We start from the raw sequence: 124,929 nt of genomic DNA, 5'->3' as shown, positions 1-124,929 counted from the left end.
GCGGTTTAGCTCAGCGGTTTAATCAGCAGCCTGTGTCCAGAGGCTACAGTCCTCAGTGCAGCGGCCCCGGGTTCGACTCCCATAATCGGCCCCCTGCTGCGTGTCATCCCCCATTCTCCCTTCCCCTGTTTCCAACACTATCCACTGTCCTCGATCAATAAAGGCATAAAAGTCCCAAATAATAATAATAATAATAATTAAAAACAACAATTACCTTTGGTTTAGTCTCTGCCAATGATTTTATATAGATGATACAATATTGTATGTAAACAGCTCTTCTCCAAATCAAGTCTAGATTCCTTTGACATTTCACCCCCGACTCAAACTTGTACTAAAATCAAAGTTATTCAATCTTAGAGCCGTCTGGGATTTGGTTAGAACAAGGAGTGGGAATCACAGGGTAACTCACGATGCGATACTTTGCCCACGGTAACGATAATATCGCGCTTCTGCGATAATCCTATAACGATATATCACGATGTCTGATTAACTGAAGAATACAATATGCCCCTAAAAAGGCAAAGTGCAGGATTAATGTCTTAATTTCTTTTTCTTTTCTAATGTCTTTATTTGGTGTCAGTTTCACAGAATTTGACACAAACTGAGATGAAACGATGAACGTGTTTTCGGTCTTTTCACTGCAGTCCGACATTACCTTGCTGTCTTCTTCTTTTATCCTGATGTCAACTTCTTCTTCGGCCAATTAATTTCCATTCATGCAGTGAAATCTGTTAACAGCGCCGTATATTTGTAAATTAAAATATCGATATTTGGCTTCAGCATGTCGATAATTGTATTGCACGAGTCAGGACGACAATATATTGCCGTATTGATATTTTGTCCCACCCCTAGTTAGAACAGTGTTACTTCTAAACCTTGTGCGGAACAGCTGGCACAGAATCTGAATCGTGTTTTCTCTTGCGGACAAGAGAACATGTAGAAATCATGTCTGTGTTTAAATATCCTGCACTCTCTTACTGCTCATTTCACCTCCAAAGAGTAGAGAGCTTCACACTACTACTGTTTGTAAATGTATCCTACCAAAGCTGCCTCAGTACATCGCCTTTCTTCTAAAATCCAACACTACAGTTCATCGGACCAGATCCCAGTCCTGGCTAACTCTTGATACCCCCCCGGGTTGATATTGAACTGGAACTGCCTTCCACTACTTGGCACCAAATAAATGGAATTAATTGCACAGGACTTTTACACTTGAAAGTCTGGTCCAACTGGATGAATTTAAACCTTCGCTTTTGGACCGTTAGTTTCTGATACTGTTGGTATTGGCTCCGTGCTTGTGTCTCATCTTCCTCTCTGTTCCTCCTGCTCTACTCTGGCCTCTTTTTCAAAACAGATCTGTTTTACAGATCTGTCAAATGTTCATTTTACAACAGTGGGCCTCAAGAGTAAGGCAAAAAACATCTACATAACAGTTAGGTTACTTTTGGTAAATGAATCTGAAGTCCAGAGTTCCAGTGAGAGAAACTGCAGGACCGGTTCTAATGAAAAATGAGCATTTACATAAAGAACAAGCAGCTGCTGAGTAATAAAAGGAGCAATAACACCTTTTATATATATATGGAATATGTATTTGTTTTCTATACATATGATCAGGTAACATCTGTAAGTGTTTAAACGCCTCACATTCTCCTTTAAGTGACACTATGCAGGTCTCTAGATTTCTGAATTGTGCACGCTGGGATTTGCCACTAAATTTTCCTGTGGCCTCCCCCACAGTTAATAATAGAACACATTTAAATAGTCACCAGAACCACACTGAGAGGCATCAAATAAGTCTACTTAATTGTGTGTGTTCCTGCACAGGCACGTGTTTGTCCATGTGTACGGAGATTACTTTAACAGGGTGCACAGAGTGCATGAAAATACCATCCTGAGGAGTGTAAAGAAATAAGGCCGTGTGTGTTTGTGTGCGGGCAGGTGATGGATGAGCCGCTAAGACACGCTTCTTATTACCTCCTCGGCTGGCTCTTATTGTCTGCTGGCTTTGGGACTGTTGATACAGATAGCAGCTCTCACTGTGTTAGGCAGTCCCTGTTTGCATTGGACCAGTGTCTCATCCTTACAGTGCTGCAGCATCAGAGCTGGAGCTAAATGTAGCCACAGCTGAACCAATTTGTGCAAGAGGCATTTTTCTAATCTTTTATGATTCAAAATACCCCCTATGCAAGCTTTTTTTACCATTTGCATGCAGCTTTTTAATTTATTTTTTAATTTCCCCCAAATGTTTATTTGCTGGGATGCATATTTAGCTTACAAAACGCCCCACACTCCTCCAGCTTTATGTATGTGATTGGAACACCGCCCACAGTGTTCCACTTGAAGTAATAGACAGATGGGAGTCAGTCATAGCGTCGCTATGATGGAGAGAAATTACCCTGCTGAAAACTGCCCTCCCTCCCACACTACATCAAACTCACTGGACGCTCAATATTCACCAAATCACTCTTTATTTTTTGCTCATGATGGCTTTGTCTATAGGACAAGACAGCTTAATGCACAACATGACAGGACGTGCATTCAGCAGTGTGTGAGCCTGTGTATGACAAAGATCTTTCAGATGTTCCTGTATAATCATCCTGTTTAAAACATCAACTCTTAAGTGTGTTATCTTCCTTCGGCACGCCGATGTCTAAATGTTCAAATCAAGGTCGAGGTATGACAGCTTTGCCGACGAACACTTTCAAAGCAAAACACTCATAGCATTCCTGAAATGTTCACCAGCGTGAGGCTTTGTTTGTCGAGTATGTTGTGTGCCGTTGTGTGACTCAAAGTTTTCTGCCCTTCAGCTGACGGAGATAATTAGAAGGTCACAGCGGAGGATTCAAGTTTTGAAGAGTCTCAGCAAAGTTCTGCTGCAACTAAGGATTGTTTAAATTACTGATAAATCTGTCCATTTTCTAAATTCATACTTTAGTTATTTTGTACAGAAAATATATGAAAATGTAGTGAAAGTGATTCCCAAAGGCTAATGTGACATCCTCTGACGTCTTCTCAAACCAAAGATACTCAGCACACTGTCCTAAAAATATGACAGATGATAAATCTAAAATTAAACTGGTTAAAGACTAATTTCATAGTTGACAACTATCAATTAACCTACAAATTGTTGGAGGTCTCCGGCAAAGTCATTTGCATTGTATTCATCACTTCCCCACAGACTAATTTAACAGCAGTGACTCACTTCTTGACTAACCGTTCCATAAAGTCAATCCAGTCTCAGCTGAATTTACTGCATCACATATACGTCACAACATTTCAGGTTAATCAACGCAAGTCGAACTGTTTCCCATAAGATTGTTAAATCTGATTGTGAAGGCCTCAGCACATAACACACAGTCTTTCATTTGAAGCCAGTGTGAGGCAGCTTACCCTCTGCAATAACAAAAACTGTAACAAAGTGAGCCGATTACACAAGTTTGGATTAAAAAGACTTACATTTGACTTTTTTTAGGCTGTCAAAAGCTCAGTGTCTAAATAAATATTTAGTTCACTACTTCTTCCCTGCTGGAGTTTTTGAAAAGCAATTTGAAAGCAGCTGTGAGGCCTTCAAGTGTTGAAATAAAAGTTACAGAGAGAATAATTGAGTTAACAGAATAAATAAAAAATACAAATTCTCAGCTCAAGGTACGTAACCCACAATTTGATATTAACATCAAGTGATAACACTTTGAATATGCAACAAATGCTTCTGTAGTAGAAAATAACTGAAGTCCAGAGTCTTATGAACAACTGGATTACAGTAACATACGAGTTTTGATCGGGCACCATGAGTCATGACTACGTCCATTCATTTATTTTACTTGAATCTGTTTATCAGCCAGTGGTTGTGAGATTTAAATCTAATGTCTAATCCAACAGTTTGCCAAAGCCATCAATCCTGTCCTAACGGGAAGTTGGCCTTTAGAAACGAGTTGCCTCTCATCTGTGTGGGAGCATGACTGCACTATGACAAAGCAGCGCCGGTAGTGGGTCTGTTTCTTTGAAATGACTCAACCAGGAGGTGCTTCCCCACATGGCCTGCCCTGATCTGTAACACCGGGAGCTACTTTATGGCCAACAGCCCCCCCAAAGCGACACATTCAATCAAAAAAGGCAGCATTCAGCATCCGGTAGCAGGAGAAAATGCAGTTTGTGTTTGTGATGGATGCAACTGCCATGCAGAGAGAGAGAAAGAGAGGAGGGAGAGAGAGGGCGCATATATTTGCAAATGCTTGACACATCAGTGTTGACAAAACGAGTCATGTGACGAGTATGAAGATGGCGCAGCTTATGGTATATTGCAGTTTTCTCGGTGTTTTCTTGCAGCAGCTCGACAGTTCGGACCGCTGAATATTATCGCGACGTATTACCTGTTAATTACCCACCGCTGCTGCCCGCACGAGCCTAACGTGGATCAGCTGGACTTTGTGCGCGTGAAGCTCGGAAAAAGAGATAAAAACAAAGAAATTAATTAAATAAGCTTCGAGGAAAAGAAACCTCTTCATTCCACTTGAAGTGCGGCTGCAATAACACCTTTTGTGGAGAGAAGAAAAACCGCTCACCGTGTGTGTGCGTGCGAGCGTACGCGCCTGCCTTCCTGCCTGCCTGCCTGTGCGCGTGTGTTTGTGTGCGTTTGCGTGCGTGTGCGTTACATTAGGTGGACACGGAGACTGCATCAGACTGGAGACACACGCCGGGACATAATAGAGCGGAGATATTGAGGCTTTGATGGTCCTTCCTCCCCCCTTTTGCACACACAAACGTCAGGATACTGATTCCGGCGGAGACATGTAGTCCCATGTATGAGCAGCCTGGATCATTTGTAGCCTTCAGCTCTCATTTTTTAGCGGCATCATCTCACGATATCGACATAATGTGGCTTGCTCTACCGGAGGGAAAATAACCAATTATGTGGATACCTACAGAGGAGGAGAAAATCGGAGTTGGTGAGTCTATTGCAACGTTTATTGTTAATTTACGACGTTTTGGTTGTAGCTTTTTTAATTGACTTTAATCATACAGCGTTGTGATGGCAGTTTTTACGCAAAAGAAACACCCAATTTTGTCCATCGACACCATGCATAAGCTAACCAGCCCATTTTTTCCTGTTGTTATGTCCATTACACCCACTGAAAAACACATACACTTCTAATGGCTGAAATGCAAGGCCAGTGACTGCATAGAAAGGGAAATTGCGTGGGATGATACAGCCTCCAACCCACCGCCTTTAAGATGCTATCGCAGTCTGTACACAACCGCAGGCGGTGCTTTAAATCAGGCTCCATCTCTTTACCCCTGTGGGTTTTGTAAGAAAAGAAATGCGTCAATGTAGCATTTTAGCCCTTTCTTATAGAAGCATATCTGGAGGGGGGGAGAGGGGAAGGGAGAGAAAAAAACGCGATTCGTGTTGAAACCACGAGGGGGCATCGTGACTGCGTCCTTCCAACAGGTGTAGGCTGGAGTGAAGCTGGAGAGGCTACCTGTGGATAGAAAACTGCTTTTACTGCTGCAACAACAAGGACTTCGCTGCATTGTAACACACTGAACATTTCCTCACTGCGTGTGTGAACTTTGAACCCTAAAAAGTGTGCAAAGCAGGATCAGCTTTTCCCGTCCTCTGCCAAAAAAGCAAATGTCAAAGCCGGCTGTGTGCAGTCAAATATATGTATAAAAAAGGCTTAAATAACGCCATGAGGTGCCTTACAGCCCTTATAAAGTGACTGGTGAGCCCCACAGCCACACATAAGTGTCAATAGCATGTGATTACACTATAGAGGGTTTCATTAGGGGGATGAGTCATGTCCAGATGCTGTACAGCTTGTTGCTTGCAGGGCTACTCATGCTGCTTCACACATGATACTCCCCTCTCCCACGTACAAACACCCACTCGTTTACACTTTATTTGGAGGCATTGCATGTGTCATGATCGCTCCTGAAACACTGCAGGATTGCAGCTGGACAGTAATATCATCGCATTTAATCGTCACATAGAATCACTGCAGTATTTTTAACGCTGATATATCGGGGCATCTTTTAAAATATAGCGAGAGGGAGTAAGGCTGTAGTGTTGTGTGAAGCAACAGTTCGGCGCAGCCTCCGCATCAAGTGTTTGCGGAGTGACCTGGCGCTGTCCGCGGTGCTGAAATGCGGGGAAGCAGACTCGCTGTGTACCTGCCTACACAGTACATACTGTACCTTGTAAAGGAAGCCCAAATTACTCTGGTCAGTTTCCTCCCCACCTTTGCCTTTAGATAATGTTGACATGCTACAGAAGGATCGATATTTCAGCACCATCACTTTAGATGAAGCCCACGCTGCTGGCCTGCTACACTTACTGACTGTATCCTCTTATCATTCCCTTTCCTGCCTCATCTTTGTCATTAAATTGGCACCGTTTTATGTCTTCTTTGCTTCTCTTGCCTGTGAATTGTCTTTCCAGTGTTATCACAAAAGTGAGCAGGCCTTTCTTTTCCCCTGTGGTACTTTAATGGGCGCCGTCTAAACAGGAAACAGTTGGAGGCCACCTCATGAAACGTTAATGCCTTTCTTAGAATCGCTGCCTATTCATTATGTTGTTCTTGGTTGTGTTTGTGCAGAAGGAGATAATATTAGTCGGTAAATCACTTGATTATAACTGGTTTGAATATCCAGCCCAGCTCTTTTTACTTATTTTTTAATCACCAAATAATCTATAATTACTTGTTTTCTCTTCTCAATTAATAATTAGTCTGTAAAATGTCAAAATAAGCCAAAAGCTAATTCTCATTAGGCAATAAAAACACATTTTAAACTAATGGTGAGATAAATATTTTGAATTTTGTTTGATAAATTACAAAAAGACTATCAATATTATATCTTTCAATCTTTGCAGTGAATCACGAAAAACTGTTCTCATATAAACAGCTACATTGAGATGTTTTCTTTACACTTTTAGTGGACAGAGCTGTGACTGTGCAGCACTACCTGCCCACATCAGAGCAAGTGAAATGAATCACTTGGATCTATCTGTGGCCACATGACGTGGCTGAGACTCAAACTACTGTAGCAGCACATGAAAAAACCAAGCAGACTATAGGCCACCATTATCTGATATGGACAGCACTGGGATCAAAAGATAGAGCTAATGTTCAAATAGGAGCGGGATCAGAGAGATAAGCACAAAGTAGCATTTCTTTGTGGTTTTAGCCTTGATTTTAACCCTTAATCTCATCCGCAGTGGAAAGTTGCTCAGCTTCATTTGGGCGAGCACTGGATCACATTTAAAAAAGCTGCAATTCCCTGAACTTCCATGCACAGAAAATACACCTATTATATGTGTGATAGTCATGTGCATGTTCATCTAAAAGTGCTTCATGATAAGGTCATCATCTTGCAGCTATTCACAGGCCCTGCGGCCCGGGTAGCGTTGCCTGGATTTCTGGGACACTGATTTGGAATCAGACATGGTAAAACGCTCCTCTGCCTCGGTGGCAGAAATCCCGAGGTTAGCGAGACTTCAGCGCAGCAATGTGTGTGAGTAAGTGAGTGTACATTCAAGTCATGCTTAACAACGTGACTCAGTGGGCGAAGCCTGAAGACCGTCGTGTGATTTTGAACTTTGCTGGATCTGGGACAGGACTAGACCAAGCCGTGGTCTGCGTACTCGCATTGAATTACCGGAATGGTTGAAGCCGCTCAGCTTCAGTTGTACCCGATAGGATTGAAAGAAGGTTGAAGAAAGCCAGAAAAGTTTCTTTATTCCAGTGCTGAGGTATGGATAAACACAGTGTCCTTTTAAATAAGAAAAGTCATGCGATTTATAAGCTATAATAGTGTTTACTGGTGCACTGGCAGCTTTCTGATGACATCTGCCCTTTCTCTGCAGGATATTTCTCCCCTGTGGGCCGTTGTACAGTAACGTACTGTGTGTGTGTCTCACTGATTGTAAAGCAAGGTCACCAGGCCATGCATGCTGTGTTTCAAGCTTCACTGTATTATAGGTAGAGAAAAACATCTTTCAAAACATGGCAGGATGTTATGATATTACCTGAATAAATCCTCACCTCATCTATTGTACATGAACTCCATACAACATAAAGCCTAATGGATTTGGCTTCACTATAAAAATACTAAAGGAATATATGTCTTAATATTTCTCCTGTCACTTGAGCATACTGTAGAGAATGATGGGAAACAGGGAAGTAAAGGGTCGACAAGGGAAGAAGGTCAAAGGTCACCCTCAATCACACAGCAGTAATCAAACCAAGGGAAATCTGTAGTTTTATTCATGGTAATAGTATGTTTCATTTGGTCGCCTGTCTTCCGGGGAAACACCAGATAATACGTCATAGACTGATGAAGGAAGTCGGCGAATCCGCAGCTCTTTCATAAGCACGAAATGATGAAGAACTTTTAATACACTACCTTGTTCGTGAGCATCATTTCTGTCAGATTCATGTCAGATAGATTATTATCTGTAGTGGTGCTTGTTTATAAATGAACATCAACGTCTCCCACAATCCCACGCTACTTCATAAAGTCATCAACTCGTGTCTTGTTCTGTGTTTTGATTGAGAAAGCCCTCGCAGCAGGAAATACATACTGCATCCGTCTGGAAACATTTGCATGCTTCATCGGTGGTTTTGGTGTCAGTGCAGTGTGACCTGAACTCGTTTAAAACACTGGACATAGACACAATGTTTGCTGTGCTACAACTCCAAACACCACGTGGAGCTCCACAGCGCCACATTTGTTTTAGGGAATAAGGTGCTCCAGGTTATTTTCTCACTTCAAGTGTATGAACAATACATTTTACATATTTGCTCTTTAACTAAGAATCTTGAGTCTTTAAATCTAAAGCATTTAAAGTAACTATTTTTTTACTATATAAGAAAACCGCACAGCTATAGGTCTGAGTTCTGCATGGTTATCTTGTTTGGCAGGTGGACTAAAGGGCAAATGCTGTTACTCGCACTTCATTATCAAAGCTCTATGGACACATGTGTACAACAGAATTAAATCCAACATATACACTGCAGAGAAAGGTAAAAGATTGTATCATTAAAATGAAGTTATAATTAGGGTGGAATTAAGCAATCATACCAACAGACATCAATTGAAATCCTTCTTAGTTATGTTAAGAGCCAAAAACAGATAATTGCAGGGAAATTTGCAGAGTGAAGATCAGCTGGTGATCACAGAAAACTCGATGCGCAAATGCTACTCTAAATAAAAATGAGTAATTCAGTGTTTGTAGATATTCACTACTGAATAATGGTGAACTCTTATCTAATTTAAGAGACAGAATGTTCATATTGATGATACGAGATGTCTGATTAAGATTTGTTTGTTTGCCTTTTCTCTTAGGTTTTGTATGTGTGTGTCTGGTTGTGAGCATTCATTCTCAATGTCGCTGAAAGCAGACATAGGCCAAGAAATTGAAGATATTTTTCTTCTTTGGAGCTCACATTTTGTTGATTCAGATTGTGATATTTTGTGTACACTGAAGGGATTGGAGATCATTACTTGCCTCTCTTTGCTGCCATCAGTATATTCCCTTTGCTTTAACTGCAGCTGAAAGTCAAAGCAGGTTACTCAAGGACAACCCAGGGCCCCAAACCGGGTGGGACCTCCTGCTGAGTCCTGCACAAACTTGGTTTCAGGGTTTTTATTTTATTATTTAGTTCACGCTGAAATGTTCTAAATCAAGGATTGGATTTTAACCGCCCTAAACAAATAAGACATTCTTAGTACGGGATAATTGAGCTGCTTTATTATCATTGCAGGTAAAACTTGCTTCACTGGAGGACTGCATTTTACATCAGTGCAGGTGTGAGCTCTGGTATGAGTTGAAATAGGTGTGGTGAGGTGAAGAGAAAGTGGAGGAGAGTAGGAGTCTCCTCCTGTACTTAAGCCCCATATTTGAGTTACTGGTTACATAATAGCGTCCATAACATACCACATGGAGTATAAATGCTACTAGATAGAAGGACAGTCTGGACTGATATATTGTTGCTGAGTAGAGTTTCTTTTGCCAACATTTTGCTACAGCCTGTCCCGTCACTCCTTCCAACATCCTACGTTCAGCATGTTGAAAGACAATTTTTGTCGGTGATGTTTTGAGGATATGCTAATGCTCTGCAGCTCCCAGGCACAATGAAAGAGTGTTTACACAGCTCGGAGATTTTGTGAGGGAGGACTATGAAAATATGAGCCTGCCTGATGCGCCCGTCTCTCTCGAACATGACAGTCCCATCTTGTTCTGACGTGGCCTCTGCTAAAGAGTCCTCAAATGGTGTGTGAGTGCAGGTTTTGCAATTCAAATGAAATAGAGGCCATTAAAGAATAGGTCTCTCAAATTGGAAATACTTAGCCCTGGCAGGAAAAGGGCCAGAGGCAGACTGAGAAAGGTGACAAGGAGGCCCTTTAAGTCTATCCATCTCTCTGCCTTTAATACGGTACACTCCACTCTCTCTCCTCTGCCATGCAGCATCCATAAGCTTGCCATTTTAAAATGCTCAGATCCCCGCAGCAGTTACAGTGAAGAAAGCCCTCCAGTTTGTGGATGATCTGTTGCCATAGTTACCCGAGCGCAGGAACTGAGCACTTGTTAGCCTCAAACAGGCGACGGAGCCGAGCCGGAGCCCCTCCTTCTCTTCCTCCCCCTCACTGGGTCCCCTGGCTAGTTCATTAGCATAATGATTCACACCAAACTCTCCTTGAAGGGCCAACATTTGTAGGTTTTTTAAAACCGTCAGTGGAGCCCTGTCATTATTAAACAAGTTTGTCTTCACTGAAGCTTACTATATGTAACCATGCTCATGTTGCAGAGCTGCACAGAAAAGAATAACAGGCCCCAGAGGCCATCCTACTGTGAAGGCCTTTACTGTGGCATCCATCCCCCGAGGAGTGATCATGCTCTTAATCAGGGTGTGAGTCACAAGATGTTTCTGTGTACGGTTAAAAAAGCTGCATGATGCTGCAAAAGCAGGTGGCGTGAAAGATTTCTGCTAATACCAACTTATGCTAAAGCGCAGTTTAGCCATGCTGCTTAACACTTTGTGTGGGCCCTGCTTTGGGAGACAGTTTATTTAACTTAACATCACACAAAAATCAGGCCGCTTAATAATTAATTGCCTATTAAAATGACTACCCACTTCAGGGTGGGAGCTTGTTTACAGTCTTCTAAGCCGTGGTTCCTCTGTGACACTGTGTTAGGAAGTTTGCATATAACAGCTTATTAAAAGGCGCGCTACAACCCAAAACACATGCTGTGTGGAGACACAACAAAGAGGGGAGGAACTTTGTTTAATCAGAGGTCACTAAGATGAAACCGAGCATAAATCTTAATCTGTGATGATATTTCCCTTGACAGTTACTACTATAAGGTCAAACATTTGTCATCACTGTGGTGTCATGATTTTGTTTTCTCTTTTTCTGCAGTGATCTGCAACTTCCGGTCACCAATATGTCAGGCCCTGGTCCTGGAGATTGGGGAAACTGTACAGATCCTGGAGAAGAGTGAAGGTAAAAGCTATCACATGGGAGAGTAAAACGGGAACAATTGTTAAATTAATTTTAAATTATATCAGTTCTTTAATCTGGGAAGATATTAGTTACATGAAGTGGACAGTACTGTGATATGGTAATGCCTAATTAGTAATTTATCTGGGAATTTGTGGAGGTTTAGCACCTTGGGGACATTTTTATTCTACAGCTAATATGTAATTTCAAGACTCTGTTTTTCAATTTGACTACATTTAGGCCAAATAAATGAAGAGTTTTATTATCAGAATAGAGATGCTATGAGAAGGCCTTTTTTAAAAGCGTAAATAACTGCAACAATGAAGTTCTGGAAACCCCCAGACAGATTGTAAACTGTGGGCTAATTGTAGTAAAACTTTTATACTCAGCTAACTTTATGTAACGTTGGTTGTAAAGTAAACAGATTGACATCTTTCACTACAGCCAGTTTGTCCAGGAGAAGCCACTATCATATTTCTTATCCTTCATACTGTTTCCATGATGTAGCCTAGCTAACTGCTAGGTAACACAACTTTGGCTAACTGCTGCCAGAAATCTGTTTATGGTTTCAGTGAAAATAAATTAACTAAAGTGTCCGTGGCAACATTTAAAAGAGGGTTTTTTTTAACTTTTCAAAAAGACAAGCAAGCAGATTTTTTATCACGTTTTGTGAAGTACTCTTGCACTGCTGCCGCAGGGCTTAGCTAAGCTAGGCTAGTCAAAGCTAGCAGCAGTTTGATGAGCGGTTAGCTATACTGTACATGGTATGTGAGAACAACATTGCTTACTATGGTAATCAACGGGTCAGTATGACCAAATAAATATATAAATATGTAAGCTATTGTGAATAAAACAATGTTAATACTCACATTGAAGTAAAAGTTGATTTGAATTCTGGTTCAAAAACTTGGCTTGCACACTTCACCCTCAAAGTAAAAACAAGTAATTACATGTACTGAATATAATTTTGTGTTTTATTGTGAGGTAGTAAGATTATTTAACGTAGGATTTGCTTTGCTTCTTTCAGGTTGGTACCGAGGCTTTTCCTCCAAGAAGCCTTCTATTAAGGTAATTATAACACTGTGTTGACACTGTGTTGAGTCCTGCCCGTTTCATACCGTATTCTGTATTTTCATTAATAAGGGGCATCACTAGAATCACATGTGAAACACAAGGCTACAAAAAAACACTTTTGAATTGTAAATAAACCCAAACTGTTTTTAATGTAGTGTCACTTACATATTTGTAAAACTGATTGTATTTAATCAAAGTAGTCTCCACATGAAGATCTCATCAAAGAGCATGCATTTTGTGAATGATAATGTGATGTGAGCATCCCAGAAATAACTGCGTCTAGACAACAAAGACATTAATGACTGATTAACTTATTGAATAGAGCTTTGATTTGACAAAAATAGAAATCTCTTGACCTATATTTCCTGAGGTGAGAGTTTTTCTCCAAGTTGTTTCTTATTTTACGGCACAAAAGCGCTAAATGTAGTGTCATCTTTAAGACTACAAATGGTGTAAAGATAAACACAGTAAAACACTCTATGTGCATCACATTTATGTAATGCACACCTTGGTGTGAGGTACAAGAACGTTCTATCATTTATTTTAAACTGTATCACGACATTTTGCAGATCATCAGAGCCTTGCTGTATGACAGTGTGCTGCTTTTTTCTCCTGTGCAGAATTATTTTGGAAATCCAAATATTGTTTTCCTTGCAGCCAGCAGATGGTGCAGTTAGTAATCTCAAAAGCAGTCATCATACCAAATCAAGCTATTTCAAAAAGTAAAATAAAGCACTTCACGTCCATAAAGCTAAAGAAATAGTTTGCACATACTTGTCTTGGTATACCTTAAAGAAAGCTAAGATAGAAGGCAGGACGGAGTTCCTTGTTCAGTCTTTGTGCACCATCACTGTGGAGGAGAAATCATAGGTGTAGAACTTAGATTAATACAACACCATTAACGCTGTCAGAGATCAATACTCTGCACTGCAGTAAGTGGTTATTATATATGTCTGACACATCTGCTTCACATAGGATGGGCTGTAAAGTAAAGTAATAACCCATAGCAGAGGTGGAGAGTCGTTATTCAAGTTAGAGATCAGAGATAATGTCTTTATGTGATCCTCAGCACCATCACTAGTATAATCAGAAACTCAAATACCAGGCATATTATTAGAAACATTGGAGCAGAAGGTAATCTTTGCTGAAGTGTTACGTGATGCTGCAGGGATGTTTCAAAGAAAGCACAAAAGCTGTCCAGTGCTGCTAAATGTGGGTGTTAGTGGCTACATACTGTACTTCTCTACTCTCTACTCTCAGCTATTTACAGTTCTTACTAACACCCCTCCATTTTGTTATGTACTCCGCTGCCCACATTAATTCGCCCCCATACTCTCTCTCTCTCTCTGTGCTGAGAGAATTAGTTGTGCTCACCGTGGCCAATTCTTCACATCTGGCAGATTAGAATAAGAAAGATGAACTGCAAGGGTGGCACCGCTCAGTCTCCTGTGCCCTTCCCCTGCTAAGCCAGGCCACAATAGCGCTCCGGCCTCTCCTTTCTGTAGTGTGTGCAAACTGTAGGGGAGCTTTTTTAATGCACTGCAGAAAATGTTAGCAGACAGCAAAGCAGAAAATGTCAAACTACATATAAAGGGAGTTTGATCCTGCGTTTCCTTCAACATAAACTGTGTGGCAAGCAGAATTGTACAATCTCTTTTTACAGTAGCGCTCAACATGGGTTAGGCTTTCCTCCTGATAACTCAAACACAACACACTACTGTACATTTTGGTTACATGTAGCGGGAGAATTAAGAACATAATCCTGTCACACTCGGTCACATCTCTGCTCCTTCCTCTGTCCACAGGGTATTTTCCCAGTCAGCTATGTCCACTTGAAGAAATCCACAGTGACCAACAGAGGGTAAGCTGTATGATAATTTTTGTTTCAGCTTGCACGGCATCATTAGGGGGCACTTTTCAAACTTATTTTTGTTGTGTGTTGAACTCTGAACAAGTATGCACCCCATACCAATACACCGACAAACACATCATAGTAAAACGGTGGAAACAGTAGCAAATCAGTGTCAATGCATTCCTAGATTTGCTGTATCTATATGATGTAAAAAGTAGCACACATAAACTTTATATTAAAACACACTTAAGAATCTGAAATCTTTTATAATCCAGTCAAATAATGAGTACCTATTTTCCCCAAATAAACAAGGAGTAGAGGAAGCTTTTTTCCTTAAAAAACATATTACTTGTAACCAACACGACATCTGGGTTCCATATCTAACCCAACATGTGTATTTGTACATCATCTCTGCCGATACTGAGTGCTGAGATCTCTTATAGCACCTGAGATTCTGACCATCAGCAATGAGGTCCTACATGAAAATGGACGACGTATATGCAGTTATGGATACAAAGTTTTAGTTCAATATAGAACATATTGTGTCAGGGCATTGCCAGAACGTCCTAGAATCCTCCACATGGAGGAAAATAAAACATGTCTCCTTTACAAAGTCTGAATATGAATATATGCAAAAACTTTAGAGTGTATTGTTTGACCAATCTGACCCGAACAAAATCTGACCGTGCCCAAAGGGTAATTCCATTTGTAGATTCTAACTGATTAAAGGGTACAAAACGTTTTGGTAAAAGCAGCAAAGCTCAGATTGTTAATTCTTACTCTCTGACCAGGTGTGCTACGCTTCCTGTAACACAACAGCTGTAACCATTGTTGTCTTCATACTCACCTCTTGTGATATTTTAGAGCGATACCTCTCCTTCTGCTTCAGTTCGACCAAAAAGAATCTAACTCTTTTAGCAAAAAGAGTGATCATTGTAAGCATAATTATCATAGTATTATCATATACCTAGAGTAACATCGTAGCCCATCAGGGGTGAAAACGAGCACTTTGAGTGGTCATACTTTGGCTGGGTAACATTGTGTGCAAGGATTATGTTGCAGCCACTGCACACCAGTCTGCAGTTCTACAAGACCTTTCCCAAAAATATTTGGAACCAATTTGGGTATAAAAGTAATTTACACCCCTCAGGTTAATGAGGGCCGAGGTTTAACAATACCAGGATTCTCCTCTAATATGTCTGATTGTATTAGTCCATTCTTGGCAATAAACTGGACTTCTTTTTGCGCTGCCAGAGGATTAACATCAATTCACCAAAGTAGGAATCAAATTCTGGCAAAAACAGCCTTTTTCCATCAACACTCTTGTTCGCTAAATAATGTTCATAATGATTTACGTCAATATTGCAATGTCAAAGTTACATAAATTAATAAAAAACGCCCACAGTCTCAAATCCAAAAGCCACACTGAGATTAAAGTGAAGGAACTCCTTGTACATAGGAAACATTGTACTGTCTGTGTCACTGACTCTAAATGTGTTTGACTTGACAGACATAGTAAAAAAAGCCAGATAGATTTATGGCAGAACAAGACATTTTATGTAGGAGGTGACTGCAGACCCGCTGTAAACAACATCAGCAGTGCTGTCTGTCTACAGATCCATGACCTTCATTGAGACGTATTGGAGGATGATATGAGCCATGGCGATAACAGCTCTGTTTATCCTATATGCATCAGGAGCTCTCCTTATCTTATATAATACAGGGGATGTGATACAGATTTATCAGCTTATCAATGTCAGAGCCTGACGATTTGTGACGATCCAATCTTCAAGAGAATTACTGCCAAACGGCTCAGACTCTCTCTCACACATGTACACAGCGGTCATTTACAGTTCCCGTCACAATAGGCTGCAGAGGCCGGAATAAAGGCGGAGACAAAAGCAGACGGCGGAGCTCTTTATCAGCCTGAACTCATGGATGTTAAGTCTGCAGGCTGGGAGTTTGCTGTTATATCACCACCCTCCAGTTGAGCCTCCACATAGCAGGAGGACTCTCGTTTGCACTCAGACAATTAAAAGTGCAGACTTGAAAATTGACATTATTACACTTGCTCGCTCCAGGAGTTGCACTTCTGGGAATCTGCTTTGCTGTCTCATGGAGTTAATGAGGTGACACACCCACTGCATATCTGTAGCTCTCCCAAAGCAGCCCTGCCACAGACAATCACCCCGACTCGCTGTGTAATGGATGGAGATGCTTCCTTTGTGGCAAATACAATGATACAGTATGAAAGATAAGTCTTTGCAGCATAGGCAAGAGCTTAGCTGGCAAAGTGCAGAGTGTCACAAGGGATCTAACCTTTGGTTTAATGTTTCCCTATGAATGTGGTCACACAGGGAGGATGTGTGCAGTGGTTTTTACTGGAGTGCTCTAACTGTGTTTCTAACTGCAGACAGAGAAACTGTTATGAATATTCATGCTAATAGCTCTGTCATTTCACACCTTTAATTTCTCTTTGTAGGTGGTTTTGCAATTGGGCTTTAATTTAATTATTGACACACTCATCTTAAAAATAAAAAAGTTACTACATTACTGTACTTATAACTCATTATTATTGCAATTACTTACACTACTTATTACTTTTATTACTCACTCCAGCTCTGTTCAAAATACCTTATAATATCTCCAACGCCCTCACATCCACAGCTCAAATCTTCTGTATTTAACATCTGTAGAAATACAAAAAGAGACGTCGTGGTTAAACAAACAGAGAATGGTTTGCATGTATTCCCCGACCTTCAACAGCTAGCTTAACATTAGCCCGGTAAGCTTAAACTTTGGACTAAACAAAGTGCTTTCTGAATGTAGGCAAAGTTAGCAAGCTAGCAATAAGACATGAGACAACATTTTTTGTTAACCGGAGGAGACTTTTCCCCCCTTTTTTTGGTGGCGGCTAACCGATTCCCCCACACCTCTAGCCCCCGCACTAAGCTAGCTGGCAGCTAACTACTGGTGTTGCGCCTTATTCTGTGACGGCTGTAAAGTGCAACCCCATTGGGTCTGTTGTTACTCTCTGATGTTACTTAATACAAGTGGTTGTTGCAACTGATGTTAAAAAGCAGCACCCACTGTCATTGTATTTCTCTCTCACTATCTTAAAAAACTTAGTAACACACTATATAAAATTTAGCCTATTAGCGGTGAACAGAAGTGCTAATGAAGAGTCAAATAACTAACAGGTCTTAAAAATCTGTGACCCTGCTGTGTCTTGAAGTTGAACTGAAATATACAGCTATTTATTTTGTCAGTTACTGGGCTATCTTTCACTTGTTTTAAAGACTGAATAATGTATGTAGCAACAACCACTTATACAAAGTAACATCTAAGCAAAAAATATCCCCTACAGCCACAGTTTATGATGGTTATAGAACATTGTGTAACACAAGGGACCATTCAGTCCAAGGAAGAGTAACTGTAGTATAATTACTACAATTACTTACACTGCTGATAAGTGAAAACATTAATTATATCACTTTCCCACAGTAATATTTGTGTGTGTAATTGCGTTCACTAACATTCATGTTTTCCCTTCAGGCTGTGTGAGACCGTGGTGCCCCTCGAGGACCCTATCATCACCGAGACCACCTCCACACTGCACGAATGGGGCGTCTTGTGGAAGCAGCTCTATGTGGTGAGAAGCACTAGATTACAGTACATATCACACATATTGAAACAAAACACTACTCAATAAATGTGAGACGGTCTCTGACATAACCAAGACCTCCAAGGGAATTTAGAGAATAACAGCTCTTGCAAAAAAGGAAATTACATCCAACATTGTTTCATTTGCATCCTCCTGAGGGAGTTTGATCAAGCAGGCTTTCCAGTATGCTTTTCTCTGCTCTTAATTTAACACCTGTTATAAGCAGGTCTGCCAGCAAAAGACGAGAATAGCCTGAGATACAGCCCAAACATACAGTGACAGCTCCTTTAGATATTTCCCCATAGCATGTCGTTCTGACTGTCACCCTACATTTTCATATACTATCTCTTTAGGAGCAGAAACGGTGGTCGGACACAGATAATGGCCTACAGACCTGTCATATGCAATTTCATGCTGTGTCATTCAGCCATTGATTGATCTTGGCCTCCCTCTCATAGTTTCCGCATCATCTTAAGATCCAGCAACGCTCACCACCTTCACTCAGCCTTTACTTGCCGGGCAAAAGTGATTACTGGAAACCTAAAGCATCCTTAATCCCGCTACATGTCGAGGGGGGCAGGCAGAAGTGGATGGTTTTGAGTTTGGAGCTGAGTGGATACATTGCGGAGCTGGCAGAGAGTTTTTACATAACCTCTCACTGAGGACTGCTCATGCTCTGAGCAACTACGGAGCCGGAGGCATTGGTGTGGTGATGTAACTTCCTCTGAAGCTCGACTAATGTGAAGCGCTGATTTAACAGTGCTCGTTTTGGTGCTCACCCCCTCTGTGATATGGGCCATGTTGCCACAGTTGCAGCCATAATAATAGGATGTAGCACTGGCTAGATGTTGATGCATTTCACCCTATTGTTGCCAATTACAATTCATGGTATTACTTCAGGGAGCAATGGCCTAAGCATAAATGTGCATCTCTTATTATGTACGTAATTAGCCCGTCTGAAAGGACTCATCAACCCCGACTAAAATCTTTGTTTTCAGCAGCCTTTTACCAGCCTTTGAAAACATGCTGCATTTATCCTCATTAAATTTACATGGGCGTTGTGGTGGCGCTTAATCTTTGCATTTATGTAAACAAACCTGGGTGGTCCTGTGGACTCTTCGTACCATTAGGGAGAGCAGAATATGCTTACAAGGCTGCCTCTGCCCTACGAGAAATGAAAAGTCAGACCTGTGAGGAGGTCAAAGCAGAATTTCTTTCATTAAAAAAAACAGGCGGCTTTAAATCTCAGGTGCAACACATAAACGTATTACCAGAGGTTACAGCGTGATTAGAACAAGGTTCACCTGAAGTTAAGACTACAATTACACAGTCAAATTTTGTAAAGGTACTTCTAGGTAGAGTTTCATAAATGATACAGTAGGAAAACATCATGTCCTAATTATGTCTTTTCTGGCTGCATCAACAGAAACACAAGGTGGATCTGTTCCATAAACTTCGCCATGTGATGAACGAGCTGATCGACCTGCGTCGGCAGCTGATCCAGGGTCACCTCGCCCAGGACCAGACTCGTGAGATCAAGCGACACATCACCGTGCGGCTCGACTGGGGCAATGAGTGAGTTCCTCTTGTACTGAGTGCACTGTATCAACGCTGAGTGCTCTACAACAAACATTGTTTTTAAACTCTTGTCTACCAAAGAATACCATATTTCTTTGGCACTGGAGAGATCTGCAGCCCTGGATGAGTGGGTGCGTAATAGCATCCTCTGTGATGTAATTTCATGGTCATTTAGCAGATGAGCGAAACCCAAGCGGCTTAAAGTCAATGCACATCTCCCTGGAGGAACTGTAAAGCCATATTCTTACTGTTGCTACTTTCAAACCCCATCAAACTGAGCTCTGACAGGCATCCATGAGAGAGATTAAGACATGAGGGCTCCAGCTCGGCTAACAAGGTCCTTTTCACTGTTGGTCCAAAAGAATAATATTCACAATAGCCTATAATACAAGATGATCAACACTAGTGTGTATTATGCTTGAACATCATGTGTTAATGTATAAAAACATGCAGAAGTGTATCCATAAATACACTGTATTTTTTCCACTATGTGTGTTAAGGTCGGTGCTCTGTAAAGCACACTGAGCTGAGAGCTGTGGTAATCTAATTTCATGGTCAAAAGATTCCAGCAGCACTGATATTATTTCATGATTTGAGGCAGCAAAATTCTGCTGAAGTGAAGGGTTACAGCAACAGCATGGACCAGGGGTGTACAGCTACAGAGTATTTTTACTTCTCTACTGTAAATAACCTCTTTATATATAATTTAGACATATTTTGCGTGGTTAAGCTCTGTTCAAAGCCATGAATCATCATCTAATACAAGATTTGAGTCAGAGGTTTCCAATGGTGCAAAATATGTCTAAAAGAGTGCTGAGAGAATTACATAAAGCACAAGATCTGAAGCATTAAACTGTAGCAGGAATTTCTGGAGTAAACTCGTACAGTTTTCATTAGTTTAGCTGGTTAACTTGACACTTTTCTTGTGTATTTCCATTTTTGTGACATAACATTTTTACTCCACCACATTTCTGAGGGAAATTTTGTACTTATATTCTCATTGTGTTCCCTATTACACTCTTCTGACAGCTAACTGTTGTGTAAATCAAGGCTACAGCGAGGAAAACATTCGATAATTACAGGATTCATCGCTTCGTTTGATTTTACGGCTGGTTGAAGTGGGTATTTGATAAAGTTTTGCCGTGATTTGTAAGTAAAATCTTAAATTAAAAGTCCAACATTTTGGGAAATTCGCCACGATTAAGTACCGCTCCTCCTGGGCCTCGAGCAGTTGCCAGGCAACCGGCGTAGACTGGTAGGAAGTTGCGGTGTTTTAGCCAAGAGACAGTCTGGCACATTACCGCCCCCTGTACAACAACACTTTGGATTTCATATGGATTTATCCAGACATTAAACAAAGTATAACAAGATATAATATAAAGAAGTAAAACTGGGAGCTTAAGAGGCTAATCGAGCAACTTTTGGCCAAGCTAGGCTAGCTGTTTCTTCCTGTGTCTAGTCTGTGGTATGCTAACGCTAAGTTAAGAGGCTGCTTTTTGTTGCTTAATAATTAAAAAAGTACAATATTTTCCTCTGACTTGTAAAGTAGCATGAAACAGAAAAACTTATATGCAAGTGCAGTGCGTGTATAATACATGTTTACAAAGGAGATGTTTAAACATTTGGTGAAAAAGTGAAAAAGAACACGAAGATTTTGTCCACAGAACTCAACACTTAATAGACTTTCACTTAAAGTTGTATTGTGACACTGTTGGATTCATCTAAAAAAACTTTATTCCTCTCTTCACTGCTATTTTTTTTTGCTCTTTGCTTAATAATCCTTCATCCCTCTCTCACCAGGCACCTCGGCTTGGACCTTGTTCCTAGAAAAGAGTTTGAAATGGTGGATCCAGACCAGATCAGCATATCAGAGCTATACAAACTGGTATGTTGGGTTGGGGTTATTCTTGATCTACTGCGTGATTAACACATTTATACATTATTAAATATGATAAATTATTAAAGTAAATGTATATTCTTTGAAGGTTGAAATAGAATCAAATGATGCCTTTTTTATTGCACAGCCTGGTTTGTACATATGATATGTTGTTGTTGTGGATAGGATGTGTAGGGATGTGTGAATGTACCGATTATCAAATCATCCATAAGAAGGTGACTCACAAGAGAGAGAAGCACAGAGCGATTCAGCTGTTGGAGCTGCCTCATGTGACCTCCTCTTTATGCTTATCTTGCCGCCATATTGAGTGTGTCCCTTGTCTTGCATGCACGTGACTCTCACAAGCGTGATTGCTGACTAGCAAAGCAGACGTAATGCAAAGTGACAGGCCCAGGTGAGGCTATGGGAAAATACATACAAATTAATATTTTATTGTTTTATTTGAAAATAAATTACATTTCTTTGTCTCGGTTGCTTTCACCAGCCAAACTAGAGACATAGTCCTATAAATAAGTAATTCCCTGAAATGTATTTTGGTGATATGGGACTCAAATCTATACACACACACAAACACACACACCCAGAGGAGACTTACTGACGCAGATCCAATTTTAGAAATATGCGATTACAGCACAGATGTTATGAAATCGACTGCTGGGGACTGTTTTCTAGGAGGGAGATCCTTCCTGGTCAGGAGCTGAACCTCCATATGTTGATCAAAACACTCTCCAACTGCCCTGCAGCCTCCCATTATCCCATTGCCATGTTTCTCAGCTTTGCACGCCGAATGTTTGTGCACTAAATGCTCTGTCCAGAAACAACAGCGTAGCTCTTCCTTGCCAAAAAGCCTCCTGACTCTGTCGATGAAAGTGAGCTTGTTTTTGGCAGGGCACAGGGCCTTGGCACCTCTTCAGGTAGGGGAGTAGAGGAGTTCTTTTAGGCTGCTGAGCAGAGAGGTGTGTGTGGGCGATGCTGGCTTTGTCCTCTACTCTCCCACACGCTCACGTTTTGCCTCGTGTGGGCTTCTTTTAGCGCTGCAGAAACAGTAGTATAGCCACTCTGCAGCGCTCGTAGGTGAAATTTTTGTCAGATTTGAGGCATCAGCTGAGGCATTGCTCATGTAGTGTGTGTCTGAAGCCGCTATAAGGTAAATAAGTTCAATGCTGTGTGGGAAGAGTAGAGAATGTACTGACTGATCTAACATCTCTCCTTTGAAATTCCCTTTTTTTCATAGCATGTATCCAGCAGACACTGTGGCCAGCAAAGCACAAACCAGGTACAGTTTTTCAAATCTGTTTGTTTACAGTATCAGCACAACATTTCATACTCTGTCAGTCTCTTTAACTTTCATTCCATACGTCTTTTCAAAACACTGTTTACAAAATGATTATTCTGAAGTCGGTGAACTCTGGCTTTGAACTTTTGACTCTTTACCTTTTGCCTGAAATTCTTGCTATCGAGGAATTTCTTCTGTTGCACCGAAGATAAGAGCTTGCAGCGTTAGAAAAACCTTTTTATATTAAATATAAATTACAAGATGTCACTGCCAGGCTCCATTAAACCTCACACCAATGCTGCCAGAGTGTGAGAGTTGAATCCCACTGGGACCACATATGCCACCACATGTACGTACAAATGGTGTGGTGGTGCACTTTGGATGTGTTCACTGAATTACATTTGTATGGAACACCACTTTGGAGACTTGTAGCATTTTGACTCCATTAGGGAGTGTAGAATATGTATGTATGTAATTTAAGGCTTAGTTTTTCATCTAGACCCTAGTGGAGCTAGGTAGCTAGCTAGCTAGCTAGGTAGCTGGCTAACGAAATGAAGGCTTTATTATCTACCTTCTGAGAAAAAACCTACAGTACTTTCCTTTCTTGGATGAGATTGATGCCACTAAAGTGTCCGTACATAAAACATCAAACCGTGCTAGCTTCGAACGAAGTCATGCTAGCTGCTCCTATTTTCCATCTTTGTTATAAGCTAAGCTAACTGACTGCTGGTGATAGCTTGATATTTTATGTACGGACATTTTAGTGGTATCAATCTCATCCAAGAAAGGGAAGGGAAGCCATGCTAGCTTAGAATGAAGCCATGTTAGCCGCTCCTATTTAACAACGGAGATAAGATGTTAATCAGTGAGTTTTAGAGATGCTGGTTTGAATTTTGTTATCTTTGGACAGGGCACGGCTAGCTACTTCCCCCTGTTTCCAGTCTTTGTAGTAAGCTAAGCTAATAACCTGCTGGGGCCAACTTCATATTCTGCAGGCAGATAACAATCTTTTCATCTAATTCATGGCAAGAAATCAGACAAAAAATTAATTAACTATTCCCTTTAAAGAGACCCCGGAAGACTCAAATGTATTATTAAATGGACATAATGAAACAAAGCTGCCATATTCATCATAGTAACAGTTGTTGTACATCATAAACACATATAGAAGTCACAGGAATGCGCCCTCCCTGCAGCCCCTAACAATAAATACAGACGTACCAGCAGTGTCCCATAATTCATTCTTCATGTCTTTATTGAGATGGCGGCCTGTATGTCAGAGTCTACTGTAAATAGCATGTATGTGACAGGTGGAAATATACCGTAGAGCATATATCAATAAATTATTCACCTCTTACAGTCACACTATTGATCTTTTAAATAGGATTATCCACACACAGAGTGGCAGCTACTTGGCCTCTCTTACAGTGAGGACCCGTCTTATTAGCGGTCACTTTCTTCTTCGTTCCCAGGGTGACAGCCTGAGACAGCGCCATGGTGACGGTTGCCGTGTCCCCGTGTCCCACCACCTCTTCATCAACCTGAAGAGCTTTACTTACAACAGCATCAGCGAGGATGCAGACGTCTTCTTCTTTCTGTACGACACTCGCGAGGCCAAACAGATCAGGTACGGCAGAGATTCTCTGTGAACACGTAACGCAAACACACACGTGTCCACACGCATACACACACTACATCTGTCCAGCACATTCACTGAGGCATTTTGTGGTTGACAAATACTCTGACACTGTAAGTTGTCTTCTTTCGCAGTGAGAAGTTTATGGTGAAACTGAACAAAAATGGAGGACCAAAGAATCCAGAGAAGGTTGATCGCCTGTGTGCTCTCTTTACGGTAACATATTGTCCTTTCTAGACTTAAATACGACACATTATATTCTGTTTTTAAACCCTTACTGGATTCTGTTTACATTCCCCTTTTTCTCTTTAGGACCTGAGCAGTAAAGACTTGAAGAGAGACCTTTACATTGTTGCACATGTCATAAGAACCGGTAAAAGCAAAGTTTGCAAAAGCATGCATGAACACATTTAATGACAGAAGTTTTAGACATATCAGCGCTTCTTCTTAGCAACTCCCTCTCTTTTTGTTTCCAGGTCGTATGCTGCTGAACGACTCAAAGAAAGGCCCACCTCATGTGCAGTACAGACGACCTTATGGCTGCGCTGTTCTTGCCATGAGTGATGTTTTCCACACCATCACAGACCTTAAAGAGGAGAAGGACTTTGTGCTCAAAGTTTATACGTGAGTGTACATTAAAAGCTCCTTTTCCTCTTCTTCTTCTTGAATATAAATACATTAGTAGAAACCAGAATTCCTCTGGCATTTTAAAGTGTGAAATAGATCATAAAAACGGTGAACCTGTCAGTGAAATTGCTTGGTAGTTTCATGGCTTTTGTACTCTTGGAAATAGAGTTTTTGCAGTGAGGTGAGACTGTGTGAATATTCTGCAAAGCTCTTGCATGACAACCTCGCGTTCGCTGTTGATTCCTGGCGTGTTTTGACCAGAATGATAATGAAGTGTCCTCTGGAAAATCAATAGCTGCTCACCCTGGGCCCGAGATAGGGCACTTGGCGTGTTGTGAATCTGGCTGCTTCTGTTAAGCTTTGCCACAGAGCGCCACTCCTGTACGCCGGCCAACCGAGCGAAGGAAGGAGACACAGAGAAGGAGAAGGGAAGAGAAAGAGAGAGATGACACTCAGATAATTGAGCAAAGCTAGAGGACAAAGCAAAATAACACCGAGCTCAGCACTTTCTCGTGTCAGTCAACAGCTTGAATGTCTCCTTGAGTCCCTGCTGTCCCCTTCAGTGTTCGCTCGGGGTCAGAGGTCAATCATACACTTTCCCATCCTGTTGTGTGACATTTTTGTTGTGTGGTATTTTAAAGATAACTATACAGCGCAGTGTGAAATAAAGATTTTAAGAATAGAAAGCTGTCGTTTTTATTGGATTTCTCTTGCTGAGGCAAAGAGCTCTTCCCTTTAAAAAGCAAGCAGTGATTCAGTGCTGAGCTGCCTCCAAACTGTCGGCTCCTATAACGCTCCAGTCTGTGCATTTCCCCATGCCATCCCAGGGGCCTTCGGGCCCACAGTAATGAAAAAGGCTGGTAGAGAGCTGGCTGTCAGGTTTGCTTAGTGAGCTGTGCATTTGGGCTAATGTGCTGCTTGATAGCACCTCCCCCCGCTGCTACCTTTTCTCCAGGAGGAAATCGTCTCGGGGACACATGCTGTTCGTGTAGTCCCCATGCGCACAGTCCTGATCCCTCCATCTGGACCCACTAATGGGTGTGTTGTTAACAGCCCTGCCCAACTGTCTCTCTCTCTCTGCAGATGTAACAACGAGAACGAGTGGTACCAGATACACGAGAACATCATCCGCAAGTCCAACACCAAGTACTCAGCTCCCAGCACCAACTATGGTAAATATGTCGTCTCTACAGATATGTTACCTGTTTGCTCTCCCTGAGGTTACATTTGTATTTTCTTCTTTGGTTAGAATTCAAAGCAAAAAAAGTTTGTTGCTATTGTATCTATCCAAACTGATCCAGTTGGTGAGTAAGCTGGTAGGGGGTCCATGTCTCGCTCAGGTTATATGTCAGGATTAGGATATACAATGATGGGGTTTTGATATTGAAACTGGAACACACAAAAAGTTTGTATTGTTTGTATTTTGCCCAAACTTTGAACTTAATTCCTCCACTCCAGTACTACGGAGCAGAGACTCCTCTTTCATGCCAAGAAATAGAATTGTCTGAAGCTAATCGAACCGACTTCTGGCTGCTTAATGTTAAAGGACAAATAAGAGAGTTGCATCGATATTCTCATCGAACTCTCTTAAAAGAAATGAGTAGGGCTTTAAGTTCTTTCTTTATTTAATGTTTGGTCTGTAAATGTTAGAAAAGACTTCTTAAAGAACCCTTGATGAAGTCTTCTAAACTGTCCAGAATCTAAAAGATATTCAGTTTTATCTCATAGAAGATTATCAGCCAAATATTGACATTTAAGAAGCTGGAATCAGGGAAATTAAGAGATTTATTGTTATTTAAGGAATGTAACTGTCAGAAGATGATTAATTGATTATAATACAATTTTATTTATAACTAGTTTTTGATCCACTAACAGATTCATCATCTTATATTGTATGCTCTAAAAACAAAGCATGTTTCCCAAAATGTGAACCGATTTATCCTTTAGTCCACCAATTCAGCCAAAAACACAAAAGTTATAATCTCGAAGATCTCAGTTTCGTTCCATTTGGCAGCACCTGTGGCGATAAACGGTAATATCAGGAGCACACTTCACAGATATCCAGACAGTGTGGCATGTGTGACGTCCACGGTTGGCTCCGGTTGTAACTTTTTAGACTGTTTGCCTTCATCTGAGCGTCCAATTTGTTTCTTTTTCTTTGGATTTTCACATATTTTTGAAGTTGTATCTGTAGTCATCGATCTTTTCTTTGTTTGTTCAGCCATAGTAGATTACTGTTTACTCGCAACACTTGCAGAGACCGGAAAAGCAGCCGCTTAGCTCCGCCTACCCTCTCTGGCAGACCAACCTCTGCTGGGTGATGGAAAACGAGAAAGTTGCACCAGACACCGAGTCTGTAAAAATACTATATACTGCAAATGCAAAGGCTTTCATCAGTGGGCCATAGGCTCAATCACCATTGTGTTACCTCATTCGGCGATAGATAGTGACTTAACAGACATTTATTTAAATGAAGATCTTCGAGATTATCACTTTAAGTAAATTACTTACGATGAAGCCCAGGAAGGACCCTTTCAAATGTCGTTTAAACGCACTTCATATTACAAAAGACTGTAAAGTATATTGACCACCTGTATATCTCTTCATAATCACCTGAAGGAGGAAATACTCCAATGGTTTTGCTAGCATGAAAAGTAAATGCAGGTCTCTTGGCTCAATCTAACTGTGTGTAAATTACAAAATGGCCTCACTGTACGCGTGAACTCTCCTCATTTACTCCTGCTTTTCTCTTTATGAGCGTGTCACGGTTTGATATATGACTCATGCCTCACAAAAATCTGTCACTAGGTTTGTACCCATATTTTTCCTTGCTTTCTTGCGTAATTTCCACACCACTGTTTCTCCTCCCTCTGACTCCGATCACGTCTCTCCATCCTCTCCTCTGTCTGTCTTCTCCTCCCCCACGCTCTGACTAATGTCCTTTAAATACCCCTCTGTCCCTCCTCTCTCCCATCTTTCGCTTTCATTCCTTCAATTCCACTTTCCTCCCACAACCCTACACCTCTTCCATTGCCCTTTGCCCCCCATTTACACGCACACTTATGCCCCCCTCCCCCCTTACTCTTGCCCCCCCCCCAGGCCTGATCATATCTCTGCAGCTGCTGCGGGGTGAGCTGGAGCAGATCAGACGGGAGAACCAGGCTGTGTTCAACAGGGCCCTGGCACTCACACGCAAACTGGGTTTCCCAGATGTCATCATGCCAGGTAAGGAGGCAAAGAGCAGGAGGCGGTAATGGGGGCAGAGAGGTTCAGGAGAGGAGGAGGAGACAAGAGGCCAGATGGCTTGGAGGAATGAAAAGAGGGAAAGGTCATGGATCAGGTTACAGAGGATGCAGAGGAAGGAGGAGAAGGAGAGAGCAAGAGGGATGTAGGAAAAGCAATGGTGAAAGATAGTATAAAAGAAAACCAGCACCAGTAAGATGTAGGAGAGAGCAAAGTGGACATTTATATTCTAGCTTTACAGGTACTTGTACTTGACTATTATACTTAAACACTTCAGAGGAACATACTGTACTTTTTATTGCACTAAAGGGCTGCACGGTGGTGCAATGGATAGCGCTGTTGCCTCACAGCTAGAAGGTTCCTAGTTCAAACCCCGGCTTGGACGAAGGGGGCCTTTCTGTGTGGAGTTTGCATGTTCTCCCCGTGCATGTGTGGGTTTGGTTCCACAGTCCAAAGACATGCTCGTTGCCCGTGAATGTGAGTGTGAAAGGTTGTCTGTCTCTGTGTGTCAGCCCTGCGATTGACTAGCGATCAGTCCAGGGTGTACCCCGCCTCTCGCCCAATGACAGCTGGGATAGGCTCCAGCCTCCCGCGACCTTAAACAGGATAAGCAGCATAGATAATGGATGGATATTGCACTAAATATATCTGTCAGGTGTCATTACTTGTTAGGGATAAAATCATTGCAGTTCAAAACATAAGATAAGTTAGAACTTTATTAATCCCGAAGGAAATTATAATGCCAGATAGCTCCAAAAATACGGTGCAAAATTCGACAAAAAAAACAATATTACAATAGTTATCTACAAAAGTAGGCAGGAAGTAATCACACATACATGACACAGAAAGACATTTGCTCCACTGTTTCCAGAAGCAAGGGGAATACCTTTTGTCTCTTAGTGTGGGCTGTGTTTGAGGCCCAAACCATCCAATCATTTTACAAAAACTACAAAGTTTTGAGGAAAAAAAGGCCTCAAATTAGTTTTTTCTGATGTCCTACCTCCCTTTCCTACGTGCTATTTAAGGCGGCCAAGCCTCTTAATCTTCACACTAATGATCTAACTCTGTATTAAGTTGTAAAACATTTAACCAGCTACAATAAAATGACATCTTACAAATGGATGCATCAGATATAATATTAATGAATTTTTCCGCAACACCAGGATTCATAAATTGCCCCGTTGTTACTTGTCCTTCAGTATCTAAATGTTTCTTTTAACGCTGGTGTTTTGGAGAGTCTCAGTCCGTCACTCTCAATTTTCCGTGAGATCTGCATTTAGGTCAGGTGCTGAACAAATGATGAAGAGCAGAGGTCTTCAAAGATAACTCAAAGAGAGATAGAAAGAGAGAGGTGTGTGTTTATTTCCGTATATTTCATCAGATAAAGTTGCTCTGCTTTGTGTCTACTGAGAATGTAAGATCCTCTCCTCTCTCCTTTCCCCTCCTCCTCTCTTATCTCTCCTCTCCTCTCTTCTTTCCTCTCCAGCTCCTTTCCAGTTAGCCTGAAATACCTCCCAATATCAACCCTTGTGACTCATCCATCCCCAAGGAAATGACTTAGATATAAATAACTATAATCTGATTTTATAAATAACTGCAATATCTTCCTCCGCTGTTGCCTCTGATATTTATTTCATTAAACAGTGACCTCACAAAAGGTGCTGAGGCAGTCATGAGCTACAGTGTATCACAACTCAGCGGGGTCATTTTTCATTGACAAGAACAATGTCGTGTGGTGCACATCCTAGTCCGCTCAGCAGCTTAATTTATGTTGACCGCTCGCAGTTCATCAGTGCAACAGAGGCTGACGCGTACATTATAACTTAGTAACATCGCAGAGGCAGGAGACATGTTTGTTGTCATAGTCTGGGAATTTCTGAGACGCACTTGTCCTGTTGTGGTGAGTAGCATTGAACCTCCAGAGAGGCTCAGAAAGTGCTGCAGGGCAATGATTTTACACATGACGTCCTGCGTCAAACTTCAAAGAATGCCTGTTTAACATTGCACTCCTTTAGCTTTGTTTGACTTACAGGGAAAATGGTGCAGCAGAAAGAGAGATCTTTTTATTCAGTGCATACCTCTTCGCTGTCACAGTGTTGCACCTCCATTTCCTGCAGTGTGGCTTGACTGCAGACAGTTGTGTGGAATATTTGGGAATGCTACGCTAGTAGTAGACTCAAGCGTCTAGGCTCAAGTGGAGGAGTGGGCCACAGAGGTCTCTATTTACACCATGAATGTAGCATTGGAGATGGATACAATGCTCTACTCAGCATTGCAGCCATTTGGTCCCAGTGGCCACTCCCGGTATTGCAATTGAAATGATTGGCTCTATAGACCTTTATAATTAAAGAGTTCATCCAACTGTTGGCTGAGTGGAAACATACAGACATTGAGCCGCAAAGTAGAGATAAACCTGGAAGATAGAAAGGGCTGAAGTGCCAGGCGAGTAACTTTCATTCAAGCAAATTTGCCCAATGTTTGAGTCCAGTGTCCAATTCTTAAAGAACATCCACACTCCATACCCAAGAAAATTGGGGACAATATGGTATCATCAGCATATAGGTTTGTTATTTCTTAATAAGGACCAATGACTGTATATAAAGATAGACAATGTGTCTACATCTACAGTACTGTTATTGTACAAAAGTGAAGCCAAAATACCCCCAAGTCAGACGCTACCATCTTGCGCTGGGGGTGTCTTTTGGAGCCAGAGACTGCGTAGTAGGGATCGGCGGGTGGAGCCACGTTAACTATGTCCCGCCCCTGGAAAAAATGGCAAGGATCCCGAACGTTGGCGTATTTAACAGCTTCTTGTGCTGGTCTGAGGTTAACGTTCACAGATATGGAAACTTCAATAACTGTAGTGATTGTTTTAGTTACGTCTCCCCTCGCTGTTCCTCCTCTACTCTGCTAATCCAGCACAGATCGGCTGCAGGAGCCGTTAAAATAAACTTGTCAGGAAAATGAACACTTGGACATAAATCAGCATGATAAGAAGTAACTATAATGACAGAAATCATGTTTAAGAAACATTTATTTGAGGTGTATTTTGATTTTATAGTTTGTCTCATGTCCTATCTGTTAACATGGAGGGGGCGGGCTTTATGACCTATACTGCAGCCAGTCAGCAGGTGGCGCTCGAAATCTTTTGGCCTCACTTTAAGGGAGCTGTCATGTCGTCCATCTTTTAATACAGTCTAAAATCAGGACATGTAAACCGACTTTTATATGTTTAAAATCGTTTGATTTGTCCTTTGACCAAAGTTTCTCCTGTGTAATTGTCCTAGGTGACACACGCAATGACCTCTATCTGACCCTGGAGCGGGGGGAGTTTGAGAGGGGCGGCAAGAGCGTCCAGAAGAACATCGAAGTCACGCTCTATGTTCTCTACGCTGACGGGGACACACTCAAAGTATGACAGATATGCACACGAGTTTTAATGTAGCATATCATTAATATATGAGTCATGATGAGTGTACACGTCCTCTCATACAACCACACATTAGTTTGATATGTCATTAGCAATATATTCACTAGATGTACCATGCTGCTTCTCTTCTCAGGACTGCATCAGTTTGGGCAGCGGGGAGCCCAACACAAGTGAATACCGCTCCTTTGTTCTGTACCACAACAATGGCCCGCGCTGGAGTGAGATGGTCAAGCTGCCCATTCCCATAGATCGTTTCAGGGGGTCCCACCTACGCTTCGAGTTCAGACACTGCTCCAGTGAGTCAGAAATGCAGTCATCCCTCACTACATGAGTTTATTAGGACACATTTGGATCATGGTCTGAAATGTACGGTTTGTGCTGTGTGGATACGGTTTGATGATGCGTGATGTGCTTCCTTTCAGCTAAAGACAAAGGAGAGAAGAAACTGTTTGGTTTTGCCTTCACTCCTCTGATGAGGGAAGATGGGACAACACTGTCGGATGAAAGCCATGAGCTGTATGTCTATAAGGTATGTGCAGGTTTAACACACACACTTTTTACATTCGATAATCTGAATATATGAATGTAATCATAAGTGACAGACTTTTGTCTCTCTTAAACTTCAACCTTCACATTTAAAGGTTGAGTGCATTAAAGTGGCCCAGCTGTGGCAGTGTGTTTCTGTGTTGTTGGAGCATCCCGTGCTCGGGATATGACTCTGACATCTTGTACTAAAATGCACCATCCATTTTGTCTGCTCTCCTTCAGCAGAACATGTACAACAGTAGCTACTCTGACAGCTCGGCTGCTCCAAATGACTCATTCAACTGTAACGTTAAGAGTGTTTTGTCTTTAGGCTTTTGTTAGCATTTTCAATTGAAGAATAACCCCGTCATTTAGAGATCTGCCTCATGAAACATTATTTTATAATATGACACAAGGAGCTTCAAAAGGATTTGGCTGAATAATACAGTCTGTCTGTTAAAGATTTTGAGTTTGCGCATATGGAAGAGAGGTCTCCAAAAGCATGTATAGTTAGCTTAGACTTAGCACTTCTAAATAGTATGCCTCATTTTTAAACTAGCATCAATATATCAGTCGTGGAAACCTTCTGTCACCTTAAACATTTGGCTAATTCTAGCTATATATTCCTGGCAGACATGCTAACATTTTAAGCATGCTAGCTTTCTGATCAACTTAAATCATTGTTAGCATGTGTCACAGCTAACACAACCCTGGGAAAAGGTACACTAGTTCTCGTCTCTATTGCCCTTGCACATAAATCCATTGTGTCAAGCATTTGGCTGCCAGGCTAAAGGTAAGTGCAATGGGCCGACTCCCCGCCCGGCGCCTCTCCGCTAGGCGCTAGGCTAGCTCACTCTCTGTGCTCACTCTCTGTGCTCCAACACATCCTCGCGTCAGTGCTCTTTTAACTTTAAACGAACACTCGGCAACAGAGGGGAAACTCGATGGTCTGTCCTCTCTTGCAGCACTCACACATATAACCTGAACTGCATCGGTTTAACCTCTAATCTCTTCCCTCCTTAATTAAACACTGGCGATAGTAAGGCCCACCCCCCTAGCCTGACAGCCATAAAGTTCATCCAATCAGGAGATAGTGTGCCGTGACATGCTAAAATACCACCCTCAAAATAACATTTTAGTGTTGTAGCACTAGCATTAGCAAACAACATTAGGATGCTATGAAGCACAAAGTAGCTACTCAAAGTCATTAGCACTGTGTACTAATATGCTAACGGCCCATATGCTAAATGCCCCAACTGGCTGGCCACTTGAGCTACAGTAGCTCTTCTGTTATATGGGACCACACGGGCCAGCCTTCGCCCCCATGCGCATCAATGAGCCTTGTCTGCACATGACCCTGTCGCCGGTTCACCATTTTTCCTTCCTTGGACCACTTTAGGTAAGTACTGACCCCTGCAGAACGGGAACACCCCACAAGAGCCGCAGTTTTGGAGATGCTCTGACCCAGTCGTCTAGCCATCACAAATTGGCCCTTCAAAGTGGCTCACATCCTTACGCTTGCCCATTTTTCCAGCTTTCAACTTCGAGGACAGAATGTCCTGTCAGTGGTCATAATGTTATGGCTGATTAGTGTAGACTTTCTGTGCTCAGAGGGCAGTCAACACAATAAGAGCACCCTGCTGCAGTTGCGATCAGAGCAGTTATCGACAAGAACTGTAACCGTCTATCCCAAGAAGATGATGGTGCAGTGCCATAGCTCAATTTATTTAACTCCAAACATCAACAACTCTCCTCTTTCGCTCTTGTATCCATCTTCTAGTGTGATGAAAACGCCACCTTCAGCAACCAGGGCCTGTACCTGAGTCTGCCCTGCTGTAAAGAGGACTTCAACAGCTGCCCCAACCTGCCGGCCAACCTGCCCTTCCAGAGAAGCCCCAAAGAAACCTTCTGGGTCTCCACGATACTCTGCTCCACCAAACTCACACAAAATGGTAATTTGACACCTCATTTGCTATTCTTTTCTATATTTTCACCTCCTGGTCAATTTGTTTCCACTCATTTAATTTTAATTCTGTTCTCAGTGGACCTTCTGGCTCTTCTGAACTGGAAGGCCCATCCAGACAGGGTGTTGGACATCCTCGGCCGATTACGTCAAATTAGCGGGGAGGAGATCGTCAAGGTAACTGACATCACATAATTTAACTCTGATTTTATATTCACAACACACATAGTTAAATGAAACATCAGATACCGTGTCCCCATATAACCTATATACAATTGCAGTGCAGGAAGCTCAGCTGATCGAATACAGGAAAGCATCAGATACTGTGTAAAAGCATATAATACACTTGAGAAGACACATTTCAGAATTGAAAAGAGGTTTTAGTGTTTTTGGATGAAGGGACTACCCTTTGTTTCTATTTTAGTAACCAGCGAGCTTTTTAATGTGATGGTTGTTCTGAGTGTTTTGTTTGTTCTCTTCACAGTTCCTGCGAGATGTCCTGGATACGCTCTTCTGTCTTTTAGATGACAACACAGATAAATACGGGCCGCTGGTTTTCCAGTCACTGGTAGGAAAATTAAATGAGCACAGCTACACTCCTCTGATCTACTTGCCTTTAAGCAGAGGAATAAGGAATACACATGTGTGTGTGTGTGTGTTTAGGTGTTCATCATTAACCTGCTCAGGGACAGCCGTTTCTACCACTTCAGACCCGTCATGGACTCCTACATCCAAAACCACTTTGCTGGAGCTTTAGCTTACAAGTATATTCACTTAATTCTTTTCATGTTATAAAAATCTAGATTTAAATATCTACAAAGTTTCTCTTAATATGGACTCTTGTAATTTCAAACCTGCAGAGAGCTGATTCGATGTCTGAAGTGGTACATGGATCGCTCGGCCGAGGTAGTCCGACAAGACCACATCCAGGAAGCCATGAGGGTAAAGTGTCACACGTTCTTCCTTTCTGCGCTCCTTCTACTGGGATTAATTAGTAAGACGGGGGTCAAACAGGAGGGCTGATAAGGAGTAATGTGATGCCATGTAAGGCCTCAGAGAGTGAGTCCCCTGCTGAGGAAGGAAGTTATCAGAAATCTCTACAGATATTGACGCGAGTGAAACATTTCCCCGTCGTCTTTGAAGTCCCTTTTCTGATGACCTTATGTGTAGGGGTTTTCTGTTACCAGACTGTGATTCTTTTCCTGATGATCGACCCCAAATCAATTCAGTCCTCAGCACTTGTTCACTGTGAAATAATTCATGGTGCATAACAAAGCGTTCCTCAGCTGACTGTACATCTCCCGACTCCTCAGGCTCTGGAGTACCTGTTCAAGTTCATTGTCCAGTCCCGCATCCTTTACTCGAGAGCCACCTGCGGGATGGAGGAGGAGCAGTTCAGGGCGAGCATCCAAGAGCTCTTCCAGTCCATCCGCTTCGTCCTGAGCCTGGATAGCCGCAGCTCCGAGAACCTGGTGTTCACGCAGGTCAGACAGTTCAGCACATTCACTGCCTGCTGCTCTGATGACGCACAGCGTGTCTCATTTTATCTGTAGTTATAAATGTTTTTACTTTCTCTTATAACCATCCTCTAAGTTTGCCTTCATGACTCATACTTATCATTTGTTGACTTGTTTTTTTTTTTGTTTCATTCTTCTTACTTTGTCATTTTGTCCATTGTGTGACTGTTACCATCCTCGGCTTGCTGACAGTTTAGGTGTGTGAGCAGCTGCATGCCTTTCTGTGGTCATGCTGTGGGGCTCTCGTCCATCTCAGTAAGTCACAGCGCCCCCCTGTGTTGGTTCCCCAATGCAGCAGAGGCTGGATGATGTATTGTTAAGTAACAGATATGCAGTCGGTGCTTAAGATGCGGCTACTGTGCTGATTATTTATACCTGAGATTACAGCTGAGGAAGAGGATGCATTACCTTTCAGAAGATAAATAGCAGCTTTTGGTGGCTATTTTGTTTTTTGTCACTTAAAATTTAACAATAATTCTCATAAGAAGTATTTTATTTAATGCTTTATACATGTAGCGTCTTTAAAATATGTTAATCAGTATGTGCACTACAAACCACGTCCTTTGTTTCTCCCTCCAGGCAGCGCTGTTGAACAGCTTCCCCGACATCTTTGATGAGCTGCTGCAGATGTTCACTGTTCAGGAGGTGGCTGAATATGTCAGGGGCACTCTAGGGAGCATGCCAAGCACAGTGGACATCGGACAGTCTATGGATGTAGTCAAACTGCAGTCCATCGCTCGTACAGTTGAGAGCCGCCTCTTCTTCTTCCCCGGTGAGACAAATGTCAAGATATATGCAAGATATCCGTACATGTTAGAGATTGTGCATACAGCGCTTTGCAGTTTCATCCTCATTCCTTTCTTCTTCTATCTTTTCTTTTCCCTCAGAGTCTCGTAGTATTCTGCTGCCGGTGGTTCTGCATCACATCCACCTGCATCTGCGCCAGCAGAGGGAGCTGCTCATCTGCTCTGGGATCCTAAGCAGCATCTTTTCCATAATTAAGACTAGCTCCATGGTATGACAGAAAAGTTAAATTGAATTAGTAAATACCAAATAAAAACAAATCTGTAGCCTTCTTGCATCTCTGTTGATGAATCAACATGTCTCTGCTTCCTTCTCCCTGCTCTCCGTCTCTCAGGAGTCTTCTGTTCAGGAGGAGGTGGAGATGATGGTGGAGAGCCTTCTGGACGTGCTGCTGCAGACTCTGCTGTCCATCATGAGCAAGTCTCACTCTGTGGAGACGTCCAGAGGACAGCGCTGTCCCCAGTGCACGGCCGAGATAACGGTAAGCTTCCACTCAATGTGCCAGTCTGACAGGAATTAAAAACAGGTGGGATTAAGTGAATATCTTCGGTTGATTAACCTTTAAAATAAACGTTCCCGTATCTGTCATTCTCTCTGGCGCAGGGGGAGTATGTGTCCTGTCTTCTGTCTCTGCTGCGACAGATGACAGAGATCCACTTTCACCATCTACTCAACAACTTCCACAGCAAGGAGGAGCTGAAGGTGGGAGACTCTGAGTCACGGAGATGAGCGTGATTGCAGCATTTTGCAGCAGCCTGCTCGCTACATACCTTGACTGCATACTCTTTCTTAATATATTCCTCGGCAGGAGTTCCTGTTGAAGATCTTCTGCGTGTTCCGCAATCTAATGAAACTGACTATCTTCCCCCGAGACTGGAGTGTCATGAGGCTTCTAACGAGTCAGTGAGTCTGCTTTTACATTTCTGTCATGCAGTCTTTGTCCCAGAGATGGTAAGGGAATACAGCCAACCATTAGATCAGGCTCTCTCTAGATAATCCTGCTCTGAAGGTGACGCTTGTGTTGCAAATCTTTTCATCTATTTTTGGCAGCTACCTCGATTGGTAAGCTGACAGTGTAATGTTTGCTTTCTGCAGTATCATCGTAGTGACAACACAGTTCCTGTCTCCGGCGCTGCACAAGAACTTCTCAGAGGCCGATTTTGATTTCAAGGTGTGTGTCTGAAAAAAACCACTACGCCACGAAGCTGCGAAATATCAGACGCTTTTCCATGATTCAGTGTCTGAAACGATTGTTACACATTCAGGTAAAGCATTTATTTCCTTGTGTTTTTGTGTGTGTGTTAGGTGTGGAACTCCTTTTTCAGCCTCACTGTACTGTACATCAACCAGCCCAGTCTGCAGCTGGAGGCGATCGGCGCGGCTAAGAAGAAGAAAGTCCTCGACAAGTACGGACTTACAGTATTTTCATAGCGTGTGTTCTTTTCAACACAGGTTTATTATTCATCTAACTTTCCACACTTCCTTTTTCTGCTCTCTAGGTGTGGAGACATGAGAGTGATGATGGCTTATGAGCTCTTCAGCATGTGGCAAAAATTAGGTGCGTCACACCGCTCATCAAACACACACCGCAGTGAGGCACCTGCGAATGAATGAATGAATGAAACTTACACTAAACTTACACTATGCGATATATTCAGGTGACAACAAGCCCCACTTCATCCCGGGAATGATGGGCCCCTTCCTCGGCGTCACCCTGGTGCCTCAAACCGAGGTTCGAAATATCATGATCCCCATTTTCCACGACATGATGGATTGGGAGCAGAGGAAAAACGGCAACTTCAAACAGGTTATTATGACGGTATTATGTAACGAACAACAGATTGTGTGCCTCGGTAGTTATTGTGAAAAAACTGCACAGCTTTTTGGCACAATACATGCCCAATTCATTTGGCCGAGTGTGTGTGTGTGTAGGTGGAAGCAGAGCTGATGGATAAACTGGACAGCATGGTGTCGGATGGGAAAGGCGATGATAATCACAGAGAGCTCTTCAGCCTTTTGTAAGCATCAAACTTGTGTTTAGTGAGCCTGTGAAGTGATACTCAGAATAATGCTGCTCTCATAGTGTTTCCACCTAACGTGCTTCTCTGTGTTGTCACCTCAGGACTCAGCTGTTTGGTCCTTACCCAAGGTGAGCTGTAACGCCCTCATGGCTTAGATTAAGAGACATGTTCATTCATATTTACTCCGTGTGCTTGCACCTTTCGTAAGAACATTTGACTGTGCTTTCCGTGCAGCCTGCTGGAGAAGATAGAGCAGGAGACCTGGAGAGAGACAGGGATCTCATTTGTCACATCAGTCACAAGGCTTGTTGAGCGATTACTGGATTACAGGTGAGCTGAGATTAAGGCGCACATAACGGCATTAATAGTTTGAGTCACTGCAGAGCAATGAGGATGAAAAACACATATTTTCTCTGTTAAGGGACTGCATGAAGGGAGACGAGATGGAGAACAAGAAGATCGGCGGTTCAGTCAACCTAATGGTGAGACGACCTGGATTTTATGAACACATTCATGAATATTTCCACTCAATAAATATAATTTTAACCATCGTTTTATGTTTAATTGAACCCCAGAACTTCTACAAATCAGAGGTCAACAAGGAGGACATGTACATCCGTTACATCCACAAGCTGTGTGACCTGCATCTCCAAGCAGAGGACTTCACAGGTACCAGAGATGCTGCAGCATTTTCTGTGATGGACGGAGGCGGAGTAAAAGTGGTTTAAAAGGCGGCGTAGTTTGTAGCTTTGCAAAGCCGGACTATAACAAAATTTTGGATTGGCAGCTATTAAAGTCCCCCTCCAGTGAAACTCAAGAGTTTAACCTTGTAAACATCTCCATATAGTGTTGTTCATGTGCTACAAGACATATCGGGGACAACATAAGCAGTCATCTCCAAGGCTGGGCCTGTCTGCCAAGGACAGGCTGAACAACACGTTTTCAGATTGGCAGGTTTGTGACGTCACAAACCTAAGGAGCCAATCCTGTTAGTGGACGGGGTGACGCTATGCATATCATTATGTGTAACCTATGGCAACCACTTCGGCAATGCGCGAGCCAGCTGTAACCGTCATCGTAATTTTTGCAAACTCACTACTGACAACTAACGTTAACGTTACTGCTAATTACTACATTTCGAGCTCGCTAAGTTTCAACAAGTTGCAACTAAACGTGTTTTGTTTTCATGACGGAGTGGGCGATTGGAGATGTGCATAGTGGGCGGGGACTATGCAGATTCAGGAATTTTTAATGAGGGAGAAGGAGGAGATGCATTGAGAGGATTTTTGCAAGGTAGTTCAACATATTTTGCAGAAAAAAAACATATCAGACACAATTTATTATTTCAAGCAGAGCATTTTATATGCCTTAAAACATGACTGGAGCTGCTCTTTAACCTCACTTTTGTTCAGTCTCGCTCTGCATTTTCAGCCTCCTTCATTTCCTTGCTTTTTTTTCTGTAGAGGCAACTGGACCACAAGTTGTACAGAGGCAGTAGAGAAAGATTTTTGGCTCTATTAAAAAACATGATTTCTATTCAGTTCAATTCAAGTCTTTATTGTCATTATGCAAAATGAAACAGCGAAGCATCTCCCTGAGCTGTACGGTGCAGAATAGGATAAAAGCAGTATTAAGAAACAGGATGAATAAGACGGAAATAGCACTGAAGAGAGACCAAGTTAAAATAGTTTGAGTGTCAACACTAAATGTTTACAAAATAGAATAAAAACAAGAATAAATAAACATTTGAGCAGTGGTAGGCTGTATTTTTATGCTTAAAGGCCCTGCATAACCATACCCAGTCCACACAGGTGATTTCACATATATTAGCTGATCCTATAAAGTGATGGTCAAACTGTATTTTCCATTAATTTTGTGGAAGAAAAGGATGAAGTTTAGTCACGTCTAATTGTAAGATTGACATGTGACAAAATCAGAAGGCTCTCCGATGTCCGGACATTTTGAGACACAGGGTAGCATGGACTTTACTTTCAGTAAATACCTTATCTTAATAGCATAATTTTAAACCTGGATAGAAGTGTAAAAGATAAATGATAAGAAGCTGCATAATTTACACCTCTGTAGAAGCTGCACTGGCTGTGCTGGCTCCCGCTGATTATAGGTACACCTCGACCCACGCTCTTCTCTGTCCGACTCGCTCTTCACAGCACCACGCAGGTAACATTTCGCCTGGCAAAATCTGGTTCCACTGCAGCGTCAGGATTGTGTGGGCGTGTGCAGACTGTGCTTGTTCCTCCCTCTGCGGTTAATTTGTTGCTCCTGTTAGGGTGGCACAAATGCTCATCATTAATCTTTATGATTCGTATGAGTACATCAAGGGCGGATGACCTCCCGTACTTTCCAGCGTGGCTCCGCCCACCTTCACCCTGAGTAGGGGTCTAATTAGGGAGAGTAACTGGAAACGTGTGAGTCTGCAGGGCCGTTAAAGGAGATAGTTTCAGGCCTGGATACCTTTTCCACAGTTTTCTGCAGATGATCAAAACAAGTACGGCAGGTCAGCCCTCAGCAGAGAAAGGGAGAGAGTAACTGATGATGCTCTGCCTCTTGTGCTGGACTGGATTCCCTGATGACAAGTACGGAAAAAAAATGCTGCAAGGTGAAGATCGCACTGGAGTACAGAGGTAACCTTGACAAGTTAAATGTCAGGACAAGATGATACTGCGCATCTGCTGCTAGTTTAGCAAAGAATCAGTCCCTCCTATGACTCTTGTTATCCTGGAATTTATATCACATTTATCCATTAAATATAACAAAAAGGCTAAATTTGCTGTTCACAGGGGGATTACAGTAAATGTTAATCAGGTCTGCTAATGCCACGCTCAATCATGTAAACAGGAAACCAGGGGAAGTTGTCAGTTTATGTAATCGTGTTAATGGCTTAAGTGTTCTTGCTTTACTCACATTATTGGCAGCGGAGGCTTTATTGTGTGCATGTAAATGTAGCCAAATATGACTAATTAAATGCAACCTTATTCATCACTTACGTAAAACAAACAACAGGCAGCTGGCAAGATAATTGAAGCACATTTCAGTGTTCTGCAGGGCTGGCTGTGATTGCACGTGTTTTGCATTGTGTGAATCATTGTCGGCCTAAAAAAGACTTCTTATCTTCAAAGATGTGAATTCATTTCAGGAAGAGGCGCCTTTGGTTTTATACTGCAGATAAACGCAGTCAGGCTGCTTGCTTTATTTCAGGACTGCAGCAAATGTTTGTGTTTCTTATCGATTAACATGCTGATTATCTTTCCCAAAAAATGTGATATCAATGTCTCAGCAACTTTGAGATAACACTTATCTATTAGGAGTCATTCATTTTTGGCCTTTTATGCCTTTAGTGAGAGACAGGACAGAGGGTAGTGTTGGAAACAAGGGAGAGACTGTGGGGATGACATGCAGCAAAGGGGCGAAGATGGGAGTCAAACCCAGTGCAGCCACATCGAGGACTGCGTCCTCTGTATATCGACTTAACCGCTGAGCTAAACCAGCACCAGGAGTTATTAATTTCTCATATAAAACTAAAACTTTCTAACAATCACCCTAAAATTAAGTCAAATATCCTTTAAAGCTGACTGAAAAAACGTCCGCAACAGTTTCCAGCATGTATATCGTTTATATATACATTTATTTTCACCCCTCTGCTATGTCTCATATTAACAGGATGCATCTTTTATATAACATTAATGCAAACAGATAATACAAAAATAAAGTACAGATAAATGTTGCCCTGTTGCTCGCTTACAAAACAGCCACAAAAACAGCTCCTGCCTATTTGAACGCCCTCCTCCAGGTCCACACTCCCTCCCGCCCACTGCGCTCTGCCAGTGAAAGGCACCTGGTGCTCCCATCACAACAGGGCCCTAAGTCGCTATCTAGACTCTTCTCCTCAGTAGTCTCCCGGTGGTGGAAGGAGTTACCAAACTCCATTCTAGCTAAAGACCCAGCTCATCAACGCCTCTGCACTTAATGATATTGAAGCTGTCGCTGATGATGATGAGATTGAGGATGTTGTTGATGTTTCTCTGCACTTCCTGTCAGCACCTGTGTCCTGTCGCACTTGAAGCTGTTTGTTGGCACTTACTCAAGTTGTTCCCTCCTGTCTTGATCGTTGCTTGTGTTGTATTAACTCTCAGAGTAGCTTTGGACAAAAGCATCTTCTAAATGAAATCGTAACATCGTAACATTGTAAATGTGAAAAGATATTGGCTGCTTACAGTAAGCTCTAATAGGAGAAGAGCGGCTGATATTATTGCAGCTGTGCAGGTGAACTTTGCTCCTCCAGCTTACGATATGCCAAAACATCCTCACCGTGCTCGGGGCAACTTGTGCCACTCACTGCGCTTCGTGCCGTACGCCATCTGTTCCCAAAACCTTGAACCAAAACGTCTGTGAGATATCTGTTCATCACTGAGGCCAACATCTGCAGCATTACCAAACACGATGATACACTGTAATTCTGATGATTTTTCTCCTGTAACTTCTCCGCAACAGAGGCGGCGTTCACTCTGCTGCTGTACTGGGAGCTGCTGCAGTGGGAGGACCGGCCCCTCAGGGATTTCCTCCACTACCCCTGTCAGAGCGAGTGGCAGCGCAAGGAGAACCTGAGCCGTAAAATCCTCCACTACTTCAACAAGGGCAAGGCAAGTGAAATGTTATAGCTTTTTCTGCTTCTCCTGATTTGGACTGAAGTCAAGTCCATGTTTCAGGGAAAAGTTTAAACCGCATGATTTGTGACCCTCAGCACATCTTATACAGTAAAACACGGCTTGGTTAACTTTATACTGATTGGACATTACGAGCAGGTTTGTGCTTTAAAAGTCACATCAGAAACTAAATCAACTTTTTTTTTTATTACTTTCTTTCTTTACAATAAAACAAACATACATACACAATAGACATAAAGCACCCAGTACCATTATTCAATATAGAAGAAAGAAAAACAGGAGACTTATCTAAAACCCCCCAAAATAGCAGGATTTGCAATAAAAAGAAGACTACCCTTCTCCACAGAAGATCCTGGGTTAAAAACCAAAAAAACAACAACAAAAAACAAACACACTTGTGTGGGGATCAGCCATCATATCAGCCAGTGTACAAGATAAGGCAGAGTTTGAACAGAGAAAAAACAGCAGCAGAGATCAGGATTCATACAGTTAATGTCAGAAACGGCTTGCACACCTTTAAGAAATATCTTCTGCTGCTAAAGCGGATCTGTTCAATCTTAGCAATAGAAAGCGTCACGTTAAGCCACCTCATGAAACATGGGGATGCTGGAGACTTCAGCTGCAACCATGTCTGCATTAAGACCCTGCTTCTGATGGGAGGAAAGGGGCCCTGTTGAAGTCACATTTCTTTTTTAAATGTTTTTCTTTTTTTACACTTTTTAAGTGTTTTTTTTTTTCACATCTGCAGCACAGCTGCAAACATAATTAAATGTTGCCCTCATTAACATTTGTAGTTAGAGAGGAATCTTTTAGTCTTCATAATCTTTTAGTTTTTACTGTGTTCTGAAACTTTGTTATTTTGGCTCTGCTGTGATGAATTCTTTTTGTTCTATTGACAAAACGCTTTCACCTATTGAACTATTGATCAAACAGAGGTGCTGTGATACCTTTAAAAAAAGCAACAATACCACAGTGTAAATATACTACAATATACAGTAAGCCTTAAAGTCAAAGTGTTACTTGAGTTCAGTTGTAACAAATGTGAAAAATATTTCTCATGCTAAAAATTAGCTTCAAAGAGTTTCAGATTATTAGCGACAAAGTTCCTAGTTTGATTCCCGGTTCAAGCAAAGTGGGCCTTTCTGAGATTGCATGTTCTCCTCTTGGTACGCCGGCTTCTCCCCCAGTGACAGCTGGGATAGGCTCCAGCCCCCCCGCAACCTTGAACAGGATAAGTATAGATAAAGGATGGATGGATATTATTTAATAATTATAGCTGAACAACTGTACATTAAAGTGCAAGTAACACTTAAAGCATATTGTGGAGATTGAGCTAATTTTAGCCACTTTATATACTGTTAACCATGCATCATACTGTATGTTAAAAGCTAAAAAAGATAAAAGTAGTGAAGTAGAAGTACAAATCAGCATAAAATAGAAACACTCATAGTTGTACCTGCACTAAAGCAAACAGTGAACATCATAGACACAGAACAACATGAAGTCACATCAGAGCGTTTCTCAGTGAGGGTCAGATGTCGTCTCAAACGGGATTTGCTTCCCTGATTACCTCCTCCCAGGACGATATTCATCCACAGAATTAAATTATTGGATGGTCTCTGTGCTGTGGAGATGACAAAGCCCTCTGGACTGCAGCAGCAGCTCAGGAGGAAATAAAAGTGGCCCCCTTCATTAACTCTGTGTCATCTCTAGTTTTTTATCGCTGAGCTTGTAGCCGTTCTGTACCTGAGGATTCACCTGCTGTAACAAATGTTGAAATTCATCTGGTGCAGATGGGAATCTATATGTGTTTAGAGAGGAGTTTGCAGGTTCGGGGCCCAGGTGAAATAGTGATGGGGGAATTATCTTTATACTTATATCATATCAATGCATTTTTAACTGCAAGATTAGAAACAAATCCAAAAGCTCAGATTAGACTGTAAAACACGTAGTTGTAGTATCTTAATGTAAGGACAGATCTCAGTAGGAGTTTGTATATTTTAAGTATAAATGAAACAAGACGTTCAAACAGCAAACTGTTAAATTTAAAGTATAAAATGGGTTGCATGTTCTTGTACATAGACGCATACGGAAGCCCTAAGCGGACATGCTTCCATACATTTACTCCCTTTTCCTGTGATAACCAGTGATTTCCAGTTGCACTGCTGCACCGCTGTAATGTCAGATGAACGTAACTCGTATCCCAAGAGTTGCAAAAGCAAAAAACAAACATAGAAACAGGCTTAAAGTGGTAATCTCGAACATCTCAGTTTTGTTTTTTTGGGCGATTAATGTGGGAGCACACTTCCCAAATATCCAAACAGTGTCACATGTGTGAGCGTCAAATGTGTTTATTTTTCTGTGGATTTTCACTTGTTTTTGAAGTTGTATCTGGAGTCATCAATCTTTTCTTTGTTTGTTCAGCCATAGTAGATTACTGTTTACTCGCAGCACACCGGAAAAGCAGCCGCTTAGCTCCGCCTACCCTCTCTGGCAGACCAACCACTGCTGGGTGATGGAAAACGCGTCACTAACTGGGCGCCGCTTGTCTGTATATACCACAAAGACTTTCATCAGTGGGCCATAGATAGTGACTTAACAGACATTTATTTACATGAAAATCAAGATTATCTCTTTAACTTACCTCATAAGTGTGGGCAATGGCAGCATGACACGTCGTGACTTGTAATATCACCGTGACCAGCCTCTTGTTTTGTTTTCTAGATTACCAGAAATGTCGTTATCATAAGAAAACTTTGTTATCTCAAGATCATGAGATAGATAAGTCGAGATCTCGAGAAAACAACTCGGAAATTACTCGTTGTTAAGGGAAAATAGAGTAAATAAAGTGTATGGATGCATGTCTGCTTAGGGCTTCCGTACATATAACTTTCTGGAAAGCGACATCAGATGGGTGTCTTTGCAGTGATCGCACATATTTTAAAGCCTAATTGAATTGTAAATATGATATTCCTGCTTTTAGTTCTGACCTTTGGATTATACATTAAATATACAGCAGCTCAGTGAGCAAACAAGGCTCACACACTCTTATAAAGGGTTGTTTTTACTCTCACAATAAGGTGCGTCATAAATATCCATCTCCTGGTTACGATGCTGCTGTATACATCTGTCTTTTAAATCTCAAACATTTATTTAAATCATGATTTCTCTGTATCTTAAAGAATAAATGAATCTCTAATCATTAATTTCTCTTCTATGTGTCTTTGCAGTGCTGGGAATATGGAATCTCCCTGTGCCGCGAGCTGGCTTTCCAGTACGAGACTTTGTATGACTACCAGAGCCTCAGCTGGATACGGGTGAGTAAAGTGTTGCGTGCTTCCTGTTTTCTGCTGTTGTGATCAAACAAACATCCTCTGTGATGTCGGTGGGTGAGATTTCCAGCTCCCTTTTTATGCCATGCGAAGTGCGTATGGCGTCAAACACAATGTCCTCATTACCTGTGCACGCCCACACTCATCAGGAGACGCAGAGGATTCAGTAATGCGTGTGATTAAATCATCATTCACTCTTTTGCATTTGTATCATTATGTGACAGAAAATGGAGGCAGCGTACTATGACAACATCATCGAACAGCAGAGGATCGAGCCGGAGTTTTTCCGAATGGGCTTCTATGGCAGGAAGTTTCCTTTCTTCCTCAGGGTAAGACTTACTGAATCTAGTCTCATCTCGCCTGTCCTGACACAGTTAGGATTCTGCTGATGCGGAGCAAAGCTACACTGCTCCTTCATGCTTCAGCAGCAGACAGTGGCAGCTACAGTAGCTCGTCCGAGACAGAAAGCGGGTATGGGATGGGTTGATGTTGAAAATTTGATCAAATAAACTGTAAATCTAGCCAATGGAACTAGTTTAGCACATCAGGGTTTGTATTTGATGTATTAGCAAGTGCCAGAAATAATAAAAAATAGGATGATAAGTGGCAAGAAGTGAGGCGGGTAAAGGACTACAAAAGATGGGGCTAATAAAGCAGTTAAGAGCTGCTTCTCTACCAGTCGCCTGACATGATTAATCTAGTCACAATCTCGTTTAATTTAGAGGCTTATTTGACCAATTATATTTTTTAGAGTATTTCTCCTATTCTGCAGCCAGTCAGCAGGGGGTGCTCAAAATGTTTTGGCTTCACTTTTAGGCAGCTGTCGTGTCGTCCATCTTCTTATACACTCTATGGTTGGAAACAGGAGGAGAGAATGGGGGATGGGGCCGAGGGCTGTAGCCCCTGTAGACGGACCGCTGATTTCAATCGCTGAGCTAAACCGATGTCCCCAATTTCAGTTTTTGTGTGCACAAAAAACAGTAGTATCACAACTGTGGAAGAATTACAACTAATACTAAATCACCTAGAACCGCTAGTTGTCATACGACAAAGAATCCAGAGCACTTGTTCTCGTATTAGTTTCTTGCACACCGGAGGCCTCGCTGCCACGAGCAACAGTTTCTCATCAGCATTGAGTGAAATAATTAAATGTCACCATCAGTCTTGAATAATTCCAGCTGTCGTCTTCGCCTTTCTGCAGAACAAGGAGTTTGTCTGTCGTGGTTACGACTATGAACGGCTCGAGGACTTCCAGCAAAGGATGCTGGGAGAATTTCCACAAGCCATTGCCATGCAGCATCCCAACCAACCTGATGACACCATCCTGCAGAGTGACGCACAGTGTATCCTGCTTTCTTGAGATCGATTAACCAGCTTAGTGTTTCAGCATTAAAGCTTACATTATGTGTTAGAGATGAGTACAGATCAAAGAGGAACATCATTTGGGTTTATTTCCAGAGTCAGACAGTAAAGACAGATGCTCTCTGTAAGCGTTTCCTCCTGCTCTTCCTCCTCTGTGAATATGCATGTCTGTCTTTATGTCTGTCAATTCCTTGACACTTGGCTTCTAGACTTGCAGATCTATGCGGTGACTCCGGTGTCAGACATCTCTGATGTGCCTCAGCTGGAGCGTGTGCCCGAGAGGATCAAGAGCTTCTACCGCATAAACAATGTCAGCCGCTTCCACTATGACAGGCCTTTCCACAAGGGGCCCAAGGACCGCGAGAATGAGTTCAGGGTACGTTGAGCCAGCAGTGCCCCTCTCAGTCTGTTTCTGTCTCACACAGTTCAGGGTTTCTCACAAACAAATTCAGTAGAGAGGATAAGACAAAACATAAAAGCAAGATTCTTGGTTGTCTCTTTGATAAATCACACAGTAGGCAAGAGTGGGTTTTACTTCATCAAAGTAGTGTCCAGCAGGGCCAATGACCTGCATCTCAGTTTTACAGTGGACAAGCAGGCCTCTATTTTATTCATTCTTCAGTTCATTCATCTGCCCATGGCATATAAAGCTTAAACAGTATAATCAGCACACCAGTAGAATGTATCTCCAAGATGGTGAAATTTAAAACGAAAAGAGCAGAGGACCAAAAATTGAGCCCTGAGGTACTCCTTAAATCATATCCCAAGGTTTGTTGTATTACTTAAAGAAACACACTTTTTCTTTCGAATCTGAACTATTTTGATTTTAGTATAATAGCGCATGATTGAGTAAGCAACAATAAAAGTTCAAGTTATGCGGAAAAAAACATTATTAATAGGAGTTTCACAGCCAAAAACTCAGCTGATCTGCTTACAACCCACCAACTTTGATCAAAATATAGTATAAATGTTGCTTAATTTACAAGGGAAGTACCTTTTTCCTTGTGAGCCCCACCCAAATAAACACAAGGGAGAAGATTGAAAGCAAAAACATAAACATAAACCTGAATCTCTCAGGTGAAATAAACAAAACAGTTTCAGCTTTGGCAGAAGATTTCAAGGTCACATAGAACCCCATCAGAGGCTTTTAATGAATGGTTGTTGATGCATGTATTGTCGTCCAAACTAAATCGAATGTATCTCTTGGGTCAGTTTTTTAGCCATGTCACAATAAAGTGTGTGAGCTAAACAGCCGTGTGACGCAGACACAGTGCAAAATAATCCAATGCAGTAATTTTCAATTGCAATACAATCACATATACAGACATGATTTTTTAAGCATATTAGATCCTCTTGGGTATCAAGCGGCTCTGTGTTTTGTTGAAACTATTTGATATTCAGTGAAATATGACTTGTTCTCTAACACCCTTTGTAATTGTAACTCACAGTAGTCCCTGCCTTAACTGCAGGTGCATTAGTCATAATCACTGCAAAATGATGTAATGTGGGAAGAGGAAAAGTTTCCAGATTTATGACGACATAAAGCAGAAACAGAGCACTGCAGTAAAAGAAAGGACATCACCAGCACACTGAACAAACATTGCAGCTTATGTAATGCCAGGCTTTAGTATACTATTAAAGGCTATTAATCCATCAATAACCCATTACTTTGATTGATTAAAGTTTAAATTCTTCTAAAAAAGACACTTGCTCATAAGTAGGCAGTAAAAGGCAGCACACTTTTAAGTAATTATGTCAATGCAGAATAATCAAACAAATATAGAATTTTCTGGATGCATACAAACCACTTCTTTGCGCCTCAAAGGGCTACAGGGCAATCATTGTTTGTTATATGTTCTGTCAATATAACGTTATTTTCATGCTGTCTAAATACGTTAACATGTTTCGTTTTCAAAGATTCGTCTTACCTCTCTAACAGTCCTGTGACTTTTTACCTTTATGGAGGCCAAAAAACCTAAAACACTTTGTATACCCTGGAAGGGAAATGTCTTTGGTTCAGGTTTCATTCCACATATCGAACAAATGAAACAGAGTAATACTAACAATCAATTTATTGATAATGAAAGTAGTAATTAGACTGAAGAATTCTCAGTCTTCATCCTCGGGCAGGAAACAGCAGCAAAAGGCTTTTCGAAACCACCGGAAGAATCTTTGGATTCGTCCCTTGGTGACTTTACCCTGCTGTGTTAATGGTTCATTCTTCGCTGCATCGTGGACCGTCTGAAGAGCAGGTTCTTCACTGGGCTCCTCATGCCCAACCTCACCCTCCAGGACTGAAGCAATGAGAGTAGCTTCAGCTGGCAGGGTTACAGCAGATGATTGAGCTGGAACCAGGGTCTGAGGAGCAGGTTCTGCGCTGGGCTCCTCATGCCCAACCTCACCCTCCAGGACTGAAGCAATGAGAGTAGCTTCAGCTGGCAGGGTTACAGCAGGTGATGGAGCTGGAACCAGGGTCTGAGGAGCAGGTTCTGCGCTGGGCTCCTCATGTCTAACCTCACCCTCCAGGACTGAAGCAAAGGCAGTAGCTTCAGCTGGCAGGGTTACAGCAGGTGATGGAGCTGGATCCAGGGTCTGAGGAGCAGGTTCTGCGCTGGGCTCCTCATGCCTAACCTCACCCTCCAGGACTGAAGCAACGGCAGTAGCTTCAGCTGGCAGGGTTACAGCAGGTGATGGAGCTGGATCCAGGGTCTGAGGAGCAGGTTCTGCGCTGGGCTCCTCATGCCTAACCTCACCCTCCAGGGCTGAAGCAACGGCAGTAGCTTCAGCTGGCAGGGTTACAGCAGGTGATGGAAATGGAACCAGGGTCTGAGGAGCAGGTTCTTCACTGGGCTCCTCATTCCTAACCTCACCCTCCAGGACTGAAGCAATGGCAGTAGCTTCAGCTGGCAGGGTTACAGTAGTTGATGGAGCACCAGCATCCATGTTTGATTCGGTCTGAGGCTCAAACAGCTCACAGATTTGCCCCACTGCAATATCAGTGATGATGTTTAGCAGCTCTGGCTCAAATTGCCTCAGCTTCATCCTCAGCGTGTCTGGAGAGAAAATCTGCCTGACCTTCCCCAGTATAGAAGCGACCATGTCATCTCTCATGGTGCGGGAGAAGCTGACCTTATGGAGCGTGGTCGACAGAGCAGAGGAGACTCCATCCAGAACTGCTTGAGTCACGCCAACAGCCATTACACTGAGCTTCTGGGAGGGCATGCTGAAGAAGGTGGTTAACCGAGGCACCCAGATGCCCTGCAGGACTTTCGGAATCACATCCATCACCACCTCTTGTGGACTTAACAGCTTGAAGCTGTGGGCCTCCTGCTGCTGCTTCACCAGGATCCTGGCATATTCCTGAGCCTGGTTGATGATCTTTGGGTGTTTAAACGAGGGAGGCATGGCCTCTGGTGAGTCAAGCAGTCGTGTGGCTTCAAACGCAACATCTCTCTTCTGCATGCTGGTGTTCACCTCCCACACCAGCTTAAGAAGAGGCAGGACATCAACATCAAAATCCTCCATTTCAAACTCCCAGAGCTGCACTCTCAGTGTCTTTTTGCTCTCCTCCACCAGCAGGTCAGTGATATCTTCAACTGTCACCGCTGATGGGAGCTCGTTCTCCTGCTGAAGCCTTAAAAATTCAGTCGCTATCGCGATCTTGGTCTTGTAGGACTGGATGTGCCAGCAGATCTGCAGAGCGCGTTCATAAATGGGTGTTTGGAATAAGACCCTGATGGGTCTGTAGATGCCTTTGCTTCCTTCAATAAACTCCATGGCGAATTATTTTGCTTATCCAAGTAGCAATGCACTACAAAAACAATTTCAAACAATTTCAAAACAGTTGAGCTAATAGACTGAAGAGTACTCCTAAAGACTTGATCCTCCAAGCACAAATGACCAGCCTGTCTTGTCTTATGGGCAGAGATTAAAGGTTCTCAGATGGTCTTTGATGAGTCACAGTGGTAAAGGTTCTGGAACTCCACTCACAGAATTCTTGTCGCTATGGCGCCACAACACCGAAAAATAAACATTCTATATCAATCACTATCACAGTCTTCTTTGCATTAAACCATACACTTTATATTTTATATTTTCACCTTTATTTGAGTTGTTTTTTGCATTTCTCTAATTTGTACTGTATTTTTGGGGCTATCTGGCACTATAATTTCTCTCGGGATTAATAAAGTTCTCTTATTTTATCTTATCTTAAGTTAACGGGCTGACTTTCATATCTTAGAAGTACAACCAGTATGAGACTTGTCATACTGACTGACATATTGACTGATTAATTCAGTCTCTGTTGTACGATTCTGATATCAGTTGATTTAATTCACTAAACTTCTCATTGCGGATTCATATGATTGGACGTAGTCCTCCAGAGTCTGTGATCAGATAGACTGTTTCTGTAGGGGCAGCCTATAACAGCAGACCACTGCAGGGGTCTGCTATACAGAAATTATTAGAGATAGACAGATATGGTTTTTTCAGGGCCGATACCAATACAGATTATTAGTAGTCAAGGAGGCCGATAACCGATATTTGGAGCCGATATTCATTTGCTGTAAAAGTTAAAATATTGGTGTCAAAATTTTGAATAATACAAACTCCAATACTTAACTTTGTTTAAATGCCTTTAAGCATATGATTATTAAACAAACAAACAAAAAGCGCAGGGAGTTCCCAGGGTCAGCAGCATCTCTTATAAAGTTAACTGAAGATTTAAATGAATAAATAAATAATTTCCTGAAGTTTTATAAAGTAAATAAAACAAAGTTAAATAAAATTTGCAAAGATATCAACTCTTATCGGCCGTCAGATTTAAAAAAAAATTAAAAGGCTGATGCCGATATGCGTCAAAATCAGTGCCGAGAAATCTATCCCTAGAAATTATACATCAAAGAATCAGAATAGTGTTCAATAAAGCTGTGTAATAAATGTGGGCATTACACTTTTGACCAATTCAGAAAGTTTGCAGACAGTTGATGAAGCTGATTCAATACGTTCATCTCCTCTGCATGTTTTGGTTTGATAGAAAACAATAACTTGGATGAATCTGGATTTTGATTTAAGAGCTGTGTTTGCGTGAGGTAGAGATGTTCAGCTACACAAAGACAGGAACACTTTGATGAAGTCGAGGCTTTTCTGCCTCTTGGGTTGATCTAATCCATCTCTTAGCTCCCATCTCCTCCTGTCTAGACCGGGACACTTGTACGGCACCTGTTGTTTAAACCATACACTTTATGTTTTATATTTTCACTTATGTGTGAGTTGTTTTTTGCATTCTTCTAATTTGTACTGTATTTTTGGAGCTATCTGGCACTATAATTTCTGTCGGGATTAATAAAGTTCTTGGTTCTTTGGTTTGATAGAAAACAATAACTTGGATGAATCTGGATTTTGATCTACCATATTATTCTTCTTCTAAGGATTTACTTCCTGTGGATCTCCTTATTCATTAAACATTTTCAGCTCTAATTGTTTTCTGTTGTTACTTTACTCACACACATTACAAGTAAAGCTAACAGTGCTAATAAAAAACCTACAACAAGGGCTTTAGAGACTTGGACCAGACATGACACTGCTCTGTAGTTTCCTCTGACACAGTTCCCTAAATTTGGAACCAAACCACAACAGGACTGAACTGACCTACATGCCGCACTACAACACCGTGTAGAGGTAGCTCTCTTCACACAGCTGTTATTACATACAGTTAGCTCTCTAGTAGTCCTTCGTGATGATACAAGATGTGGTTAATAGTGATCTCTCTCTCTCTCTCTGCAGAGTCTTTGGATTGAGAGAACAACCCTGATCCTCTCCCGTCCTCTCCCCGGGATCTCCCGCTGGGCCGAGGTGGAGAGGAGAGAAGTGGTGAGGAGCTCAAACATTCAGTCTCCATCATCGTGTTTTTCACATGCTGCCTCCAGAGGGACAGATATCTCGAGCTGTCTAACAACAGATGGATGAGGTTAAAGGTGTGTATTTATTTCCAGGTGGAGGTGAGTCCTCTGGAGAATGCCATTTATGTGGTGGAGAATAAGACGCAGGAGCTGCGGACGCTGATCAGCCAGTACCAACACAGACAGCATCATGGCAACATCAACCCGCTCAGCATGTGCCTAAATGGGGTCATAGATGCCGCTGTGAACGGAGGCATCGCCAGATATCAGGAGGTACACAGACGTAAATGTGTGTTTATCAATTTTAATAATTGAATTGCTGCTTATTGTTTGACGCATCTTCTTCTCCATCAGGCCTTCTTTGATAAGGACTACATCAGCAGTCACCCTGAGGATACAGAGAGGATCACACATCTGAAAGATCTGATGCAGGAGCAGGTCAGACTCACCTCAGACTGTCATTTGTGGAACTGCTGCTTTCACAGAATCACATGATAACAGTGATTTTTTCCTCTGATTTCCTGTACCAGGTGCACATTCTCGGAGTGGGTCTCGCCGTTCACGAGAAGCTGGTGCACCCAGAGATGCGTCCCCTGCACAAAAAGCTTGTCGATCAGTTCCACATGATGAGGACAGGTTTACATCATGTGAGTTTCCCCACGTGTAGCTCCTTCTGCAAAGAGTCTGTTTCCATGCGTGGGATAAAGTGCTATTGCTTTAGCTGAATGTCTATATCTTAGTGTTTTAATGCACGTGTGAGCAGTATGAATATTCAGAGTAGTATATGGTTGGGTCCCAGCAGGGTGTGCCCGGCGTGGATCGATTCGGTCCTGCAGGCTGCCAGGGGGTCAACTCTCCAAGAGGCATCCTCTCCTCCCACAGCCACATGAGCCCTGAGAGTGTGCGCCTCATGCACAGACACAGGTCAGTCTCACACACACACAAACACATGAACTGTCTGCGCATGAATTGGACTGCATCTCTAATCTCAACACATGATGAAAAGTAGAAGCAAGCTTTCAAGGGTGTTTAGAGTCAGTCAGTCAGTTTAGGGTTACCTTGGGTCGACGCCTGTCCCTGTATGCATTTGGTGAGAGTTTGCCATTCTATGACAGGACTTACACATTGGTATAAACACCTTAGCACTACTTGTTTTGGGCAAATGGGGAAAATATTCAGCCCTTAATTGGAGCTGTTTCCACATCCTGCCATTGTAGATCAAAAAAATAGTTTATTGTATATAATATAATTGCCTAGAGATATTTTACTACTCTATTATTTATCTATATATATGTAAATCTGAAGTAGGGATAGACCGATTATCGGCGCCGATATTCGGCATTTTGACGCATATCGGCATTGGCCTTTTTTTCCGAAAAGAGATCAATTTAAAACTGGGTTATTTTGGCTCTGATGCATATGCTTAAAGGCATTCAAACAAAGGTAAGTGTTGGACTTATTCAAAATTTTGACGCCAATATTTTCACTTTTACTGCAAATGAATATCGGCTTCAAATATCGGTTATCGGCCTCCTTGATTACTAATAATCGGTATCGGTATCGGCCCTGAAAAAACCATATCGGTCTATCTCTAATCTGAAGGCCTCACACTTTATATCCAAAATGTCAAAATAACTCAAGTATAACCTCTAAAAAACACCAGATTTGTAAACATTTTTGTTCTTCCACAAACTTAGCTGATCGCACAAAGACACTAACATGAACACACACACATTTATGAACTCCGAGAGAGATAGATATCTTTTACAATCCTCAACATGGTCTCTGTCCTGCAGCCCTCTGAACCTTCAGGGTTCCATCCGTCACTCGTCCTCCTCCCTGTCCTCTCACACATCGAGCGAGGCAGGAAACCTCGTCATAATGACAGACGGCCTGATGGGGGAGCACCCCGAGGAGGCATTACACATGCAGGTGAGGCTTGAAAAGAAGCACACGCTGGCATGAATGTGGTGGAGATGGTTTGAATATTTACTATTTTAAAATATTGAGTGTTAGAAAAAGTTTTGGTTATATTTTTAAAATATATTGTTGTTTTGCAGCCGAGCCCCTCCTCTTCCAGCCTGAGCTCAATCCGCTCCAACTCTTCCCAGATTATTAACTCTGCTCCCTCGAGTGCCAGAGGTAAGTAACACAGCCGCCGACAGTCACACCAGACATGGAGACAGACACTGAACTGGTGATTACTATATACTGGCTGCTATATAGTATACACTGTATAGGAGGATGAGTCATCTCTGTGACATACAGTATATTGAAGTCGCTGCAGGTAGAAAAATTCAATTTTCCTTTGTCCAGGTTCTCCGTCCTTGCCTGATAAAGCTAAACACAACAGAGAAGTGATGATACTGTTGCCGTCTCACCGTGAGAGAGCCAACAACTCCATGTACTACAACATGACTGAGAATGGACAGGTGGGGCAGGTCTACAGCTACGTGATTTCATCAACAAAAGATGAAAAGATAGATTAACAACCACAAACAAAAACATTAATTATTAATAACTTTTATCTCTTTTGCTTTCTACAGAACAACCACATGCAGCGTGCCTTACTCCAGCAAGTTAGCCCCTGTAAGCCGTGTGCCGATCCTCACATGAACCTACCAGAGAAAGGTAACACTCAAGCAGGTTGAAATGTGCAGTATTGTGTATCTGAGGTGTATCACACTTTGTATTGACATGTTTATGTATCCCCCCCGGCAGTCTTTCCTAACGCTCCCAGCAGCTGGAGTCTGGATGGAGAGAACAGGGAGCAGGTGTCCTACATGCCAGCTTCTACTGGAGGGGTCATCATGCCCCCAGTCCCACCCAGGTCCTTCCCACCAGGTACTTTCACTTTACACTTGTGCTTTTTGATTGATAGATTTACATAGCTTTTAGCATAGCCTTAGCATACATTTTAAATTTTCACATGAAGTCATCAGCGAGCCATTTTCAGTGATGTTGTCCAGATAGCTTGTGTTTGGCGTCCAGGCTCCGACCTGCTGGGGTGTTGGTGGGGCTGAAAGTATGAGCGCAGTACTGGTACAGGGCAGCGGTGGCAATGACAGAGCAGAGAGAGAGAGAGACCAGAAATCTTGCAGCTCAAATAGATCGCTAAATTGGGAGGAAGTGTTTGCTCGCAGGTTTCGCTCCATTTAACGTGAGCGTGCGAGATGTAGGCTGGCTTCTCAAGACTATTTCAGACTCTTAATGAAGACCTTTTAGGCGGTGTATAAATGTATTATCTTCTCATACAAATTTCATTTGCAGGACACTTCCTGATGCACTGTGATGCGTATCACCACCAGAACAGCGACCCTCCCCCTGCCTTGCCTGTCCGCTCTCTTCGAAAGGTACAGCCATCAGAGAAATACTTTATCTACAGTCATTAAGACAGAATTTAACACAAGTGTTAATGCTCATGTTTAGTTGGTTGACTCGACTGAATTTTGCCCACATTTCATCAGTGCACAGGTGTGATCCATCCCTCCTCCTTATAATCTTCCTCCTCTTCCTCCTTCCCTCACCCTTCTCCTCTTCTCTTTGTGTAGACACAAGGCTTTAATTTTAATCATAGCTTTAAAAGTGCATCATGAATTTTCCAAATGAAATCTTCAGTATTTTGTCATGGTAACTCTGCCTTCACAGCGGCTCCTTGTTTCTCAATTTGTCGACTCCCACACATTGTCTTCACTCCAGTCAGTTTATTAAACTGGACACTAAAGCGCTGCCTGATGATTGAGTGCAGACAGAGTGCTTATTTTCTCTCCAGTTGTCAAGTCTTAATAATAAAGCGTTATTCAAGTGCCTCTGTGCTCGAAATACGGACAGTGTCAGAATGATGAAGTGGATGTTGACTCTTTAGCTTCTTTCATTTGCAACTTGTTTTTCCAATATTTCTGACTGCCTCTGAAGGCAGCATGAGTAGAGTTGACACTGTGACCACACAGGAGACTCTCTTCTTTACTCCAGGTTAAAGTTATACACCCATGACGCTCACTTTTTCTTCTCTCTCCAGTCTCCTCTCCACCCGATCCCCGGCTCCCCCACCAGCCCTCAGTCGGCTCTGGGTGGCAGTAACTCCACCCTGTCAGGCAGCGCCAGCAGCGGCGTCTCCTCTCTGAGTGAGAGTAACTTTGGAGGACAGTACCCGGACCCCGGCCCCATCAGGAACGACGCCTTGGAGCCTCTTCCCAGCCACCTGTGGTCCCCCCCTGACGAGTACCTGGCCTCCCCCTACCTGCACATCCACTACGGCGGACCGGAGATCGACTCCATGGACCCCGTCCGCCCCTTCCACTACCGCAGCCCCACCTCGCACCCACACCCGCACAACCACCCTCACCCTCACGCTCACGCACACCCAGGGATGGACACGCACTCCCACGGGCCGCCGCCTCACCACCACGCCCCCCCTCACGGCCCTCATCACATCCCGTACCGCCGGCCTCAGCCTCCAGCCGTGCCGCCCAAACCCTACCTGAGAGAGGGCTGCATCCCAGAGGAGGACCTGCCGCCTCAGCCAATCCCGCTGCCCCGCAGGATCTTCCACTCCCCTCACGGCCACAGGGATGAGCAGGGGAAGCACCCATGGGAGCAGTGCATCAGCGAGGAGCACGAGGAGACACAGTGATGAGGAGGCTGCAGCTACTTTTCACTTAGAGCTTTTTTTCCTCCTCTTGTTCTTGCCTTTATCCGCACTGAGTCTTAGAAGGAGTCTTATGTGAAGCCGTGTGTTTGGTTGACTCTCCTCGGTGCTCATGAAGGCAAGAAAAGAAGGAGCGAACCTCGACAGATCTACAGGCACAACTGCCCTGACTGCTCCGTGTGGCCTCTTAGAGATATTTAAAAGAAAACGATCTGAACAATGAGACAGATTAACTTTGTTCCGAATTGATATTGATTGTACACACTTGTACAACTCGTCTGTGAGCATGTTTTTTCATTTGAGAATAATACGACAACAGTTTTGTGAAATACGACAGCCGTGATCACACGATCCCAGGTGCAGTATAAGCTCTGAACTCCCTTAAGTTTTTGCTTTTCACGTCATTTTCACAACAGGAGGCAACGCCAGAAGGTTATTACTCACAGTGAAGTGACTTCTCTGCTTTAAATGCTTCATATATGAATTCTTATTTTATTTTGATAAATAAATACAAAATACATTATAGTGTTTTCAAAGGCTTATGTCCGTTATGTTTTTCAAAACACTGTTAAGTGCTCCTTAATAGTGAATCATATCAAATGGCACACTCTAATACGTGTTGCTGCCGGGCTGTCAGAAATAGCAGGTCTCTAAAGTTGGACTCTCCTTTTGGACCGGCATCTCAAGGGACTTGAACTTCAGTCACTGACGATTTTTCCATCCGTACCGCGAGTACGGAAACCTACGTGAATGTATTCAGATGAGATGTTCTATTTGTATTGCACAAGCTGCAATGCTGGTTTTTGTTCAAGTGCTTTAAGTTGAGTCTATGTTGAAGAAGTGTCTACTTGTCTCTTTTGTGTGACAAAGATATCTCCGGAGGGAAACCGAGGACACTGACAGACGCCTGTCATGATTCATGATCAGTGTGGCAGGAAGACGGGACAGAACTCTCCACACCTCCACCACCTGCTGGACGCTTTTAGCCAACATCCACACGCTCCCTCTGTCTTTCTCCCTACATCTTTTCCCCTTCTCTGCATGGCTGTCAGACCACATTAAGCAGTGAGCGCTGCACCTGGACAGCTGCAGTGCCATTGCGCTGTGTATGACGACGCTCTCTGGACCCACACCCGCCCAAAGATGCTGAGTGAATCCAACTCAGACGTCGTTTGGATCGCCTACCTGCCTTAAGTGCACTCAAATGCAGTTTGACCTCTCATCCGGACTGTGAGACGCTCATCATCCTGACATTCTGCTCACCAAACGCTCCCTGAAGGAAAAAAATAAGATATCTACCTATAGTGATGTTTTTGTATGGTTTCGTCCCGCTTTGGTTTCAGGTTGTTGTTTGGTTCGTAGCGCTAAAATTTCTTCTTCTGCCTGCGGCTCTTTCTCAATCACCTTCTGTTGTGTGAAAACTAATGAGGCGTTTCAGGAGGCTGAGAGAGAGGTTTACTTTTTGTGGAGCAGAAGAACAGCGCTGTTTATCGATGTAGTGGGGTTGGAAGGATATAGCTAATATTTTAACAATTACTTGTTTTCCTGGTTGTTGTTTTTCTTTTGCAGGTGGACGCTTTGTGTTACTGTACATCAAGTTGTCAGCTGACTAGACAACATCTATTTTTGTATGTGAGATCATCAGTTGTGTGAACATATTTCAGAAAAGGCAGCGAGACAGGAGGCCCAGGTACTGCATGAGCTGCTGTACTGTGTATGGAGGTGGACCTGAGGTTAGACATTAAATACAGTATGTGAGTTTCTCTTGTGAGCTTGGCCGCATCGAGGATAACTGGTGACTGAAGTGATACTCAGAATATAGGTACAATAGAATTTTTCAATGTAAATTCTGTTATTGTACATACAGCAGTATTGTGAAATATTTTTGAGAATTATTGCAGAGGCCCCCAAAAAGGTTTATTGTTGTTTTGTGTATATACATGTACTCCAGAGATCAATGTAATTGATAAATATCTATAATCAGTGTTTGAAAAAGGACAACATCCATTAGACTGTGGCTGTCTCCACCGTTCTTGACTTTGAGTCCTCTCATATAAATACTTTATACACTTTTCAATGTGCTTTCCTGTACATATGGTGTTAGCATGATCAAACAGTGTTTGGTTGTAAAAGTGGTTTTCCTACTCCCATAACTGCTGTGGTATGGAATTCATTAACGATGCCAAACATTAAAGACAATCTTTTATCAGCTCTAACTCGTCCTCTTTTGCATTTGCTGTGCTGTGATTTCGTGTGGCAGTGTGTCGAGTGGACAGTAGAGGGCGCTGTTCGTCAAGAAGATACACGTGTTAGACGCAAACGTGGAGGAAATGCAGTCAAGTGTTTTGTTTGCGTGTGTGAGTGTGCTCCAGTGGTGGAAGTGTTGGAATCCTTTACTTTAAATGGCCTTGATATACTGTATATGTACAGCAATGAGAGGAGAGAGAATGACAGAGATCAATCACCTGAATCTGCAGCTCCCCTTAGCTTTAAGGAGCTTTACAGTTAGCTTTAGCATATTGTTTAGCTGTATGCTAACATAGCTATTTTTAAATGTCATCCTCATTTTATTGTATTTTGTGGCTCAACAGGCAGCAAATTAAGCAAACAAAACACAGTAGAATACCTGCCCAGCATGGACAGGCAAAGTTAGCATCTAGCTAGTAAACATAGTGGAGCATGTAGCAGCTAAAGAGCCACACATTTCACTCGAGTTCATAGAGACCAAAACCAGAGCTAAACGAGAGTAAATACAGGTCTTACATTTGCCAGAAACATAACTCATAAAGATTGATAAGGTTGTTCTGTGAGGGCTGGATGTTTACAGATATCCTTAATTGGACTCTTTAACAACACTGAATAAAACTGTCCCTAAAATCCTTCAAAGCAAAACACTCTTGGTGGTGTTTTGACAATTTCACTTTAAATCCATGATGGTTCAAATGTCAAGGTGTTTTGTCAAAATGAAAGTAGACTCTGGAGGTGTATTGTTCGAATCCTGTTTTAAAATAAGACAAGACTTGTCCTTCATGTTTTCACTCATACTGAATTTTTCCTGTTGCTGGCTGTTACATTTCTAAAGCTAAGTGACGGTTATTGCGAGTCAAAGTGAATGCTGTTCGTGAGTCCAAGAGTCCAAGGTTTCAAATTTCACTTTGCAAAGCAAAAGAGAGCTTTGCATGTAATGTGAAAAAAACATTACACACAACACAGTGAACAGAGAGAAAAGAGATTTATACACTGTGTAAAGAACAAAGCCTGTAGGTACTAAAAGACTTACTGTGGAAACAAAACAGACCAATGGAGTTTAATACTATAATAACATAAGTAATAGTGCTGGGAATCACTCCACTTCCTGTCGGTCCTATTCTTCCTGCTTCACCTGATTAATTATTCTTACATATTTTGAAGAGTAAAACTGAGAAGAAACATTTATGTTTTGATCATCCAATAATTAGACATTTGTGTGAACATGCCCAAACATTTTCAATTGATTACAAAGAATGACAAATGCTCTTTCTGTGCAGAGGTAACACAACGTGGTGAAGACCTGCAGACTGGTTTTTGGACGACTTCAGCTATCATGCGAGGAATTGAACCAAAGCAAATAAAAGAAACTGCATTACTGATGCATAACATGCAGGCAGCATCTGAAAAGAAAGGGTGAATATGGAGACTAAAATGGAAATACTCATGTTAAGAACGTACAAGAACGTCGTAATTGAACTTAAATACAGCACTTGAGTAAATGCGAGAAGTGCCATTCCACCAAGAGTGTGCTTGAAGTGTGTGTGTGTGTGTATGAGTGTAACAGCACGTCACACAACCCCTGGGTCCTTAACAGAAGGGAAAAAAAGAGACAAATTTCTGAGTAGCAGCGACAGCTAAGGTCCCTGCTCTCACCATCTCAAGCTTCACTCTGTCACTAACGTCTACTTTGATATTCAAACGCGTCACATGTCTGTGTTTGATATCTGGTGATGCAGCCACAGTCAGAGAGAAGCTGCAGTCGTCCATAGAAGACAAAAATAACTTGGCGTGTCTTCGTCTTTTAAATAATTATCGGGGTTGTATTAGCATATAGCATAGATAAAGTACTGCTGAGTGGCCTACAGGTGGCACAAGTGACCCAGAAAGACTTCCTGTGGGTTAGTTAAATAATCTGAATCTAATCTGTGAAATGTAAAATAAAAGTAGTCATCCAATTACATTTGCTACTTGACTGTAGATACTCTTATACAGAGGAAAGATGATAGATAAGCTCATTCTGTAGCATTTTTAGATAGATAGATAGATAGATGGATGGATAGATAGAAAATTCCTTTCATGTGAAAAGATGAAAAAGCATCAGACTCACAAGGCCCCTCCTTGTCATGTTTTAGCCTTGCCGCTCGTTGGACTCCAGCTGAATAACACTGAAGTTGTAGGCGTGGGCTCTGTGTCTGTTTGAAAGCGAGTGTGTCTTTGGTAACAATGAGGACTGTGTGCACTCTCAGTGTCTCGCAGATCCATGATGCAGTCACAGAAAAAAAAAAAAAAAAAAAAAGAAGAGAAAAAAGGGAAGAGTTAGGATGAAAGGATCCTCGCTGCCTCTCTGGAGGATGATGATGCTGTGGTGCATGCTGATGCAGACACTGGATTTCATTTTTACAGCATCACTGTGGCTCCTCTCATTTTCTCCTCTGGTTTTTATGCCCCCTTTCCTTTCTTCCTAACAAACTCTAGTGTTTAAAAGTCTCACTGTATTTTGTCTTAAGGGACTTACAGTGAGTACATTCAGTATAATGATGTTCTCTCCGCACAGAGCGGTGTGCGATTGTGTAACTGTTTGTGCATGTATGTCAGGCTATTGCTGGCATGCAGGCAGAGCTCCTCTCTTCTGGGGTTGCTCCGTCTCATTTTGCTGTTATTGTTTGGGGCACAAGAGCACAATGATGTGAAAAGCTTCTCTCATGAATTCTGGCAAGTGGAATGACAGAGTGCCATCAGGAAGGAAAACAAAAATAACCTGGATCTGGCACTAAATCTCTTTGTGTACTCGCTTTCCTCCCAAACATGTGTTGGTGTGCAGCTGCTGCTTTATTAATTTGACTTTGATAGGGTTCAAATGCTGTGTCTTCCGCCTGTGGAGCAACTGAGCAGACTGGCGTTGTTTTTGTGCCACGAAAAGAGGTAAAAAGTAGGACACGAATACATCCGGAAACAAAGACTTTTAATAAATGAAACAATACTAATAAATAAAGATTAAACAAGTTGCACATTCAAAATAAAATCCAACAAAACGAACGTAACACTGAACAGGAAAGTACAGTACCATAGCACAGATTATTAAAAAAAAACAAACCCCCAACCCCTCAGACATTTACAAATTTTCTTAAAAACTTCCAGAGGCAAACATAGACATTGTATAAAAGCATCATACATGAGAGCATTTGTCATCTGAGTATAATTTACAAATTTATTGAAGGATAAATACTAGCTGGTCTCTAACCCGACATACACGTGTGACAGTGATATTTGAACATGTGTATCTCCGGTGAGGTTCCAGCCTTTTTTTTTTTTTTAGTGATCAATAACAGTGATGAGGTGAAGATGAAGCAGTCCATCAATTCATGGGAAACTCACAAATTATCTATAACCGTAAATAACTTTTAATAGCTTTACCCACATCTCCGTTGGTCTCTTCTCTGTTGGTGCGTCAAAGAATAAAAGTCAAGAGCGTCTCTGCCGGCGGATATGGCTACATCAGGCGTTTGTGGAAGAACACTGCAGCTGTCCTTCCTCTCCAGAGGCTCCGAGGCTGCGTCAGTAGGGAGCGAACTTCTGTCTCTCTGGCTTTTTGATGCAGTTGGCTGTGGAGATTTTGGCGGTGTAGGCGGCCAGAGTGGTGTGGGAGGGCGCGGCGGTGACGGCCACGGCGGGGGCCGGGCTGGACAGAGTCAGAAAGGGGACGGACTTCACCCCCAGCAGGCCTGAGAGGGGCATGGCACCGTATGGGGTGCCCAGCATATGAGCCGGGGTCAGGGCGCCCACGGTGGCCAGGGTGGGTGCGGGGGAGGCAGCTGGGGAGGCTGGCTGGGTGAAGGCCATGTTGAGGTCGACTGGGGCTGCCATGGTGGCTGCCTGGGCTGTGGATTTGGCTGTCTCTAAACTATGAGGGGGAAGACAGGAGGAGGAGAGAAGTGGAGGAAAGACAGAGGATGATGTCAGAAGATTATAGTGATGCTGCAACACATGGGGGAAGTTTCTTCTTATTAAAGCATTAAACATCTTGTTGTTTACAGGTCTACAGGAGTAGAACTGCATATGAAAAAAAAGTTTGTGTTTGTGGCTCCAAACTGGCTTTTAATAATGTCAAAGTTTGAAAATGAACAAAAATGGAATAAGAGCCTTTGCGTACCAGTCAAGTTGCAGATTATATCCATGTCTGTTCAGACTCAAATATTATATTTGGCAAACATTTTGAAAGGATTTTACTAGAAGCTGTTACTTGTATTTTTCCTAAAATGGAACTTATGGAAGCTTTGCTCAGAGTGTTGTCCACATAAAAGTAAAAAATTAAGCAAGAAGAAAGCAATTTTGCAATAAATAATATTCAAACGCACTGTACACTGACAGACTGCTGGAGAGAGCGAGGGCGAGGGGGAGAGAGAGAGGGCACATACCGGTACATATAAGAACAGAACTGCGGAAATAAAAGGAAAACTAGTTAAGATGATAAACCTGATGTAGCTCTGTGTACCTCTCATGTTTATCAATGACGTGTTTGAACTAAACTGCAGCGTGGAGTCTCTGTTAACGGAGACAAACGGAGTGACAGTGTCAGACAATGTCCGCGTTTAATAATCGCCAGAGTCACGGAACATATACGAGTCTGTCCAGTCTTAAAAGCTTGGTTTTCTATACTGCTCTCATTTTAAAGCAGTCAGTCGCGATGTTTATCTGAGTGACAGATTTGATTGGCTGAGTAGCGTCACGTGTGATGATTTACAACCAACGCATTGGTCGGCGAGGTTCTTGGACCCCCAAATCACAACATTGGAAGGGCCGTTTTGGCTTCGATTCAGGGTTTGAGCAATGCAATTGTTTTAAAGCAAACAATGCAACATCGCCAGCAGCATTTCAACCACGCACCCACCTTCAGCTCATGACGTTTTTCCTTTGATAGATAAAAGGACGAATTACGTGGTGGCACATGCGCAGCTGATCCGCGCTGTTGGTCAGTGGCGTCATTCTGACGTCATGATTTTTAAAAACCGAGGTTATATATAGGAGCTGCGTGAGCCATGAGAGTAAGGAGAGACTGATATAATACATAGACCTCTCCATGGATGCATGCATAGTTGGATGGATGAATGGATACATCCATCCAACTATGCATGCGTCCATTCATCCATCCATCCATCCAACCATACACAGGCCTCTCCACAGTCTGGGCCACTGCACCACGCCGGTAAGGGAAGGCTGGGACGATGGGCCTACTCACCATGCAGGTCAGACCGCTGAGCCAGAGAGCCAGCGGAAGCGGTAAGGGAGTGGCCAGGACGGTGGATGCATGTTTGGTTGGATGGATGGATGGATGGATGGATGCATGCATAGTTGGATGGATGAATGGATCATCCATCCATCCATAATTGATGTATGTATAGATGAATGGATGCATAGTTGGATGGATGGATGGATGGATATATAAATGCATGGATGTATAGATGGATGGATGCATGGGTGGATGGATGAATAGACAGACAGAAAGACAGGTAGATAAGACAGACAAAATACATAGACCTCTCCACAGTCCGGGTCGGATCACATTCCACCATGCAGGTCAGACCGCCGAGCCACGGAGCCAGTTGGATGGATGAATGGATACATGGATGGAATGGATACATCCATCCAACTATGCATGCATCCATCCATCCATCCATCCATCCAACCAACCATACACAGGCCTCTCCACAGTCTGGGCCACTGCACCATGCAGGTCAGACCGCTGAGCCAGGGCACCACAAAGGTTCAAAGCCTCTGAGCCCTGGCGCCAGAGGGAATCGGTAAGGGAAGGCTGGGACGATGGGCCTACTCACCATGCAGGTCAGACCGCTGAGCCAGAGAGCCAGCGGAAGCGGTAAGGAAGTGGCCAGGACCGTGGATGCATGTATGGTTGGATGGATGGACGGATGGATGGATGCATGCATAGTTGGATGGATGAATTGATCATCCATCCATCCATAATTGATGTATGTATAGATGGATGGATGCATAGTTGGATGGATGGATGGATGGATATATAGATGCATGGATGTATAGATGGATGGATGCATGGGTGGATGGATGAATAGACAGACAGAAAGACAGGTAGATAAGACAGACAAAATACATAGACCTCTCCACAGTCCGGGTCGGATCACATTCCACCATGCAGGTCAGACCGCCGAGCCACGGAGCCAGTTGGATGGATGAATGGATACATGGATGGAATGGATACATCCATCCAACTATGCATGCATCCATCCATCCATCCATCCATCCAACCAACCATACACAGGCCTCTCCACAGTCTGGGCCACTGCACCATGCAGGTCAGACCGCTGAGCCAGGGCACCACAAAGGTTCAAAGCCTCTGAGCCCTGGCGCCAGAGGGAATCGGTAAGGGAAGGCTGGGACGATGGGCCTACTCACCATGCAGGTCAGACCGCTGAGCCAGAGAGCCAGCGGAAGCGGTAAGGAAGTGGCCAGGACCGTGGATGCATGTATGGTTGGATGGATGGATGGATGGATGGATGCATGCATAGTTGGATGGATGGACGGATGGATGAATTGATCATCCATCCATAATTGATGTATGTATAGATGGATGGATGGATGGATATATAGATGCATGGATGTATAGATGGATGGATGCATGGGTGGATGGATGAATAGACAGAAAGACAGGTAGATAAGACCGATAAAATACATAGACCTCTCCACTTAAATGAAGGTGGAATAAGCACGACATGCAATTTTGTGTTCTCTGACTGCTCTCTGCCACACAACACAGCACGTCTGGTGTTGTCTCTCTCCCCCATTTCCACCGTGCCATCTTATGAAAAACACTGTGCTAGCTAAATAACGACCCGAGCCCCAACCCCCAACCAACCCAGCTCAGATCCACACTAATGTCGTAGGGGGCCTACAACTCACAACGACGAATATCGCCGAAAAATGAAGAGCTCACATAGAAGTCCGTAGTTGGACATTTTTACCCTCATGAGCCAAAATGCAATAGTATGAGCAAATTGTGTCGGCGATTGAAGAGTTAAGCTAACTTTATCCCTTACCAGACAGGCACAGAAACCTGGCGCTTAATTACATGTACGCAGCAAACCTGTGTGTGTAAGGGGAAAAGAATAATTCACCATCAGTGTAGCAAGCACAAGAACCACTGTGAAGGCGACAAGCGTGGCCACTGCCGTTGAAGCGAAGTCCAGCTGCACTTCCGGATGTCCGAGCATGTTTAAGATAAACGCGAAGCGCCAAGTAAGGCGGAATGATCTGCGCATGCCTGAATGTTGAAAAAAACGAAAGCAGTGGCAGACTTTCGCAGAGGAAATAGATCCTTCACTATTCTGTTTGTTTAACAGAATCCTGCTGAAAACGATCAAAAACAAGCCACAAAACAAACAAAAGATCAAGATAGACCAGGGGTACTCAATTAAACTTGAAGGAGGTCCAGTAAGAGATTTTTTTCTCAAGCAAAGTTCCGGGACATCATAATGTCTGACCTGCGTTATGATTCAGTACCATACACTTATACATCTTGAATGTCTTTCAAATCAAATAAAGAAAATACAGTTAGGCTAAATAGTTTTTACAACAACGCTTATAACTTTTACAAAGAGCTCTCATAATTAAACAACAATAATAATAATGAATACTTCAATATTTGTGAGTGTGTGTTTGTATGTAGGGGTGTCTCCCCCGGGAAGTTGTCAAAACCTTTATTTCCTGTATTTTTGGTTTATTTTATGCCCCAGTTTGTGATGGAAGTGTCTTTATTTATAAATGAAAACAATTAATATAATGTCTGGTACTACTGGTAGTAAAATGTTGTCCATGCAGAAACCAAATGAAAGAGAGAGACAGCTTTGCCTCTTCACTTAAGCTGCTATCTCTCTGCCTCCTGACAGATTTGACCATAATAGGGAGATTCACTTTATATTTTATTTCATGTTTGCCAAATTTTATTTAAGGTTTTGCCGAAATGCAGTTGCATTAGATTTTTTCTCATGGTGAGTCATAGTGAGTTTTAAAACAGGCAATGACTATGAAATCACTACCAATATTGTTAATAGAAATGGAAAATTAAAAAGGACCTAAACTTGAACCCTGAGGGACACCCCTGTAAAAAGATCATCTATAAAGAGATAAGTCCTAGACTACTTTAAAGCCGTCTCCCTTATTCCACTTAATTGAATCTAGCGAGTCTTCAGAGTCAAACACTTTTCACAGATCAACAGATAATGCATCTCAGTGTTGCGTTTTTTTCAGGGCACTGAGAATATCTTAAAATATCAGGGTAGTTTCTGTAACAAAGCCCTGCCTGTGCCTGTTCATCTGTTTGAATGTTTGCTGCCGGTTGACAGTTTACTTTCCAGTGAGAAGAACGCTGTCTTCACTAAGAGACTATTTTTACCGAGGTGAACAGAGGGCTGGTACAGAGCTTCATCACATGATGTGAAGCGAATCACCGGAAGCTTAATATTAGCAAAACCAGCGAGCTTGTGGTGGAGCACAAGAGAACCAGATCACAATCTCCTCTGAGTTTTGGCTTTGAAGAATCACCTTAAAAAAGTCTGTTTGGATGTCATTATGACGTCACTGTGTTGACCTTTAACCTTTTGGAAGTAAAATGTCATCACTTCATTATTTTACCCTGTTAGACCTTTACGTCAAATTCTGTCCTAATTAGCATTTGAACGCTTGAGTTACGGCCAAAAACGTGTTTTGTGAGCTATCGCTGGAGGGCGGCATAAAAGATGAGAGCGTGGGGTGGAATTAAATTACTTCACTTATACGAGTTTTATTATAATTGGTTGATAAGAGATCTAATTAATTAAACCTCTCTGGGGTCGAACTGATGCATGTAATGGGCAGTATGTGCAATGACATGCTGTGACATCCTACATACTGTGGTGTTCGGTCACCTTCATCAAATGTGTAGATAACATTTGTCCACATATTGTGGTTTAACTCAGAAGAAGATTTGAAAAGTGTTTTACAGAGTTATTTAATATTGAATGTTGTGCACATGGAGCGGAGCAGTGGGGTCTGTTGGATGCCAGAAATACGAGAAGTGAAGCCAAACTCAACAAAACACAAAAAGAGTAAATGTTCTTTTGTCTGGTTTTGGAAGCGAGTATTAAAAATCATTGGAGGGTGATTGCATTAATCGTTGCCACAATCTCTCCTTCTACAGGGTGCAGAATAATATAATTACCAAAGCTAGTTCTATGAATTTTGGTCTCATATTTACAAGAAAAATAGAAGTAATGTACTGTTTTTATAACAAAAACAATTTGATTCTATTTTGTTGTGTTAATGTATCTTTTTCTCCTTTTATTCTATGTATTTGTTTGACAGTTTTTTTCATATTAAATGAAGCTCCAGCGTAAGTTCAGTCAGGAAGACTACAGTGTGCATGCTGGCTCTATTGTTCATATCTTAGACCTTTCTGCTCACACTCCCCTCACGCATGCTCACTCTTATTTCCCTGCACTCATCAGCTGCTCTCATCACCTGGTCTCTGCGTCCAATAGCACTGCAACACACCCTCACTGTTAGCCTATTACATGTTGTTGTTTTCTTTTTGAAATACGGCTATCCTCTGCCTCCAGTTCATTCATGCGGTACTTTTGTGCGACCCTCCTTCGCCCAGTCTTAATCATCAGCTTCATGATCTCATCAGCCTTAGATGCCGTCATCAGCCAAAACCTCCATCACCAGTGTCCGGACTCCATGGGGGGGGGTATATCTTGCTGCTGCTCAGGGCCGACACCCTTCGATCACCATGATTCATTACCACGTCATCATTGTAAATTGTCTTCCTCACTTCATTTACTGGTCTCTCCTGATTGAACTAATATCTATCTTAAATGATTTTGTACCAGCTTTCATCATGTGTTGTGTTATAATATCAAAACAGCTGATAAAAACAAGATGCCAGAGATGCCAGAGATGCACTGCAGATACTGAATTCCAACAAAACACAGCTCCCACGTCGTGCAACACAACCAATCTTTCACTCACTCCCTCGAGGCTAATTACCGGCAGCAGAAGGACATTCCTCATTATCACTTATCACTCTATACAATATAACCTCTGACCCTTTTAAACCAATGCCTTTCTCTCAGGCCTGCGCTTGCGGTGATTCATTAGTCGGCCGTGCAGCGGGTCTTACCAGGAGGTAATGAGGTACTGGGCCAAGTTGATGCTGACCGGTGTTCCTGTGATGGTGACGTGCCGGTCACTTGTCCCGTCCAGCTGGCTGCCGATCTTGATCTGAGCTCCTGACACCTGCCTGATCTCGTTGATCTTAGTGCCCTGCCGGCCGATGATGGAGCCGATCAGCTGCAGGGAGAACAGAGACGAGGCAAATCAAGTGACTTCAATGAAAAAAAAAGAATGATCCGCTGAAGAGGACGGGGACATGCTTTACAAGGACGGGGGTCAATAAATCACTGAAGGAGCTTTAGATGAAAATGATTCGACAGAAGTGAGAAAAGCAAAAACACAAGAAGAAAACAAAACTGAGCAGCTCTGTTGAGCCGACTCTGTTGAGCACTTCAAAAATTGAAATTACATTGTCTCCGCTGGATTGGTCATCCATCATGCATGTCAAAACCACTTACCCCCCTCTTACCCCTCCACCCCTGAGTCTCCCTTAATTGCTTCTGCACGTGCACCGGTAAAAGAGACGAGAGGAGGCACATTTGCCTCTCATTAATCTGAGTGGCTAAAAGGTTATTGATTCCTCAGAGTGGTGATGACTTCCCAAACAAATCACTTCCCAAACACACGCCGGCTAAAGATGCATCTCCGCACTAATGGAAAACATAATGGGAAAATAAGTCAAATATATAATGTAGAGGCTCGGCGGCTTCTCTCTGTTGGGAGTGGATTAGACAATGACACGGCTTTTATTGTATTCCAAAATACATTATCACTTTTGTTGTGCTTTCATTAGCCAACCTGGACCCCCGCCTATTATTAACACAGATAGATATTTAACAGAGCCAGAGGGGTGCATATCAGCTCAAGTGCAGCATGTCAGGGCTCGGTGACAGCGTTACGCTGCCAGATATGCATGTGAGTGGGGCAGACGGTGATGAAGTATGTGTCGTATGTGTGTGTGTGGTGGCAGCTTAACGGCGGCAGACACATAGGAAGACATACACACATGTGCGCAAACACAGTGTCCCTGCGTTTCACATTCCTTTCCAGGGAAGTAAGCAGCCTGTTCCACAATGTCTGATTTGTCACACAGCGACCTGGTTGGTCCGCCCGGCTATTATTGGCTCAGCAGTTTATTCATGGGAGGGGGCGGAGACAAGAGAGCAACCAGCCTAAAGAGCAACTCCAGAGACAATGGCCACAACAGACCTCAAATCACAGATAACGTCCCCCCCCTACCCGCCCCACTGAGACCAAGAATCTCCTCTGGACCCTGGGCTTTTAAAGCAGCTGTCAATAGACGCCAGCTGTCAACAGCTCACCCACTTTGGTGCGCATGACCTCAGACAGCGGCATTCCTGTATGAACAACCTGAAAAAAAACCCCTTTAAAAATGTAGCCGGAGCTAAATAAATCACGCAGGAGACACCTCAGGTATGCTGGCTGTGGTGCTTATTTTTCCTGAGCATACAATCATTAAAGCTGCTTCTGCTCTTCATGTAAGTGGCCTATATATTGTTGAGTTCCTGCTGAGGCAGTCATTTGAAAGGACAACAGGAAGAGGGATGGGATGTTGAGGGTGCAGCCATTTTTCTTCCGGCTAAATCTTCCGCGCGCAGAAGTACAGTGTATACTGCTGACGGGGTGTAAGCAGTTTTAAAATGCATCTGTGCGTGTGTGCGTGCAGAAGTCTCTTTGTGTGTGTGAGCACAGAGCCGGATTGTGTGGTCGGAGCGCGGGTCGGCCTGAGGGGGGACGGAGGGCTGAGGAGGCTCAGTCATGGCTGTAAGTCCTCTCTTCTGGAACAATGGCTGGAGCTCACAGCTGTCCCTGTCACGTATAGAACTGGACTCCCTCAGTCCTCTGATGCATTGTGCCACTCGCCACACGGGAGTTTACATGGCAGGGAAAAAAAACCTACAGGCATGTTAGAAATGTTGCTGAAGGGTCGTGCCTATATCCTATACAGTACAGGAGAAACCTCATCAATCTTTTCTTTCTATTGTTAAACAAAGACAGCCAAGTGGAAACTGTCTGAAAGCTGCTATTTTGTCTGTGCTGATAGTTGTTATTGAAGAACTGCAAAGGGCATTTCTGTGAATGCAGTTTGAAGGAAAAGACTGGTTTTATGTTTTTCTCTTTGTAGAAAAAAAATCAAATGACCAAAATAAATAGAACTACAAAAAAATCTCTGAGCTCCATTGTTGGCTTGGATAACACGTTCCCTCCTTTACGTGGACATGTAGTGGTTGTGTATTTAATATTTATTACAGTGTTTTATTTTGAAATCTGTGATTGAAAACAGTCTCAAGAACACTATTCACTCCTGTTTGAGTAACGTATGTTAAATACTACAGTGCCCAGCAGCCTGAGGACATGTTTAATGTCTTCATAAGGAGATAATGAGCATGAGGAAGTTGTTTGTTTTTGTCTTTCCACAGAATTTGTTTAATTTCAGAACAACATTTCCTTCTTATGGATGATCGTGGATGAGGATTTATACTGGAAATTAAATCCGCAAATTAAGTCATAAATTATAAATGGCCTCATTATGAATTTCACTTGAGAAGAGAGCTTTCCTTCTCCCTCATTTTCCAAAATGAAATTCAATAGGAGGCAAATTACAGCAATTAACAGCCAGATGCTTTCTGCCCAAACCAGCAAACCCTGACAGAACGGTGACCATCTGAAGGGAAATGTAGTCCTTTAAAGTGAACCTATGCATTTGTGATTTTTCACTCTCAGATTGGAGAGACATCTCATCAAACCCTGGCGGAGGCTAAGTGAAGAGGGAAAGGATCTTTGTCTGTTTTCTTATTGGCTGTTTTGACAGCAGACAGCCTCTAAGTAGGTCAGGGAACATGAGAGGATTTACTGAGCACTCATGGGAGTCACTCTAAGACACTGCAACTGCAGCCTAGACAATAATGCGAAAGGATCCATATCAGCTCAGAATCCCTTTAACCTTGGGTTAGTCTGAGGTTAGAATAATGGGGATAATTAGGAAGTTGCCAACATGTCTCCCTTCTCTTTTGAAGTCTTTGCCGTTGCAGCTTCTGCATCTGAAGTCACCTGATCCTGCGTACATGCGAGATGAGCGCTGATTTCCTGTTTTTTTCCCTTCTCGGTGCTCAGATGGGAAAACAAAAACAACATAAAGAATGAAAGCTCTCAAAGTAAGTTGTTTCTTCTCCTTACATCATTGGGAATAAGCAGCTCCTGAGATGTCTGGGAGTTGGAGTCCATCCCTGATGAGAGAAAATACAAGCATCCACTGAATAAAAATTGACATATCAGATATTTTATTATTCATTCAACTGCTTTAGTCAGTGAATCCACACAAAACACCATTCAGATGCAGGAAAAAAGACCCTTTGAGCAGGAAGTGCCTGATATAGTAAAGCAGTTAATTTAAATTTTAATGGACTGATGTTTAACGCGGCACTCATTCTTTTCTCTCACCCAGTTCTCTGACTCCGCCGAACGTATCATTTCACATAATAGTTTCTGTGAGAGAGCCATAAAGCCTCTTCTCCTCCTTCCTCACTGACACAAGCTCATAATCAGTGCGGCTAATGTAAGCGAGTCTTTTCTTCTCAAGTCTAATACAGGTTGAGAATCTGAGACAAGTTACAGATGAAAGAGCGGCGCGGAGACAAAAGCTGCTCGTCCTATTTGAGACAGTTTGCTTAATTCAGGAACACTGGGGCACGATTCAGAACACATGCTGCGGTTTACATACCAGGTATCATAGTGGAAGCGGGCTGGGCCATGGGACTCAGGCCCTGCTGCATTGACAGCTGATGTAGCTTGGCCAGCTGCGGGACAGAAAGCAGAGCGTAATGCAGTGAGCACTAAACTACTCCTCTGATATTAAATTAGAATATTTTCCCAAATGGCCGTACCTCTGAGTGTGGAATGCCGTATTGGTTTTGCAAAGTGTAGGCCTGGAAGAAGAGAGCATCCTGCATTAGGTAAATTACAGCAATAAAACATCACACACGGGCAATAAATCTGCAGCCTCTTAATGGAACTGCTTCACTGTCAATACACGCCGGTTTTTCACAACAAGAGAAATTAGTGTACAACGTATACAGAGGAGAGGTGTGTGTTTTCTGACTGGTGGTCTCATTGTTTTAGCTTCATTTGTCCTGCTTTTGAAACATCCACGTCAGAGATCCCTGCCTCCACCCCAGTGCAATGTAGGTTAATGGAAGTTGCTCTCCCAGCATAAAAGATGAAATATAAAATATTCAGCAGGAACATTTCTTTCCAGACACAGTGTACCCGTTACTCGGGATAATCCACAGACCTCAGTGTGGATGGCTTTTACACGGACTGTAAAGCAGCTTCTGTGAAAAGTTTCGGTGGACTGACCTGATAAACTGCTGTATATTTTTGAAATACATACGCTTGTTGGTTTTTATTCATCATGTGGGTGGTGTGTTTTTAAATCAGCTTCCCCATTGTTTCAAGTCTCGCAGACATCACTGCTGCTGCTGATAAAACATGTATTCCCTTATGCAGTATTTTTATTTGCCATACAGTCAATAACAGACAAAAAAATGTGTAGTTTATTTTCATAAATAGCTTTCTTATGTTTTGAATGAATGAGACTTCAGGTTTAATGCTTGAATTAATATTTATATAGGAATTTAAATAGAACACAAGGTGATAAAACAGTATAAAGCATATTTTTTAGAGCAATTTAACAGGGCCCCCGAGTCTCCAGGAGAAAACAATGACTGCGTTTAAAGATGGACGACGCATCTCCATCTACTCTCATTGTACAAAATTGAAGCCAAAATACCCCCCGTGACGGGCACCGCCATCTTGCCCTGCTCCTTTTTTGGAGCCAGAGATGCGCAGTAGCGAACGGCGGGTGGAGCTGCTGTAGCCACTTCCACTAACCAAAACACACACATAACCAGAAAAAAAATGGCTAAGATCTATGTATTTACGTAACAGCAGAACATCTTCTTGTGTTGGTCTGAGGTTAACGTTCACAGATATGTAAACTTCAGTGACTGTAATGATTGTTTTAGTTACGTCTCCTCTCGTCGTTCCTCCTCCACTCTGCTAATCCGGAACAGATAGACTGCAGGAGCCGTATTTGTCAACAGAGCTGTCAATCATCCTTTTTACAGCATCAAATAACTAATTAAAAATAAACTTGTCAGAAAAATAAACACTTTGACATTAATAACTAATATAAGAGCTAACTACAATGACAGCAACCATGTTTAGGAAAAAAATATTTAGCCTGTATTTTGATTTTATAGTTTGACTCATGTCCCATCTGTTAACATGGAGGAGGCGGGCTTTATGACCTATACTGCAGCCAGTCAGTAGGGGGCGCTCGAGATGTTTTGGCTTCACTTTTAGGGAGCTGTCATGTCGTCTATCTTTTTCTAAAGTCTATGGGAGAAAATAGGAAAAACGATGCTTTGATGCTGTTCACAATATTCTAAATTCCCTTCACCTTCTTTGTATTTGGGTTATAACAGACATAAAAACCATCATAACCAGGGCTTGTCAAGCTTAAACTACATGCATGATCGTGATCTGAATAATTTAAGTGAACCGCCTCTTTAAAGGGTTTGCTAAAAGCATGTATTACATGCAAATACTTCCTGTTTGGTGCTGTTACAGATCATTTGTACAGCCCTGCACGTTGACGGCAAGTCATGTAAAATGCAACGCTAAAACCGTCAAATGGAAAAATGGTGGTTGTTTACCTCAACATGAACGTAGTTTATCACCTATTTATGTGAAATCGTAACCAACAATCTTCAGTATTTGACCGATGTCACGCTCACTATTTTGCTTCATTCATCTTCCATTCTCTCTCTCGCACATTTCTTTCATCGTTTCTATCTCTACCTGCAGCATCCCCCATCCCCCCGTTATCCTGAATAATGCAGACTCACATATGTTAACCTCCTTTTCTCTCACTCAACCCATCCACACTCACTAAACCCACTGAACCCTGTCTATCTATCTATCTATCTATCTATCTATCTATCTATCTATCTGTCTGTCTGTCTGTCTGTTTATCTATCTATCCCTCTCTCTGCCTGCCTGTCTGTCCGCTTGTCTAACTGTCTAACTGCTCTAATTGAATTCCGCCTGACGCCAGCAGTCTGGCCTCGATTACGAGTCCATCCTACGTGGTCATAAAGCAGAGAGGAGATCCCTGCCGTTACAGCGCCTCAGCCTGTTAGAGCTTTGTTTTTATTAGGAAAGCATAAAAACAGATCAAATCAGAGGCAATAATCGTCTCATTTACAGCATGAGCGATCGAAATTGTGAACTTTTTATATTTCATTACCCACATTTCTACATTTTTTTTTCCAATTTGTCAGAGGCTGTTGTTCCCATTCTGATACGATGATGGCATGTGCTATTGCTGTCCTGGGAGGAATATTCCTAAAGCCCAAATGTTTCTGGTGCAGAGCTGGGCAGGACTAAAAAAGAGCCGGCAGAGCTGTGGTGGTGCTGTGTGATGGCATCATGTTTCAGGAGGGGGTTATAGCTCTTATGACAGGGGGAGAACAATAGCTACAGCTTACGCTCAGCTGTTGTTTTTAATGCCTCGTGCCAGATGATGGACTGTGTAAATTTGGACATGCCACACAAGCCCTCGCTCTCACTCACCGCCCAGATCCCCCACAAGCACTCCAACACACTCCTGAACTTTACTAAGAAGTTAAAAATGTGAGCTGATTTCGACAGAGATTCTGATTCTTCAGAGGAACAGAGATTTGGTCTAGTTACCTGCTGGAGGTCCAGGCCACCCTGTGTGACTGAGTACAGAGGGTGGGGTGCAAATTCTGACGCCTCGAACACCTACAGGACACGAGGAAAGCAGAAAGAGAAAATACATGACTCATTACAGCAGTATCTTCATGTTTTTATGGGTTTACAGTAACTATTTTTGCAATCGGAGAGAAGATTAGTGAAAGTAAATAAGTCCTTATGAGCTGAAACCCTGCGTGGCAAATCTGACGTCAAAATAATGAGTACAAACTTCCAATTCCAGTTTTTTTTGTGCTTTTGCTGCAGATCAAATTCGGCCTGAGACGCTCTCTCGAGGCTGCATTTCTGACACTTTAACACACCTAATAGGCCATGACTCATCCTCAGACCCTTTCCCATTCCACTTCATTTCCTCCTCTGACAAATTATACAAACATCCCTTATCACTGTGCAGCCTTCATTAAAAGCCTGCTCCCAGTGACCAGGACCTCGCCCCGGCTTTAATTTGATAGCATATTATTGGGAATATCAAAAACACACAAAGCCATTCCATAAATTGAGCAGAGTCTGAGGCAGCACTAACAGCGTCAGAACTGCTGACAGCTATGCAGAGTATCTGGCTGCCGCTGTAGCTGCAGGAGACGGCAGGCAGACCTCCAGCCTCACTCGCTAATCTTGTGACTTGCTCCATGGGAGGGCGGATATCTGTGCCTTCTCAAACAGCGGCATCTGCACCACTCGAGCCCACTCACAAAACCGCCCACTCCCCCGCCGAGGAGCACCTACGCAAGTTTCCCCACCGAGCCAAGTACTTCAAAAAAGAAAAACATCGGATCAATGGCGATACCTTCTCCAAGCGTTCTCTGATGTAGGTTGGAGGAAGGTTAGCATGTCAGCTGTGAATGCTAATCCAGTGGTTCTCAAACTCTCTAGCCCTGCTAGCAGTATGGATCTAAGTATAACAGCTTTGGCCTTTTGACCCCTTCCTTAGGTCCACAATCTTTAATATGTTATAGATTTGTGTGCAAAGTCTTAACAGAATATATAGAGTCATACTCTGAATACCAAGCCTACCAGAGGGGAAAAATATTGGCACAACGGGCTGAAACGCTAGCAGAATGCCTGTAGCTAGCTAAATGCCTGTAGCTAGCTAAAAACATTAAATATTAGCATGTCAAAGGATTATTTTAGAGCCCTGGCTGTGTCTACGTGACAGGAAAAGGTAATCTTCTAGTCTCTAACAGTTTCCCTTCTGCTTTTCTTTAAGAATTATTTAACTGAAGTAGTTTTATATTTCTCTAAATCTTCATTTAAGCAAAAGAGCTAAACCAGGCTTTACAAAGCAATCCTGTTAGCTTCTACTCCTGCAGTTTGTCCGGCCAAACTCGCAAATGTGACTCATAAAATAATAATCACGGTACATACCCCCAGCTCTAAGAAAGCCACATCCCCAGTGTTATAAAAGGTCTAATAAAAGCTTGGCATGAGAAGAGAACAAAAATGCTTGCTGTGCACACGGGCACACTGAGAGTCAGAAACCCACACTTCTCCCTTTCTTCCTGCTGATGCCTCTCGTCTTACTGCCTGTTTCCTCCTCTCTTTCCTTAGGCGCCATTTTTCTGGTCGGCAGCTTATAAAAACTTACTTCTGGGTTCTTTACGCTGCTGGTAGAGCATCCTTCCACTGAACAGCTTTTACACTGATGCTCTTTTGTTTTGTTGTGTTGTTTTCTAGCAGACAGAAGTGTAGAGGAGGCACCTTCACAGACTCGAAAGTCGATAGAGATAATGGACTGTTTTCTTCTCCGGATGGGACTGAACTGCGCTCTGTCTCTAAAGGTTGGTCTGCTTTGAAATTTAGTACAGATGCTCATGTTTCCCTCTGGATAATTTGCTGAAACTTTGATAGTCATTGACGTTTCTTCAAACAACACCACCAGGATACAAGTTGTGTTTGTCTGACTTTAGTTTCATACCTGAAAAAGAGCAAAACACTTCCCAATTCGTGTACGGTTGGCTCCCTTTGTCACGGTTGCTTTTCTTTTTAGACTGTTTGCCTTCATCTGAGTGTCCAATCTGTTTGCATTTGTTCGCTCGCAACATTTACAGAAACCAGAAAAGCAGCCGCTTAGCTCCGCCTACCCTCTCTGGCAAACCAACCACTGCTGGGTGATGGAAAACGTGTCCATCACTGGGCCCAGTCCATAATAATACTATATACTGCAAATGCAGAGGCCCTAATCAGTGGGCCATAGGCTCAAACACCATTGTGTTACCTCATTCGGCGATAGATAGTGACTTAACAGACATTTATTTACATGAAAATCTTATCTTAATTATTACTTTAAGTGGTGGTTTTGGCCAAAAAATCTCATCTTGCTTTCTTTAACAGTCATATGTATCACTCACTTTAAATGTCTGCCCTGGAAAATATAAACAAAGGCAGCGTGCAGATAATCGCTTCGTCTGACACCTACCCCCCGCCAGCAGATTCAGGCATTGAAAATAACTATATAGAAATAATCAATCTTGTCGCTGATGGTCTGGTTTGCTTTTGTAGGTCATATAGAGTCATCAGAATTCATTTCAGTCTGTTTCATAACCAGTGACAAACTCCTCACAGGAGCTTTAAGCTGAGCGGTTGAGGCGTGCGGCCCGTGAACAGAGGCTCAGTCCTTGACGCAGCGGCCTCCGCAGCGCTTTGCTGCATGTCACTAAGGACGCTAACGACTGTGTAATAAAGGCAAAAGCCCCCCCAAAAAATTAACATAAAAAAACAAACACACACAATTCTCCCACAAAATCTGAAGTGAACCAGAGAGCAAGATCCTTACTTTTCTAACTGGTACTTTGAAAGAACTTTGAACGTCCCCATAGGAAACAGGATTATTTAACTCCTGCCTGTCGAACTGTAACCATCTAAAGCCCTTATGACTTCAAACAGTTTGAGAAACACTGTGCTTGTGTATCATACAAAGCCACCTGACTTGTGAGATAAAATCTCTCTTACCTGGTTCCCTGCGATGAGGACTGCAGCTGGTGAGGGGCTCGGCCGATAAGGGATGGTGGCACCCTTCGGGGGAGACTACGGAGTCAAACACAACACGAGGGGTCAGAGGTTTTAATAAAACTTCAAACGCGAATAAACCTCCAACATCTACTCTGAGAGGTCCTCAGCAGCTCAAGAGTGAGGCGGCTAAGTGCAAATGGTGTTGAACTCTCCGGAACATTAAGATACAATAACAATTAATGACAAATGAAACTGCTAATGACACAGACATTATTCCCCTCCTTGTTTTTCTTTGATAATATTCCTCATTCATTAAATAATTGAAGTGTTGGAGTGAGAGCTCTTTGTGGGTAACAGCTCGGAGCTTCAGCTTGCGTCGCAGCTGCAGGCTCTGCAGTGGTTTCGCCCGCTGGATAAATCAAGCATCCACTGACAAGGAGAAATTTGACGATAAAATTCTTCAAACACCAATAAAAAAAGGAGGATTATGCAGCGTACATGACACTGTATATCTTATCAAGTGACTGCAATGTTGGTGATACTGTTTTGGGGTTTAAAATGTAGAGCATCTTTTCTGCCGCAGCAGTCACAGCAAATTCTTTGTATAACTTTGCATAATTTAAATCTTGGAGCCAAAAGCGCGAGGCCGCTGGTACAGAATCCTAATGAAACTTGGAAGCCTTTGAAGAAAGCCCTGGAAAACTGGATCAAACTAGCAATTAGTCAGTCAGGTCCAGCTGCGTTGCTAAAACAAAAAGGACTTGTGCACTTCCATGAACACACAGGGAGAAACTGTGCTCGGGGTTGTTTTTCTCTCATCTCCTCCTCGATTTTCTCAAGAGAGCTGTTGTCCAAAGGTGGACAGATTTCGCTGCGGGCCAGTTTGTTTTCTGTTAGCAGCATAGTGTCCCCTCCAACAATACTGAAGTCTGACCTGAGCTGCACCTTTGTGGCTCCGTCTGATGTCTTAACCCGGCAGATTAAAGCCCAGGAAGTCCAAACTATAAAGGAAGTGTGTGCTTTCTTTCTGTCAGATGAAGATCGCGCTACAGCCTCCCTGTTCCGCAGCACTCTATATCAAGTTGACTTCCTCCATAGGTAGCGTTACATAACAAAGAAGGCTAGCACAGCCTACTGAAACTTCTTCTGCAGTGGAAAAGACAATGGCTGCATGCAGGTGAAATGAAAACACACACATCAACAGCAATTATTGCCATCACGACGCGGCAGCAGCAGAGCTCTGACAAAATGTCAGCTCGGTGTATAAAAAGAGGAATGGGACACTTCCTACCTCCAGGATTACCGTGCAGATGAGCTTGACACACTGGATTACAGAGTCCTGATTCCCAGATATCGTCACCCCTCGCTCAGTAGAGTTGGGCAGCAAATCCCCTGCCACCTGAATCTGAGCTCCGGTGCTCTGCAAATGATAGGGGTTTAAAAAAAGAGATTAAGTTTGATTCTATGGATAAGACCAGTCGTGATTACACGGCCATGGCTCTTCTCTGTGTTTCCCCTGCTGGCTTTTGTTGACCTTATTTCATCAAACAAATACTGACAGAAACCAACAGCGCTGTGTTTTTTTTAACGTCAAGTCCTGTTAGGTTACAAAAAAATAACAGTCATCCATGGTCAGTTGATGTAATTCTCTCAATTTCCGCTGATTCATTCCTAAAAAAAAGCACAGCTGCAGGCATGAAGGAGTGCTTTTTGTGATTTATCTATTTTGTCGATGTCTCTATCAGGCTGCAGTGTTTCTGGAGGCCATTGTTGAACCACACACATCACATAATGCTTCTATATGTGAGCTCGTGTCCTGTGGCAACCAAACAAACAAAGCAAATCTGTATCCGAAACAAATTTGGGTTATGAGCGGGACAAGAAATCCTTCTAACCACAGAAAATGACTCTATTTGTAGATGGGTACAGAGCTAAAGTTATAGTGTCAGATGTCTCTGGCAGCAGATCTGATCACTTTAATCCTAATGTTTCAACTGGAGCTGAATGTAGTCAGGTGGTTTTTCCTTTTAAAGTTGACGGTGCTGAGTCACACTATTCTGTTGTGTTACGGGATCCATTCAGGCTGCATTATCTCACTCATTTCCTGCCTTTATAGTCTCAATCAGATTGCGGTCTGGTGTCAGATAAAACACTTTGGACCAACTGAAGTGTCTTATCTGTTGGACGGATTCATATAAAATATTAAGATACATTCATGGTACCCAGAGGATGAGCCCTATTCATTTTGGTGATCCTGACTTTTTAATGTTGAACTTCAGGCTTTACATGACCGGGGCCCTGATTATACAGAAAATCTATTACGCTGTGATGAATATATTACATGTGCCTTCTTAGATGGGCGTTCTGGTCGTTCAAAACCCGACTCGTGACTAAGTGCTGTAAGGCTTTTGCAACCAGAGCCTGCAAACTCTGAAACAACTTACCTCCTTGTATCTGTTTTGCTGAATGTAAAACTGCCTTTTGGTTTTCCTTAGCAAATCGCAACTTTCCCCCCTTTAAACTGCCAGTTCAAGGTGCGATTATTACGCCTCTGTTAGGTCTCGCCTTCTATGTGAAGACGCACGGAGGTGAAATGGTGTGGGGAAGTCGTTCCTCCTCTGAGCCGGCATCGGAGGTAGTAACAGAGGCGTAACAGAGGCAAAACGACGTCTGTGTAAACAGCGGAGCCGGCAGGGTGGAACAGCACCGTGTGTGTATTTGAAGCATGCGCTGTTTGTTTACATCTCGCGCATTCTTGTCTTCCACAACGCCGGAATGCTTTGTAAAAACACACACTGGGGCGGCTTTACAGCGGCGTTGGCAGGTCCAATGTAAAATAATTTCTATTTATAAATTCTACATAAAAATGTCGAATCTATAGGCAGGATTGTGGATCGTAGGGATGCCAAGTGATCTGGTCTGAGTAATACTGACCAATCACGGATCAGCAAGCTGCGTTGTATGCAGGAAAAACAGTCGTGTGGAGAGCAAAAGCAGGCGGAACGTCATGTGTCGTAATGACATCCCGGCTCCCTTCAGCATCATCTGACAATGATTTCTTATTAATCTCTATAAACAGACATCTGCATGCTAACAGCTAACAACCTGTTCTAGATCAAAAATTCAACTTGAGATGAATTCCCTTGACGCGGTGTCATGAAAGCCATTCAGCGTTTGGATTTCCCGACTTCCTCGAAGGCATCAGAAGTGATCGATCCGACGAGCATTTTAAAAGTAGTTTTCTTCTCCTCTTGAGGACAGACCTGACAAAGCTTCATTTTGACTTTTTACAAATCTGCATCATGATGTTGAAATTTTGACAAATTTAAGACACGTAAATTAAAGTAAATCACAAGAAAAATTGATGTTTTGACTGGAAGTCGTTTATCGCTAACCGCTGGCTACACACCCAGCATGTTCGACAGAGGCTATATTGTCTTCAGACTATACCTAATTGGATCTGAGATTGAACGTAAAAGAGCAAAGGAAGTATAACGGCGGAGCTTCATAACAGCGCTGTGGCGGAACCGCAATGTAAAAGTGCTTTTGTTTCGCTACATAAATAAAGCTTATCATAATTATTAATATCATTTTCATCTACCATAAGTGTGCTTTTGAGTAAATACCTGAAGAACTATGGGAAAGTTTAACATGATAAAGTTTAATTTGGCCAATACTTTTGTTTATGACCAAGTAGCTGTTAAACTAACGACGTTACCCTCAGCCTCAGATGTACAGGGAGAATTGCTCGTTTGCAAATATTAGAATGCTAACCAGTTTATCTGATATGGGAATCTGTTAAACCTGTTAGTGCTGAGACTGTGAGTATGTTAGCATCCTATGTTGCTAGCACTGCTCTAGACTCTTTATTTCATACTGTCAGTGCATCTTTAGTGTTGCTGTAGTTGAAACGATCATCACCTTAGCGTTGCTCTTTTAATATACTTGATCTGTAATTGCAGTAATTCTTACTAATACATAACTAAAATGTGTCAGCGCAGGCAGGAGGACTTACTCTAACAGGGCAAAAAAAGAGCAGCAGAATTGGGAGAAATTATCTATCTCTCCCTTCCAGCTGCAGTTTTTTCCCTCCTCTGCAGGAGCAGCTTTGTTCTCTTCATATTTCAGTGATGGAGGAGGAGTAGATTTGGCTGCTCACCTCTCTGATCTCCTTTATCTTGGCCCCTCCCTTCCCGATGAGAGAGCCACACTGGCTGGCAGGGATCACCAGCCGCAGGGTGACCGGTGGCTTGGAGCTGATGGTGCCGTTGGCCACCAGCGCGGTCAGGTCCTGGAGGGAGATATGAGCAAAGAAGAAATGTGGTGAGAGTTAACAGGAAGAGGGGCGAGAGATTCCCAGAGGAAGAGATCAAGCAGAAGAGGTAAAGGTGGATGTGGAGGGAGAGAAAAGCCACCGGAGGGTATTAACTCCAACAATTAGGGCTGTCGAGGAGCTGAGTTTGAATCCGGCTCATTTTATTAGTCAGTTTGGGATTCACATTAATCCAAAGACACTTTCAATTTCAGCTTTATCAAGTCTTCAATCATTAGTAACTTGGCCGAATGTTTTCAATATTGGAAATCAAACAGTAAAAATTGGGTGTAACAGAAATCCTGCCAATTATGCCGTATCATGTTGAGCCAAATCAACATATCATTGCTTATTAGCTACCTCACTGTGGAGACCGAAGCGGGCATCACACTACTGACGAGCAGCCAAGCTCAATTTAAACTGCATCAAAACGAATCGAACAACAGCAAAAACCCGACGGGATCCATAGTGGAAGTGGCAGGTGGGGCTTTGGGTGGGAGGAGGAGTGAGCGAGGAGCAATCCAGCATTTGCACCTAATTAACTTCTGTATGCAGATTTTTCAGTGTATGCTGCAATCCATAGGAGGCTGACTGGTAATGTATGCAAACCAGTCCAGAACGGGCTCTGAAAAGACTTTACAATCCTCACATGAACGGCTGTATATCCCCATGCAAGGGAAAACACTAATTGCAGCACCGGTGTTGAGCAAATCGAGCTTTGTGCCTTTCAGTCGGCTACATAACACCGAGCCAGAACACATTGTGAGCGTGTCCTTCAAACTGCAAGCAAACCTCTGAAACTGGAAACCTGCGTGTTTCTATCAGGAGGCAGCTTTTTGAAAACACCTGAATGTGAGGATTCAAATGAAAATGTCTTTTTATTCATTTTAGGGTCAAAAGAGTCAGCTCAATATAATCATCTATACACAAAGTATTTATGATTTCATTTGCTTACAGTCCATTTTCTTGTACTTCAAAAATCTTGAGATGAGATGAGTTTCAATCTAAAGGAACAGCGCTCTTAGGTGTCCTTGCTTAGTGTTGAGAATATTGAAGCTTTATGGATAAAGCTGGTTGTCTTACTGGTAGCTCAGTATAAGACTGAAAACACACAAGTAACTGCTAGCCTGGCTCCGTCGAACGCTGCCTTTCTCTGAAGCTCACTAAGTTAGACATGAAATGTCTGCTTTTAAATCTGTACAAAACCCAAAACCTTTTTTATGGGTCTTTATGCTAAGCTAAGCTAAGCTAACTGTATGTTGGCTCCAGCTCCAATGGAAACTTTCTTTAAACTGCCTGATATATTGGACACACAGTGAGGAAAAAAAACTCAAATCAAATCATAAATGCCTTCAATTTTGATAGATCATTATTGTGGAGGTCCAATATACATCCTTCAAACAAAAGGTTAACAAAATTAAATGATGTGGCTCACTCCTTTAGCCCCAAATGCTGTGAAGTTAAAGTTAAAATGTACATCAACCAGAGGTAAAAGTAAAAGTACTTGTGTAAAAAAAGACGGCAGTAAAAGTAAAAAGTAGCTCACTTAAAAAGTACTTAAAGTAAAAGTGACTTTGTTGCTTTCCCACCCCACTGATTTACATAATAAACAAATGTATCCAAGGTAACCTTACACGTTCATCCTATGCAAATGAAATAAAATGAAACTTTATTATTTTCAAATGTGCTCCGTGCCCTATGTTTACTTGTTTGTTGTCAACATGACAACAGATGGACCCTTTGTTAAAGAGTAAGATCCTTTGTTTAACCAGAAACAGCAGCTCTCTTCATAGCCACCAGACTCCATTGACAAAAACAGTCATTTAAGTCAAGATAAGATAAGATAAGATTAGACTTTACTGACCTCCCATTGGGGGGAATTCACTTGTTACAACAGCTCAAAGTAAAGGACAGGGTAAAACAAGTGATGGATAATAAAAAAAAAAGGCAAGACAAAAAGACGATAAAATGCAATAATTATATTAATAATAAATATATACACTATGTACACCTTTCACTTAATGTGGATGCTTAAAGTCAAAACACGGTGTGTATCATGGTGATGTGGTTGATGATAAGTAAAGTGACATATTGCAGAATAAATAACAATTGCACATGAGAAGTAATTGCACAGACATAACTGCACGGTATGGATGAGGTAATAAAAATGCAGAAGTATATGTACCAAAGTATGATATGATACTAAATAATATGTAACAGTAGATATGCATAGATAGAAACACAGTGCAAAGTAGCTGCCATGTAGAGGCTGGTGGATGAACACGGAAGTTGCTGATGGTCTAACGCTGCCTCGATCGGTTAGTTAGCTTGTGTTATTGTGTTGTGTTTTAAAGGGTTAGTTCGGTTCCAGACTAACGTGTGTTATGACCTGTAATGGGGCAGAGGTAGACCCACAAGTCCAGTGTTCTGCGAGCTAAAATGACTGTTTTGTAAATGGAGTCTGGTGGCTTTGAAGAGAGTGAACTGAAGTGAACTAGTGGCTGTTTCTGGTTAAACAAAAATCTTCCTTCAGTGTGTGTCAAAGGTGGTGTTTCCTCTCTTCTGTCCCATTCATGGTTCACTCGCGTTATGCGTCGGGCCCGGGTAGTTGCAGCCCAGCTCTCCTTCTTCGCTTCGGACTCCTGCACCGCTGTTTTGTAGCGAATTACTTCACTTAATTTAAAACATACTTAAGTAAAAGTAAACTTACTGACTTTGAAAAATACTGTTCACTAAGTGAAGGTGCAAAAAGCTACTGAATTACAGTAATGTGACTATTTGTAATTGGTTACTTCCACCTCTGATATCAACACACATAGCTAACCACCTATTATAATAACAACAGCCTAAGAAAATGCAGGCAGACAGTATTTCCTCTGCTGTATATGTATTGTATATATTTGCAAGTTTAAACCTCCATCCAGAAATTATTTGGATCAAGAGCCTCGCTGTTTTGTGTTTTTGCAGTGCAGGTAGCAAACATCCTGTCTCTCCGCAGTGGGTGGAGATTGAGCTTTTAATTAATGAACTGTGTGTCTCTGTGAAGCTTTGAAATGTAAATAAGATGCGCTGTCTCTCTCCCCATCAGAGTTCAGCCCACAACAAATGTGTGACAGAATGCAAAGCACGCTGCTTGTTTTTGAGCGGCTCGTGTTTGCAGTAAAAAAAATTCAGAGTTCGACTTAAGAGGGGACAGTGTGGACGTGTAACCTCGGGGGATTTAACTTATGAAGGGAACTGCATAATGATTCCAATAACCGTAAACTTTAAATTTGAAAAGCATATTCTGATGTGGCTCTTGTGCTGCTCTGCTCCGTGTCTATATTTAGTGAGGCGGATCAGGCTCTCTGACGTCTCGTCTCATTAGTAGCTCGTCTGTACAATCACAAGACTCTGGGCGTCATTTTCTGGATTTGATCTAAAAATATGAGCTACATCTTAAGAACCGTGAACGCTCCCTTACTTTGCTGCGCCGTCCTTGCAGAAAGAGCGAAATGGCGGAAATAAGACAGCGGGTTATGTGAGCACTGCTCACACAAAGAGATGCCGGGCTTAAATCCCTAAAGCATATTACATTGCTGCTGGGGTAAGAACCCCAATGCAGACAGATTATGTTGCTTTCATGCTGTGCCTCCACATCTCAGAACAAAACACATGTATGATAATGTAATGTATCTATTGTATTATTACAATATCTTAACTACCAGATCACTTAATTTGCATAAACTTGCACTCATGTGGCACTTTGGGAACACTTCATCCATAAAACACAAAGAGAAACACACGCACACTTTGAACAAGTGATCAACTGCCAACTGAAAGTACTAAGCGAGCCTCTGTGTTCCTAAACTATTGAGACAGAAGCAAACGCCAAGTCTAATACTCAGCGGCCAAAAAGCAGATTATTCCCTTTGTTTTTAATTAAAGGTGTCAGGCAAACAATAACTCAACTATGGTAGAAGTGGCACGCAGTGGGTCAGCCAACGTGTTGCCATGGAAACTCAAGAGTTGGAGGGTTGAAAAGAGGTGAGTGTGAGCGATCTTTAATGAATCCTGCACTGTGCTCCCAACCAGCGTGTGTTTACCGAAGGCTGTCGACCTGAGCAGGGAACACCTGTTTCATTGCCAGGTTCTGCTGTGATGCTAAATCAGAGCGAAGACGGCTCCTCGCTTTGCCATTTTAATTAGTGCCGTGATGGACAGTCACCATGGAGATTAATAGCGGGAGGAACCTGTCATCTATAGCTCATTAGCAAACAATGGGATGATACACAAATCCGTCTCTTTAGCAGGTACTAATTTGTTATTTACACTCTTTCTGACAGGCAAATTATACATGTGTTTACGTGAAATGGCCCAACAAATGACTCATTTACTGTACAGCACACATCACACCGTCGCCCCACTTAGACTTACTTCTAAATGGTTTCACAACAGCAGCTCAATTCACTTATCCCAAATTCTCCCCTGCACTGTAATCTTATCTGAAAGCACATCAAGTGCCCTGAAACACAGCTAAAAATTTTTCCTTCCATCACTTCAGTTTAGAGTATAATCGATAGCCATAAAAGCCCATTAGTGGTGATGTTGAGACGACGCTCAGGAAATGATTTCTTGTAATAACCTGGTGGAATGGCGTCTTGCACTTTTCACAAACAAATTATTAAGGCTCAAACAAGACTTTGACAATTCCCAAAGCTCGCTGTGTGCATTTTCTGAGTGCACCCTGACTGATTTCTTCTGCAGAAAACCGTGCAAATCATAAATCCCCATATCTTCGTTTACTTGATTTCACCTGTGCATGATGACATTCTCTGGCATGCATTGCAATAACAGTTACCTCCTCCAGTTTGTACGTGATCATGGTGAAAGCTCTGAAGACGCAGTCTGTGGATCCGGTGATGGTGATGATTCTCTCTGGACAGGAGCCCTCTGAGATGTTGACGCGAGCACTGCTCTGTAGGGACAGAGGTCATTAGGTCAGCTATGGTCGACATTAACAGAATAGTTTGACATATTTGACAAGGAATGAATTAATTTTTGTTAAGAGTAAGATGAGGAGATTGATACCACTCTCTTGTATCTTTGGCAAATAAAAAGCTACTGCAGCCAGCTTAAGGTTAACTTAGCGTAGCTTAGCATAGTGACTGTAAATGTGGGAAACAGCTAGTCTGGTAAAAGTAATGAAATCCACCTGCCAGCACTCGTTTTACAGTTTGTTTTTGTGTGGAGAATTTAAATGAAACCTTAATGATAAGGATAAGTGCTCAGTGAAGAAACCCCTCCCCTTGTTCCCTTATCCCAATACTTATAATCAACCTAACCTACCACCGCAAGTCAAGCAGCATTGCCAACTTCAACTTCAATGAGTAATGGATACAGACAATCATCATCAATAAGCAGGTCTTCCCGGGTCCAAAAACCGTGTGTCAACACGCTAAGGTGGGAAAGGGGTAATAGAAAGAAGACGGGGAAGGCAGAGCCAGGTTGAGGTGCCGCGTCTGGGGCTAGCACTCACCCCCGCCGGGCTAGGCTGTACGCTGTACCTCCCCCATTTTCATGAGGGAAGAAAACAACATAGAGCAGTTTTTTTATTTTGTTTCCAGTTTTTATGCTAAGCTAAGCTAACCTAATCTCATGCCTTTGTCTTTATTAACAACAAAATGGACTACACAAATGCAAATAAATAGGGAAACAGCTAGCCTGGCACTTTCCAATGCTAACCCACCTACGGTACAAACACCTCTAAATCTTGATAATAAACTGACTATAGCGTGTTTTTTAATACACTAAGTGACATGTTACAACAATTGTTGTACTATGGGAGGATGAATGATTTTTGGCTTGGAGCAGCAACTTCCTGGAGAAGCTGGCAGGCGGATCTTTCAGCGTTCATCAGAAGCTAGCTGTTTATCTCTGCTTCCAGTGTTTATGCTGAGCTAAGCTAACTAGCTACTGACTGTACCATACCATCATATTTACCATACAGTCATGAGAGGTATCAATCTTTTTATCTCACTCTCAGCAAGAAAGTAAACAAGCAGTTTCCCCCAAATGTCAAACTATAATCTTTATCTTGTTGTTGTTAGGTTATAAACTATAAAAAGTCCTGACCTACTACACGGCCCCGAACAGCCACAGATAGGAAAGTCAAGTGTCAGGACTAAAGGAGGTGAGACTAGAAGCTGTACAGCACATTTCTGTATCTCAGTCCGACAACCTCATAGAGTTTCTCCCCGCGGTATTACCCTCGGACGATCAATCCCCTGCCCTCCTCCTCTTCCACTTTGTGTCCTTGTGTTTCTCTGAGTTAAAGTCACATGAGCACACACAGGACAGAGATCTGACCTCTGCCACATTTCCTCCAGTCACTCCAGTGAGTCATGGTCGCGCTGTGGCTTTAAGGCCCGGGGAGTGAGTGACAGGATGAGGCCCATACAGTGAGGAAGTAACAAAGGCTATAACTGGCTGGCTAGCTAGCTTGATGAATGAAAGGATGAATGGATGGATGGGTGAAGCACTCCGCAGGGCTGCATTGTCCCGTGACCTCAGTAGTCCTCTGTTTATCCTTCTGCCTCATAAAGTGAAACATAAAAGCCTCGCAGCCGGAGAAAGAATCAAATGTAGCGCCACAGTGTCAGCCTAATTACGTTTTAATACAAAGAGTTAACCAAGCGGTATTAGTTTGGCTGCACCCTTGAGACTTCGAAAGAGGGAATTGAGGGGCAGACAGAGATAAAAGGAAGTTGTTTTAGGGAAGAAAAGAAAGAGAAAAGGGATTGGGTGAGAAAGCAGATAGAGAAGAGGTGGTGAATGATGAAGAGGGGGGATTTAAATTGAAAAGGTGCTGTTGTTGCCCAAAAGGCAGACAACGTAGCTGTTCTGTGCCTTTCAGACTCACGGCTACTGATCTGTATTATTAATAGATACAACTGCTGGCCTAATCAGTATTAGACTGATATGGAATTATATTTTCTCTCAAGATTACCGGAGTGGATGGCAGAAAAAAAAAAGACATGTCGTGGAACACGCACACAGCTAGTCACTCAGAAACACAGAAATTAACAGCAAATAGCATAACTCGAGCAGGAAGTAAATCATGCATGCTAATGAAAAGAGGACGTTTTAAAGCTCCGTACCTCTTCTCGTATTCGTTTCACCGTCTCTCCTTTCTGGAAGAGAGAAAATGAAGGACAGCTTTAAACAGAATCACAAGTACTCGGGTTAAAGAAACACTTATATATATAAGTGAAACCTTACATTTCAAAACACGCACGTCTGAATGGAGTTAACAGGAACAAATTTCAACTTTGTGTGCCCTCTGGGTGTGTACCTGCCCTAATGTCTGTATGTTCAGCGTGTGTGAAGACCTCTTTCAACATTTTGTCCTCTGCTTCTTCTTCCCCCATTCCCCATCTCCTTTTGGCTTACGCCCAAGCTGTCACACCTCTGTTAGCGCCTTTGTGCACCCACTGATGACCACTTCCTTACAAGAGCGTCTGAAACAGTGTCATCTCTTTTTTTTTATGTTATATTCCAGGAAAACTTATTACATGTGGTCCATTCTGACTCTGGTGCCGGTCCTCTATTGATGGGAGAGTGATAAGAGCTTTGCCAAAGAGATAGGAAGGGAGAAAGGCTTGGAGCTTAGAGTGGCAAGTTATTAGCCCAAGTACTGCAGATCAAGTGTCTCGTTCTGTGGAGCTGCGGCGTGTTCACCGAACTCATCTCTCCATTTCTCCCCCCTTTCTTTTCTTTCTCTATTTTCTCTTGATTTCTGCAACACATTGCAGCATCCATTGTGACATTTCTCCCCAGCACTCTATTTTTTTTGTCCCTGTTCTGCTTCTATTGATGTCTTTTGTAGGTGTTGTATTACAGGGCGTGATAGCAGGAGCCACTGAGGCAGCACAGGGCAGCCAGCCCCCCCCTGACAGACGCTAAAAGTGCCACAAGGGGCTAACGGTAATACGTCTTAGGAGCTCAGTTTCAACTGCAGGCTTGCAGTCAATGCACTGATGTTTTTTGTTTGATGGATTACTGTGTTGCATTATGGGAGATGTGGGCGGTGGCGAGGCCTTAAGAGGTTTTGATATAAGGCAATTACATTAAGGATGGGGATATTCAAAACAGCGATTGTTTCATAGAGGGCTTTGTGCGCTGTGTGGAGGAACAATATCAAACAAAGGCTTACAGTGAAGCCACAGAAAGGTCTCTGATAAGCTATGTGGCTTATTATTTCTTATTTATATAAATGATACCGCTGCAGTATCTCAAACTACAGTCCCGTTGCTTTTTGCAGATGACACAGACATTTTTGTTTCTAACAGAGATTTAACAACTCGCATTGGAGAAATAAATCATGATCTTTCAAATAAATGGTTTCAAACAAATAAGTTGTCTGTAAATGTCAAAAAAATATTTCATTTTATTTTGCTTGCAGGTCATAAAAAATATGACATTGAACAAATAAAACTTTATATTCACAATGATGAAATTATCAAAGTTTTTTGGGTATTCAGATTGATCACAGACTCACTTGGAGAGAACAGGTTGGTCACTAAATCTCTGGTATTTGAATAAAAATAAGGTTTCTTAACATTACATTATAGTTTAATTTATCCATATTTATCATAATGTAATATTGTATAGGCAAGTACCTTTCCAACTTATCTACAAAGAATATTAATAATATTATAACTGCAAAAACTGTTTATTAGATTGGCTACTTTTTCCAACTCTGCTGCACAAAGTGCTCCTCTCTTTCTCAAATTACAGTTGTTGACTATTTTCGCCTGTCGTTAAATGGTTATTTAATAACACAGATTCACTCGTTTTTTCAGACACTTCTTTGTTAACAATTCACAATCACTTAATTATCCTTCTAGACAGGCTGAACATCTCCATGTGCTTTTGTATAAAACATCTTCTGGTCAGTTGTCGATAGTAAGGGGAGTTATTTTATAGAATGAAAATGCTTATTTAATCAAATCCTTTGTGTCACTGTCTATGTACAAAAAAGACTTCTGCTGTCAAAACCTTATTTGGAACAGTAATGATCACTATTGTTTGTCACTCCACTGTTCAGCAACATTTCGTTGTTTCTTTCCACTTTTCCCTCTTTATTTTGTAAACTTCACTTCTGTACTTTCATATGTGATAAAAACTGGTGTTCAGGTCGTCTCGGTGGTTTGTATCACAGTTTTTATGACCTCTGGATGTGGTTTTATTATAAGCCATTTACAGGTTTCTACCACATCCACACACATGCTTTTGTCATTTGTTTCATGTACTCTGTATCTTTTTGATTCTTGTGTGAAGCTAATAAACTAAAGTAAACAGAAATATCCGAAGCACAACAACAATCACCGAAGGAAGTTTTAAAAAGCAGGTTTTTAAAAGAATAGAATAAAAATAGGTATTCTCACCTTTCCTATGATGCTGCCGACCTCCTAAAATCAGAGACAAAAAGGAAATTACAAACATTTAATACACTTTAGACAATAAAAACATTTCTTATCTTTACACTAACTTTCCATTATTTATCAATTTTTTTTTTTACTATTTAATTTATGACGCTGTGGCAAATTTTCTGCTTAAGAGAGTCGAAAGTGCTGCAGCGTGCACACAGTCATTAATGCACAAAGTGTGAGCAGGAGGCTCCTCGTACCTTTCCATGCATGAGCAGTCGTAGTGTGAGGGTCACTCCCAAGCCCCCGTCTCCAAAGTCCTGCTCACAGTTCATAGTGGTGTGGGAGTGGCACGCAGGGAGACGCATGAACAAGGCTCATTCGCTGGTCACACAGTCAGACGAAGGCCAGCACTCGTTCTGTGGCTCTCCGAGGTCCTTCAGTGCTGCTCTGAGGGAGGAAGGAACGGCTGAGTTTCAAAATAAAGTTTTGATCTCTATAAAAGAATACACTCAAAATAAAAAAATAGCTAAAATTAAAACTAATAGCTGTGTTCTAGTTAATTTCTCTAGACCTTGTTTCTTAGTGCATTGTTGACTGAATGATAATTTCCTGAGATCAAAGACGTTCACATGAAAAGAAATCAAAGACACTCGAACACAGCGAAGGCCTCTGGAAGAACACAGAAATCAAGTATCTCTGTGAGGATCCACTTCATTAGTTTGAGACCATGTAATATTGATGGAGATTCATAACAAAGTGATAATGAGGACCAGTGTGTGTGCAGGATATTGACCAGAAGCAGCAGCAGTGTCAGCGATGTTGCTTCTCATCAGAGCTCTGGGGTCCTACTAACAGACAGTGGGTGGCCATCGGTGACTAATACTCTATCTGTGTCTTCATTAACGGACATCTCACAGCGAGCCGAGTGATTTTTCAGAATTGGATGACAAAAAAAAAAATTACTTTGGTATGAGCGCGGCTTGAGATTCATGCAAAGTTAATCAATTTGTAATAGTTTATAAAAGTGAAAATGTTTGGAGTCTTTGTGGACGTGGTTTTATCCCCTCCGTCAAAGTCACTCAGGAGAGAGAAAAAAACCCTGTAATGTGGAGACGAAACACGATTCATACACAGACAGCAAATGAGAAGCATCTGCACTGTTGCCAGAATGACAATGTGGCAGCAGCTACGTGCATGTCAGTAATGTGACACACGGTGGGATGATAAATGTGAGTCACCTGGCGGCTCACAGTCTCAGCTTGATGTGTATAATTAGTTTATGGAATAATTCATGTTTCTCCTTGATTTATTTTTACTTACATTTGTCAGCGGAAAGATAAATATACGCGACAAAAATAGCTTCGCTTTAGTTGCTGTGTGATTAAGAGAACTTAAAGGCAATGATGGTTTCCCAGAGGACAGTGCTTTCAATGTGGCCTGCAGTTAATGATGAATCTGTTTACCATCAAATGCACTGATTATTGGCTGAATTAATTGATTAAGTAATTCATTCATTTGATGTATTAAATGTCAGAAAATTGTAAAAAATAATCACAACAGCCTAGAAACCTTAAGTGTCCTCATATGTCTTATTTTGTCCAAGCAACAGTCAAAACCAACACAGATTCAGTTTCATCTGAATCAAAGAAAAGAAGCAAATCCTCAAAAACATAATGCTGCTGGTTCACAGCGTCAGAAGAACTGCCTGCTTTGTGGATGAATAGCTTCAGAAATCCGCTCCTCCCACACCTCGTGTCCGACCTTTTCTTCAACTCCCTGACACAGGCAATCAGAAACTTGCACCGCTTCACGAAGTGATTGGCCAGCTGCGTGCGGACGAGGAATGATACTGTGTTTCTCTCTCAAGTTCTCTTATTTAAATTTGTAACACAGCTCTGTGTGTCTCGTCACATGTAAACAACCTGAGTGAATCACTGTGAACGTCTTGCAAGAGGAAATGTCTAAAAAATGTGCCCCAGCACGTGTCAGTCAGCAGAACGTGACATTGAAGTCTATTTCAATCGTCTCTTCACTCGCTTTTTTTTTTAATACATGCAATTTATATTTCCTTAATTGCTTTTTGTAAAAGGATTTTGAAAGTTGAGTGTTAGTCATTTGTTCTTGACCAAGAAAGATGAAGCCCTTGGGGCGTTGGTCTAGCTCAGTCGGTAGAGCAGGCGCCGCAAACACAGAGGCTACAGTCTGTGACGTAGCGACCACAGGCTCGACCCCCGCCCTCTGCCCTTTGCTGCATGTCGTCTCCCAATCTCTTCTCCCCATATTTCCTGTCTCTCTTCAACTGTCCTATCAATATTGGCAAAATGGCCACAAAAAAAGGACTAAAAAAACACTAAGATGGGGCCTTTAACCCCTGATTCCCTGAAGATAATGTAATTAGTGAAATTGGGCTTTATGCACAAAATGGACTTGACTTTGAGGAGTAAAATGCTAACATCAGCATGCTAACATGCACAGAATAACAGTGCAAGCATGCAGATTTTTTCTGGTACAGTTTTAGAGATGAATGCAGTTTTAGGATACGTCACCTTGGAACCAGATAAGTCTGCAAAAAATAAGTAGATAAGTAGAAACTTTGACGGAGCACTGGTTTCGCTCAGTTGGTAGAGCAGGCGCCCCACGTACAAAGGCTACAGTCATCAACGCATTGTTGCATTAATTAATAGTTGCATGTCATCCCCCACTCTCTACTCCCCATACTTCCTGTCTCTCTTCAGCTGTCCTATCCAGTAAAGACAAAAAAAGCAACACAAAAAAACAAAGGCGAAACTTTGACCTGCTGGTGAAGCTAGGTGAAAAATCAGGGGATCACCAAAGTGATAAAGATGTATCCTTTGGGCCGAATGAACGTTTGCACCAAATCTCAGACCATTCCATTTAACTGCTGTTGAGTTATATGTCTAAAAAACAATAATGTTAACCTCAGAGTGGCACTAAAAGAGAAGTCAGTCGATCTCTAAGTAATAAGAATGAAGCATATGGGTACCATGAATGCCTGTACAAAATTTTGTGCCAATCCATCAATAGAGTGTAGATATATATTTTAGTTTTGACATTGAAATCTCTGCGGGCGTATCATAATTGACTTATTGTATCAGATCTACTTTACTAAAATAAAATGGATTTTTATTTTAATGATTCAATTCAGATATGTGAAGAGAAACCACACCTGACAGTGGGCTCCTTGCTCGTCATGGATGTTAAGCTCTCATATTCAGCAACAACAACACAGTAATAAAAGCGCTCTTCTCATTTTTCACTCATCAAGGCCACTTGTTTGTCTGCCAAGTGCATTCCAGCCAGCCTACAGAGCCACTGTAAACCAGCCCACTGCTGACATTGCCTGACATGTGTGTGTGTGTCTCCTCTTATAAATCTGCATGCTGTCTGTGGATGTGGTGAGCAATGTGAAGAGATCATGTTTAATAAATGGATGTTATTTTAAATGAGACTCGGTTCCTGAGAGACTCGTCTTACTGTGGGCAGGTTTATTGCTTTTGCTTAGTGCACAAGGCCATCGCTGCTTCGCTGATTTATTTATGCACTGAATGCTTGCTAAGACATGTTCAAATGCTCACACACATCCTTCTCGAGATGTCACAGAGCCTGACTGCACGTATGGGGTTTTACATTCCCACCATGGCAGCGGCACAGTCTAACATGGCAGCCCGTCATAATGTGGCAGAAAGTGGGGCAGAGTGTCATCTGACTGGATTAGATCATTGCACCAAATCAAACTTCCTCTGCGCTTTCATGAGACGCTCTTATGATTGACTTATAAAACTATCAGTTAGAAGCTCATCTCCATACAATTTCCATAAATATCAAACAAAGCCTGGGGGGGTCGACTGGAGATAAACAAAAAAGGGAACATTTTGCTCGCTGTCAGCTACAGATAAAAGTGCAAAGAATCCCGACTGTAAGCTTGATCGATGCATCCTGAACACATGTGTTATCACAGAGCACATTTGTGCAACCCGTGGGCTAACTTCATTATCTTAAGGCACTGAAGGGCATGGCTAAAATGTTAGCACTTTATTGCATTAGGAGCTAATGGTTGGAGGGATCATTATGTGCTGCTCTGTGGGTTGATAACAAGGCATATGCTCTGTGTCTGTGTGAGGGCGGAGAGCCTCTGAACTCCTCATTTCCAGAATCCCGAGCAGCAGCGTTCCAGGATGAACAGAGCCCCTCTGTTCTAAATTAGACCCGCTAACTCAGAACAGGGAATTAGCAATGTGCAGACTGCATCCCCCGGCTGCCAGAATACAGTCAGAGCAGGCGAGAGAGGCGGAGAGGCTGTCCGCGCCGTCACTGGCTGCGTAACCTTGGTCCTGCTCTGCCTGACTGCATCCTGTGCGCCGGGGCTCCTCGACACGAGTCACTGCTTTTATTCATCTTTTATACACTGAGTTAAGCATTACTCTGTGAAACCAAATGACTGACACGAAAATAAATGGACATAAGAGGCGAGGCCTTTGTCTGCTGTGGAGTCATTAGTAATAGCAACTAAATTTAAAAGAAAATCACAGTTTATCGCAGTTTGTGATGACATCACAACATGTTAGTCTAACGTCGAAAGACACACGAGCGGCCAGAGAATCAAATAGGCTCTAAATAAAGCAACAATCAAACCCAGTGATTTAAACCACCAAAAAATAAAGCAGAAGCTAAACTGGGCGGCAATAAAGCAAGTAAAAAAAGTCAGAAAAATAACACTAATTAGTATGTTTTGTACTCTTACCCTTGATGTAAGACTAAGATCAAATGATAAATCATTGACTTGATTAAAAGAAAATTAATTTGCCACTATTTTGACGATGGTTTAATCCTTTTTTAAGGAGAAAAACACAGAAATCTGCTGATTCTAGCCTCTCAAATGTGGATTTGCTGCTTTGCTTTGATAGTAGATCAATTATCTTGAGGGTTTAGGCTGATAGTGAGACACAACAGAACATCTGAAGACAACATCACAGCTTCAGGGACACCAGGATGTGCATTTTTAGTATTTTCATGCCATATTTCATTGTCTAATCATTAATCAATACTCAAGAAAATTAGGGTCAGATTGAATTATAATGAAAACAATCATTAGATTCAGAGGACATAAAGCTCCCCTGCAGAAAAGTATCTAAAAATACATAAAATAGTTGTAGAAACCAGAGATACATGCTATATATTTGTGCTTCAAAGACTCTTGTAACCTTAGAAACCAAATAAATTAAGACCCAATTTATCACCCAAAGATGTATAAACTATTTCCCTTTAAGATATCCAGAGGTGTTTTTGTATCCCTTCTATGACGCATACATCAAAGATGTCACGGATAAAAGCAACCAGCATGCATCCCTTGACAGCCGGCAGCAATGTTTTTTTTTCTTGCCATGTTTTTCGAGAGCATCCAAGCCAGAGAGACCGTGGAGATGAAAAGGATGTTGTACAACCTGCTTGTCTGGAGGACTGGACACCTGTTCTGAGGCCGCCGTGTCCCTCACACACCCGGCAAACAGACGGCTTAGAGGAAATGAGGAAGGAATGAGGACAACATGCCTGGTCTCCATGGTGATTGATGGAAACAGGGTTCCCCCCCCCCTTTGCATACAGTACACGCAGGGGCGTCGGAGGGTATTGAGTGTCTGCTCGATAAACACACAGAGGCAGAGCGGATAGGGTGTCCCCCGGGTGGGCACATATAGAGCAGTAAGTGAGAGGGTGTCAACGTGTGTACACGCGCACGGGAAGGCCAAGAGGTGAGAGACCATTTACACGCACACACGCTTGCACGACCCCGACACACACATGGAGACAGACAGACAGACGTGTGCACCAAAACAAAACACACACGTACCCGCATACAGCTGCCGGGATGAAAGGAGCCAACTATTCACACACACACACACACGCACACACACACACACATAAAAAGTGTCCTGTTGAAACACAAGAGAGGCTTTGATCTAAAGTTCCACAGGAGGACTTTCTGCAGTTATCTGTCATGATAGACTCAAAGTGCTGCTGTGTTTGAGTACAAGCGATGACACAATGAGAGCGTGACGTCCTGAGACGATGATGAAGGAAAACACGCAAACAGCACAAGAGGGGAAATAAACAAAGTCCTCCTTCAGCACTGGTCAGCCAGTTAAAGTTAAATGAGACCCTCAGGGAGCAAACAACACAAGTAAACAAGCCATTTGGAGTTTCTGTCTATGAATTTGACTACAAACGGTGCCCGAGCGTGTGAGAAGGAGCTCTTAACACTTGGAGTTATTGGACTAACACTGCTAGCCACTGCACATTCACCATGAATACTTAAATTCCAGCATCATTTTTGACTTTCTGCAGAGGCTTCTTGATTAAATAGACTCAATTCCATGTGAATGAAATATTCAAAGAGGCGCTGCATGTTTGGATTAGCTTTACCCACATCACAGCCACAAGGATTGCTGGGATTCATCAGTTATATTGCTTTATGAGCCGTGCAGCAGAGAGAGGAGTGCATATGCAACATAAGGATCTTGTTCAAATGGAGCGTACACTTACTGCTCGGTAAATAAAGATGTTATAAACGCCTTGAAGAATCGGTTAAAATAATGACATCAGTTACATTAAATATTCACAACAAACAAGAGCTAAAGAAGTCTACTGCCTCGTGATGGTGTCAGCGAGCGGGCTTACAGCACTGGCAGCTGAAGTAAACAACCAGGGGAATAGATGACATCACTTTTTCCCAACAGGGCCCCGCCCATTTTAATCCACTGAGAAGAGCAGATACATCAAACAAAGGGCAAAAATCTCTCGTGTCAAATGATCGTCAGTGGTTCAATTTTTTCATGTGTTCATGAAGGACCCCACTGTTGATGGTAAGAAGCTTATTTCCGGGACTTTAAGTTACATATACATATACAGGCTTGGAGAGTAACTGATTACAGTGTTAGGATACAACAAAAAGGCAACTGTATTCTGTTACAGTTACAGAAAAAAAGAGGTAATTATATACATTTGTTAAAAATGGGGATTATTAGCAGGATTACAATTAAAATACATTTTAAAATGACGACAATATAATACCAAAGATGCTCTGTAACATCATTTCTAAGTCGCACATGTTACGACACTTCACAACACACAAGTCTTGCCACAGGACTCCTCAAAGTTGCCATCAACAGTCTCTGGTTGCCATGGCCTGTGGTGAAAAAAATGCTCTCACTGGGGTCATTTTGTCTACAAAGGGGAAAATGGGAGCGACATCGCCGTACAGGCTGTGAAAACGCTGTCATTATCCAGGGACTCGACAACTTATTTAAAGAAACATTTACAGGTAAGACCAATCTCTGACGTTAGCTGCACAGAACTCCAAATGTTAGCTAACCTGTCGTCTTCTTCTGCCACTACTGAAAAATAGCTGGTGACTCTGGTGATGGCCGCGGACGGGATGGCGTGGGTAAAAACACAAGCTGCAGACTGGAATAAGTTTATGAGAGTTTACTTGAAGTTTGAGTGTGAAGTAGTGTGAATAGCATTCTTAATAAAGTACATTTAAATGCGCATAATTAGTGCTATCACATCACAAAAGTATTGACATTTCTTTTCTCTTTATTTGCAGATTTAGTGTTAAAGTAATTCAAAAGTTACTGAAAGTAATCAGTTACTTTTAAAATTGTGATACTTGGATTAGCTTACTGATAACATTTTTTAAAGGTAATTAGTAACTGTATCAGAATACATTTTTAAAGTTAGCCTCCCAACAGTGTACATAAACCATATTAGGGTGTAAATCCAAAGTTTCATCTTGATGCGAAACTTCTAGTCAGCTTTAAAATGAGTTTCATTCACTTCAATTAAGAAACCTGCGATCAATATAAGACGATCCATAATGCTCATTTAATGCAAAGAAAAAATTACATGTATCGGTCAAGCGATATACCAGTTAGTGTATCGTAACGATGATGATATGGATTGTTGATTATTGATGTTTCCATTTGTAATAATATTGGTGAATAGTTGATAATAGAATCCGTACAGCGATCCACAGCCATGTAATGTTACACCCCTGTATCGTATGACTCAATTATTGACAGCAAAAAAATCACAACATTAATACTTAAAAGTCATTGATTTCTTCTCCATGCCTACACTTCCATCTGTCTCCTCTGAGCTGTGAGAGAAAAAAGGAAGCGACAGAGGGAGAGAGGGTTTTAGTTGTGAAACAGGAGAGGCTTGAAATTAAAGAGCAGTGTTTCATCTCTCGCCGTGTCTTGTCTCGGCTCTGTCACATATAATGGGAGGGGTCAGCCCTCGGCGCAGAGGGGACCGTCCTCTCCTATCAGCCCCCGGCTTCATCTGGTGTTAAAGCATAGCCGTGTCAGCCCTGCAGAGCGAGCCGCCTGTCAACCACAAGGCTCCAGAGAGGGTTATCAGACCCCGGGGCCGCCTGCTGCTCCTGGAGCCAGATCGGCTTCCCTGCAGCAGAGAGGAGGCCAGCAGCCACTGCACCTAAATGTGGGCTGACGCTGATAAGATTACCCTGAGGCAGTGAGTGTTTTAAGCCATAATCTGTGGGGTTGTAAAGGGTGAATAAAACTACAAGATTTCCCGCAGATATCAACACATCTGATGGAAAGTTGGAATGAGAGTTTTACTTTGGGAAGGCTGTGACAAAATTACTGATGTAGGAACTTCTGGCTGACATGATGAGTTTGCCAAGAGGCTATAGTTAATATTATAAAACTGTAATATCAGCATTTTAATCCATAATCTGTGTTTTGTACAGAGTGATAAAAATCTGCAAGGTCCTCATTGGAAGTGCTGCGACAAAATTACTGATGCAGGAATTTCTGAAACTGTGTGGGATTTCTGGCTGACATTATGAATTTGGAGCACAATCAAGGGGTTCTAATTTATTTATTTATTTATTTAAGATGATTTTTTTGGCTTTTTGGCTTTATTGATAGGACAGCTGAAGAGAGACAGGAAATATGGGGAGGAGAGAGTGGGGGACGACATGCACCAAATGAACTGCAGACTGGGAGTCGAGCCTGCGATCAGTGCGACGAGGACTGAAGCGTCTGTACACGGGGCGCCTGCTCTACCAACTGAGCTAAACCAGCGCCCCAAGTGGTTCTAATTTATTACAAAGCACTGTTATATCTGTGTTTTTAATTCATAATCCGGGTGAAAAAAGTAGTTCCTGCAGATACCAACAAATCTGCTGAGAAGCTGCATTGAGTTCTGTGACAAAATTACTGATGCAGGAATTTCTAAAGTTGTGTGGGATTTCTGGCTGACATTATGAATTCGTCAAGTTGTGATAAAATGAGGTTATAATTTAGAATAAAATACTCTACTATCAGCATTTTTAATCCATAATCTTTGGAGCAGAATGATTTCCTGCAGTGGAAAAAGTTGCAATGCGAGCTTTTCATTGGAAGTGCTGCGACAAAATTACTAATGCAGGAATTTCTAAAGCTGTGTGGGATTTCTGGCTGACATGTTGAATTTGGAGCACAATCGAGTGGTTCTAGTTTAAACCAAAACACTGCGATGTCTCCCTAATCACATGTGACTATATCAGACACTAATCTATACACAAAAGCAGATGATTCCTCACCATTATACCCGCTGTCATTCCACTTAACAGCACTCTCGTGACAGCTGAGGAGCTACAGTACACTGCATGTTCAAATTAAAAAGGCGGTCTGTCTATCTCAGAGCGGGGTGAATCGATACTTTCGGGGCTTCATGTCACCGCAACTAACAATCACGTCAATCTGACTCCACAATCTGCATAATTACGAGTGAATCGGACGGCTAATGAACAGTGGCGTAATTGACACTCTATTATTGCAGTCTATCCTCAGCCATGAGTTGGTGTGACTGTCAGGAAGCAGCAGTGTTTAGTTAGTGCTAGCTCAGTGGTTATGAGTAAGTGTACACCCTTCAAAGAGCATGACCACTCTGCAAGAAGCATACATTGATCGGGAGTTGATTCAGTTGTTTTTGCGAAGGATCTCGTCTCTGAATTAGCTTAACCAGAGTTACTTCCTCCTTTTGATCGCCTCCAGCTGAGGGGGAAACAACACAAACGTACAGATAATGAAGCTTTCAGGGCTGTCAATAGTTATCTCCCATGTGGCTGCTGGTTCCAGACACACAGTGACACCGTCTGAGCTGTTACTTACACTGGCTTTAGTTAGCATGGGGACACCGAGGCTGCAGCACACATATAATACTGCTCCATACGCTTGTCATTTAGCGCTCCTTATCCCCACTTAGAGCTGCAGGTCATGATTCTATGCATTATTGATTAATCTGCTGGTTATGTTCTGGATTTATTGTTTCGCCTTACAGTAGGTTATGTCCTCACATTTATCAGTCCAAAATGTAGATATACTTAACTATCATATACGAAAGATATCCTGTCTGTTACTGTGCCCCACATAACATAACATTTGGTGTATAAGATGCACTTTTAATATAGTTTTTTTCATCTAAAAAGCGGGCTGCGTCCTAAATACCGGTGCGACCAATTTACCAGTATAAAACACAGATAGAGGTATGTTATTGTGTTACAGTGTTTTACCCCGACGATCGCGCTATCCGGTTGTGAAGTGGTGACTCCACATGTCAACATTACACTGTTATAAGCGAGGAAAACTAACTTGATTGTTGCACCGACATGCACCGTACACGATCGCCACTGCAGCCGCCACCGTCACAACAATCAACGTCACCGTCGGCTGCCAGCTACCGCTAGCCACCGCTAGCCACCGCTAGCCACCGCACCGGTAGCTAGCAGGATTGCAAACTCGACATGGCGAAAACAGATGGAAATTTGTGTGTGTTTGAATGTGTTTTAAAATGAAAATAAATTGAAATAGTGTTGAAATACCAGTTTATATTTTTATCAATAAATAGCTTATAGAAAACCTTGGGATGCCCCCAAAAACAGACTGCGTCTAATATTCCAGATTTTATGGCACTTGGAATTTGCTCTAGAAAAACCTTTAAGATGAGAGTATTGTAATGTTTAATGCTGATTTTTATTGTCATTACTTTTAATATTTCAATTCTTCTTTTTCTTTATTCATCATTGCATCTCTCTCGTTGTAATTCCCTGCACCTTTACCTTCTAACTAATGAACTGTCTTTGTTTGAGCCCCGTTTCCTCCCCGTGTTGTTGTTACCCCCCAGCCTTCTCTGATGATTCCACTTCTGTTTGCTCTATTTTTGTCTGAACCTCGGCACCATTTTAAATAAGGTTCTCCCCTCAATGTGTTTTGAGATGATTTGAATAAATAAATGATGATGATGATGATGATGAAAGAAAAGCAGCAAATCCTCACATGTAGAAGGCGTAAACCCAAAAATATGTCTGGCTCCTTCTGCTTGAGAAGTGCAGCGATTAATCGATTTCCACAATAGTTGCGGCTAATTTTTCCTTAAATAGGTCGGCTGCTTCTCCATCTCAGGTCTTTCTCATTTTAGATCTCTTACAGAAGGAAAATCTGGCTTAGTACGTCACATGCTGCAGTGCTGTTTTCATTCGATTATACAGTTTGGCTTCCCTAGCTTGTTTATCCCTCTGGATTCAATGCTGGAATTTTCTCTTCATTTGCCTCCCTTGACTTACAATGGCATGCTCCTTATTATTAGAGAGCTTCTATTAGGCGCCGTATATCACTCTGAATGGTTTTTTTGGCATGCTGGAGAATACTCTTTGGCAGGGTATTAACTCTAGCTTTTATCCCATCCCTCTTACTGGATGAAGGTCACTCTCTCTATCTGCAAAATGACTTTCCTCTCTCTTCCCTTTCATCCCTGCTTTTCCTCCCATCCTCCACACCAGGGCATGAGTCAGAGAATCTGACACCTCGGAGGAGAGAGCAGAGGAGAGGGAGAGGGGAGACAAATTGAGAGAGAAATAGGGGGAGATGGGGACAGTTGGAGGGAAGAGAGGCGAGCTGATCGATACCTCTTAGAAACAAGTAACATGAGAAGATGTGGATTGGCCCTGCTTCCTTGACGCGCCAGAGTCTGTCTTAAAAATGGCAATTGAATTCATCAAAGCACAGATGGTGCAGGGGATCTGTTTTACTGGACGGCCTCCTTGATATGGCTGCAGAATCACATTGTTTACAGCATCCTCGCCCTGAAGTTAGCCGAGTCTCTGGTGTGCCTTTGGTATACAACAGCACCATGCATGTTGAGCTAAAACTACATATTACATAAGCTCCTGAACAAACCGAGCACAAACCCAAAAATAGTGCAGTCCCTGTTAAATATTTCAGGCACTCGGCAGCTGAAGGGGGGGGGGGGATAAAAAGCTTCTCTCCTTCTTGGTCGCTATACAAAAACAGACACGCACACACTGATGCAGATGGCCAATTGAAAGAAAACCTCCATTTAGTGTACTGAAGAGCAAAGCGGATTACTGTCACGAAGGCAGTCTTTTAGCTTATTCGACAGCACTTAGTCATTGGAGTGGCGTGTACTTAGCGTTCACCTATCCTTACTTCTTCCTCTGTACTGTAACTACAGCTTGAAAGGCGCTCTTTAAGAGGCGACTTCTGAACTAAATAAATCACGCTCATGAGACTCTTTGAGAGACACAACAGGAGAGTCACGGGGCCTGCTGGGTCAATCTCCGGAGCTCGGCTACACAGTGCTATCTTTTCATAGCAGCCAGGGACAGCCCGCGGCTCTGTCAACCACAGGGTCAGGCTTAAGAACAGCGGCGAGGGTCACATTCTGCCTCAGAAGAAAGACTCTCTTCATAGAGCTGCATGACAAAGGCACCAATGCTGTTTATTATATGGCTGCCAGATCACACATAAATAAGCAGTCATGCGATTTTCTAACATGCCTTTCTTGTACTAAATCAAAGTCCATGCTAAAACATAAGTATAATGAACTCGAGGCAAAAATCTATTTCAAATCGACCAAGCTGGGAAAGAGGAAGCAGAGCCTGGAGAGTGTGTAGTTATTAGATATACGACAAGCACAGGTTAATTGCTCAAATGCAGGTTAATTGCTACGGGGGATTTATCTCACATATTGGAGAGGAAATTAATTTGTATCACAACAACGCTCCTGTGACAACAACATCTAAATTAACGCCTGAGTGGAGACGAGGATAGCGGAGCACCGCAAGTTATTACAGGTTTTTAAGTCTGCGTGGAAGCAATTTAGGACTATTGACTTCAGAAATCAGGACAATAACATGAAAAATCTGCATACAATTCGAGATGATTTGCCAACTGAAAGCGCTGCTCTCCCCTGTAGTTAGCTGCTAAATTATCCAGGAAAGCTCCTCATCAGTAAAAGGTGATTGAATATCCCTGATCTCTCTCCGCAGATCTGTTTTATAGAGTCAAGCTGCTGCACTGGGCTGCTTTTACTTGATGACTGCAAACTAAAACTAAGCATTGTGCCTGTGTTTCCTCCCCCTCCATCCCTTCACTCTGCAAGAGCAGCATCTTAGTAGATGAGAGGGATTATTGGCAGTTCCCAGACGTTGGAGCAGCACGTGTCAGGTCTGCTCTCTGTTATTTATGAAGCCTCTCAGCCCCGGCCCTCGCTCTGCAGCAGGGATGCAGGTGGGGTTTCATTATTGGAGGATGCTCTTCCACTTCTTATTAGATCTCTGACTCTCAGAGTGCATTAAGGAATTGCATTTGAACAGAGAGTCAGCAATACATGGCGGTCTGTTTCTGTGCCCCCCCCCCTCCCCCTCCTGGAGTCGCTCTAAAAGATGTGTGTGTGTCTCTTACACAAGCCAAATTGTATCTCCTGCTCCCTTTTTCCTCTTTTAGAAATAAATAGTGTGACGCCCCCCTTCACCACACACACAGGAAAAATCCTATTCCTTATTGATCTCCGTTATGTGCCAGGAAAGATAAATCTGAATCATGTTCTCCTTTACTTCTCCGGTAAAACAGCCGTACAATGCATTACACCCAAATGAATTCTGCTGCTTAAAGTAACGGCCTGTAAGTGATGTGCATTCTTTCAATTGTGTCCTATATTTCTCTCCACTTTTGTTTGAGTGCGCTGTGTACACACAAACACACACACACACACAGTGGAGGTACACATGCAAGATTCATGAGCATCTCCAGGCTGCACGGAAGGACTATGATTTCCTGAATCAATCAGCTGGTTTACTATCACTACTTAGATGCTGTTTTTATTGATTCTATTGTACTGAGGAGTCCAAAGCAATGAGTCAGTTCAATTTCAAACGGGCCTGTTTTGCTGAAGAGGATAAATATAGGCCGAAACATTCAAAACATGTCTGGAAGTGGAATCTGAACTAATTTTCTTTCTTTGAATGACCTTTATTTAAATTATTCCTTGTTTCTAGCAAGCTAAACACTGGACACATCTGGGAACAGCAAGGACATAACACATAACTGTCTTTTAAAGATTATCTGTGGCTAAAGTGCACTTTTAGTTCGCCAAATGTTCCAGAAATTCTTTAATTTAATGCTGGAATCGATTATAAACATGCCCAGCTAAGATAGCATCTGCACAGATTTTTGTTTTTCCTTTTAGGTCAGCTTATCAAGACAGTTTTTCCATCCTGTGTTAAGACTAATGCAATTAGGCATCCTCGTGAATAATGGTGCTGTCACACACACTCGCTGCCTCAGCACCCACAGGCGCCCACAGTACCGGACTTGTTGAGAATGATCTTTGTGTTCAGGACTGGCCTGGCCTGGCCAACCGGGTCCACTTTCATTATCATAAAACCGTCCTCACACACACATATACACACAGAGACACACAGTGACACACACACACACACACACACACACACAAGAGAGTGATTGTGTCCTCGGTCTTACTGTGTCCCCTGCTCATCTGGGGACTTTCTGCCATATGCTGGATTTAACAGCCCAGGCAGTTTATAGCTTCATAATCTAGTCTAGGATGTTAATTTATACTCACATGAGTGTGTCCAAGTAAAAACACAGACGTAATTTATAAGGGCAGAGAGGATTTAACAGTTAAAAGAATCTGATTTAGTGCTTTAAGTCGAAGATTGCTCAGTGAGAAGAGTTTGTGGGGTAAATTGTAAATACATGTCTCTCTGTTTGGTCTAATTCGAGAGATAAACCGAGATATGACAGCAAATAGCGATCAAGAATGTCACCTACTGGATTAGAGCTACTTCAAGTTGAAATATAAGGAACATGCTGTCCACAAATGTCTCGTTAGAAATAATCAAAGTGCCTTACCTGTTTTCATGTATGTGATCGCAGGCTGCAGTTCCCACTAAAGTCTCCCCATGGATCTGCGTTCAGCGGGCTTTGTATCCACATAGAGTCCAATGACACGGACGTGTAGAGCGGACTGTCCTCCCGGTGTGTCAGCAGACTGGAGTGCAGGGCGCCTGTGCGCTGAGGAGGGGAGACACACACACACACAAACACACACACACGCACACACACACAAGCACACACTCAGAGAGAGAGAGAGAGAGAGAGAATGAGAGAGAGAGGGAGAGAGATGCAGGCGGCGACCACCCCGCTCTCTGTGATCACAATTAACCGAGGCAGCCCGTGGGAGAGAGCCAGAAAGTCCTCTGTTTGGCTTCCTGCGTGTTTGTGTCGCCTCCTCGGCCGGTGTGCAGTGATCCTCTCCCCGCAGGACCTCCTCTGGGAGCGCAGAGCTGCTCCTGCCGCAGATTGACACATCCAGGATCAGTGAGCCCCCTGCGCGCTGTTAAATCATACCATGGCCGGGAAATTACATTAGCTCAATCAATCAGACTTTACATTTGATGCATTAGCTTGTCTTATTAAAGTGAGTGTGAAGAAAAATCGACTCACACAACGTGGAGATACATTTTCTTCCTACAAAACATCTCGCCTGCGTTTAATTCACGCTTTAATGTCGATGTATGCCATTAAACTCTGGTTAATTGAAGTCTAAAAGCAAGTTAAACACGTAGAATACATATTAAAAGACATTTGAGTTAAAGTTTTTAATATAAAAGGCTTAATTAATCCTTACTTGGTGGTGCAAATGTAAAATTTGAGCTTTCGGCTTTTTCTTTGAAGTTTGTGGCGCGTTTAAGATCCAACTTTTTCTCACACAGCGCCATCTAGTGTTTATATCTCCGTGTTGCAATTGCTCCATGATAACCAAAATCTGAATTGTGGTTTATTGCCAAGTTAGTTTACACAGAGAAGGAATTTTTCTTGGTGTTTTTGTTGCATAATAGTAAACATAAAAATAGAATAAAAAATAGGACACAGCAGTTCTCCTGCTTTCAAGAAACTTAAATAGACTAAAAAATGGGATAAAATAACAATATAAATCTAAAATATTATATAATACAAAATAACTACATTATATAGATTTAAGTTGATCATAACATATAATCATATTATTATCCTTTTTGTAATCACTCTCTTCAGTTTCTAAACTCCCTCATCAAAGCACAGGGTTGATTATTATATTACAGTAAATAATACCACAATATACTGCAACAATATTACATCCATGCATCTTAAGCAAGTGTCTGACAGCCTTTCCCTTTGTGACATGTTAAACCAACAACACTCAGGGGACAGAATGACGTGAATCAGTCTATTTCACACCAAGCCAAGAGTGTGTGTGTGTGTGTGCGTCTGTGATGAATTCTCTCTTGACAAATGGCTCATTAATTTAAAGACGCTGCAGCACGACACCTCAGACAGCTCCCACTGCTCCTGTGTGACGGAAGGAGCGTCCGGGTAATTTGAGCATGACATCTCCATCTATTTCACCAAGTCGTTTTTCAGGTGCCTCTCATTCTCTGCAAGGAAGAAAAAAAATAAGAAAAATGAGAAGAGGATGGTTGTGAAATCATATTTACATTTCAAAATAAAAGCCTTTATTCATCACTGCTTGACATTTACACTTCTCTCTGCGTAAGCTGCTGCATTTTGTTGCGTTGTCTGTCTGAGGGTGACATTTCCATCCTGGCTGGGAGTCAAAACACAACTGGGACGCTACGTTAATTTAATCAGATCAGGGGTGGGCAATAGATTGATTGATGGATTTAATTTTATTATTGTGTCATGCATAAATAATATGTCAGAATAATAGGCTTACAGGACACCATTATTTAGAAAAAGAGACCAACATAGACACATAGATAAATAATATGCAAGACAATTAACCATCCTGACATTTCTTTCAAGCTTTGGAAACGAAAGTAGCCAACTTATACGCATTAAAATAAGAGAACAAGACTTTTATTAGTGCACCAAAACATGCCAGCGATTTTAACCTACAATTGTAACATTGTAATTCATTAATCAAATATTCTTAACTCATCATAATAAGGACAAAATTCTGATTCATTCTTAATTTACACAAGCTGTTGTCCCTCTGGATATTTTTACATCTGCTAAGTGCTAATGGAAGGATTCCTCTTCTAAACTGTGCAACCAACGACCTCTGTCCTTTGTTCTCTAACTCTGCTATGACAGAAGGTTCAGTACCATAATTATGCTTGGATATATGTCTGTAATCTGGGTTTTAACAAGATATCATTTAACTATTTGTTTTTTCTTTTCAAATTTAGCAGGTAACATTTTCTAATTGTGTCCACGCTGCAGGATAAATTATTTATTCAGCTATATTGTAATTCAGTCTGCTCAACAACAGCATGACGCTCTGTATCTGAAGGAGAATTGTGCAATTTACCTCAAAGAAAACCTTCTTGTCGATCCTATCTTCAGACTCATAAAGTAAACTATGATTAGACATCTACAACAGATACACTTTGTTATTACTATTATTAGCCACCATTGTGTGACTGAGGGAGCTGCAGCATACTCTGAGCACTTACGGGGTCGTATATTGAGACAAAAGAGATGCAGTTATGTGGTATGATTATCTAAGTCTGACTCAGTGCAGGGACACTAAGTGAATAAAGCTGCATTTCATCCCAACCTTGTCGGAAGAAACATTACAGTATGTATTAAATCTTCCGACGGGGAAATAACTTTGATAGCGAGCAATAGAAGAAGAATATGGCCTATTAAAGTTTAACCTTGCAACTCTGGGAGTTTATACATAATGGCACCCTATGAATCAAGCACTTACAGCTTCACTGAGCAACTTTCTGTGGACACGGTGACAGAGCGAAATGATGTTTTTCAAACAGCAGGAGGTGCTGTGCGATTTCAAATCCATCTTAAAGAGACAGGAGGGGGTTATTTAAAAGAGGGGAAAAAAGGAAACCACCACTAGGGGAGTGTGGGTCAGGCCGCTGCCAGACATCAGTCATGGTGATGTGGGTTTAACACAGGGAAAGTGTGCTGTCAGATATGAAACACAGCCATCAACCAGAGGAAAGAATAGTTATTGCATCGATACACTTGTCACACATGGGATGCAGGGAGAGTGTGTGTGAGTGAGTGTAAAAGAGAGCAGATTGTATTATGATGTTATAGTTTGGATTATATTTTTATGATCTTGTGTTTGGACAGTTCCTGATTTACATGTATGGGCCTGAACTACTCGCGTGTGTTTTAATTGCAGTATCATAATTTGTAAAATCAAACAAAGCTGGAAATTGCTACAGCGATGTCAAATTCACAAAAGACTCGCTTGCGTTCGAAATCAGCCGTGGTATACGGACCCCCCATTTGCTTTGGCAACACACAATGTATATCATCCCTGCTTGTCTGCGAGCATTCAAGCTTAACAAATAGCTCTCATACTAAATGACACTGAAACAACGAGAGATGACACCGAGGCGACAACTACAATTACTCAGCCGTGGAACGTCTCCATTCTTCTCCACCGACCCTCTCATGCACAAACAAACACGGCTTAAGATTCTTTGTGTTGTATTTTCACAGCGTTTCTTAACTTTGTGCTGACAAATGGTGATTGAAGACATATTCTGCTTTTGTCTGCTTCCACACGCCGGAGTTCACAGTGGGCTTGCTTTTCATTAAAAGTGACTTCCTCTGCAGTGGTTTTATCTTCTGAAAGCTGCAATCGTCTTTGATTCCCTCTGAAGCAGAAGGCAATGGGTTGACATTTCTTTTTCCATGTTTACTCATCAAACATGAAAGGGAATTCTTGTTATATAGGGAAAAGTTTCTTTATAATTCACCCGATAAGAGGAGCTACAGGTGTTTCTATGTCTGCTGAGCATGCTTACAGAATGCACAATTACCTATTATATCGTTTTCACCAATGTGATGATGCACATTTTACATACCCTCCTCTTCATACATCCTCCAGGCTTTGGTGGAAGGAAGTGTATTATTTCGAACAATGGAGGCGAAGGAGACATTGCACAGACCAGACTTGAGTTGGAATACTAATAGGAGATTTAGTATTAAATAGCTTACAGAACAAGGATTATGTCTGCCATGCTCTATGAGTGTTGTTCTGTTTTGTACATACTCAAAGGGAGGGAAAAAATCTCATGCAGAGCAGCCAGAGAGGATGACGAGCTCCTGCGTGGAACCATTTATTTTACATAAAAGTGCGTGAGAACCAAACCTGTGATCTCATCCAAGGCTGCTTTTTCATAAGTTAATGACACATCATTAATGCAGTTTAAACAAATGAGACATTAAAGAAAGTGGACATAAGAAACAGAAGAAGGAGCAGATATACTGCAGAGACAGATAATGAGCCATAAATAAAGATCAAATTAGATAAGAGAAGTTGTGTGACGGATTGAAAAATGCGACAAGGTTAAAGCGGAAACATCTTAGAGCAAGTTTTGAGTTAAGCTTAGATTCCCTCAAATCCACAGGGGGGCTGTTTCTGGTGATCAAAGGCACTTTTTGTTATATATTTGATATCTGTATCAAAGCTAAGATAACTATCGACAATGTCAAAAGACTCATTAGCAGAGATGAATCAACAATTGTCTGGATCTGTAGTTCCTCTCGGCTCTATGGAGTCTATGAAACTCTCAATACCTACAGTACACTACTTCCTCGGCACCAAACAGCAGAGCAGTTAGCGACTAGCCTGTGGCCATAGTGGTGCATTTAGCAGCTAAAGAGACATAGAGATATTTCCCTCAGGAGTTGGCAGGAACCAACGCCAGAACGAAAGCAGAGGGAATGATAATGCTGCTTTTTAAATTCCGGTTGTGTAGGAGAAATAAGCAACACTTTGGTAACTTTCAACCGCCTTCAAATAGCTAAATAAATAAATTAAACATATGTTTAACATCTCCATTTTGGCAGCAACTTAAGTCTTATCACAGTGATTTCAGTTGTTGTGCTACTAATACCAACTGATGCACTGATCTTTTGCTTTTTGTAGAATTGCCCTCATGTTATCAAGTAATGCAATGGTGCTTTACATGGACATGAATATGAAATAACTAAATATATCAGTTTGTTACACGGCTGTGTTAAATACTTGATTCTGATTGGTTAATTACACCATTCCGAGGTCTGTTATTTCTCTGTAATAGGCCGATGCTATGAAGAACAGACGGTTGCTAGGGATGCAGAGGACTAACTGTAATCATATCAATCCGCCCAAAGAAGTCCAGTAAATGACGTTTGTTGGTTTACAGAGGGAAAAAAAGAGACAAAATCTGTGGAGAAGAAAGCAATAAAGGTTAAACGATGCAGAAACTGTAGCTACAACAGAGAGATCTACAAAACTGAAGACGGCACATGAAGTAAACATTAAACGGAGCGCAGAGTACAGGATACAGCTAGGTTAGCTCATTTTACTGTGAGTAATAACAGCTAGGTTAGCTCATTTTTATGTGAGGCTAGGTTAGCTCATTTTACTGTGAGTAATAACAGCTAGGTTAGCTCATTTTACTGTGAGTAATAACAGCTAGGTTAGCTAATTTTAATGTGAGTAATAACAGCTAGGTTAACTCATTTTATTGTAAGTTAAAACAGCTGGATTAGCTCATTTGAATGTGAGTAAAAACAGCTAGGTTAGCCCATTTTTATGTAAGGCTAGGTTAGCTAATTTTAATGTGAGTAAAAACAGCTAAGTTAGCTCATTTTTATGTAAGGCTAGGTTAGCTCATTTTAATGTGAGTAAAAACAGCTAGGTAAGCTCATTTTATTCTAAGTTAAAACAGCTAGATTAGCTAATTTTAATGTGAGTAAAACAGCTAGGTTAGCTCATTTGAATGTGGGTAAAAACAGCTAGGTTAGCTCATTTTAATCTGAGTAAAACAGCTAGGTTAGCTCATTTTTATGTGAGTAAAAAGCTCATTGTAAGAAGGCTACAGAGTTAGCCGTTGCTATGGCCGCAGCTCTCACTGTGAGTGTAATTGACTATTTTTAAACAGAAAACAGAGATATAACAATTTATCAATTAATAAAATCATTTCCAAATCAATATTTTGTGTTAATTGTCTTAATTGATTTTGTGAGTAAAAGGACGTGTAATAAGAGGGATAATGTAAAGTAAGCAGGTTGTTATCGCAGAAGAACCCCTTCTGGGTGAGACAAGACACCTCTGCTTCGTGTCGGGGTCCTGCTCACCCACTATTTATTCATTCATTATCAATATATCATCATGTGATTGTTAGGAGCAGTGAAGGCCTACTGGTTACAGAGGCAGTAAGATTACAGGTCAAATCCGGTGAACTGCTAGTAAAATGTGAGTCACAGAGAGAATTGAAACTGCTGTTGCCTCTTAAATGTGTCCTTGTCCAAAGCTTGCTGGGTAAACACTGTAAGAACAGAACGACAGGGTATAGTAAGCATTTTATTTACTAAAAATACACAGACAAGAGCAACCATTTCATAAGCCACCTTTACCATGATCTCTGTGCTGTTTTAGCTATATTATTTCACACATAATAAAGCAATGATTTCTCTCCCTAAATCTGAGATGACTTTGTTATAAGTGAAATGGCTAAAACATAATTTGTCCTTAGATGTAAAACAGGAGGGGAACACCACACTATGACACCACTTAAGGATGAAAAAGTCCTTAATTCAAACCTAAAGAGGGAACTGTAAAAGCTCTCTTTAAGACTTATTCTAACACCCTCCATAGTTTTATAGAAGAGACAGATCATTACTGCATTTCTCTTTCATTTTATAATAAAAAGTCTTTTCCTGCACTCATAAATGAGGCTTTGGTCAAAACCGTGTTTGAGTTTTAATTGAACCATTTAAAAATGGACGTTTCATGCAGGTCCTTTTCTTCATTTGCAGCAAATCCAAGTGTTAAATGTCTCACAAAACCTCGGCCCTGAGTCGTGGAGGCCTTCATTCAGTGTCTGTTAAAAACAAAAGCTGAGGATGAGCTCATGGCAGATGTGTGAGGCACTACTCCTCTGGGCTATGTCTCCAACAGGCCAAAGGATACTGTGTCATTCGCAGGTGCAAAAAAATGCCATGCAGGCAACATTATGACGCTACGGTTTCTTGTGTTGTGGTTGGAAACAGCCTGTAGGCAGGAACCTAATCTGATAAGTACGGGGGAAAGTGTGGGAAGTTCTGGCATTCATTTCAAAGGGGTGCAAAAGAGAGAAGGCAAACTAAAAAGTATACACCAATAAAGAGAAAACTAAGAACGTGAGGGGATTACTTTTGTCTTCAGTTAATAGATGAACTTGATTTGTTTTGCATTGTTAAATCCCCTCAAATGATCTGACTGCTGTTGCTAAACAAGCAGCAGATTAAATATTGTAATGCTTCAATCATCACTTTGCATTTTAATCTAAAAATCAGAACGTGCTATTAACTTCCTATCCCAGGACCTCATCAGCGATAGGACTATCTGCTGAGCATCATATTTCAGGTATGAAGAGGATCCTCAAAAATCTTTTGATCTTGAGCATGCACTGAGGTGGGGGAGCAGGTAATAAGACCTCTGCTGCAGCACAATGCCGTACTTATAGACAATACTGCAGTACTTTGGCAACACCAACTATTCTGACGTTGTTTTGTAACTTCGGCAACCTTTGAAAGTTAGCGGTTAACCCATAAGAGACCTTCTATATGCTGACATTTACATCAGATGCCAGTATTTAATCATGAATACATTTGCAAAGTCAAACAACACAAGATCCACACTCCAGTGTCTGAATAATGAGCTCCTCATACACTTGTCTGCATCACATTTATTGAGAGTGAAGGACAAGCGTTTTCTCTTCATCAGTTCACATGATTGCAGAAAAAAATGCCAGACATAAAGAATAAAAAGCTGAATGTTTGTAACGCCGCAGCCGACAAAAAGGCAAAAAGAATTACCCAGAAACACTCTGCTGTTAGAGAGCTGTTTGGCGTGCCTGTTTGTGCCTGTTTCTGTGCCCTGGGCTTTAATTATTGAAACCATTGTTTATTCATCGCTTTTTAACCCTTTGATGTCCTGTGCAGTGTTTTGCTGAGCCCATGTACAGTTACATTAAACTGGATGCTAACTAGCGTAGCCACAATAATCGGCAAGTGATCAGCTGATAGGCGGATTAGAGCTTCGTAATTAACCTCAAATGTGAAATGTCTCATTAGCACTGAGTAAGAAAACTTGTGAGTACAGTCTGGTTGTGTATGTATACTTTAATCAGATAATAGATGTATAAAAATGCTCATACTAAACTTCAAATGAACGTGGTTTGTCTGGTTGGTCTGAGCCTTAAGAGGTCGTCACATCCAGTGTTAATACTCAGTAATCCTGGTGCGAGAACTACAAACCTTTTTTGTGTTGGACACATATTTACTATACAAACACAAGAGTGTTTGCATCAGCGTTGCTGTAGCACGTGGAACTATGATTCTTCGCTTGCTATAATCCTGCAGAGTTAAATGAAAGGAGGCGGGGGCTGTAATTTACATAATAAAAAGAATCCAGGCAGATAAATAGAACAAATACATTGTGATTTACATTCTATAACACACATCAGAGCCTGAAGGGAACAAAAGAAAAGATCCTCAATAAGGTTTTGTTTGTCCGCACATGCCTGTACACATTCCAGGAATGTAGAGAATGGCGAGCGAGCGACAAGAGGGGCCTTGTATTTGTGGCTCTGTATCTCCGGCCCACCCTGTAGATTAGCCTCTTATCTGTTAAATGAGACAGTGCCGACGGATTTGGATAACAGGACTTTGGCATCGGCACCACGCTCCCTGCTCTGAGAGCTGTGCTGTATCACAGAGAGTCCCTGTGCCAGAGCTAAGAAGCACAGACAGCCTTGGACCGAGCAGTGGGTGGATACGGGGAGCCACATAATAGGCAGCTTGAGATGCATGAACGCAGCTGATTTTTTTTCTCTCTCCTGGTCACCTCTTATCATAGGTATGACTGTAACGTAGGATTATGAGTGATACGCCCCAGTGTCTAGATTCAATTCACACTTCCCCACATATCACCTGGATGGATGTGTGGCTGTGATTCCTGCAGCCGTTGACTCATTCCATCTCAGTCTGCGCTGCTGCCATGTGACCAGCCAGGCTGAAATGTATCCTCAAGCTCTGACTCATTATGTGATCTGGCTTGTGGTCTCCCTCACCCCGGGCCAGAGTTGATAGGTAGCGTTAAGTGTACACCTGGGACCCGAAGCGGGGTCTATACGCTGTCTTCCCGTTTCCATCTATCTGTAAGCCGAGGGCCTCCGACAGACATTAAGCAGGAGAAGGGCTCAATACACCACGCACCCGACGCAGACCTACTGAGACATTGCTGCCAGCCACGTTAGCCGTGAGTGCCAGTCACCGTCAGGTCCATTGGATAAAACTGGAGTACATTCCTGGGCGAACACAATGCTCGCTAGTTAATAAATCTCTTAGCCCGCAGAGAACTGAAAAACAAGAGGTGATGATTATCTAGACCCGAGAGGTAACAGGAGAGGACAGAGTCATATTACACTGAACGGGCTTGTCTCCCTGTGCAGGGGTTTTGCTCTCCTAGATATATAGGCCACATGCTCAAGGTAAGTCTTACATGTAAGGATAAGTAGAAGGACTGTATATAAAAAAGAAATACCTCTATAGACATGCTAGCAGCTTTGTGAGGCAGTACTGAGGCGCTAGATGTTCGCAAAAGAATAATTCTTGGAGTCTAAAGAGAAAGATTTTACTTAATTTGCATGCAAAAGTTGTTCTAAAATCCTGCATGGTGCATGTTGTGCACAAGTGAAGGTTAACTTCCAACTAAGAGAGTCTCTGAGTCGCTCTGCACAAACCCCTTTAAGGCGAAGAACCAGTTAAAATTGCTTACAGCAACAAACTCTCTTCAGCGAGATTCCCAGCACGAAGCAGGGGGTCTGTTTTTTTAGGGGAACCAAAATTCAGGACAAGAGTTGTTTATAAGCAGTTTTTTTACTGGCGGCTGAGTTAAACAAACCGGGTTACTTTAGAAAAACACCGTGTTTTCACTACCAACACTAAGTGACGAGTTGTTTGCTGAGCCTGTGTCTCTACATGCTTTACACCAATGACTGCACCAGCCACTCACCCACCACCACTCTTGGCCTTCTAAAACACGCACCAGTTCTGGACAACCACAACGCAGCTCCACACTTCACCCAGCGCTGTGAAGGTAACCACCTCCATCGAAATGTCAGGAAAAACATAAGAAATAGTTCAAGAGACCTTGTCACTTCAGCTCCCCGTCCCCATCCATTACTAAACAACTGAAATAAATGACAGCGTCAAATATCTCAGACTCTCACTGGACAATAAACTCTGTTGTGCCAAAGCATTGCTCAAACCATCCTGCTACTACTGCTCCACCTGTTTCTTATCGTGCCCTCTGACATAAACTGAGTCAAACTCGAGTATACTGCTAACACTGCTGCAAAGACTTTAGTTGTCCCCACATCCGACTTCTGAGAAATCAATTATAAGGCCACCACAAGCATTGAAAACAGAATAGCACAAAACATCACACACCCACTCAGTTGCCACTTTACTATATTGCTTTAGGTCCCTGAGGTGCAGACAGGCTCACTTTGGCTAAAACCTTGAACCAGCAGCCATAGCAGCCGACACGATGAGCTACTACTAGTCTGGTTCTCATGTCGTTTTTGCCTGTGGTTGTTGTCTGTTATTTCTGTCTGTTGCTGCGTGACAATGTGAGCAATGGTATGCACTGTGCTGTTAATCAGAATCTCTCCCCTAGGGGACATAAAGACTAACTAACTTACTTACAACTATAAGGCACTACAGTGCTTTGAACTAAGTGCTAACGTCAGCATGCTAACATGCTCAAAATGTCATTACTAACCTTCTGATGTTGTACGATGTATGATTAGTTATGCATGCCAACAGTTGATGGGTTGCACTAAACATAAACTGCAGCTGAGGCCGAGTTTTTTTTATTATAAACCATAGTTCAGTCAGACTGCTCACATTTGAAACGTTTATTGCAGCAGCAGAACATGCTCGTGTTTGGCGTCTAGGCTCCGACCTCATCACTCCTCGCAGATTTACTCTACATGCAGAAAGGAGTGATGAGATAATATCTTAAACCCCCATGGCCGGGGCCTGCAGGTGGATGGTCCCCTGAGCGCAGCACTGGTGCAAGGGTGACGCATGTCAAGTGTAAAATCAGTGCAGCTCGCGTTACCTGTCTGAATTACCTTGCAGGCGTCGCTCCATTAATGGACAAATCTATTTTTTTCCGTTACTGCTGTATTCAAAGTCCACCAAGTCATTCCATTTCTAAAAGACGACGTCAGTGTCTGCACCAAGTTTCACAACATCACATAGAAATAGTTACGAAAAATATTAGCAAGAGGTCAAAAATGTCAACCTCATGTTGGTGCCATAGCCGGGTCCAAGTATCACCAAAGTCAGAAAGCTTTATCTTATGAGGACCATGAATGCATCTATTTATTTCACATGTAATATTAAAATCCCATCATTGTAATTCTACTAGTTACTTTTATTCTAGTTATTCTTTTGTCTCGAAGAAAAAATACAAAAGGTCAACTGAAGTGTATGTTTCTAAGATCATAGTTGTTTGATTGATCACTTTAGTAACTGAATTGGGCCAAATAGGATAATGATGATAACTGGTAGATGAATACAGCATCATAGCTAAAATGTGCAAAGGTTTTTCAAGGACTCAAACTTAGGACTGTGTTATCACATTACCGCACAGATGGATTGGGTTAAGTGTATTCCAGGCGACTGCTAAAGAGTCAGAGTACACATTTAGTGGCTATTGAGAGAGTTTTGATTTCATTCTGCTCTTCCTTGGGGTCATCCTGTGGCCATTACATTTACAGATTTATATATTTGCAGACCTCCTCTTGATGTGTTTTACAGTCATTACGCCTGTTTGTCTCTGATAACAAAACTATTACCCCCGTCACAGAGCCTATAGGGGCTTTTCCTCAGACTTCCATTTAGCATGAGTTCCGTTTAAGAGCTGTGTGTGTAACCAGTAATGGAGTGGCCTGATCTGTCACTGGTCGAACGTACGGACCAACTAATGACCAATCCCCAGTAATTGCTTTTGGGGTCTCTGATGGTGGATTAATCATGTAGTGTAATTTGCGAATTATCAGCTAAGTTGCCTCAGCAAGACTTGGATGGGATTCATTTAGGATGAAATATATGTAAATATGACGAGATTAAACTACATGATGCTTCCACAGTGGCTCTCCAAAGATCTATTTGTGTGTAAACATGCAAAAGTGATGACAGTACCATCTTGGAAAACCTTATTTGTGCTGAGCAGTGATAACAGATAACTGGGGGCAGGCACAAACAGGAACAGTGCTGTGGTTCAGGCGCTGCGCTGAAAGGAAATCCTCCTTCTTCCTGTTCTATTATCAGCTCAACATAACAAGTGACGGAGAAAGCAGACACCCACTGCAGGCAAAAAACTAAACTTTACCAGGTAAATGACGTGTTACAGGCACATTCTTTAAAGTGTGGTTGTTGATGAAATGTCCCTTCAAATTACTGTCGCGCTTTGCCTTTTCAGAACCACAAAAGGGGAAACATTTCAAGGTCTGATTGTGACAAAAATTGTGGGTGAAAAAGACAGATCTGTGAGCTGAACACATAAAAAGCAGAAATCATTTTTTCCGTTTGTTATTTAGTGAAGCCGAGATCGGTTGTCTGAAGTAATCTACCGCTGAGAGAGAGGGGAGATTGGCTCCATTGAGGGTCTCACTACTCAGCCAATGCCCCCCCCTCAGCGGTCCAACAGTCCGCTCAGAATAACCCTCCTAATAAGTCACTTGGAAGAAAATGTGGGGAGTCAGCTGATTCGTAATCCGCTCGCTTTCTCGCTCTGCGCTCACACATCAAGAGCCAGATTGATATGTGCAATCACATGAAAGCCCCTCTGCGGTGGGGCTATCATGGTCTAGTAGACCTGCAGGTGTTTTTGTGTATGTGTGTTTAGGGAAAAATGAGGGCTGCGTGATGCATTCGCAATTGAAATCCCTCATCCATAATATGCCTCAAGTGTAAACAACAGGATGAGGGAACAGCGAGGAAATGCGTGTATTCTTCTCAGCTGACGGTGATACAATTTAGATGTAACGTCGGTGCCGATTTAGCGACAATTATGAGGTATAACACAATTGCAAAAACAAAAGAATCTAATGGCTTTGAATGTAATCTGTGATTAAAATATAAATCCATGCAACCTCTTTGTGATAATACATTCTCTGCATGTATTAGGAAGCAAATTCTGAAGGAATTTCATCAGCTGTGCATGCTCACTTTAAATAGAACATTAATTTAGACACTCAATTCCCAGTCTATTCTCTCCAAATCTGCATACAGAGACTACATGCATGCTGTTTTTTCACGCTGTCGCCTCACAGGGGTGAACAAAGAGTCAGAGGGACCCAGATGACTGACAGGCCTGTGAACTATAACAGACAAGCTCCGTTTCTCTTATCTTAAAATCCTAATCATGCTGGCCGAGGGATTTATTAGTACGTGAAGGCCGTTCCTCCGTTGCCATGAACACCAAGTTCATTTTTGCCCCAAGATATTTGCACAGTTTATAGTTTATGATAATGTGTGATGATGGTATTACATAAATGGCAGCACATATTTCAGGCAAATATTTTCTCTGGAGTATAAGACATCTAATCATTCGTTGGCAAAACGGATCATAAGAATGCCCATTTCCGCTGTTTTATTTGGCGGGATAATGGCCTCTGTAAATGTTGTTTCATTTTACTGTGCTGCTTGCCTCTTCTTCAACACTGGCTGCTACTCTGGGAGAGCTTCCTCTTTCTTTTAGCTGTTCCTTTGTCTGTCAAGTGGTGTTCCCAAAAGATCGCGTGCCCTATTTAAAACCATAATAATGCAGGCTAGTATAACCACTCATTCATTTAAACTGAAAGAGATCTATAAAGAAACATCACCTTCTTTGTTTGTGTCTGCTCCACCTTAAAAGGGGAAGGTAGGAAGTCGTCAAGGTGAGGAGAAGCAACCTCAGGGAATCTTTCTCAATGCAGAGTGCCTGAAAGCAGGAAGAGGATTGAATGACTGCTCCATATATGCACAAAGCAAAGCTAACTGTACACAGTATATATATAGAATGCTAAAATGTTGCCATAAATGTAATACAGGTTAATATATCAAAAGGGTGAAAGACAGCAGAAATATCAAATGGTTTCTTTTTGCAGAAAAACAGACTGAACAGTCTCTAACTGTAATCATGTCATCTGACAACACTTCATCCTTGAACCCTTGAACCCCCCAAACAGCCACATGCTCACATCTTGTGACTGATATCACAGTTCCCTTCACTAAGCAGTCAAGTGTTTCTGAGGGCTAAATGCACTGATGCAAATACACATTACTGCAAACTGTGTGCAACATGTAGCTATGATAAGCCGTCTGAACAGAGATACCCAACACACCTTGTCAATAAAAACACAGTATGTGTCTTTGTGCAAACGTTTGTTTCCTCTGAAGGTTGATTTTCATTCACTTTATTGATACCAAAGTCAATATTGGACTTTTGTGTTGACAAAGATATTGAATATGTTTTTTTGGGTGGCGGTAGGATGTAGAAAGATAAGCTATATTGCTGACATATTTTTCACCTGCACAAACAGAAAATGAGTCACTTTGTTAATGATTTCAGCTCAGTTCTTTGAACAAATATAACCTTTCGAACGCGAGACCTCCTTGTCTGAACCATGTGACTTAAGTTTTTGACTTCAGAAAACATGAGCAGCAGTTGACCTGTAAAATCGCAAACATTTTCCCTGATACCCCATACACCTTGAGAGAAACGTCTAGGAAACGAGAAAGGGATATAGTGGGATTTTATTGACAAGGTTTGTGTGACACACAGGGCCTATCGTACAACCATGTTGCACACTGTTTTCAATAATGTGCATTTGCATTAGACAAAGCCTGTTACCATAAGCCCAAAGGAAGACACTATGAAGCAGAGATGCATAAAGACTTCACTTACTTTGTATTAAGGAGGCTACAAGGTAAAGTTATAGGGTTATTTAAAGGCCAATATGTCTTTCAATTTTATCTACTGCTTTGTTTAATTCCC

The 124,929-nt window shown here is 42.1% G+C and overlaps 2 protein-coding genes across 3 annotated transcripts; one reads left to right on the top strand and one right to left on the bottom strand.

Annotated features, from left to right (window-relative positions):
* Positions 1-4,674: 4,674 nt before the first annotated feature.
* On the top strand, positions 4,675-60,742 carry dock3 (dedicator of cytokinesis 3). Its single transcript, XM_069659589.1, has 54 exons — positions 4,675-4,946; positions 11,422-11,505; positions 12,530-12,570; positions 14,382-14,437; positions 17,984-18,080; positions 19,519-19,667; positions 21,471-21,555; positions 22,802-22,843; positions 24,316-24,470; positions 24,614-24,695; positions 24,792-24,852; positions 24,956-25,103; positions 26,190-26,278; positions 28,206-28,331; positions 31,637-31,761; positions 31,913-32,075; positions 32,202-32,308; positions 34,085-34,256; positions 34,347-34,444; positions 34,752-34,835; positions 34,931-35,031; positions 35,128-35,209; positions 35,581-35,751; positions 36,364-36,556; positions 36,672-36,799; positions 36,923-37,069; positions 37,192-37,290; positions 37,397-37,491; positions 37,684-37,759; positions 37,894-37,994; positions 38,088-38,146; positions 38,247-38,395; positions 38,521-38,606; positions 38,711-38,737; positions 38,844-38,939; positions 39,031-39,091; positions 39,185-39,278; positions 43,119-43,267; positions 46,522-46,608; positions 46,848-46,952; positions 47,825-47,966; positions 48,195-48,361; positions 53,770-53,856; positions 53,979-54,158; positions 54,240-54,323; positions 54,416-54,532; positions 54,685-54,809; positions 55,682-55,817; positions 55,946-56,027; positions 56,202-56,317; positions 56,432-56,516; positions 56,607-56,729; positions 57,156-57,238; positions 57,904-60,742. The coding sequence occupies exons 1-54, from the start codon at positions 4,910-4,912 to the stop codon at positions 58,516-58,518; spliced, it is 6,249 nt and encodes a 2,082-aa protein (XP_069515690.1). The 5' UTR covers positions 4,675-4,909; the 3' UTR covers positions 58,519-60,742.
* Positions 60,743-63,728: 2,986 nt separating this feature from the next.
* On the bottom strand, positions 63,729-110,534 carry LOC138589624 (poly(rC)-binding protein 4-like). 2 transcript variants are annotated; one of them, XM_069660008.1, is made up of 15 exons: positions 110,307-110,534; positions 109,713-110,196; positions 94,713-94,902; positions 94,471-94,494; positions 92,182-92,214; positions 89,883-89,999; positions 84,890-85,021; positions 82,022-82,150; positions 80,731-80,805; positions 77,740-77,811; positions 74,868-74,909; positions 74,705-74,780; positions 74,161-74,210; positions 70,970-71,139; positions 63,729-64,684 (listed from the first exon to the last, which is right to left on the bottom strand). In XM_069660008.1, exons 3-15 carry the CDS (start codon positions 94,818-94,820, stop codon positions 64,339-64,341), a joined length of 1,374 nt encoding a protein of 457 aa, XP_069516109.1. In that variant the 5' UTR covers positions 94,821-94,902; positions 109,713-110,196; positions 110,307-110,534; the 3' UTR covers positions 63,729-64,338. The 2 variants fall into 2 exon arrangements, with proteins under 2 accessions (XP_069516109.1, XP_069516110.1); XM_069660009.1 differs by having other exon boundaries at positions 109,713-110,146.
* Positions 110,535-124,929: the final 14,395 nt, after the last annotated feature.

The sequence above is a fragment of the Semicossyphus pulcher genome, unplaced genomic scaffold (genome assembly GCF_022749685.1).
Source record: "Semicossyphus pulcher isolate SPU_LCO1_2020_fin unplaced genomic scaffold, fSemPul1.0.p SCAF_13, whole genome shotgun sequence".
Classification (NCBI taxonomy): domain Eukaryota; kingdom Metazoa; phylum Chordata; class Actinopteri; order Labriformes; family Labridae; genus Semicossyphus; species Semicossyphus pulcher.
Note: the sequence above shows the minus strand (reverse complement) of the source record. Positions and strands in the feature narration are given on the sequence as shown.

Excerpts from the sequence above, each read along its gene's own strand:
- dock3 (XM_069659589.1), top strand. The coding sequence starts at position 4,910 with ATGTGGATACCTACAGAGGAGGAGAAAATCGGAGTTG. Across the intron at positions 34,257-34,346 it reads CACCAAACTCACACAAAATG|TGGACCTTCTGGCTCTTCTG; the intron begins GTAATTTGACAC and ends TTCTGTTCTCAG. Across the intron at positions 53,857-53,978 it reads AGGTGGAGAGGAGAGAAGTG|GTGGAGGTGAGTCCTCTGGA; the intron begins GTGAGGAGCTCA and ends ATTTATTTCCAG.
- LOC138589624 (XM_069660008.1), bottom strand. The coding sequence starts at position 94,820 with ATGCGTCTCCCTGCGTGCCACTCCCACACCACTATGAACTGTGAGCAG. Across the intron at positions 90,000-92,181 it reads TGAAACGAATACGAGAAGAG|AGCAGTGCTCGCGTCAACAT; the intron begins GTACGGAGCTTT and ends CTGTCCCTACAG. Across the intron at positions 77,812-80,730 it reads TCCTCATCGCAGGGAACCAG|GTGTTCGAGGCGTCAGAATT; the intron begins GTAAGAGAGATT and ends CGTGTCCTGTAG.